Below are 144,179 nucleotides of genomic sequence, written 5' to 3'. Positions count from 1 at the left end.
CAACTCCATGGATTTTAATGTTGTCTTCTTATTATATGTATGTTTAAAAGCTTTATGTTTACAATGTGCAGTTATATTTACTTTATATTAAGTATGATTTGCGGTCATTTTTACAAAAATTCTGTCAATTGATTTGTAGGGGGTATTTTGCTCAATTTTACTTATAATGGTCAAAAATGGCAAAATCCTGGCCTCCGTGGAGTCCTGCTGGAGGGAGTATGAAGCAAGCTAAGGATGGCCTAGAGTAGAAACGGGGAGGAAGGTAAGATGGGCTTACTGGAAGCTGAATCACCAGATTCAGAGACTAAGTATTTATTCCTCTTGAGTACTTATTACTTGAATTTGGGTTGAGGGAGTTATTGAAGTGAAAGTGGATGAAACACAAATCAAGGCAGGCTGCTTTTGGAGGGACTTTTGTCCTCATGTGGAGAGGCAGCTCAGTATAGTGGTTACAAGCATGGACTTTAGAGCTAGACTTTTTTTCTTTTTTTTTTAATGAAACAAAATTGATTATACATATTTATGAGGTACAGAGTTGACTATCAATACTGTGTACAATATGTGATGATCAAATCAGTATAATCAGCATATTCATCATTACAAAACATAATCATTCTTTGTGTCCATTAATTAATTTCTCATTAAACCCCCTCCCGCGCTCCCTTTTGCACCACTAGTAACCACAGTTCTGTTCTCTCCTGAAAGTTCAATGTATTATTGTGATTATTCTTTCTTTCTTTCTCTCTGTTTCTTCCTTCCTTCCTTCTTTGCTCCCACTTATGAGTGAGGACATATAATATTCCTCTTTCTGTGCCTGGCTTATTTCACTTAACATAATTTTCTCCAAGCTCATCCATATTGATATGAAGGGCAGAATTTCATTCTTTTTTATGGCTGAGTAGTATTCCATTGTGTAAATATACCATGTTTTCCTTATCCAGTTGTCTGTCAGTAGACATTAAGGTTGGTTCCATATCTTGGCTATTGTAATGTTTGGGGGTTTTTTGTTTTTTTGTTTTGGCAGCTGGCCAGTATGGGGATCTGAACCCTTGACCTTGGTGTTACAAGGCTGTGTTCTAACCAACTGAGCTAACTGTCCATATCTTGGCTATCATAAGTAGAGCTGAACACGCAAAAAAGAACAAAACCCAGTAGAAGAGCAGATATGAAAATGAGAAAGATAAAGAAACTATATCTTACCACCTCAAAAAACCAACAAACACTGAAGGCAAACAATAAAAAGGAAAGAAAGGAACAAAAGATATTTAAAACAACCATACAAAAATCAATAAAATGCCAGAAGTAAGACAACAGTTTTCAATAACAATCCTAAATGTAAATGAATTGAATTACCCACTCAGAAAATAGTCTGACTTAATGGATTAAAAAACTAGACCCAACTATATGCTGCCTACAAGAAACTCACTTCACCTGTAAAGACTCACACAGACTAATCGTGAAGGGATAGAAAAAGATATACCACACAAATGGAAACCAAAAACGAGCAGGAGTAGCTATTCTTATATCAGATAAAATAGACTTTAAACAAAAAACTAAAAAAAGAGACAAGGAAGGTCATTTTATAATGATAAAGGGATAGAGCCAAACTTTTTGAATCCCAGTTCTACTATTTATCCATTTGCAGTTGTTTCTTCAACCATAAATAGGGATTATGCTGATACTTATTACAACAGAATTGTTGCAAATATTAAATAAGTTGATATTCAAAGAGCATTTAGAACAGCACATAGCAAGAATTATGGAAGTATTAGTTTTGTTATTATACAAGCCAACAATATTTCAGACATAATGAAAGCAAAGGTAAAGCAGAGATTGGGTCCTGCCCATGCCAAATGTGCTGATTCTGAGAAGGGTCTAGATAGCATGAAGAGATAAGAAGATGATGTCGTGGAGGGCTTTGTAGTTTTGAAGTTATGTAATAGGAATCATTCATTAGTGTGAAACTATCCAAGAGATCTTACCCTAATTTAAATCTCAGTTATGAACTAGTTTGATGATGGCTTTCAGAGTAGAGAATGTATGTGTGCTTTCTGATAAGCACCTTCTAAAGTGAAAAGAAAACCACGAGAGCAACTTCACAGGGAGCAGGCTGGGGTGGCAGGAGACAAGGTCAGTGATTCACCCAGGACCTCTTTGCCATTGTGGTGCACCTCTTGGCTTCCATGTGCTTTTGCTCTCAATGGCCTGCACCTGCAGCCCTCCTTTAGAAGACTTTCTTCAGTCTGCTGAAGCTGTTCCTCCCTTCCCCCTCCACTGCCCATGCTAATCCAGAAATGCCTGTGACTTCACCTCCCTCTGGGTGGTGCTTGGCTGATGGGCACAGGAGTATGGAAGACACACTCCCCTGCTGCAGAAAAACTCCACAGTATAATTTATTCTCCAAGTTTCTCTATGGGATCAGGCTGAGCCCACCTTCTGCAGGTCTTTTGCTCAAGATTGCACCTTGCTTGGTTTCTTCCCCTTCTCTATCCTTCTTTCTTCATTTTCTTCCTGATTTCCCCTGCAAGGAAGTAATAAGTTATAAATCACTTGCACATGAGTTCTTGTCTCAAGGTCTGCTTCTGGGGTATCTGGCTACTATGATCTAAATGTGTCCCTCCAAAATTCATGTGAAATCCTTACCCCCAAAGTTATGGTTTTAGGAGATAGGACTTTAGGAGGTGATTACGTCATGAGGGAAGAGGCTTCATGAATGGAATTAGTGCCCTTATAAAAGAGATCCAAGAGAGCTAGCTAGCCCCTTCTACTATGTGAGAACACAGCAAGACAGCATCATCAATGAACCAGGAAGAGGGCCTTCACCAGACACCAAATCTGCCTGTGCCTTGATCTTGGACCTTCAGCCTCCAGAAAACGGAGAAATAAATTTCTGTTGCTCATAAGCTACCCAGTTTATGGTATTTTGTTATAACAGCCTGAATGGACTAAGACACTGACGTAAGACAGAGGTGAAGGTACTTTTTGCCTTATTTTAAAATAAATGATTGGTAATTAAGGCAGGCTCTGGGACCACAAGATCTGAATTCAAATCTTGTCTTGCCACTTAGCTGTACCAACTTTTATGAGCCTGCTTCCTATTTGTGAATGTTTTCAGTTTAAGTAGTATTTCATTTCTTCTTAACACAACCAAGAACTATCTTAGATTTTCAGTTGCCTAGATAGAGAAACATACCCACATTTGCGAAACTCTGGGCACAGGGCTAGGTTCCATTGATATGTTACTTCATCTAATCTTCATAACTACCAAAAGGGCATGTATGTCCACCCTGTTTCATGATGAGGAATTTGGGGATGAGAGAAGTTAAGTAATTTGTCTAAGGTTACACTGTATGAGTATTTGAACGCAGGGAACCTTATATAGAATGTAGAATTATAAGAAGAATCACAAAAAAGGTGAAAATTTCATAAGTAACACTTAGTTGTACAAAGGATATCTGCATGCAAATTTGCAACTGTATTGTAATCAAAAGTTGAGAAAGTGCAAAGATACTAGTATATGAAGCAAACACCACTAAATATCCTGCTAAAGGATGGCAACTCAAGGTTTCAAGGAGGAGAAAGAAAACAGAGGGCAGTAAAGAATGAGCTACTAAATATAGATGGCCAGAAGGAAAATCAAAGAAGGGTAAAGGGGGACTCTCAATGTTTAAATAAGGTAGGAAATTAAATGGATGAAGTCAAGAGGAATCATTGGAGGAATGGAGAGAACCTTGTAAAGAGAACAGTGGTGATCATCACTTCCTTGAGATTGGGGCCGGGAAAAAGCCTCTGTAAGTTGTGATTAGCATGATTGCCAGTGTAAACTGAACAAGAACTCAAGTGTGTTAGTCCAGTTCCTCCAAAAAGCAGACATCAAGATGGGATTAAACACGTAGGGATTTAAACATGTAGGGATTTGATTCAAAAGATCTGCAAGACTCCACTGCAACTCTAATCTCAGGCAAAGAATAGAGAAGAGAAGGTTACATAGAAGCATCCCAGCAGTGCAGTGCAGTCTAACGACAATTCCACAAAGCCATCAGGAAGTCCTGGAGCCTTAGTCCATACCAGTAGGAGTCCCATGGCTCAATGAATGGGTCTGCCTTAGTATCTCCACTGCACTCCATCACTGGCAGGGAGCAGCCCACGAGGTTGTGTCCTTGAGCAATGGTACCAAGGCATTTCAAAGCTTAGTAGCTGGTGGCATTGGTCAGTTACAATGACACTCTGAAGTAGAAAGTCTGGGAGGAGCATCCTCATGAGCCCTTTATCAAGTTCCCAGAAAGTCTCCATTTGAAAGTTACAAATTTTATTGAGCACTTTTGTGCACCAATCACTAAGCTAAGCACTTTATATATTTTTTCTCTTATAGTCCTCAAAGCATAGTGAGGGAGATATTATTAGTCTCACATTACAGATGAAGAATACAAGGCTTGGAGAGGTTAAAGATATTTCCCAGTAATACAAAGTTCGTGAGGGATAATACCAAGATTCAATTCAGTCATTCTGACTCCTGATGCAGATTTCTATATTGTGTATGTATATGTGTGTATGTGTGTGTGTGTGTGTGTGTGTGTGTGTGTGTGTGTGTGTGTAGTAATATCAATTTTGGTATTAGGTAGGGTTGTGAGAATTAAATGAAATAGTCCATGTAAAAGCCTGTAACACATTGCCTGGCCAGGTAGTAAGAGCTGAAGGAATTTTATTGTTGTTTTGTAGGTGAGCCAAGACTCAGATCCAGCTCTGACTGATGTCAACATCTGTGCTCTTGGCCAGTGATGCTGAACAGCCATCAGTGTAAATTTGGTATTTTGATCAGATAGTATTGGGAGCAGCTGAAAAGGCATTAAAAAAAAAAAGAAAGAAAGAAAAAAAGGGCTGGAACTAAACCTTCCTTCAAGAAATACTATCAGTCATACAGATAGAAGTCGACGATAAGAGATACTAGAAATGTAAGGTATGCTTCCTTTGGTTCCCCAGGGAAGAAAGTCACACAGGTGTGGCCTGCTTACTTCTTATTCACAAATAGAAATATGTAAAATTTATGAGACTGACTGCCAATGGGAAAAGGATGAGACAAGTTGCTCTCTACACTCTTTCCAAAGAAAGCAAAAAGAAAAACAAAAAACAAAACAAAAACGGTGTTTGCAGAAATAGACATCTGGACTTTCACTTATAATCAAAATGGAATAACAAGGACTAGATTTATCCTCCCAACAACTAAAAAATCAGAAAAAAATTTAAAAAGAAACAATGGTTTTTAGACACTGGATCTGGCAACATAGGACAATGCTCCCTGAGAGAAGAGAAAGAAACAAGATGAGTACTGTGAGTGCCCCAGGTTACTGCCTGAAGAGAGAGAACCCAGGTGGAGCCTGGTGGTCAGATGAGTTGAGGAGATGGAGCTGGAACTGGTAGTCTGGGAAAACCAAAGCAGCTAGAATTCACAGAGCAGAATGCTGAAGAAAGGGAGGTACAGAGAGAGAGAGAGAGAACTCCAGCAATCTGCAGAGAGCCCCCTTCATGTCCTCAGCTTTGTAATAGTCAGTGCATGCCTGTGAGGAAAATGCTGGTAGATGAGGAAAGAATCACCTAAAAGAAGCAGAGGAAGCAAGTACTGGAATTCACGCAAGGCTGGGAGTAGTTCAGGTGTCACCAACCAGAGTGGAAAACCTCCTCCATGGGCATTGGGTAGAGTACTCTGAAGGATACTTTTCCAGTAGTAGAGCAAAATTAGCCCATAAAGACCTTAGTACAATCTCTACCCCTGATAAGTGCTCAAAAAAATGGCAGGAACCAGGGCTTCTGGTAAGGCATCCATGGATAATTTAGAGGTTTTAACGTAAACAATCAATAAGGGAAAATGAAAATTAGAAAAATTTTTAAGAGTATTTACTAAAAATATAAATTCAATAAATTTCTGTAGTCGGTCTAACACAATGTTTAAATCTTTCTGTTCTTTTTAATAAAAGTTTTAATATGCCTAAAAGAAAGCTACTTGTGTTGTAAGATACTTAACCTAAATTCTTTCATTTCCATTATCTGGGCATACACAAACTGCAAAACTCATTGACACATTGAAATACGTGAACCAATGTTTACATTAAGTAAACAGTAAAATATAACAGACCAAGAGTTATTTTGAAATACTTATTAATAGGTTGAACATCAAGGTGCTCGGTATGAAAAAAATAAATAATTGCTGGAAGCATGGGTATAAAAGAACAATAACTAGTTAATTTTGTATTAATCTATTGCTGTGTAAAAAATTACTATAAATTATATCAGCTCAAAGCAGCAATAAATATTTATTATCTCACAGTTTCTGCAAGTCAGGAGTTTGGGAGCAATTAGCTGGGTGGTTCTAGCTCAGAGTCTCTCATAAGGTTGTAGTCAAGATGTTGTCCAAGACCACCATGACCTAAAGGCTTAGGTCAGGGATAAGGCTTAGGATTCTTTCTCAGATGGCCTCCTCACCTACTGCTCTTGTTGGCAGGAGGCTTCAGATCCTCGTTTTCTGGGCTTCTCCATAAACCGCTTGAGTATGCTTGTGAGATCGTGGCTGCTTCTCCCTAAAAGTGAGAGATCCAAGAGAAAGCAAGGCAGAAGCTGCATTGCATTCATAATATAGCTTCAGAAGTCACACATGGTTATTTCTACAATATCTTCTGGGTTACACAACCTAATAAAAGAGGGAGGGGACTACAAAAGGGCATGACCATAAGGCGATCACTAGAGGCCATCTTGGAGGCTGGCTGCCATAAACCTTAACTGAAATCTAATGCATAAGAAGTGCTACATCAGGAAATTATTGCTTTTAAAAATTATATTAAATTCAACTCAACAAGGTTTTTCAGTTTTGTTCTTTGTTTTTAACCTATCTGTATTTTATATATATATATATACTTTTATTTGTTTGTTTTTATTTTTGTAAACAATAAAAAGGTAGCATGCTGTAGATAATCTCTTGGCACTTAGTTTTTTCCACTTGATATTATATTTGTAAGATTTAGTTTTTTCCACTTGATATTATATTTGTAAGATTTATCCAATTGTGGGTGTTGCAGTACTTTATTAGTTAAGAATCCTGTATCATATTCCATTGTGTGATTCCATAACAGTTCTTTCATCCACTCTCCCATCGATGGGCATTCAAGTTCTTTCCAGGTTTTTACTATTATGAACACTGCTGCTATGAACATTCTTAGACATGTGCAAGAGTTTCTCTTGGATATATTCCTAAGAGCAAAACTGCTAGGCCACCTGGTACAGTAGTCTTCCCTTTTTTGCTGTTCCAGTTACCCCCCGGGTCAACTACAGTCCAAAAATGTTCAATGGAAAATTCCAGAAATAAACAACTCATAAGTTTTAAATCGCACTGCCATTCTCAGTAGCATGATGAAATCTCACACCATCCTGCTCCGTCCTGCCCTGGACATGAATCATACCTTTGTCCAGCAGATCCACACTGTCGATGCTGCCTGCCCACTGGTCACTTAGTAGCTATCTCTTATCAGATCAATTGTGGCGACATAACGGTGCTCGTGTTCAAGTCCCCCTTACTTGACTTCATAATGGCCCCAAAGCGCACGAGTAGTGGCAATTTGGATATGCCAAAGAAAAGCTGTAAAGTGCTTCCTTTAAGTAAAAAGGTAAAAGTTCTCAACTTATAAGGAAAGAAAAAAGAATCAAATGCTGAGGTTGCTAAAATCTACAGTGAGAACGAATCTGCTATCTGTGAAATTGTGCAGGAGGAAAAAGAAATTCGTGCGGGTTTTGCTGTCCCACCCTGAAATGTGTGGCCACAGTGCATGGTAAGTTCTTAGTCAAGCTGGAAAAAGCATTAAATCTGTGGGTGGAAGATGTGAGCAGAATCATGTTCCAGCTGATGGCAATCAGGTTCAGTACCAATGGCAGTTTCAGGCATCCCCATGGATAAGAGGAGACTATTGTATATGAATATTTAGAGTTGGGAGATAATGCTGACCTGTTAGCCAAAGTGATTGGGTCTATTTACATTCCCACTAGTAACGTGAAACATTCAACAGATTTTCATGACTTTTTTTTTAATTAAAAATTACTGTGACCTTAGTATCATACTGAAAAGTAAATAAATATAATACTGTCCTCGAGAACACGATCTAAATTAAAAGAAAAATCATATCTAAAACAAATGGTCAGCAATTCCAAGACATTTTGTAAATATTATGATAGTTCCTTGTAGGATGATAGCATATTTCAAACAAACTTTGCTGTGAAAGTTTAAGTTTCAGCTTTCAGTGCTAAAACAAGTCAAGTCCTGGGCAAACCGGGTTGAGTTGGTCACCCCACCTGATGATCGTCAGCTGGCTTTCAAAGGGCATGAGTGCCCTGGTACTTCTTCTTTGCTCACTGGCTTCTCTTTGACCTTTTCTATATAAGAGCTCTCAGGAAACTGAGAAGACTGGGCAGTGCAAAGCAGAGGAACGATGGGGAGTTTCTAGTTCTCTAAATCTTCTTAGGAAGAAAAATGCCACAAACCCTTTATTGAATACCTCAGCATTCGGAGTAACAGTTTCTTAAAACTCTGAGATCACTGGGATGATTCTAAATGTTACTGGTTAAAGGAAACTGTCCTCAGAGAAAAAGGTTGTATACACTTATATAAAACTGGATGGTTTTTTAAAGTGGTGTGGACGATTATGAATCTCCTCAGAATGCAAACACAGTCATTAAATTAAATGTTTAAATGATGTTTATAATTGGCATAATAATTTAGAGCAAAATTTACATATGAATTATTTTTATGTATTGTAGCAAATTGAAGTTCTTTATATATTTAACTTTATAATATATTTTGATTCATTTTATTGGAGTTGAAGCATTGTCTTTCATATTTTAAAAGGATATACAGAAATTTTACTTACAGCTTTTTTATGATGTTTTTAGTCAGAGCTATGAATCATTTCATGCTGAATCAGCAATAAAGCCTCCACTTATCTCATTAGTTCTATGACAAAATACTGTTTGTAAATGAAATTTCTAAGAATACACTGCAGATAAAAGTAGAAATGTTCTCGTATTATAATATGTGTTTCAAAATGCAAAGTTCATATTTTTCATTTATGTACATATATAGTGGGTGTGTGTGGATTTGAATGTGACAGGGAGAGAAAGAATGAATCTTGGCTGCCAGCAACAGAAACACGCTTGCTGTTGTTCTGTTCAGCGCCTCACAAACTTTAATGTGCACGTGTCTCCTGGGGAGCTTGTTAAAATGCAGATTCCGATGGTGGGATAATTTTCAGGTGGCTCCTGAGATTCTGCATCTCTAACAAAATCTCAAGTGACTGATGCTCCTGGCTGCTCACTCTTGGAGCAGTGAGGTTCTAGTAAGTCTATGTGAAGTAGGATACACCCTGCCGCCGCAGGAACTCCTATAGCTTTACCCTGTTTTATATTTTCAGTTGCATCTTTCCCTATCTGAGCCGTCTTGTTTCCTCATTTGATTGCGGATGTATTGTCTGTCTCCCTACCACAGTCTTTGAGGGCAGGGACCTTTTCTGTCTTATTAACCCCTGTATCTCAAGTGTCTGTAATATGATGAGCTGTTCCTGTTAAAAATCTATTGATTAAATAACATATATGCACAAAGACATGGTATATGCACAGTGTAGGTTACTAGATACACATCATGTTTATATTAGGCAGGGCATTGGTGATTAGGAGCATGGACTTGTAAGTGCACTCACCAATTAGGTGAAACTGGCAAGTGACGTAAAGTCTTCTGCTTATGTGTTCTCATCCACAAAATGGGGGTAATAATAAGCTCACTCACAGTACAGTGGTGAGGACTAAGTCACTACTTGACATAGAAAGATGCTTGGCACCTAATAAACATAAGGCAAATGTGAGCTCATAAGTTAACATTTTTAACACTGGTACATATTTTTTATTTATAAAACCTAGAAGCTTCTTAGGACAACAAGTATATCCTGTGCTCTATCTGGAAGGAATCAAGACTAGATGGGTGGTTTCGAAACTGTGCTTCTCAGAGAAACAGAGGGTCTGTGTAAATCTTGAAAGGCTGTCTCTGAGGGGAGGTGGACAAAAAGTGGGACAGAATCCAGTGATTAGGGATCTGCCACCACCACCACCACACACAAAGTAGCTCCACTCTCTCTTTTATTACATATTGACATTTCAAATAAGCTTCCCAAGTAAAGGGAAGTGTTGGTTTTAAAACATTAAGAACCACAGGACAAAGTCATCTCCAAATCTTTATTCAGCTCTATAATCATCAATTTCTAAAGAGTAAGGCATTAAATATCCCTGCTTATGACCCACAGCAGTCTTCAGGTAGGTCTTCAATGTATATTAATGTCATATATTAATTATATACTATATATTAAATATATATTAAATGAATTACCGATTGAGGCTTAGGAAAATCAGTTTCAGGAGGGTAGAAATCATAATTGCTGATATGAGATGGGTTAAGAAATGAGGAAGAAGAAACACTGAGCAGCCTCCACTCTTTAGAGACAGATAGCTCTGAAGGACAGAGGTAACATCTAAGGAAGGTTCAAGATCAAAGGAAGATTCCTTAGTGGATGCTGGACAGATGAGGGCATCGATTTTTTTTTTTAGCCTTTTGTACTTAAATCATTTCAGCAAGTATTTACTGCCCCGTTCAATTAGGTGACTCTGTCTTTCCTTTAGACCAGTGATTCCAAGCCTTGACTGCTGATTAGAATCACCCAGGGAGCTTTCAGACAGTATCAATTCCCCCATCAGTTAAAATACAACCTTTGGAGCTGAATCCCAGTCATGGGGTTGTGGTTTTGGTGGTAGTGGTTGTAGTCTTAGAGCTCCCCACTCAATTCTAATATGCAGTCAGGTTTAAAAACTGCTTTAGACTTTTAAGCTTTCTTTCAAATCAAAATGTCCAGGATTTACATCATTGGCCTTTTAACAAGTTAATTAAAATGATGAAATTTACCTCTTAAATAGTTGTTGTTTACAGGTTTGATGCTGTTTCAATGTGATGTGTTCAATCTTGTGGTTAAAGAATATTTAAAGAACAAAATTTCCAATTTTATAATGAAATTCCAGGAAAAATATATTTTACTATGTGGGAATTTGTTTTAATAGAAATGTATATTTGCCTTTAGTTGGGAAAAAGATATATACATATAAATGTATAATATATGTTTTATATATAAGTATATATATAAAATATGAATTTCAGCATAATAATTAAGTTATTCAAATCCACAACCTTGTAACTGGAAGACAAACAGAAAAATATTTTTCTGTGCCCTCTCCTGCTAAACTCTGCCTGGCCTTTTTGGCATACAGAAAATCAGCAATGAGGCACAGAGGAAAGTGGTTCAGTATTGCACCAACCTGGTTTAAACACAGGCTCTGCCTCGCACTTTGTAGGACAAATTCCTAACTTCTCTGAGCCCCCGTTTTTTCATCTAGAAATGGGGATAATGGCACCTGTTTCTCATGGTTCTTTTGTGGAGTAGATGTGATAATAATTATAACCGACCCAGCAAAGCATCCAGCATACTGAAAAGAGAAATTCCTCTACTGCTAACAACAGTAAGAGCAGATAATGCCTACTGGTTATCTATGTGCTAGCACCAGGCTATGTGTTTTTTATATATCAGCTCATTTCATTCCAATGCAACAGTCCCTCCTGCATAGTAGGAGATGGAAAAAGAAATGAGATTATAAAGTGAGGTCAAGTTTACTTCAGATCATTTGGCATGGCAAGGCCAGAGGTCTACCTTACTGCTGCATATGAAACTACAATACTTGTAATATATCACACAACTTTAAAATAAGCCCCATATCTAAAAAGCCAAGCACAGTATAAACTCCCACAAAACATGAAGATATCTGTCACAAATTGTGAGGTGCATAAAATGGAGTATGTTTTCATATTTGATGGGCTTGGCTTTATAAATATAGTGTTAGAGAAGTTGGAAGCATCCTTTAAATTATTGACTTGCATTAGAACACAGACCCAGGCCATCTGACTCAAGCTGCACTGCCTCAAGGCAAGGGCAGGAACTTGTACTTGTTCAGTCCTGTAGCTGCTGTTACACTGAAAGCTGCCTCCTGACCCAAAAAGCTGCTTCCTATACTCAGAAGTAACGAAGTCCAAGAAAATATTACAGAGCATGATTTTCATTTAGTTAATGTTGTTTTTCCAAAATAACAAAAATGTAAATTTCAAAGACGATTACACTCAAATATCCAATATCATTTATATTGTTACCTAGGTATAGTTATCTCACATACTAACCTCTAACATTTTTGAATCACTGCTTAATCTAATCCTGGTTTTTCCTCTGGTTTAAGTAACTCTAAATCATGCTGAATCTCCTAATTGGGAGACTGAGCTTCCCAGAGTCTATCTGGCTTCTCAACATCTTTGTATCTGAAGACCCTGCAGCATTTTCGTCCAACCTTGGATTTCCTTAAAAAGTTTGATTTGTAGCTACTCCCTATACTTTGTGGTGGAAAATATTCCTTCCAAGTCTCTCTCCCCCTGAAACTCACTCTCTCTCTCATTCCTTTCTCATTTCTGGACCCAATGAAAAAGAGAACTATTAATCACATTATCACTGTTGACTCAAGTAAAACATAATCTTTCTCTAATTTATAAGCTCTCTGGCAGCTTTCTTCTAAGTCCTTATCAGTATTTTCTACTTGAAAAATTATATAGCTTCACCTACCCAATTTCTATCTCAAATATAGTTTATAGAGAATGACCTCTAATATGAATTCCTTTCTGTCAACAAGACTGTGTTACTAAAAATTTAGCCTACAGTAGATCTTAATTCCTTAAAACATACTTGACCAGCACATATTAAAACTTTCCACGATATGAGGTATCTTCTCCATAACTGTAATATTATAGAACAGGATTTTTTTATTATATGTTATAGCTAAAATCATTCACAACATTGTTGTAGAAATCCAGGATTTTAAAAATCAATTCTTGTGAACTCCCCTATAGAGCTAAGAGCAAATCGTTCCTAACAGACCACGCTAGATTCTATCCCTTATACTTTGACTACTAAGTTGCCAGATGAATATTTAGGCAATAATAATAATAGCTAACACTTAATGAACTGTATCATGTGCAAGCCCCATTCTAACTGTTTACACCTGTTAAAATTTAATTGACACAATATCTAATGAGATGTTGACTATTATTATCTTCATTTTACAGATTAAGAAACTAAGGTGAAGTTGCTTGCCAGAGGTCACACAGCTAGTTAGGAGTACAGCCAGCATCCAGACCCGGACCATTTCACTGCAGCTCTTTTAACCACTGGGAAACACTGCCTCAAAGCAATGTCTTTATTCACTCACTCGCCCATTTAACAAATATTTATCGAATGCCTACTTCATCAGGCAGGGCACCTGCCCTCACAGGGCAATCAAATAATCTGAAAATAGTATGATAGGTATATCAAATAGGAGAAATAAAAGAGGACACAATCCAATCTAGCAGACATTAGAGAAGGCCTCCAGTAAGAATTCATGCCTAAGTTGGGTCCTAGTATGGTTGGAATGGTTGTTTTCTCCAATACTCATGTTGAAATTTAATTGCCATTGTAACAGTATTAACAGATGAGACTATTAAAAAGTGATTAGGACGTGAGGGCTCCACCCTCATAAATGGATTAGTGCCATTATTGCAAGAGTGGGTTCATTATAAAGGATGAGTTCACTCCCCTTCTCTCTCTCTCTGTCTCTCTCTCTTCCACCTTACACTACGTGAGGATTCAGCAAGAAGGACCTCACCAGATGCTGGCATCATCATCTTGGACTTTCCAGCCCCGACACACATGAGAAATAAATCTCTGTTCATTATAAATTAGCTAGTCTTTGGTATTCTGTTATAACAGCACAAAACAGCCTAAGATAGGCCCTAAACAACTAGTGGGAATTAAACAGGCAAAAAGAAGCTGTGGGATGAATGTGAGCCTCTTAAGGCAAAGAGAATAACAAGTGCAGAGGCAGGAGGAGAGAAAAAAAGTTCTTTGGGTGACTCTTAAGTCAGCAGTATGACCAGGATACAGAGTAGGGCAGGAGTGCGTGTGAGGGGTTGAGGGACAGGCAGGAGCCGCATCATGTCACTCTGAGTCTCTAAGCAGATTTGTTCAAATTTTCAAATTTCCTCTCCAGAAAAAGATTTCTCTGACTTCAGTGTGCTGAATGACTGGAAAATGAGAAAGTCCCAGGCCAGGAAGACTAGCCACGAGGCTGATCTAGTCATGGGAGGAAGAGATTATAATAGTCTGAACCTGAGATGACCATCCAATGAGTGGTAGAGAGACCAAGAAGTGGCAGATTATTATCTTATATAAAGCTATAATGCATATGCACAAATGCTATACAAACAAGAGTACTTTGGAAAGTTCATGGACAAATAGAATTAAAACATAATACAGATCTTTCCATGAACTTTTTGAAGAACCCTCATATATATGATGAAATATATATATATATGTATTTATATCTATTATACATTATATATAATATATATGCAAGGTATCTTCTTAAGTACTTTACAGAGATTTCAGAAAAAAGATATAAAAGCTTCAGATATTAATATATATATATATATCCAAAATACCCAAGAGAAAAACAGCCAAAACAAAATGAGCTACATTTAAGAGTGAAAAAAACAAAGGATAAATCAAGAAAAAACCTTCAAGAATTTATTACATTGCAGTTACTGTAAATAATCATGTCCCAGAGGAAATCTCAGGGGATACGTTTTTCCTGCTAGAGATAAAGGAAAGGAAATCCTAATAAAAACAAACAAGAAAAGATTGCACAATTTGCTATAGTTTAGAAAAGAGAGATGACTGACATGAGGCATGCAATAGGCAAAATCACGTAGGCAGAGCCTTCAGAAATTGGAAGCACAGGCTAAGCACGTGCCAGGAGGCTGCACCCAAATTCCAAGTCCTCCAATTATATAAATTTTTTTCCATCTTCCCTTGGCTCATTCCAGCAGAAATCAGAATTCCTGCAATTGGTCATGAGTCCTAGGTTTGCACCATCCTCTGTCATCTATGTCTCTTCATGCCCCTTCTCTCCTCAATTTTTGGAATTGTATTTTAAATACTCACTAAATCATATTGATTTGGGGTATCCCACATTTGTGAGTGCCACTGGACACTGTCACTTTATGTATAAATGGTCAAATTATGTCAAAATAGGACTAGCTCTAGCCTCTTTCTTATATGGTAAATACTGTCTCACTTGAATGCCTCAATGTAAGACGGTGAAGGACTCATATTTACTAATATTCTCTACAAACTAGGTTGTGAAATGGATACTCTTCTTATGTTATTTCATTTTTTCAATTATCATATTCCATGAAGGAGGTGGTAATATCTGCATTTTACAGTTAAGGGCACTATTTGGAAACTTCCGCAAAAGTACTCAGAACTTTAGCATCAAAGTCAGGAGTAGAGCCACAGTCTGACTCCAAAGTCTACACTTTCTCTACTACTTCACATTCTAAAGTCTAGTAAAGTCTTTGAAAAAATATATATCTTTTTCTTTCTTCACTTCTTTTGGAAAATCCCAGAAACTCTAATTTTTGTCCACTTTACAATTTAAGTAACAAGCTATTAAAAAAACTTTCACTGAGAATTTTATATTAACATTCTTGAACAAACAGGCAGGTGGTATAGAGAAATGACAATGGGTTTTATGCTCAGACAGAAATCTTGCAATCCTAAATTTGCCACTTGGGCAAGTTATTCAACTTTTTAAATCATCAGTGTCCTGCTCTGCAAGATATAGGCAATAGAACTTGCATTATATGTTTGTTGTGAAGATTAAATAATAGAGGTAAATGGCTTTGCATAGTGCTCAGCACGTTATAGGTGCTCATAAATTATAGGCATTAGTTAAATCATTGGGAGTTTTTTAAACCGCCAGTGATTCTAATGGGCAACAAAGTTTAAAAAGTGGCAGTCTTGCTCAGTGGTTTTAAAAAATCCTGATGCCTGGTTCACACTCCTCCAACCCCCAGAAATTCTGATTTATTTGGTCTGGGGTGAAGCCTGGGTACCGAGAACTTTGAAAGCTGCCCCACATGATTCTAACATACTACACAATTGAGGATCTCTGAACTCGAACACTAGAGGTGGTAAATGGTGTTGGTGGCAGGGGAAGGAGTGAAGGCTCTGCCCAGTGCTCCTAATAGCTTCAGCACAGCATGTGGAAGACAGTATGAGGACACCTGTCCTGCACAAGGTCTTGCTGATTGGTTGTGTTGGACAGAGCAGCTGGCAGCCTACCCCCACCTTGTGTACGGAGGCCTCCCACTTTTTGCTGGTCAGTACCAGAGGGAAGCACAGGGTAGCAGGAATGGGGAAATGTGTAGAGAAGGGATGAAATAAGCTTTTCACCAAATTTGAAATTTCAAAATGAATAGGACTGAGTTTTATATACTATTCTGATTATCTACTGTTGGGTAACACATCGCTCCAAAATGCAGAGGCATAGAATAATGACTTTATTATGCTTGCCTCTGTGGGTCAAGAATTCAGACAAGCATAGCAGGGATGATTCTTTACTCCACAATATTTGGGGCCTCAGCTGGAAAAACTGGAGAAGTGAAGGATAGAATCATCTGGAGACTTTTTTCTCTAACGTATCTACTATTCAGCCTGGGATTATTTAATGGCTCAGCTCTTGAGCAGAGTGCCTAAATATGGCCTCTCCATGTTAGTTGAGCTTCCTCACTGCCTGGCATCTGCCAGCTAGTCAAACTTATTATATGGTTTAGAACAAATGTGACCTGGTGTTTTATGACCCCCACCTTAGAAGCCACATAGCACTACTTTTGTGGTTCTCTGATAATCAAAGTGGTCCCAAGTTTACTCAGACTCAAGGAGAGGGAACAGAAACCATACCTCTCAATGGTAGGAGAGTCTCAAAGAATTTGCAAATACCTAAATAGGTCTGAGCTTATACCTAGTGTGATAGGAAATGGGAGAATCTGGCCACGATGTTGGTAACAGCCAAGATACCCAACAGGAAAGGAGATGGTAAATATAATGCAGTTGGGGAGGAAAAGGGTATCGAAACAAAAAATTAATATTTATGTCATCATGTTGTGAATCTGCAATAAACCATTTACAATAATTTACCTTATGCAAGAAGAAACCAGAGTCTGTACACTTCTGTGAACACCCAAACCGAAACATCTATATGATTCAAAGTTCACCTGATGTCCCATGCTTGCTTCTAGTTTCTTTTGAACATGTAATAAGTAAGAATATTTTGAATTTGGTATATTTTCAAAGCTCAGATAGAAGGAACATATATCTAGTAAGGATTTTTATTGGCTAATTTCTTTACAAATCTTGTGAGCACATAAACCTGACAAATATACTGTAATGTGCTAACATAATTTATCCCATTTCACAAATTTTAGAAAATCAGATTTAGGAAAATACACATTTCACTCAAGATCACAAAATGAACTTATACAAGCCTCATATTTTAGCATATGGCCCAAGACTCCAAAGCAGATGTTACTTAGAGAGCAATAGTTACTTCCTGAAATATCTTGTTAAAAATCACTTTGAATAGTCCTTTGTAACTAGAACGGACAGGGAGAGTAAGTGATTGGATGCCCTCTCCTACAGCTGGTAGCTCCAATCTGCTTTACTTTTTTTCCTGGAGATGTAATAACCATGAATTATACCATCTCCTGCTTTGAAAACAGTCCACAGACACTGGGAGCAGATGGGCTTTCCAGCAGCAGTACACCTTTTTTCTGTCTGCCACAGGTAAGCAGTATTCCACCTTCTTAAACAAGCCACAACTGCTAATTCAAGGGCTAGCAGGCCACAAACGTCATAGCTAACATAGGACACCATTCTACTCAAGGAGGTTGACAGTCCTTGCACTTTGCTTAAAGGGTTTTACACATATTAGAAAATGATAGCCAGTCCAAGTATCATAGATCGTGCCAGTTTTCATAGCTGTATGTTATCTAGAAAATAAGCAGTGGACCTTTCCTTCAGATGGGCAAACATTACAAGTCAGATTTCAAGTATGTTGATAGCAGGAAAGAGTGTGGTACAAAAATGGAGGGAATTAGAAACACGAGTGAAGACTGAATCAAAGAGCTAGCAGGCCACACCATTTTTAGCCAAGCTTGCGGGAAGAACTACAAGCCAAGGGGACATGAATTTCCCCTAAATATCAAACACCACTGAGAGATCAAGTAGACAATTTCACTTTGGAAAACAGTTTTGTAGTTTCTTAAAAATTAAACATATGTTTACCATAGGCCCAGCAATTCTATTCTAAGTATTTACCCAAGAAAAATGAATACATCTATGTGAATTTTCATAGCATTATTTCTCATGATAGCCCAAACTGGAAACAACCCAAATGGTAAATTGATAAAGAGAAGTTGGTACATTCATACAATGGAATACTACTCAGCAATAAAAACAATGAACTATTGATACATGAAAAAGCATGGATGAACCTCAAAAATATTATAAGTTAGACACAAATGACTACATATTATATGGTTCAATTTATACAAAATTTCTATTAAATGTAAATTATAGAGACAGAAATCAGACTGGTGGTTGCCTGGGGCTAGGAGTGGGAATGGAAAATGACTCCCACAAATGGGCAGGAGTAAATTTTTTGTTGTTTGAGGAAAGTGTTTTATGTGTCCAGGTTTTAATAAAAAATTACTAGTCATACCATGAAGACCTCAAGCTGAATGAGAAGCAATTAAAAAGTGACATCACTGAGATGACAAAATCTGAAAGAATTAATTAAAAATTTCAGTAATACCTTATATATTTTTACAGGAGAAATTTAATAGAATAGCGGTTTGGGGAATTTAGAAATTAATAAATGATTTTGGATATGCATTTCATTAATATCAAGTTTCTACTGTAACTTAGTCAAGACAGTGCAATATTGATATAAGGAAAGATGTATTCTATGCTTACTGATTTATCCAAGAGAAAGAAAAACATAAGTTCACAAAATATGCATATACAAATGTTCACAGCAGCTTATTCATAATAGTTGAAAACTAAAAATCACCCAAATGTCCACGAGCAGGTGAATAAATAAACAAATTTTGGTCAGTCCATACAATGGGATATTACTTCACATGAAAAGGAGCACACTAGTAATATATGCAACAACATAAATTAATCTGAAAAAACATTATGCTGAGCAAAAGAAGCTGACCATAAAAGAATACACACTATGTGATTCCATTTATATGAACCTCCCGGAAACTAATCTGTAGTGATAAGAGAACATCAGTGGTTGCCTGGAGATGTGCAGAATAGGGAATTGATTGCACAGAGACTAGAAGACACTTTCTGGTGTGATGGAAATGTTCTATATCTTGACTGTGGTAGTGGCCATTGTCTAGTTGTGACCAGGCCCAGTCTGCCTGGCTTGTATCTTGGCTGTCTCTTACTTGGGCAAGTTAAACTTTCTGTGCCTTGGATACCTCATCTGTAAAAGGAGCATCATCATAATAACACTTATTTCACAAAGTTACTATAATTGTTAAGTAATGAGTTAGTAAATAAGTAGATGTTAGAGCACCCGAGGTACAGAAATTTCTATATGTGTTAACCTGATGGAATGTTATATAGTCTTTAACTACATTACTGAGTACTAGAAAATTTATTAGTATAACTTGTAGTATTTAATAGTTCCCATGAGAAAAATCAGTTAATAAATACAGAAAAGAAGTGACCAAAAATACAACATCCATTCCTGACACAAAGCAAAATAGATCAGTTCTTATATGTAATCACATCAAAAGCCAGCATCAAATTTAGTGGTAAACTTGCAATTTTGCATCCAAATTTCACAAACAAAACAAAGATGCTACCACCACAATTATTATTCATTGTTTGTGAAACAAAATCCAATACAATCAAATAAGAAAGTAAATAAAGACAGTACATATTGGAAAGGAAGATGCATAATTGTCATAATTTGGAGATCACAGACTGTGTATAAAGATTAAATAAAGTGGCTGGTTGGACTAATGGGTACAAAACCATGCTATCTACCCTAAGTGAACCATTAAAACATTTTTGAATAAAATATGTGATTTATAAGAATCAATACTTTTTCTACATAAAAATCATAAGGAGAGGGCTGGCCCCATGGCTCACTTGGGAGAGTGCAGCGCACGTAGCGCTGAGGCTGTGGGTTTGGATCCTATATAGGGATAGCCAGTCTGCTCGCTGGCTGAGCGTGGTGCGGACAACACCGTGCCGAATGTCGCGATCCCCTTACCGGTTAAAAAATATATATATCATAATGAGAAAGAAATAAACAAGAGCTCATCATAGGAAAACAAAAGCAAAGAATTAGGAATCATCTTAACAGTGACTATACAGGACAAATAAGAAGAAAATATTACAATTTTACTGAGGAGACCTAAAAGAAGAACTGAGTGAATGTTTCTATAAAGAAAAACTCAAAACTCTAAAATTATCAACACAACTTCAAAAATTCAATTAAAAATGCAACAGGACTTTAGCAAGTATTTGACAAAATTATATTGTTTACTTGGAAGGTTAAACATACCAGAACAGCCAGGAAAAAAACCAGGAAAAAATAAAATTAGAAAGGACTGGTTGTATCAAATATTAAAACATGTTATAAAACTACAGGCACTAAACCATTTTCTGGCAAAACTGGTATATTAGTTATCCATTGCTGCATAACAAATTTCCCCAAAATATATTGGCTTAATACAAAACACACATTATCTCACATTTCCTGTGTGTCAAGAAGCTGGGCATGGTTTAGCTGGGTTCTCTGACTCTTGGTGTCTCACAAGGCTGCTCTCCAAGTCTGCTGGGACTAAAGTTGTCTCAAGGCTCAACTAGGGAAAGACCTGCCTTCACACAGGCTCACTTGGTTGTTGGAATGATTCAGTTTCTTGCAGGCTGTTGAGCCTTTGACTCAACAACTCCACTGCTAGTAATTTATCCTATGGAATTCATACAAGCACACAAAGATAAAACACACACACACACACACACACACACCATTTTTGTTGCAACCAACACTGTCACATATTGTCCAGGTTGTGTCTAGTCTTGCACAGGGCAAGGTTGCAGGGAATTGTGGGGGACAGCAGGGTAGAAAAGGCTGAACTACAGCAAAAGCCCCAGTCACCAAACCAAACATGCTGGATCTGTGGAGAGGAAGGTGTATCAGTTAGAGTCCTAGCAGGAAACTGACGACACATTCAAATTGGATAATTTGAGCAGAGTTTGATAACTAGGGTATTTACAAAGATGAGGCAATGTATAGACAAACTAGAGAGGATAAAGCAGCCTCTTAGGACTAGAAGGGCAAGAAAGGGGACAGATATCATAGGAGAGTGGTAGGAGTTTGAGAGAGAGAGAAAGCTTAAGGGAGGAAGCCAGATGTCAACGAGCAGTCAGGAAGACAGCCTGGGGAAAAATTACGCCAACCTCTCCTCACTTCCTCCTTCCAATTTCCAGCAGCTGCTTCCATTGACTGAACCCAACCAAAAGCTAGACCAGCAAGGGAGAACACTGATGTGGTCCATATGGATCATCCTCCCAAGGAACAGAGTGAGGTGGAGAAGGGTGGAGAGTGGAAACAGAGGATCCCGGGGAAGACATCCTGTATAGAAGGGTGTCATTTCTCATCCACACTAAGGCATCATGGAGTTGGCAGCTATCTTGGTGTACACGTTTTATAATTGCAAGAAAACAGAAATAATTTAAATGTTCATCAGTAGGGGACCACATATGAAATTAATGTACATGACACAATAGAATGCTATTGAGCTACTAAAACAAATGAGGAAAATTTATATGGATTGATGTGAAAAAGAAACATTTTATTAAGTTAAATAAAGGAAATATAAATGATTGTCTCATAGTATGTGTGTACACAAATAGATAACAGCATGTAAGAAATGTTACATAAAAATACACTTTTATATGCTGGAAATTTCTAGAAGGACACCTGAGATTCTTAAAAGTGGTTATCTGTAGGGAGTAATGGGAAAGTAGGGAAATTGTTTGGAGGAGCACAGAACAGGAGTCTTCATACATTCATTTTATATTACACTTTTAATAACAAAACAAAAGTAATTTAAAAGGTTGCTTTGGCAAAATTATTTTTAATGTTTTCCACAGATGTAATAATAATATGGAAAATACATGTGATATAATATTAAAGCATGGTAAAATTGCATACACAATATAATTATGAAAATGTTTTTAAAAACTTATACAGATAACAAAACAAAAAAAGAACAGGAAATATCATACATTAACTTTGGTTTAGTATATGTAGAATTATTGGTATGTTTTAACTCTTTTGCATGTTCAAAATATTTTTAATAAGAATGTTGTACTTTCATAGCGGAAAAAGAAAGTTTTCTAAGTAATGGTTTTGAACTTTTAAAGAAGTGGAAATCATTTTCAAATTAATTCTTATGCAGAACCCCAATGATAAAATATTTTCTGAATGAATTCTGAATGCTGAAAGTTAAAAATTTGGAAACACCGAATACAGTAAGATATTAAAACATCTTCAATCTCATCATATAAGAAAGTATCACAGAAAAAATGGATATTATTATCAATCATCACTGAAGGTTTTTTAAAAGTGCATACATGTATTTAGTACTGTTTAAAAACAAGTTCTGATATCTTAGTTTTATTCTTCACTGGACAAAGAATCAGATTACAGGAAAAATTTGAAACCTGGATATTTTGACTTTCTTTTTTCTCTTTTGCCAGTGGTTAGTGCAGCTAGGAAATGTTGACATTAAACATGAAGATAAATAAAAATTTTAGTCCTATCTCAGGCTGAACAAGGAGTATAGTTCCAAAAATCTCTGGATATAGCCTTCTTATCAGGAGAGGAGAGATGGATATAAATTACACAATTTCAAGAGCTTGGATGGAACCCCAGACTTTTAGAATCTGGAACAGGAGAAGGACAAAGGAGTGTTTCTTTTTTTTTTTTTTTTTTTTTTTTTTAGTAATTCTGACTCCCACCCACACAGCTCTCCACACAGAATGAAAGCCATGTTGTAATAAATTGTTTCTCCTTTGTGACTCAGTGACATATCAGAACACTTCTAAAGGAAGTTTAGCCATCTCTTCCTGGAAGAAGAAATGAAATCATACCAAAAATCACTTTGGGAACTATGATGAAAATGGGGAAATAATCCCTTCCTCTTGTGAATAAAGATTTAATGTTACTGTATCTAATAGTGAGCAAACTGAAAATAGGAAATATTTAACAGGGAGCCTAATGTCTGTTCATAAAAGAAAGATAAGTTAAATATAATTCTCTGAATACCGAGATTAGAAGTTCACATGACTAAAAGACAAAAGTTCTATTGGGAAAAAATAATCATTCAACAATATGTTTTTTACTTTTTGCTGCCTATTTTCTATATAGAATCATCATACAGTCACAGGAAAATAGCAATTGAGTGCTGAATGAAACTTTTTATTTCAATGGACAATTTTTATCTTTAATTAACTCAAGAAATTTAGAGTTATAAGGAATTGAGATGTGGGGCATAAGCCAGTTTCCCAGTATGGGAATTGGTGAAACCCATATTCTTTCTAGAGGTGAAATCAAAGTTCGTGGCCCACATTTCCTCACCTTCTTTATCATAAGGGTTTCGAAGTATGAGCGACCTTCATGTGGACATTCTTAAAACAGATGAAGAAATGTTTCTCATTTTTTTCACTTTGTACAATCGACCTAAAATATGAATTTTAAATGTTAAATGTGAATGTGACTATAATATCCTGTGTTATTTCTTGATGGGAAAAATATTCCTCAGAAGCACATTCAAGTCCTTTTCTGCAAAAACGTAGCCTTGAAAGTGGCCAACCTCAGATTAATTTCCCTACAAAACTTTTGCAAAAGTGCTAGTGGAAAATTTTTTTCTGCTCACCCTTAGAAACTTTGAGCAAGATCCAACTTCACTTAACTTCACTTGCTTCACCCGTAAAATCAACAGATCTCAAAAGGCTGTCACATCTGTGATTTCCACCGGACATCATTATTCTAATAAATCCAGGTTCAATTGAAGAGTGCTCTACAACCTGGCTCTTTATTGCCTATCTCTTTCCTCTCAAGATCATTTATTAAACATTTTAGCTTACACAAGATAACAGCTTTTGATAAATCTATAAAATAACTATATCTTTCATAACCAAACATTCTAATACATATTTGCTGAATGTATTTTAAGAGTAGTCTGTATGTTCTTCTCACCACTTCTTTCTTCACAATTATTTAAAAGCATCACATGAGGCTAGAACTCAGGGGAAGAGGAGGAGAGACCTATGGAGTTCACAAAGGCAGGAGAAGCCACGATGACAGAAAGAAAGGACCACTCCGAGTGGTCCCCAACCAAGAAAGGAGCCACTCAGAGGCCAGTGAGTCATTGCAAGGGATCAGCACATGGCTTGTCCTATGGGAAGTCTTTAGAGTGTGGGTGGTGGGGGAGAGAGGCCCACCAGGGGAACACTGGGGCACAGCATGGACAGCTGATCTGCCCTCCAGTCAGTACAGGACCACTCGGTGGAGACTGGTCAGGAATATAGAACTGCACGGGGTGCAGTTTGCTGAAAAAACTCAGGCCCAGATCAGAGTTTCCAAACAGCCCAGGTCTACTGGACCTCACAAAACCTGAAAGTACATACAAGGTCAACAATTAAAACCTGAACTGCACAAAAAGCTTCCTTCAGGGAATCAGCATCAAAGCAGCAATTTAGCTCAACCACAGGGGTCAAGCACTGGTTCCACAGGAAGTTCCCCCATTTTAGAAGTAAGCAGAGGACAACAAATTAGTTCCAGTGAAGAGTTTAAGTGGTGCAAATAGCGAATAATCCAACACAGAACTGAAAGGAAAAACAAAAACCCACAGATCAGAGACAAATTTCTGATATTAACCAGTAAAGGTCTAACATCATCAAAGAACACTTGTAAAACCTAGAAGGACCAGAAGCCCCCTGGGCTCCCAAGCGGGATGGGGAGAGGGCTGAGGGCCTCAGCCACACCATCCTGACATCCACATCCAGCCCAGCAACAACCATCAGCCTGTCTCCAGAAGCACCCCAGGCTCCCCAGCCAGGGTAAAGGGGCTGAGGGCCTCAGCAATGGCCCCCGACAATGTCCTCATCCAGCCCAGCAATGAGCACCAGGCCACTGCCGAAAGCACCCCATGCTCTTGAGCCAGTGTGGTGGGGCGCCAAGGGCTTCAGCTATGGCTCCCCAAAGTCCTCATCCAGCCCAGTGATGATCACCAGGCCAATGCTGAAAGCACTCCAGGCTCCCAAGCCTGGGTTGAGAGGCCGAGGGCCTCAGCCATGACCCCCCAGCATCCACATCCAGCCCAGCAACCACCACCAAGCCACTGCCAGAAGCACCCTGGGCTCCTGAGCCAATGGGGGTAGTGCTGCGGGCCTCATTCACATCCCGCCAGTGTCCACAACCAGCCCAGCAATGACCACCAAGCCACTGCTGGAAGCGCCCATGGCTCATGAGCCAGGGTGGTGGGGGACTGATGGACTCAGCAATGCCCCCCATATGTCCACATTCAGCCCAGCAATGATCACCAAGCCACCACCAGAAGCACCAATGGCTCACAAGCCAGGGTGGTGGGGGGCCGATGGACCCAGCCATGCCCCCGGATATCTGCATCCAGCCCAGTGATGACCACCAGGCCACTTCTGGTAGCACCCTGGGCTCCCGAGTTCGGGGGGGTGTGCAGAGGGCCTTAGCCACGTTCCCCCTGATGTCCACATCGAATACAGCCATGACCAAACCACCACTGGAAGCTCCCTGGGCTCCTCCACTGGAATGAGGGGGGTGCCATGGGCCTCGACCAAGCCCACTTCCCCATTCCTCATCCTCCCATCCTATCCCTCTCCGCCTTCCTCTCTCCTGTCCACCCCAAATGCTCCACAACATCTTAGAATGTAAAAATAATAAATAAATAATTAAAAAATAAATAAAAGCATCAAATGAAAATATGTTGTGTGTTTCATCTTCCTTAAACCATTTCTCATTAATACAAAATTTTAATTAGGTAGAAATAATAAATTTTAGGCATATTCATGGAACATTTCTCAAAATCATTTACAAGTGACATCACTATATCTTTATAGCATACAATCACTCAGATGTAAAAATATAATATTATCTTTAATAGTGGTTGTATTCTTATCATAAAACTTAGGTAAATTAATATCTACAATACAGCTCAAAATCCTAGATTGAAAATGAAACGTATGTACAGATATATTTTTGTGCTTGCTTTTTTTTTGGCTTGCACTGCAGTGGAATGAAAGAGTAAAAGATTCATGGGCCAGTTCTGCTGCTGTAATTTGTAACTTTGGACAATTGGTTTTAACCTTGGCTCTCTTATCCATAAAATGGCCATCATGCCCATCAACCCCACCTCACAGACTGGTGTGTGTGTAGTGGGAAAAATATATACAACCCCCACTTGACAACTCGAGCACTAATGCTGATGGCACAAGGATCTTGGTTTATTTGTCCAGCTGTCTTGATGGCTCTAAGAACCAGCTTGGGGAGGCATGTTCTGTTGTTATGGTGGCAGGGGTGGTTGTGGTTTCAGTGATTGAGTTTGCAGAGAGTGGAAAGAGAGCTAGAACCCTGAAATTTATCTGACCAAGTTCTGTGCATGGTGAAAGTGTGTTGCTTCTCTGTGGAGCTGCAAAAAGGAGACAATTGGCAGCAACATAGTTGGCTCAGATCTAAGCCTATAGTAGTGGAACTTTTGGTTGTTTACAGAAACATGCTTAAAATGAGTTCACCCTCTTCAGCTTCCAGGATTAATGCCCCTGTGGAGCAGGTCTGAGCTGTTTTTAGGGGAATGGCATGGGCGAGCTGTTGAGAAATGTGGCTTAGTGTGCAGAGGATTCCCAGCATAGGTAATTAAGGTGGATGGTCCAGTTTCCAGAACTCTCCAAAATTACAGAGGAGGCTCATGTGGGGTCTGGGCTTGCCCGGCTCTGCCGTCATTGTTTCCTGTCTCTGCTGAAGGGCCTGAGGAGACCCTTGCCAGGATGAGCACAGGGAGAAACTGATTTACCTTAGTAGTTGGCAGATCAGAGAAACTCAGTTGCCTGCATGTTAATCTAGTGTATTTCCCAGCCACACTTTCAGAGAGTAAATAAACTATTACTATTTTAATTATTTAACCACAAAAATATCTTCAGCTTTCCAGCTGGATAGAGGATGCATCAAACCACTTCCCTTTGTCACATGCTCTGGTTCACATGCAGTCTATGACCATGGACTTATTAGGGGGGGCTCCTAGTTTTGCTTTTTTTGATTTATAAGACACCCCTGTGAAAGTTTCTGAGGAACAATGTGTTAAAATACTTGAAATATTCCAGTCTTCATCTTCCTAATCTTTAATGCATCACCTTTAACAAAATTGATTTGTATTTTTCAGCTATAAAAATATAAGAATTCAGTGGTTGTAAGTTCTGGAAACCATCTTTCTTGTACGTGCTTCCTTTTTTTTTTATTTTGTTTTGAGTAGTTGAAACATTCAAGAATAAGTACAGGCCACAGAATCCTAAATGACAAGTGATGGGACACTTCCCTTCTTCCTCCCACAACTATGCATCTCTTGCTTCTGCATACAATTGCCAATTGATTAAGGGAGTCATTCTACAGTCACTTGATTTTCTAATCTTTTATTACTAAAGCATGAAAGAATTGTTCCCATTAATGACACACTCAGACCCTTAAGAGGATGGTAAATATAGGCAGAGACATCAAAAAAGTGAAGAGAAAAGAGACCCCTTCACGTTCCCAAGTTCAAATGGACACATATGGAGCAGAACTACCTAAGGTTAAAGCAAGAAGGGACTTCAGAAACTGTCTACCCCCAGTTCCTTATTTTACATAGGAGGATACTAAGGAAGCAGTTTGGCCCATGTCAAAAAAACCCTTTGTTTGTGGCTGATGTAGCATCAAAAGATAGATTTACTGTCTCTTTCCACTAAATTATACCTCCATTGCTTAAATCTAGGTAAATCAGTGGTGTTCTAAAATAAAATCTGCACTCCACCTTTTTCTTAATAGCATCCAATTTTAGCCTCTGTTTCACAACATAGAAAGAATTAAGGGGAGGTAAAACTAGGGAAATATTTGAACTATCATCAGGAAGCGGCTACTTCATTATTGCAGTGGGTATAAAGGTAAAATGTAGCTTGTCCCGCAAAGTCAGGAAAAATAGGAAAAACTCATTTTTCAACAGTATGTCAATTATATTTTCAGACAATATACTCAATCTGTATTTCATCAACTTCCAGATCCCTTAAAAAGTATAGTGAATATACTAGGTATTGTGGACCAAATGTGTCCCCCCAGAGTTCATGTGTTAGAAACTTAATAACTATTGTACAATGTTGAGAGGGTGGGAAATCTAATTACGGTATTTGAAAGGTGGGGCCTTTAAGAGGTGATTAGATTGTGAGGACTGTGCCCTTGTGAATGGATTGATCCATTTATGGAGTAATAGGTATGGTTCTGATGGCTTTAAAAGGAGAGCGAGTGAGGTGGTTCATTCTCTCTTGCTCAGCCCATTTTCACTATGTGATACCTTGTATCACCATGGGAGTCTGCACAGAATCCTCATAAAGAAGGCCCTCACCAGATGTGTTCCCTGGACTTGGACTTCCCAGCCTCCAAGCTGTAAGAAATAAGTTTTGTTTCTTTATAAATTACCCAGTCTCAGGTATTCTGTTATAAGCAACAGAAACAAACTAATAAACAGGGACTAATTCCCTGTTCTTCTAGAATTTTTGAACAGTCAATAGTGTTTTATGAGTTTGTTTTCCAGATTAGCATTAGGCTCATTATTTAATTTTTTTTTTAGATTCAAGTAATTTTATTTTGATTTTATTTATAATACAGAATATGTAAAATAATTAATCATTAAATTCTATCATAATTATACTATGAAAAAATGATGTTTGCATTAAATATTAAATAAAAATGTGAGATATAAAGCTTTTTTTAACTGGCCTACTAAATGTTTCACAAATCTGTGAGTCACAATATTTTTTATATCGAAATCACAATTCCATAGGTCTGTTGTTTGAAATCTAGGGCAAATCCACTTCACCTGAGAGCATATTGAGCACATTATTTGAAAATATAACTAACATATTGTTAAAGTTTATCCTGTTTCCTGACATTGCAGATACAGTATCTTATGGAATGGGGACTGGAAGACAAATGGCAAGAAATCATTTGTCAAGAAATACAGTACTTTGATAATGTAACCAGGCTGAGACGAGTGCCTAAGGCCTTTTGGAAGATGCTTAATATATAAATCTACACTCTGGTAATTCTGAATTACTTAATCCTTAAAAATTACCAAGCTCATTTTTCAGAACGTGTTGGTTTGATGACTAATGCCAGAGTGTAAGCTCCCCGAGAGCAGTGGTACACGTCAAATTTGTTCACTGGGAATCCCCAGAACTTGGAAATGTGTCTGCCCCATAGAAAGCATTCAATAAATATTTTTAAATGAACGCTGCCATCCATGGAAAGAGGAGTAACTTGATTTGTCTGGCTAAACAATCAGCAACCCATCTGAATATTACTGGCTGAGCAAAATCCCCAGTGCCTCTTGCTCGAGGATGGGTTACATAATGAGAATCTCTCTGACCATGTAAATTATCTGGGAATTATATCAAATATGTCAGCTTAACAAAAACACCACAGTGAATTATCTTAAGAATTCATCATTTTCTGTATGTCTAAGGAAATACAGCACATTTTGACAGAGCACCACGATTCATGATTTCATAGCATAATTGACAAAATGATAGCATTTAAAATGAGTTTTTCTTGCTTTGGATAGATCTTGCAATGGACATTCTGTTTTTTCAGAAGAGGATATAAAACAGTGATGAACAAATACACCATTATTATATAAAGTATATTAGCATAGTTCTTTTTAGACAAAAACATCATCATTATAAGTATCTCATTGTCAATATATATTTATATAGTAAAGCCCTAATTTGAAGAAACTACTGCTTTCATTGGCAGGGTGGAATGGAAGTAAGGCACTAAGGGACCTAAGTGATTCATAGAGAAACTGAGAAACTGGAAAATATTGGCAGTTGAGATGAGGCTGACCAACCAATTTTTGGTTTTCTATGGTATCAGTAACAACTGCTCTGCAGTTAGACGTGGAAATTCCACCTGCCTGATATACTTTTTGGAAAAGCCTAGGTTGAAGAAGGGAGTGGGCACAAGGTGGGACCAGAAAAAAAAAAAAAAAACTTATAAAGAAGAGCTGTGTTCATTTTGAGACAAAGCAGTGTATAGATAGTAGAAGAGCTACTGCTAGAGGCATGGGCAGAGAACCCAGGCAACTTGACTGTAAGGAGCCCACCCGACAATGGCCGAAAGGCAGTTCACTCAATGTTAAGAAAAGGCAATTTTGTGCTAACTCAGTCTCCTTGCTGCATAAACTAGAATTATTTTACTTAGCAATATCTGCTTTTCGAAGCATGTGCCATGAAATCAAATAGTCACTGTTTTCATCCAAGCTTCACCATTGACCAGATGTGTGACGCTAGGCAAGGAATAACTCTCTCTAGGATTCAGTTCCCCATCTTCAAAATGGAGAGAATCGTCAGCCTTTTCATGTCTGTAGAAACCTTTGCACAAGGCCTGGCCTCCAGGAAAATGTGAATAAGTGGTAGCTGTTGATTTTCATCTCTTGTATGGGAGGTGTGAATTGTTTTTCATTTCTATAGAAAGTTTCTCCTGATATTTTAGTCTAGTTCTTTTTGGGAATATTGGGTTCTAACCAAGAGTGCTCACGCGGAGTAAGAAAATGTGATATTGTCATTGCTTAGACTTGGAAGAGAGCAGCAGATGCCAGAATCCCAGCAGGTGTGAAAGGTAACTAACTCCACATGGAAAGCAGAAACACCAAGGAAAAGAGCTTGGGAACCTGGGGCGCTTTCTTTCCCTCTCTATTGCCTGGTCTGCATTAGATGTTCCTTTCTTTTCTGGAACAGGACTGTGTGTTTTGTTCATTCATTTGCTTAGTTAGTCATTCCATTCAATACAAATGCCAGGCATTGTGCAGAACATGGAGAGGGTACAGAAAACACTGGTATTTCAACCTCTCTCAAATGACAAGTTCCCATAGAGGATCAGACCAGGAAACTGACAACAGCGAATGGTGAAAAGTTCAAGGATTTGTACCCATGTAATTCCATTTCCAGTAAAAGAACACTTGCTTTTGGTGCCAATGAGCATGTAGATAAGGTAAAAAAATTTTAATGACATTATGTATTACAATACCTATTTATTCTTTTACAAACAGGCCAAAAATAAATAAATAATTACAGGAGGTTTTCTTTTACTTTATTAGCAAAAATATTTTACATATACTGGAAGTCATTTTGATTTCTGGAAAGAGAAGGAAATTCTCTGATTATTCTATACTGAAATCGGATTTTTCTCCTATTTCAAGTTATTATTAAAATTTATTGCTGTCACAAGTCACACCTATCCTATTTTAAACTTCAAGAAGTTCCAAAAGTCAAGAAAAACAGTTTCACCATTAAGCTATATGTTCCATGAAAAAGACTCACTGATTAAACAGCAAGATAGTCCCCAAAAAATTCTCCTGTAGAACATGATCAAAAATGTTAATTTTTATAGTCCCTCTAAAATCAGGCAAATAGATGCATTAATTTTTGTGACTAGCTCTTCTCCTGTCATCTTCTACTTCTTGAAACTGTCTCAGAGCCAAGAAGCCCAGGTTTCTGCCTATGCTTGTTCCTGTGTCTTCTGTCCTGGCTCCAAACCACAGTGATTTTGCATCTGCAAGAATGCCATTTCAGAGTCAGCCAAAAGAAGAGAAAGTAGACCTTACAAACACCAAAGCCATCAAATTGCAATCAAAAGATGAAGCCAAAGGAACTGAAGCAACTCCCAGAAAAGAAGATATGCTCTACGGCAGGAATAAGTGAACCTTGAGGGAGTCAGAACAGAGCCAGACCTCATCTCATAAGAGAAACCTTGGCATAGGCCTTCCCAAACATGAAAACCAAAGAGCTGTTCTTCCCTGTCTTCTTGATATAACAGCACTCAAGGACAAGAAAGACAGATTTACGGATCAGAGGCTTCTGTCCAGAGCCTCACCTTTCTCAGAAGTTACACGTCTAGCATGTCAGTATGATATAACAGACGGTACCATTGTTCCCCATATTGGCTTTCTTATCTGAAGATGATTATACATCCCAGCCTGTCTCCAAGTGATTTGTAATGCCTCTCTAGAAGTGGAGTATACTTCTCTGCCACATTGTCAGTCTTGGTCATATAACTGGTCTGGGACAGTGAAATGTAAGCAGAGGTGACAGTGTGTCAGCTCCAAGAAAATATTTTGAAGCATCACATTTTCCAGCCAAGTTTCTGTTTTTCTCTCTGCCACAAAAATACCATGTTCCAACTATATACACTGCTATTTTTCTGGTTCCTGGAAACAGAAGACATTTGGAACTAAACTGTAGCAACTAATGCACAATCACCATGATGTAGTGCATATGGGAAATGAAAACTTGTTGGTATGAGACCTGAGATTTGGGGATTTGTGTTACTGCAGCTAAGCTGACTAATACATCTGATACCACAAAGCAATAACACAACTGCATTGGGATAAGCATCCCATCTCTAAGATCATCCCATTCATAAGGGACTTAGATTTTATTCTAAAGATGAGCTAAAAGAGATTAGATAGAATTGGCTTAAGCCCTGTGTCATCTGTAGTCAGAAGGTACAAGGGATAAAAGAATAATTTTCTATCCTAGAAGAGCTGGCTTGCTATAAGGTAAGCCACAGTTATTCTAGAGGTCGCCAGTTCCACAAGTCTGGGAATGGCATGAAGTAGATGAGCCTTGAAGGAGTGGGGCACAGCATGGGTTTATATTTGCCCTACTACAACCCATTTTGTGGAATACATAGCAAGTTAATTTGACTCCATTCCAGGAAACTAGGGAATAAATGCACAGTCAGGACTATTAGACAGTCACTAAACAGAACGTGGTTTCTTTGGCTCCTAGTTCTGCAACTGTTTTAATAGCCCTGCCTCTTCCTTTTAATTTGTTTATTTATGGGCTCTTTGACAACTGTACTGCTAAGCCAGTGGCCTTGGGGTTTAATTACAAATACTTTAAAACTCAAAGTTAGCATGTTTCTAAAATCAATTAAAAGCATTTAAAAATATGTAGAGAGGCCAAAAGCAACCAAAGTCCTCACCACCTGGACAGGCCCATGGGCTCTCAACAGGGCTTGACAAACTCGGTCTTGCCAGGGTGAGCAGGGAAGCGTGGCTGAGCAGAGGGGATGTGTTCCTAGAATGCTGCTGCCTAATCCAGAAGGACAGACAGGGCAGAAAGCAGAACTTAAGCATAGCCATGAAAGCAACACCCATCCCTTGGCAAGTTTAGTTTTGATGGTGGGGCACAGGCCTCATAAGAGCAGCCAGCAGTGCAATGACTGGTGCAATCAGAGATCATTTCTACTGTCTCTGGAGTGAGTTATTCTTCAAAAGATTAGTAGAAAAGAGAATTCACTCTTTGGCTAGACCATTGAGGGGATGACTCACCCTCTGGGTCTTATAGACTCTGGGCAAGGATGAGCAGAAGGAACTCACTGGAAAGCAAACCTCAGTGGAAGAAAAATAAGAATTGCCCAACTAGGATGTGCTGTTTTGGAGAAGCCACAAGCTGAAAAGGACATTTGAGCTCCCGACAGACCAGTCCCCTTCTTTTATGGATAAGGAAACCAAGCCCAGGGAGGCAAAATGACCACCCAAGGTCACACAGCCAGTGAGAACATGGCAGAGCCAGAGCTGGGGGCCAAATTTCCTGACTGCAGGTGACAGCTCTTCCTTAGTCTTCACACCATCCAATTCTGAAACAAATACAAAGGCTTTGCAGAAGCCCATAAGGTCAAGTTTGGGTCAGCAGATAGACAGTATGACTACAAAAGGAACATTGGGCAATTGACAACTGATCAGCCTAAGATACTGAATTTTCCACTCAATGTTTCCAAAAAGAATAGATGTTTATGAGATACCACTGTATAGACATTGTCTACATATGGGGGAAAAATCAACCACGTGATGTCCAAACCATTGAAACTTTGTATTTGAGAATTACACCGGTCCACCATCATTGTCCATGGAAAGAATCCTCCCATGAGAATGTGATGAAGCATAAGTAAAATGCATCACACTCCGTTTGGGGCTAGAGGCAGGGAAGGCAGGGGGGGTGGAGCATAAGGGGCACAGGAGGAAGGAAAATGAGGGAAGTGCTTAAAAACACACTTACTGACAAATAATGAAAACAAAGAACTTGGCTGGGGTGCGTGCAACCAAATTAAGTTTTCATATGAGAAACAGAGTAAAGGACTCATTTTAAATGCTTGTAGGTAGACCAAAAGTTGTTTTAAAACACTGGATTGACATAACGATCTTAGAAATATGCATAAAATGCCAGTGTCTCCCTCACCCTTGCCAGTTGTCATACTTTCATTTCCTCCCAAATCAGATTCAAAATGCACTTTCAGCAAAATGTAATACATGAGACTATCAACAGACATCTTTAACCACCAGAAAAGCAACTTAACTTCATTCTACAAATACTGTCGGGTCCCAGTGGAAAATCTTGCCTTCATCACTGGCTTGCATTTGGGCTTCACAAAATAAACTTTGCAAGGGGAAACGCTTCTCTAGCACTTGCTGGGATCATTTAGTCACCTCTTTTGACTGCCTCTTGTGGTACCCATTATTGCTAATTGGGGAAGACAATGACTAGCATTTTTCTTTTCATAAACCACACAATAACCCTGACCGTCATTAGCTTTTAGGGCTTACTGACTGTGACAACATTCAAACAATGTGAGCTAAAGGGTTTCAAAAACCTGGAGCACACAAATACTTCTGAAAATTATTCTATCACCTGGCTATCTCATAGGGACTAAAATAAGTTTGAAAATTAAAAGAGAATGAGAAACTAGGTAGGCAATGTGATTCTACGTAATGTGGGCTCCTCCTCTGCAAAGTAAGGCCACATAAACACAAGAGGACACTTGAGTTCATACCCATTTTAGAGGTAAATTCCTTGTGACTCCTTCCACTCTCCCACCCCACACCTGGGGTCATCACCCCAGATCATAAACCTTATCCTTAAAGTAATTAAAACCCACTTCTAGAAAAGGGAAAATATTAAGGGAATTGATTTTACACTTTATTCAATAATGCATTATGTATCAGGGAAACGTAGGTGTTAGGATTGATATTAGGATGGAATTTGGTCTTTGCCAGAGTAAACAGCGACTTTATAACTGACTCTTGATCACAAAGCATGAGAGGGGTCACAAGACAGAGCATAGCTCATACATAATCCAAAAGCCTTTTCTAGGCTGTAGTTTCAAAATCACCTCACTAAGAAGGCTGAGGAAGCTGGTGTTACAGAAACCAAATTAGCCATTTTGAGTTTCGTTTCTCTACACTCACGATGTAATGATGAAACACCACAAAAATACTGCCTTCAAAACCACCTGGATTCCCCAGGTTCTTCTAGATTACCTCATGGGAAACAACAAAGAAGACAAAGTTAAAACTATACTAGTTTGGTTTGGGGGTTTTTTTGTTTGTTTTGATTTTTGCTTTTTTACCAGTTCAGACCTCAGGTGTGTATATGTCACAGGCTAAATTGTGTCCCTGCATACTCCCCCAACTTTATAGGTTGAAATCCTAACCTCAGTACCTCAGAATGCTATTGTTTTGGGGGATAAGACCTTCATAGAGGAAATTAAGGTAAAATGAGGTCATTAGGGTGGACCCTAATCCAATCTGACTGGTGTTCTTACAAAAAGAGATCAGGACACAGACACACACAGCGGGAAGATGAGTGAAGTCACAGGGGGAAGACAGCCACAAGCCAAGGAGAGAGGCCTCAGAAGAAATCAACCCTGCTGACACCTTAATCTTAGTCTTGTAGCCTCCAGAATTGTGAGAAGATAAATTTCTGTTGTCTGAGCCACCCAGTCTGTGGCAACACCAGCAAACTAACACAGTATATTAACTATTTTAGAGTTTAAGTACAAATTACTGTGCATACATTTGTAAGTTAAAATTCATCACTTGGGAGTCACTTAAAAACGAAGATAATCTGTCTCTCACTTTTCGTGCTTAGTTAATGTCCACATTTTATCAGAGCCATGTCAGAATAACCAAAGTAATGGTACCACCAGCCTGTAGGATTGGGCCATCAACTTCCATAATACTTGATCCAATTCAATGGACATCAACATTTACAGTTTGTTACTGTATTTCCAGTTCACAGAAGTGAAAAATGAGTCCTAAAAAAGACAAAACAATTTGTTCAAGTTGTGCAACTAGTGAAGAGAAGGTCTAGGATTTTTTTTTCAAAGACATTTATTTATTTTTTTTTAATTTTATCAATATACAATGTAGTTGATTTTCATGTCCCTTTACTGACTCCTCCCTCTCTCTCTCTCTCCCCCCTCCCTCCCATCAACATCGTATCTGTTCACTTGTCTTAACATGTTCAAGGAATTGTGATTGTTATGTCTTCTTCCCCACCCCACCCGCACCCCGAAGGTCTAGGATTGAACCTAGATCTCTTGAGTCAGAAGTTGTGCTAACAATTATAAGACACTGACTCCCCATGCAGGAGGGAAAGACTCGGGGATATATTCTGAGTTTTTAACGGCTGAGAGAAAGGTTGTACCACACTGGTGAAAACAGAAGATCCTGAATTTTTGTTTTTAGGGGAAAGATAATGAGTTGGGTGTTAGACCTATTAATGCCAATAGAGAGCCCTAACAGAGCTGGGAGAGGCAGGGCGGGGTCCATGGTGGAAAACTAGGGCTCCTCCACAGAAGGCGTGGAAGTGGACTGGGAAATCCTAGAGTGAGAAAAGAGAATTACAAGGTCTTCATTTGGGTGGGGCCACAATTAAGATGAGAATAAGGAAGAGGTAGCCATGAAGAAGCCAGAGAAGCAGAGCATAACCAGAAAACGTGGTGTCTAGGGGATCAAGGGTACAATGGTGTCAGAGATGTGGTGATAAATACGGTGAATAACATACTGGAGACTTGTGCTGTTGGCAAATTGAAGTAAGTGTTACATTGGACTATTTGGGGGCAGGCGACTGCTTTGACTCAAACTTACTAAACTTTTCATTATTAAGATATTTGGGGCAATATATAATAAAAACTAGCATTCCCACCCGTCCAAAACAAACTTTTAATTCTGTGCTCACTTAAATATGAAAAAATTGTAAACTACACAGAAATAGAAACATATTATTGTTTTTGAAAATAATCATAATAACCTGAATATCAAAGAATGCCATAAAAATCACTTCTTAAATTCAGAAAAATATATAAAGTCTTAAAAAACCAACAGACAGATAGCTACATTTTAACAATATAATGGATATTAGTAATGCAAATAGCTAGTCATCCCTAACTTGTGACAAATTGTAAAAGAATAAAACTAATATAATAAGAAAGAAGTAGAAACTTTGTTGCTTGGTTTCATCAGTGGAAAGAAAAAGTCTTTTAGTGAAGCTTTGTTGTTAATGGAGCATATATTTTCCACACACTTATTATCATTTTTTAAAAATTAGACTCTTACTACTTGATATAGGATCTTTGAGTTGGAAAGGCATTCAAGCCAAATCACCTCACCATGTAGGTAGAGCCAAGTATTCCTGCTGCAACATGCCCAACAAATGGTCATTCAATAGCCCACATCACTGTTGCTATTAATGGTAGAAAGTTCTTCTTCATATTGAGTTTAAAGCTGCTTGCTTGTGACATCCATCAGAATTCTACACTTGGAACAGGATAAAACCAGTCTGAACCAAAATAATTATCCTGTGTCTCATTAATCTTCTCTTCTGCATACTCCTAAATAATCCATTGGACTTCCTAGTATGTCGTTTTCAGACCCTCCCTGTTGGGCCATTGTTGTTTGTGTGCACTCCAGGTTAGCAACCAACCCTTAAAATGTGACAGACAAATTGTAATACAATACTCCAGCTACGCCCTGACCATTATAGTTGTTATTCAATGAATAATAATTAAAAATCTATTAAGTGCAATATGCTAAGCTGGGCTTCATGGCTATAAAGAAGCATAAAACATGGTGTTTAGAACTCAGATCTTCCAGGCAATGTCTGTAGTATAAGAGCATGTTGGGGTTTTGGCAGCCATGTGGTATTTTGGTTTCACGGCAAATTTATAGGGAATTGATTTTTTTCATGTCTTATTTTTGTTTTCACAAAAGCTTCTGTCAAAAAGGTTTTCAGAGCTTATATCTAAGGATGGAAGAATTGTTCTTTTGAGGCTGACAATAGGAACTAGCATTCTTTTTGTCATTTCATAGCCAGTTGTCCAGTCTGGTGAGATCATTTAGAACATTTCATTTTTTTTTTTTAAAAAAAAGATGACCAGTAAGGGGATCTTAACCCTTGACTTGGTGTTGTCAGCACCACGCTCTCCCAAGTGAGCCATGGGCTGGCCCAGAACCTTTCATCTTTAACCCTCAACTTTTTTAATGGTAAATTTTTTAATTTGATCAATGTGGCTTTTACGTTTATGTCCAAATCACTGATAAAAATTTCCCAGGAGTACAAAGAGAACAAGAGCAAAGAATTACAGCAAATCTGGAGAAATTTCCTTTCAAGTTGATCTTCCTTGATTTACATCCTTTTTGTGTGATTGTCTAGCTACCTGAAAAGTCATCTTTTTGTTTGTAGAATCAGCCATCACACATACCTCTATTTTGTTCAGAAGATTATTAAGATAGGCTTAATTCAGTACAATACAGTAATAAAGATTGTCAAGGGTTCATTTCTGCTGTTTATAATTATTTCTATGGAAAGAAAAAAAGAAGAACTGTACAGATATCTAACAGATAAGAAAGCCAAAGGAGGAACCAACCAGAAAAACAACAGAAAAAATGTCTGTAAAGAAACCACAGAGCGTGGATAGTGGGGCACGCCACCACATCATGTGCAAAAGGTCATGAGAATGCAGAAATCTTTATCCCCTTAGAAAACTGCCAAGATTCTAGGATATGTGCCTCTTCATTTTTCTAGGAATATTGTGAAATAATTTAGGATGTGTGAAAGGATACATACATATAGGATGGAGTAGATACAATGATTATAGAGATGGAGGTCACCTGCTTAGGTCACAGAAGATGAAGTCTTTGTGGACTTTGACTTGAGATCTGATCATTCTTTTTGTACTTTTGAGATTGGTGCTTACTGGTTATCAAAATCAGTTTTCATTTGAAGTCATTACTTTACCTTCTCCTGTGTGGATTTTGGCCCACTGATGACAAGTGGGGGTCTCAGACCAAAGAAGTATACACTTTGCCTGCTATTTTATTGTGATCATACAATCTAGAAAATCTAAGGTAAAAAGAAAAGTGGAGTTTTCTTGCCTGATCTACTCATAGAAAACATATGTTGGTTCCTATTGATTGCCATCTTCTATTCCAAGTGTTCAACAGCCACCTATCTAATAAAAAATTATCGGAAAAGAATTTCTCAGATCTATTTTTTTAATATTTTCACATTACCAGCCTCTTTCACCACTCCTGTTTCTTAGTGTCTCTGATAACACATCCAAAAGACCTTTACACCCTGAGGTAACTTACTTAATAATCACAGTTAAGATCTCTTAAGGTTCTCTTATTCTCTCTTCCCAAATCCCAGGCTTGGTGGTAGAGTGGGAAGAGAACAGCTTTTGATTCAGACAGCCATATACCAAACCCCTGGCTCTGTCACTTATTAGCTGAGTGACTATGAGAAAATTACCAACCCTCCCAAGCCTCACTTCCTTTCTCTGTAAATTGGGGATTCCTCTTAATTCACAGGGTTACTATAAGGATTAAATGAAAATATGCAAGCAAACCAAATAAATGCAGATATTATTATTCTTGCTTTATTAGTGTTATCTTTTCCAGTTGGTACATCATAGCCTTAGTGGAGAAAATTCCACATTCATTCATTTAATAATTATCGAATACTTATCATGTACCAAGGTAAGTACTGTATATGCAAGCATGAAAAAGACACAGTCCCTGCCTACAGGGGGCTTAGACAAGTAAATTATAGTGCATATCAAGCGGTATATAGAAGATGCATTGGGAGTATACAAGGAAGGAGCAGCTGGTTAGCTCAGTTGGGTAGAGCATGGTGCTGATAACATCAAGATCCTGGGTTCTATCCCTGCACTGGCCAACTACCAAAAAAAAAAGAGAGAGAGAGAGAGTAATGAGAGAGAGAAAGTACATAGGGGACTGAGATGAGGAAGGTCAAGGAGACTACCAGAGGAGGTTACTCTTGTGTGTTTCAAGGAAGGCTTGGCCAGGAGAAACAATATGACATGGAGAAAGGGAGAGTATTCTAAACATAAAGAGCAATTTGTGCAAAAGCACAGAGAGGAATAAAGGTTTGGTGAAAGAACCACAAATGGGTCAGTATAGCTGAGTACAAAGACAAGAGAGCAGCAAGATATGAAGATGAACTCTGGCAAGGGTCTGATATCAAAACTAAATAAATAAATAAACAGAAACAGCATGGCTGAGTTCATTCTTTGTCCCAAATGCTGCAGAGGACCTGTGCTATGCTCTGAATGTTTGTGTTCCCCCATAATTCATATGTCAAAATCCTAACCCCCAAGGTGATGGTTTTAGGAGGTAGACACTTTTGAGAAGTGATTAGATCAGGAGGGAAGAGCCCTCAAGAATGAGATTAGTGCCCTTGTAAAAGAGGCCTTAGAAAGCTGCCTTGCCCCTGTCCACCATGTGTGGACACAGGTAGAGGATGCTTTCTATGAACCAGGAAATGGGCTCTCACTACACACTAAATCTGCCAGCACCTTGACCTTGGACTTCTCAGCCTCTAAAATTATGGAAAACAAATGTTTGTTGTTTATAAGCCACCTGGTTTATGGTATCTTTGTTATAGCAGCCCAAAAGACTATGACAACTTTTAAAGGATTTTCATAGAAATGAGAGGAAGGTGATATGCCTAGTAACACACTTTAGAAATAAGGCTTGGTTACAACATAAAGAGTAGTTTAGAGGGGAGCTAAGACCGGAGGCAGAGAAACCAGTTAGAGGCTTCCAACGTAATCTTGGAGAGAAGTACTGGAAGTCTGAACAAATGCAGTGCTGAAAGGTTAGAGAAAAGGAAATGAATCTCAGAGATATTAAGAAAGCAAAGGAGTTACAATGAGTGAGAAATAAGAAAGTACCCTGGTTTTTGCCTTAGGTGAGTGGATGGTGCTATTTGTAAAAGAATAGTATACAAGAGGAAGAGAGATTGGGAAAGAGATGATAAAATTTATTTTGAACATACTGATTTTTAGATACATCTATTTCATATTTAGAAATCTTGTTCTGGAAGATGGCAGAATAGACGGTCACCAGCATCACTGTCTCCCACAAATCAACCAATTTACAACTATTAAAAAGCAACAACAGCTAAGCTGGGGCTGCTAGAGCTCAGGGGAAGAGAAGAGACCAATGGAGTGCATGAAGGCAGGAGAAGCCACGATGAGAGAAAGAAGGGACCGCTTCCACCATTTTGAGCCCAGACACTTCAAGGCTAGAGCTGGTGAGCACATGGAACAAGAGCTGGCAAAAGCCACACCTGTGCCCTTTGGATGAAGTTGCTTGGAGGCAGCAGGGGAGAAGAGGGCCGTGGTGGCCCCCAGACCAGCAGGACCACTAATAGGGTTCCTGTGGACACAAATAGGAGCAAGGAGTCACAGACTACTGTAAAAAGGAGCCACTCGGAGGTTGGTGAGTCATGGCCCATCCCATGGGAAGTGTGTGGAGTACAGGCAGTGAGGGAGACAGACCACCAGGGGAACACTGGGGCACAGCATGGACAGCTGATCTGCCCCCCAATCAGCATAGGACCACTCAGTGGAGACCAGTCAGGAATATAAAACTGCAAGGGGTGCAGTTTGCTGAAAAGACTCAGGCCCAAATGAAAGTTTCCACACAACTCAGGTTGTGTACCAGAACTCACAAGACCCGGAAGTGTTTACAAGGTCAACAATTAAAACCTGAGCTGCACAAAAAGTCCTTCCCAGAGAATCAGCTGCAAAGCAACAATAAAGCTCAATCACAGGGACTGAGTGCTGGTTCCACAGGAAGTTCTCTCATTTTAGAAGTGAACAAAGGACAACAAATTAGTTCCTGTGCAGAGATTAAGCAGTGAGAACAGCAAATAATCCAACAAAGAACTGAAAGAAAAAACAAAATACCCACAGGTCACAGACAAAGTTTGATATTAACCAGTAAAAGTCAAACACCACCAAAGAACACCTATAAAACCTAGAAGGACAGGAAGCCCCCTGGGCTCCCAAGTAGGGAAGGGGAAGGGCCATGGACCTCAGCCACGACTCCTTGATGACCACACTTAGCCCACCAATGACCACCAAGCCACTGCAGGAAGCACCCCAAGCTCCCGAGCTGGGGCGGTGGAGGTCCGAGGGCTTCAGCCACACCCCTCTGACATCTGCATCCAGCCCAGCAATGATCACTGAGCAACTGCTAGAAGTCCCCTGGTCTTCCCTGTCAGAATGAGGGGGGTGCCATGTACCTCAACCATGCCCCCTCCTTCCTCTTCCTCACGCCCTATTTCCTTTTTCCTTTCCCTCTCTCCCTCCCCACTAACTGCTCCACAATATCTTAGAGAGTAAAAAAATATATTAATGAATAAATAAATTTTTTTAGAAAAACAAATCTTGTTTTGTTTGTCTGACTTTGAAATAAAATTAACTTTCATAGAATTCTATGAACAGGATATCTCTATTATTTGGAATTGACCTGATTTACTAATATCAGGAATGAAAGAGAGGGTATCACTACAGACCCTACAGATATAAAAAAGCTAATAAGTAACAGCTGCAAATAATATACACATATATTTGACAACTTAGATTAAATGAACCAATTTTTCAAAAATCAAATACTATTAAAGCCTACCTAAGATGAAATAGATAACCTGAATACTCCTAAAACTATTAAATCAATTGATTTATCATTTGAAATATCTGAAAAAGCTATCTCCAGGACAGATTGTTTCACTGGTCAACTCTACCAAACATTTAAAGGAGAAATAACAAATAAAGGAAATTGTGTAAAAATAAATTAGAAATAACAAATAACAAATAAAATTTATTTTACAAAATCTCTTATACATAAGAGGAGAAAATATTTCCCAATTCATTTTACAAGACCAGAATTACCTTGATACCAGAACCAGACATAAACATTATTTTAAAAATTAACACAAAGAATAATTCTGTTTTGTAATGATGAATATGCAAATAATCCTGATCTGATCATCACATATTGTACACAAATACTGATAGTTACCTCTGTACACCACAAATATGTATAATCAATTGTTTCAATAAAAAACATTAACTAAAAAAAAATTTAGTTAAAAAGAAAGAAAACTACAGATCAATATCCCTCGTGAACATAGACACAAACATCCTCAACATATATTGGCAAATAAAATTCAGCAATATGTAAAAAGACTAATACACCATGGCCAAGTGGGATCTATACTAAAAAAGCAATTCTGGGTCAATCCAGGTAATCTTTCAGATTGAGAGTACAAAGAAGAAAAACCACATTATAATATCAATTGATACAGAAAGGCATTTGACAAAATTTAACATCCATTCCCAATAACAGGAATAAAAGCAAACTTCCTAAATCTGACAAAGGGCATCTACAAATCCTTCAGATAACATCTTACTCTGTTATAAAAGACTGATTGTTCTCCCTCCTAAGATGAGGAACAAATCAAGGTTACTCTCTCTACCTACTCCTATTCAACATCATATTAGAAGTCCTAGCCAGTACAATGAAGCAATAAACAGAAATAAAAGGCATACAAGTTAGAAAGAAAGAAAGAAAACTGTCCCTATTTTCAGATTTTTTAAAAAAGTGTCTACAAAATATTGATTGGGATTCCCATTGGATCTATTGATCAACTGGGAATAATTTACATCTTTGCAGTGTTGAGTCCTCCAATCCATGAACACAGTATGTCCTCCATTTATTTAGATCTTCTTTGAATTCTTTCATCAGTTTCAGCATGCAGATCCTGTACATATAAATATTGTTAGATTTATACCTAAGCATTTTTACATTTTTGAAGCTGTTGTAAAGGGTATTGTGTTTTCAATTTTGGTTTTCAATTGTTAATTGCTAGCAGATAGAAATCAATTGATTTTTATGTGGTGACCTTGTATCGTGTGACCATGCTAAACTTATTTATTCCTAGAAGTTTTTTTTGTTTTTGTTTTCTGGGTAGAAACCTTGGGAATTTCTATATAGACACTTTTCTTTTTTAATCTGCAAATAGGGACAGTTTTCTTTCTTTCTAACCTGTATGCCTTTTATTTCTGTTTATTGCTTCATTGTACTGGCTAGGACTTCCAATATGACGTCGAATAGGAGTGGGGAGAGTGGATATCCTTGATTTGCTCCTCATCTCAGTGGGGAAAACAGTTTGGCAGTTTCTTAAAAAGTTAAACATAGACTTGTGATATGATCCAGCAATCTCATTCCTAGATATTTGCCCTAGAGAAATAAAACCTTATGTTCACACTGAAGCCTTCACATTAACATTTATAACTGCTCTATTCATACTTACCCCAAACTAGAAGGAACCCAAATGTCCTTCAATGGGTAAATGGTTAAATAAACTGTGGTTCATTCATGTAATGGAACACCACTTAGCAATGGAAAGGAATAACACACGACTTGAGTAAATCTCAAACGCAGTATGCTGGGTGGAACAAAAAAGTCTCAAGAGATTACATACTGGGTAAGTGCTTTCCTTTCCTGTGGGAGCTGCCAGGTTGAGAGGAGCCTGGCCTTTTCCTCTTCACACCATGACATGTGCTCATCCACTGATATCAGTGTACTCCAAAAAGGGGGAGTCATCTAGCAAAAATGCCACTTTGCCAGCTGGGTTCAAGGTTCCCATTCAACCAGATATTGTGAACTTTGTTCAGACCAACTTGCGCAAAAACAAGGCAGCCTTGTGTTGTCCATGAATTAGCAGGTCATCAAACCAGGGCTGAGTCGTGGGGTACTGACTAACCTGTTGCTCGAATTCTCAAAACTGGAAGTGGAGAGACTCTCTGATCTAGCCAAGGTGCTTCTGGAAATATGTGTCATGGAGGCCACATGTTTGGCACCATTGGCACTGCAGAGTGAATTTAACCCCAAAGCGATATGCCATCTTCTCTGCCCTGGCTGCCTCAGCCTTACCAGTGCTGATAATGTCTAAATGTCATCGTACTGAGGAATTTCCTGAATTTCCTTTGGCGGTCGAAGATAAAATCGAAGGCTACAAGAAGACCAAAGAGGCTGTTTTGCTTCTTAAGAAACTTAAGGCCTGGAATGATATCAAAAAGTTCTATGCCTCCCAGCAAATGAGAGACGGCAAGGGCAAAATGAGAAACTGTCATCATATTCAGCACAGGGGGCCCTGCATCACCTGTAACGAGGACAGTGGTATCACCCAGGCCTTCAGAAATATCTCTGGAATTACTCTGCTTAATATAAGCAAGATGCACATTTTGAAACTTGCTCCTGATGGTCATGTGGGATGTTTCTGCATTTGTACTGAAAGTGCTTTCCAGAAGTTACATGAATTGTATGGCATTTGGCTGCTTCCCTCAAGAGTAATTATAACCTTTCCATGCCCAAGATGATGAATACAGACTTCCTTGGGTTGAATGTCCCTCTAAAACTTAATCCCACTGTAACTATTGAGGGTGGAAAATCCTATCATGGTAATTGAAAGGTGGGGCCTTGAAATGGTGATTAAGTTTACGGTTTAATGGTGGTCAGGGTATGGTTCTGGGGGCTTTAAAAGGACAGGGCATGATGAACTCTCTCTCTGCTCCTCCATTTTCTGCCATGCGAGACCCCTGCATTGCTATAAAGCCACCACCAAAGAAGACCCTCACCAGATATGTTCCCTGAACTTCAGACTTCCCAGCCTCCAAAACTGTAAGCAATAAATAAATTTCATTTTCTTACAAAATACCCAGTTCCAGGTATTTTGCTATAAGCAACAGAAACAAACTAATGCACAGACCTTAGCAGAATCTAAGCCCAGAGATCCAAAGAGCCCTCCGAGCACCACACCAAGAAGATTCATCACAGTGTTCTGAAGAAGAATCCACTGAAAAACCTGACAATCATGTTGAAGCTAAACCCACATGCAAAGACCATGCAAAGGAACACCTGTCTTTGCCAAGCCAGGAATCACAAACTCTGGGTGGATAAGGCAGCAGCAGAGTTGGAGGCCAAATCAGATGAGAAGAGGGTTGCAAGCAAGAAGCTTCTGGTAGGGAAGAAAGGAAAGAAGACTGCCGGTGTTAAGAAGCAGAAGAAGCCTTTGAGGAAAAAGGCTGCAGCTACCAAGAAACCAGGGCTGAAAAGAAGCCATGAGAGAAGAAACCTACCACAGAAGAAAAGAAGCCTGCTGAATAAACTCATAAGTTTGTTTGTTTCATAAAAGTCAAATAATTTCAGCTTACCCATTGAAAGGCAGCTGGATGGATGCTCATGGGATAGAAGATTAAACTTCTTTCTATTATAAAAAATTTCTACAAATAAAAAATGCCAAATCATTCTAGACAGTCATTTTGAAAAGACCTGATCAAAGAGGCAGTGAGAAAAAAATGATTACATACCATATTCCATTGATCAAAAAAATAAAACTACAATCACAAAGAACAGATCGTCGTACTGAGGAATTTCTTGAATTACCTTTGGTGATCAAAGATAAAGTCGAAGGCTACAAGAAGACCATGGAGATTTGTCTCCATGGAGGGTTGGGGGTTGGGAGTGGGGGTGGAAGGTGTGATTACAAAGGAATAACACAAAGAAGTTGAGGGGTAAGAGAACTGTTCTGTATTCTTATTGTGGTGGTGGTTACATGATTCTATACCTGTGTTAAAACCTGTAGAATTGTACACCAGAAAATGGAAGCCCATTTTACTATATGTTAATATCAATGTTTTTAATGGTAAAATAAAAATACATACTCAAGGATAACTCATTTCTTTTTCCTTATCTGTAAAATCGGAGTTTTAAACCTACTTTATAGGATGTAATGAAATAACAGGCAAAAGTGTTTATGAGGATGGTTTCTGCATTGAGTTTTCAGACTTCCTCAGGCATAAAGTACAAGATGGTGGTAAGTGCATGTATTTTAATTTTTAAAAATGTGACTAAAGATGAAAGTTCCCATGATACTTGGCTTTAATTGAGCCCCGTTCTTTAGGATGGGTTGCAAAAGCCCCATTCTAAAGACTCATTACCAAAATCTTATTCCTAAATGTCTGTTGGGTCTACCCCAGGTGTTTTTCTTCTTTTTTGTTTTATTTCTGTGTTACCCTTTGATTCACTTCAGTATGCCATGCTAACTCACGGTGGTCAATCCTGCCCTGATTTACAAATTTCGGAGCTTTTTGAGTCTTCATTCAAAAATAGCCCTAAGTTCAAATTCTTAAAATAGAGCGTAGAACATCATTTGTCTATAGCTCCAGTGACTGCACAGAAATGTACCATTGCTTGAACTTTAGAAATTCCCCCTCTCCTCCAATGCAGGCCAGGAGAATTGTCTTCTCTCCTTCCCTCACTACGTTCTGACAGTAAGGTCTTAAAGACTGTCTTAGCTAGTTTGGGTAGCTATAACAAAGTGTCATAGACTGGGTGGCTTATAAACTAACAAAAATTTATTTCTCACAATTCTAGAGGCTAGAAGTCCAAGCTCAGGGAGCCAGCAAGGATAGGTTCTGGTGAGGGACCTCTTCTTGGTTGCACACTCCCATCTTCTCTTTGTATCCTCAAAGAGGGTGAGAGAGCTCTCTGGGGTCCCTTTTATAATCCAAAGCCTCCACCCTCATGATTTAATTACCTGCCAAAGGCTTCACCTCCTAATACCGTCACCTTGGGGGTTAGGATTTCAACTTATGAATTTGGGGGGGGATATAAATGTTCAGTACAAAAAGAGAGACTGTCTCCCTGACTTTTGGAGGAAAGAGAATAGTATCAGAATTGAAAACTATCTAACAAGTCTTCTTCCAAAGCTCACACACACACACACACACACACACACACACACACACACACACACACACACACACACACTACTTGAGAAAAAGTGATTACTGTTTAAGGTAGAGGAACGAAGCTGCCTTATAAAACCCTTAGTCTAATATCTAACAAAATAATGTTAACTATTTTTAAAACTTCAAAAGGAAACATTTACCAAAAGATTCCAAAGAAAGTAAGAGACACAACTGAGGGTCATTAACTTTAGTGAACAGAAATAAAAGAGGAGGAAGATTGTGTAGCACAGCAAAAGAGCATGGAACAGCTCCTAATTTCACTCCTGCTCTCCAAGAAGCCACATTGGTTTGTCAACAAAATCGTGAGAATTCTCATTAATATGCCCTCCCACACATACACCTGAAAAGCAATGATAGTATATATTCTCATCTTTTCCCTCTGATGACTGGAAAGGGTTAAAAAATCAGCAATAAAGTAAAGCAGGAGATGCAAATACCGTGGCTGCTTCTCTGTGAAGGAAATAAAGTCCCTAAAATGCTTGTGAATTGAAGACCAATGTGAAAGATCTAAATACAGAATATACTCCAACCAGGTGGAAAGAATCCAGATGCCTTACATTAAAGAGAGCCTCAAAAGTGAAAGCAGAGCCCAGACCCCCCATCCCTACCCTCCCCAAACCCCTCCACACACACACACACACACCCCATGCCCTCAGGCTACAGAACAGTGGGGGAAAAAAACACAAAACACTGGCAAGCTAGCTCCTGGTTGTGATGGGTGGGGTAACAAACTGACACTAGGCGAGATGCAAAGTCTGGGCCAGATGTAAGCATTGGTGAGAATTACTATGCAGATTCTGCTTATGTTACTTTCACTTGTTCCACTATCAAATCAGCAAACAGTGCAAAAGATCAAAGCTTCAGGTAGGAGGACGTGGATTCCAGTACCTCCCTTTGCTCTCAGAAAAGATCACCTAAAATCCAATGATATCAGCATCTTAAAGAAAGCAAAGAATCTGCAGGCTAGAGGATCAAAGAACTGTGGCCCACAGTAAGAGTGCATGAGATAAAAAAAAAAAAAAAAATGGCATGACAACAATGAAAAAAACTGTGGACAAATAGAAAAAGAAGGAAGAAAATATAACATGTATATAATAAAGAACTTAAACTAGAGGGAGGAAAAAAAGCAAACGAGAAACAAGGGAAATTTTCAGAAGAGCTTGTTATCAACAACCACTTGAACTTGACAAAACAAGAGCAAAAAGATTAGAATATAAAGAACACGATAGTATAAAAAAGGAAAAAAAGCCCTATTCTTAGAAAACTAAATGAGAATCAAAACAATGTTGTTAAAAATAAGGAAGTTAAAAACAAGATTGAAAGAGCAAGAAACAAAATCAATTTACTTACATTTAGAAAAAGATTGTGATAATCAGAGTAATACAAATGAACACAGGTGCTTAAAAAATCATAGTGAAGCTACTACGTTCGGAAGAAAAAAATAGGCAACCAAAAAATGTATAATTGGTATTCTAAAAGAAAAAATAATTCAACAAGTGGAATAAGAGATGTATTGCAAAGATTTATTACAAAATAATGTCCCTGAAATGAGAACTAAGTCAGCACAATGAATGCACATGAAAATTACATATAAAACACTTTTCTTTGATATATGTCCTTGTTAAGTTATTGAATTTCAAGAACAGAGAAATAATCATTCAGCCACCAAGAATCTAATCATCTACAGGGAGAAAAAATAATCAGACAGACCTCAGACTTTCTGCATAAAAACACTCAATGCCCAAATGTAAATGAGAATTATCTGCATTGTGATGTTCAATGACAGCCACTAGCAACATGAGGCTTTCGAGCACTTGAAATGTGGCTAGTTCACACTGAGATTTGGTGTAAGTGAAAATACATCATAGATTTTAAAGACATTATGCAAATAGGAAAGTAAAACTCTCATTAATAATATTTTATGTTGATAACATGCTGAAATATTTTGATATACTGGGTTGAGTGAAATATAAAAATAAAATTAATTTTACCAGTTACTACACATTATTTTTAATGTGGCCACTAGAAAATTTTAAATTACATATGTGGCTCACATTTAATTCTATTAGATGACAGTGGTCTACATAGTCCTTAAGGAGGAATATAACAACCACCCAAGATGTTTTATTTTATTTTTTTAATTTAATTTAGTTTAATTTTACTTCTCAAAATACATTGTACTTGATTTTCATGCCCCTTTACCTGTTCCTCTCCCCGCCACATTGTATCTGTGCACTTGGCTTAAATAGTTCAAGGAATTTTTGTGGTTATTCTGTCTTCTTCCCCCCACCCTTTATTTGTTTGTGTGTTTATTTATTTATTAATTTTTAGCTCCCACAAATAAGTGATAACATGTGGTATTTCTCTTTCTGTACCTGACTTGTTTCACTTAATAGAATTTTCTCCAAGTCCATCCAAGTTGTTGCAAATGGTAGTATTTTCTTTTTTTATAGCAGGGTAGTATTCCATTGTGTAGATGTACCACAGTTTCCTTACCCACTCATCAGATGATGGACATTTCAGCTGGTTCCAGTTCTTGGCTATTGTATATAGAGCTTCAATAAACATTGGAGTACAAGTATCCCTTCAGCATGATGATTTCCATTCTTCTGGGTATATTCCCAGCAGTGGGATGGCTGGGTCATATGGTAGATCTATCTGTAATTGTTCAAGGAACCTCCATATCACTTTCCATAAAGGCTGAACCATTTTGCAGCCCCACCAACAGTGGATGAGAGTTCCTTTTTCTCTGCAACCTCTCCAGCACTTATTGTTCTCAGTCTTTTGGATGTTAGCTATCCTAACTGGAGTGAGATGGTATCTCAGAGTGGTTTAGATTTGCATATCCAGATGCTAAGTGATATTGAGTACTTTCTAATGTGTCTGTTGGCATTCATATATCTTCCTTTGAGAAAATGTCTGTTCAGCTCCTTTGTCCATTTTTTAATTGGGTTATTTGGCTTTTTTGTTGTTGTAAAGTTGTTTGAGTTTCTTGTATATTCTGGATATTAATCCTTTGTCAGATGTATATTTAGCAAATATCTTCTCCCACTCTGTTGGTTGTCTTCTCACTCTGTTGATTGTATCTTTTGCTGTGCAGAAGCTTTTTAGTTTGATATAATCCCATTTGTTTATTTTACCTTTAGTTGCCTGTGCTTTGGGGGTCCTATTCATGAATTCTGTACCCACTCCTATTTCCTGGAGTGTTTCCCCTTGGTTTTCTTTAAGGAGTTTTATTGTTTCAGGGCATATATTTAATTCTTTAATCCATTTTGAGTTGATTTTGGTATACAGTGAAAGATACAGGTCTAGTTTCATTCTCTTATATATGATTATCCAGTTTTCCCAGCACCATTTGTTGAAAAGGCAGTCTCTTCCCCAGTATGTAGACTTGCTCCCTTTGTCAAAGATCAGATGGCTGTAGGCATATGGGATAATTTCTGGGTTCTCTATTCTGTTCCATTGATCCATCTGTCTGTTTTATGCCAGTACCATGCTGTTTTGATTATTATAGCTTTGTAATATAGTTTAAAGTCAGGTAGTGTTATGACACCAGCTTTATTTTTTTTGCTCAGGATTGCTTTGGCTATGCATGGTCTTTTGTTGTTCCAAAAAATTTCTGGATAGCTTTTTCCATCTCAGAGAAAAATGTCATTGGAATTTTGATGGGGATAGCATTGAATTTGTAGATCAGTTTGGGTAATGTGGACATTTTCACAATGTTAATTTTTCCAATCTAAGGGCATGGGATATCTTTCCATTTTCTTGTGTCCTCTTTAATTTCTCTCAACAGTGGTTTGTAGTTCTCTTTGTAGAGATTTTTCACATCCTTGGTCAGCTTTATTCCTAAATATTTTATTTTTTGGTGGCTACTGTAAATGGATTAGCTTTCTTGATTTCTTTTTCTGCATGTTCACTGGTGGACTATAGAAATGCTACTGATTTTTGTGTGTTGATTTTGTATCCTGCAACTTTGCTGAAATCACTTATCAACTCTAGGAGTTTTTTTTATAGAAGCTTTAATCTATTCAATATATAGGATCATATCATCTGCAAAAAGGGACAGCTTGACTTCATCTTTTCCAATCTAGATGCCCTTTATTTCCTTCTCTTCTTTGATTGCTCTGGCTAGTACTTCCAACACTCTGTTGAACAGGAGTGGTGAGAGTGGGCATCCTTGTCTAGTTCCTGTTTTTAACAGAAAAGCTTTCAGCTTTCCCCATTCCAGATGATATTGGCAGTGGGCTTATCATATATGGCTTTAATTATGTTGAGATACTTTCCATCTATGCCTAACTTGTAGAGAGTCTTTATCATGAAAGCATGTTGAATTTTGTCAAATGCTTTTTCAGCATCAATAGAGATGATCATGTGGTTTTTGTCTTTGCTTTTATTAATGTGGTGTATCACATTTATTGAGTTGCATATGTTGAACCAACCTTGTATCCCTGGGATGAATCCCACTTGATCATGGTGCATAATTTTGTATATGTGTTGCTGTATTCTGTTAGCTAGTATTTTTTGAGGATTTTTGCATCTATATTCATCAAGGATATTGGCCTGTAGTTTTCTATTTTTGATACATCTTTGTCTGGATTTGGTGTCAGGGTGATATTTGCCTCACAGAATGAGTTTGGAAGAATGGCCTCTGTTTCAATCTTTTGGAACAGTTTGTAGAGAACTGGTATCAGTTCCTCTTTGAAGATTTGGTAGAATTCTGCAGTGAACCTATCTGGTCCTGGGCTTTACTTTGTTGGGAGCCTTTTGATAATAGCTTCAATCTCTTTTATTGTTATTGGTCTGCTCAGATTTTCTATATCTTCTTGGCTCAGTTTTGGTAATTTGTATGCATCCAGAAATTTATCCATTTCCTCCAGATTTTCAAATTTGTTGGCATATAGATGTTTATAGTAGTCTATAATGATTCCTTGTATTTCTGAGGTATCAGTTGTAATATCACCTTTTTCATTTCTAATTTTTGTTATTTGGGTCTTCTCTCCTTTTCTTAGTCTTGCTAAAGGTTTGTCGATTTTATTAATCTTTTCAAAGAACAAACTTTTTGTTTCATTGATCTTTTGTATTGTTTTTTGTATTTCTATTTCATTTAGTTCTACTCTGATCTTAATTATTTCTTTCTGTCTACTAACTTTAGGTTTGGATTGTTCTTGTTTTTCGAGATCTTTAAGGTGAAGTGTTAAGTTATTTATTTGCCATCTTTCCATTCTTATGAAGTAAGCATTTAATGCAATAAATTTCCCCCTTAAAACTGCTTTTGTAGTAGCCCACAGGTTTTGGTATGATGTGTCATTATTTTCATTAGTTTCAAGAAATTTTTTGATTCCCTGTTTAATTTCTTCTTGGACCCACATGTCATTAAGTAGAATGCTGTTTAATTTCCATGAGTTTGTATTAGTTTTCAGAGTTTTGTTTATTATTGATTTCTAATTTTAATCCATTGTGATCAGAAAAAAATACATGGAATAATTTCAATTTTTTTGAATTTTTTAAGACTTGCTTTGTGAACTAACATGTGGTCTATCCTGGAGAGTGTTCCATGTGCTGATGAGAAGAATGAATATTCTGAGGTTGTTGGGTGGAATGTTCTATAGATATCTGCCAAATCCAATTGGTCTAAAGTGTTGTTTAGATCTTCTGTTTCTCTTCTGATTCTTTGCCTAGAGAATCTGTCCAATATTGACAGTGGGGTGTTCAGGTCCCCTGCTATTATGGTATTAGTGTCTATTTCCTTCTTTAGGTCTAATAGAGTTTGCTTTATAAATCTGGCTACTCTGACATTGGGTGCATATATATTTATGATTGTTGTGTCTTCTTGATGGATGAATCCTTTTATCATTATATATTGGCCATCTTTATCTCTCTTAATGGTTTTTGCTTTAAAGTCTATTTTATCTGATATAAGAATAGCTACTCCAGCTCATTTTTCATTTCTATTTGCATGATATATCTTTTTCCATCCTTTCACTCTTAGTCTATGTGTGTCTTTACAGGTCAAGTGAGTCTCTTGGAGCCAGCATATTGTTGGGTCCATCTTTTTAATCCAGTCAGTCAGTCTGTGTCTTTTGAATGGGGAATTTAATCCCTTTACATTCAGAGTTATTATTGAAAGGTGTTGATTTACTCCTAGCATTATACTGATTTTTGTTTAGATGTCTTAAGTATCTTTTGTTCCTTTTTTTCAAATTTTCTGTTTGTCTTCTGTATTTGTTGGTTTCTTGGGGTGATAGATAAACTATTTTTTCTCTCCTTTGTTAGCATTTTTGTTTTGCTGGTAGGTATTGTTCTTTCTTGTGTATTCATGGTAGTGATGGTTGTTTTTGCGGTATCAAACCCAGTACTTCCTTGAGCATTTCTTGTAGGGCTGGTCCTGTGGTAGTGAACTCCCACAGTTTTTGTTTGTCTGAGAAATATACTATTTGTCCTTCATTTAGGAAGGATAGCTTTGCTGGATAAAGTATTCTTGGCTGGCAATTTTTGTCCTGTAGTGTTTTGAATATATCATCCCATTCTTTTCTGGCTTTTAGAGTTTCTGATGAAAAGTCTGATGTTATTCTGATTGGGGATCCCTTATAAGTGACTTGCCACTTCTCTCTTGCAGCCTTTAAGATTCTTTGCCTTTGATTTTTGTCAGTTTGATTATCACGTCTTGGAGAGGACCTTTTTGGTTGAATGTGTTTGCTGATCTTTGGGCTTCCTGAATCTGGGGATCTGTGACTTTCCCTATACCTGGGAAGTTTTCTGCTATTATCTCATTGGGTATGTTTTCAATGCCATTTCCTTTTTCCTCCCCTCCTGGAATACGCATGATTCAGATATTTGAGCACTTAAGGTTGTCAGTTGTCTCTCTTAAATTTTCTTCAATTTTTTTGATTCTTTTTTCTTTTTTCTGATTTGCCTGTGATAATTCAAACAGCCTGTCTTTGACGTAAGAAATTCTCTCTTCTTGTTCAAGTCTGCTGATTGAACTCTCTGCTGTGTTTTTTATTTGGTTGAATGAATCCTTCAGCTCCACAAGCTCAGCTACATTGTTTTTCAAGGCATTGATTTCTTTGTAGATTTCTTTTTCCAGATCCTGTACGTTTTTTCTCATTTCATTGTGTTGTTTCACTGAGTTTTCTTGTATCTCATTTATTTTCCTTAGAATAGTTACTCTAAATTCCTTGTCTATCATTTCAAAGACTTCCTGTTCTGTAGGATCTAGCACTTGTAAGTTATTGATTTCCTTTGGTGGCAAAGTACTTTCTTGAGCTTTCATATTTCTGATTCCTTTCCTTTGGTGTTTTGTCATTGTGGCCAGGGGTATCACAGTTCACTTATTTCATCCTGATGTCTGGCTTGGATCCTGAAGGGTCTGCTGCTTCTGGAGAGCAGAAACTAGCCTGGACCTGAAGTCCCGCCCCAACTGCCTTCACGTGCTTGTCAGGCACAGGGCTTGGAAGCCTGTGCCTCTCAGGTCACTCACGGAGACAGAAGGCCTGTGCGGGAAGACCCGCCCCACCTGCGTACACCAGCTCGTCTGGCTTGGGGCTTGGGAATCCGGACCCTCTCAGGTCGCTCACGGAGACAGGACGGCCTGGGCCGAAGTTCCCACCCCCATCATCTTTCACCAACTCTTCTGGCTCGGGGCTTGGGAACCCGTGCCTCTCAGGTTGCTCACGGAGACAGGATGGCCTGCGCGGAAGTCCCACCCTGGCCTCGCCTGCCTTCTCTGGCCAGCAGGCTCAGGGAGTGTGGGCCCCAAAGCTCTAAAGTCTCTCTCTCTACGAAATGGGGAGCAACCAGAACTGGGGTCCTGCGGTGGACAGCTCCTGTCCGTTCTAGATTTCAGGTGCTCTGTTGCTGCTCCTCAAAAGCTGCAAATTGGTCGCTCTGTGGGAGAGAGCGACACCAGGAACCGACTACTCCATCATCTTGACCCCTCTTCCAGCAAACCCACCCAAGATGTTTTAAAGAAAGGTTGTAAAGACATAAATTATTGAATATAAATAAAGAAAATTCTGCCTTATAAACCTTTATTGAAGAAACTACTTGATGAAATCCAGAAAAGAATCAAAATAAAGGACTCATAATTGGAGAAGTTATGGTAAAGAGGTCTAACGGTGAGCATTTAAATGTAATAATATCAAAAAATGTGGGAATTACAGTTACAGAAGTGTTATAAATCTTGATAATATAAAAAGTAACAATATAACAAAGATCACACACTTTTTCTGAAAAAAACAGATAGTGAATATTTTAGGATTTGTGAGCCATATGGTCTCTGTCAAGGCTATTTAATTTCACAGCTGTAGCTGAAAAGCAAGAACAGACCATACATTGACAAAGGGACATCGGCATGTTACACTCGAACTTTATTAACAAAAACAGGGCCCTATTGTCTCTATCAAAACGACTCAGTTTACTATTGCATTTCGAAAGCAAGAATAGACAATACATAAGCAAATGGGCAAATATACAAGACATGGGCAAATGGGCAAGTTATAATAAAACTTTATTTACACACTTTATTTACAAAAACAGGTGGCAAGCCACACTTGGCAGCAGGTTGTAGTTTTCTAGCCCTAAAACAGAGGGGAGGGAAAAGAAATATATGATAAAACCCCCACCTTCAAAGTGGTTGTTCAAAAACTACTATCTAAAATTGAAGCATATTGTTTTTTAAAACACATAAAATCCATTTTAAAAGTTGGTTTATACATTTTCCTTTAAAGAGAATTTTTTACAAAAAATAATATCTTTGGGATTGAAAATCCTTAGTCTAAAATTCAGTTATTTCTTCAGTTTTACCTGTTTATTTTCTCTATCTGTTAAATTCAAATAATGTTGACAAATTTTTTACTTTAAAAAATTAGTTATAGATTATTTTCTATGCCACAGTATTAACAGTATTTCTTCACTGTTGTTCCCTTTTATAACCATATACCAAAAAATAGGTATGATTGCATTTTCTTAAAATGGTCATTGAAAAATATTTTTAACCATCAAGATTTCATTTAGAACCGAAAAACTTCAAGGTATAAAAGAAGCAAGTATGTTACAATTATGATCTGCCGTGTTAGGTTCAATCTTCTCCAGATTTGACCCCATTAGTGCCCTCTCTGCTTTTCCTCTGTGTTCCCTACTACTTTTCTCCATAGCATTAGCTTTTTTTTTTTTTTTTTTTTTTTTAGCTGCTGTTTTTGTTTCTCCAGCTTTGGCTCTTTGGTCAACTCAGGTCAGCTATACTGATACTGTGTTATCCCCCCACATATCATCTGACCTTAAAAATATATTCTTCCAAAGTCAAGGCAGATACCCAACTCTTAAACTAAAGAATTATTACTACTGGGTTTTCAGGCATGGTGAACACGGGGGTGAGAAAAGTCTTTTGTCAAAATCCCTATGTCTGTCACCATTTCTTCTCCAGTTTTTCTCCCATAGAAAAAGGTCATCCGGTCTTTGGGGGTGGAAAGCTGTGAACAGAACACAACTAAAATCAAAAGGGACTTCCCAGTTCTCTGAGAAAAGCAACAACTGGAGCTTTGTAAGAAAGTGCCAGTAACTCATAAACAACTCAGATATCTTTTACAAGGGAGATTAATTTCTAAAATGGTAAATCTGTTGCCTGATACTGGATCAAGCCTGAACTCAAACCACCTGAACCCCTTATCAGATATTGTCTTTCAGTATAATTTCAGCACTTTAAAAATCTTACTAAAATTCTACACATGGCAGGGACACCTTAGGCAAGGTTGCTAATCATTAATTATATGCCAACCCTTTAAACTATAATATTTGTAATAAATTCTACCGTGTATGTGAACATTAATCTAAATATAATAGTTTAGGTCTAAACAGAAAAAGAGAAAATCTTTTTCACCTGAATAATCAACATTGTCCCTCACAAGTAATCTCATCTCAATAACCATCCATTTTCAGAAATTTTCTTCTGATCTCAGCATGGCTCTTAAGCTGTGTCATCTTAGCGGCATTTTAAATGGTTAAATAATTTTTCTGATAGATACATTTAACCCAAAGTTCATTCAAACGTTTAAAAATAATTTTCTCTTGAAGAGGAAAATCTATTCTGGACTTTAGATAGGATAATTCTCCAGCACTCCTGAAATAGTAAGGTGCGTCATCAAACCCAAAGCGCCACACACTCAGGGTCCTTACAGAAATAGTCATTTTGTTTGTTCAGCTGCACATAACCCCACATATCTCAGTCCCATGCATGCTTAGTATATTTAGTAACCGCTCAAGTTGGTTATCTTTCTTTAGCATATTCTTTAATAATCCTACGGAAGAAACTCCTGCTGCTCTAAAAATTTTTTCCCATTTTACTTATAGTCAATGAATTTTGTGGTTTGAGATTTTTTCGCCCACCCTTCAACTCAGAGGAGGTTAACACTCCTCCACAAAATTCCATTCAAAGTATATAGATAAGAGATGAGATCATATTAGTCATATAGGAATCACTAGGCATCTGCACCCACACGCATTAGCTTGTGGCAACCACCCGAAGGCAGTATGAGAATCAGAATGGCTGGAAGACGGAGCTCATTGCTTTGCTTCAGTATATCTTGGTTTTTGCTTCTGGGTCTGTGATAAGAAGAATGAATGAGTAAGGGCCACAGTAATACTGTATCAGTATATCCAAAATATTGATAAGTGCTTTCTGGATTCCAGAGAAAGAATGTACTACTAAATAATTTCTAAACAAGTCTCAACTTATGTTTCCACAAGCACAAGGAGGAGGTTGTTATATCTGTTCTTTCTTTTACTATGAATAAAGAAGGAAAACAAGAAAAAAAGGCAGGTATTTAAACAGTAACATCCGAGATGTAGATTCATTCTGGAAGGATTTTTAGCTCTATCAGTTAAATATAGAAATGTTTACTGGCGAGGTCATTATCATCTCATATGGCAGGGTTTTAGAAGAGACTGAGTAGTCATTAAAAAATAACTATTTACTTTGGACTTATAAATAATTGCCTTTTTAAATAATTATAGACTCAGAAACTTCTATCCATCTCCTCCATTAGTACTGAGAGGCTTTCTAATACTAGGGTTATAAGCACAGATTCTGGAGCCAGACTACTTGGGCTCAAATACTAGCTCTGCCATTTATGAGCTTGGTTGTTATTTAACCTTTCAGCAACTCACTTTCCTCATTTGTAAAAGGCAGATTCATAGTATCTACCTGAAAAGATTGTTGTGAAAATTAAATATGCTAATTTAATGTGTCTGGCACATGGTGGGCACTACATGTGATTGCTGCTGTTATTTTTAATACATATCTCACACTGCACTTCTTATCGGGATAAGATAATTTGTTTAAATTTGACTTTCTTAATGTCTCTATAGATTCCAGCCTCCTACGGAAACCTGGCATAAAGGCAGAGAACCATTAAATTCTATTTTTTCATCCATTTTATGCATTCATATTCTTTATTTGACATGTATTAAGCAGCACCTGTTACTGACCCTGTAAAGTATGCAACCCTGAGGACACAAAAATAAATATAATTTTCAAGAAAGAAGAAAGAGTCATGTACACAATGTAAGCACATCAATGTCACAGATCTTGCAGTTGAAGAATGAACCATGTACAGTGGATGTACCAGTGAGAGAGAGACAAATTCTAATCTGGAGAAAGGCTAGGACAATCTCAATCGAAAAGGGGATGCTTGCGCTGAGTGTTGAAAGATGAGCAAGGTTCCCCTGGGGTCTGGGTGGGTTTAAGGACAGAGTGTTGTATGTAAAGGGAAACATGAGTACAACCATAGCAGGAACACAGAGGCCCTTCAGACAAAACTGACACAAACTCTCCCATGTGCTAGATAAAATAGCATAAGAAAAAATAGCCACACTTGAAAAAAGGAAAAGGAAATAAACCCATAGTTTCAAGAAATGAAAAGGAAAATTAAAAACAGAGTAGTACATAGAACTGACACAGCAGCCTCCCAAGGGGTTGCCAGCCCTCCTTAGCAATAGGGATGAGTTTTAATGTCCAGGCAGGAAGAGGATACAACCACTTGCCCATGTGACGTGGAGAACTAGAACTCAGACCCCGGCACTTAGCCAGGTCCATCTATGAAAAAGGAGCTAGAAATACCCCACCTACCAGCCTACAGGAGTAGCAGGGAAGCTTGCCATCTGCCTGGGACTCACTCAGGATGGGGAAAAAATTAAAAACCAAAACCCAACGTACACATGCACGTAAGGGTCCAACTTATATTATCCCCATGGTATAAAAATCTCAGGCTAAGCTATTAACATAGAGCTGGTCTAGGACACATGAAGCTACTCAGAAACTTACAAAATTGATACTTCCACTACCTAGGACACTTCTCCCATGGGGGGGGAATCAACCCCTGTTGAAGATGATCTCACAATAATATAAGCAAATAAAAATACCAGCCACCACCCCCCACCCCCCACATACACACAGGCACACTAGAAAACAATCCACCATGAGAAGGAGACAGTAAATATTACAAATGGAGAATTCACATCATAAAAACTAGATATGATGGATCTCAGTAAGACTATAAAGTAATTATGATTTAAATTATCAAGGAAATAAAAGAAGGAATAGAAAAAATAATGAAACTACAAGATGATGATGAAAAAGACAGTACAGAGGTTAATGAAGCATGGTCCATTTAGACAATTACTTGTAATGCAGCATTTGTAAAGTGGGTAGGTGAGGTAGGGAGTCTAGTGGGTGTTGTGTGTACTGGTGGGGGATTGAGGGGAGAATGCAGAAGATGCATCAAGAAATAAATCATGAAAGGATCAAACTAGGTAGGGTCTTGGATGCCATCCTAAAAAGTTTAACCTCATCTCTTAGCAAGGGGAAGACTTTGAAGAATTTTAACTAAGAAAGTAATGAACAGACCTGGTTTAGAATGTTCTCTTTGGCAAGAATTGGAGACTGATTGAAAGGAAACAAGAATGGAGAAATGGTGACCATTCAGAAGATTTTTACAGGGAGCAGGAAAAGAACTATTTCTTAGCAGCAAAAGTGAGTCTCTAAACAGGGAACACGGCGCCAGGGCTGCTGTGGATGCAGACACAATCCCAGAGGCCGGGGCCGCGCTGAAGGCGGCCAGCTGCCCTATTCAGGATTCAAGGTTTCAGGCCAGCATTAAAGAAGACTCCTGGGAGAGCAGGAGCCGCGCCGCGGGACCAACTGAACAGCCAGAGGCAGCAGCGGCCAAGAACGGGGAAGGCGACAAACCAGAGGCAGAGAGTGAGCGCCCGACCTGGCACAGCCCTGTGAGTGACCCCTGGCCCAGCCCTGCTCGGGGGGGGGGGGCTGACGCCCACCCAGCTTCCACTTGCATCACCGGGTCACTCACCAGCCCGGGGCTGCCTCCATTTTCCCAGGTGCTGGCAGCTCCGGCCCGGCTCAGCTCGGCCCCTCACTGAGCCTTCCCACTTGCTTGGCCCGGCATGGGGCTTCCCGGGGCCTACGGGCCGGCCTCCCCTCCCACTCCCTCTGCGGTTCTCTGGCAGGGCTGGTGGCGTGGGGCGTCCCCGACCAGTGTCAGGAGGGCAAGGAAGTATGGGCGGGCCAACTGTCACTCCACCACACCCTGGATTCCGCCCCCGGTAAACTTCCTGTTGCTGGGAGGCAAATACCATCTCTGCGGCCACCAGTTAGGAAAAACACCTAACCAATTTCTGATTGGGAATAGTGTGGTAGGAGAGTTCCCAAGTCCGCTTCTACCTGCCGGAGAGCTGGCTGCAGGCGGGTGCAAGACTCGATCCATGCCGGGGGGATACAAAGGTGAACAAGTCCCGGGAAAGATCTACACAGTGCTACAAAGGCACCCAGAGCAACCGGTCGTCTGTGCCTACCAGAAACCTGGTAGACTTCCTGGGTGAGGTGGTGCCGAGCAGGGTCTTGAAGGCCCAGCTGATAGACGAGGGTTACAGAAGACACATCCCAGCCCAGCACAGTGCGCACAGAGTGGGGAGACGTGCGGCCAGGGAGGCGGAGACTCGACAGAAACCACACACCCTGTGGGGTCGCCACTGCACGATCCAACAGCCTGGGCCAGAGCACACGGAACAGGGAGAAGTCCTGCACAGGAAGTGAAAGCTCAACAGAGATCACACACCCTGTGGTACGTGATCCACCAGCCCAGCAGAGTCCAAGCTGACCAGAAAGGTGGCTCCCCAGAGAGGCCCAAGACCCGAGGCAACCATACACACAAGGCACTAGAGGCCAACTGAGCAGTCACGGAGGTAGCCATACGAAATTGGCAACCACGGCAGCATCTTAGTTAGTCATTAATCTCAAACCGGTGGACTGTGAAACCCCCTGCCACAATGAATAAACATCAAAAAAAGATACCAGAAATACAAAAAATCAAGAAAGTATACCACCAAAAGTTAATAAATCTCAAACTCTAGATCCCATAGAACAAGAAGCCCTTGAAATGACTGACAAGGAATTTCGAGTGATAATTCTAAGGAAACTGAATGAGATACAAGAAAACTCAGCTAGACATAATGATGAAATGAGGAAAAGTATACAGGATCTGAAAGAGGAAATGTACAAGGAAATCAATGTCCTGAAAAAAAATGTAGCAGAACTTGCTGAACTGAAGAGGTTATTCAGCAAAATAAAAAACACAACAGAGAGTTTAACCAGCAGGCTTGTCGAAGTTAAAGAGAGAACCTCCAAACTTGAAGATGCGCTGCTTGAAATAACACAAGCAGACAAAAAGAAAGAAAAAAGAATCAAAGACATTCAAGAAAATCTGAGAGAGATATCAGACAACCTTAAGCACTCAAATATCTGAGTCATGGGTATTCCAGAAGGGGAGGAAAATGGAGATTCTATTGAAAACACATTCAACAAAATAGTGGCAGAAAACTACCCAGGTATAGGAAAAATCACAGATCTTCAGATCCAGGAAGCTCAACGATCTCCAAATGTATTCAACCCAAAAAGGCCTTCTCCAAGACATGTTATAGTCAAATTGGCAAAACTCAGAGACAAAGAGAGAATCTTAAAAGCTGCAAGAGAGAAGCGTCAAATCACCTATAAGGGAGCCCCAATCAGGCTAACATCAGACTTTTCATCACAAACCCTAAAAGCTAGAAAGGAATGGGATGATATTTTCAAAATACTAAAAGACAAAGATTGCCAGCCAAGAATACTCTACCCTGCAAGGCTATCCTTCCGAAATGAGGGGCAAATAGTATATTTCTCAGACAAACAAAAACTGCGGGAGTTCACTACCACACGACCACTCTTACAAGAAATCCTCAAGGGAGTACTGGGTTTGGTTCCTGAAAAATAACTACCACTGCCATAAAAACCCAAGAAAAATCTAAATCCACTAGTATAATAAAAATGGCATTCATGAAGAGAAAACATGCAAACAAAAACGCTATCTACAACCTAAGGAACCAACAAACACAGAAAGCAAACAGTAAATCAGAAAGAAAGGAACAAAAGACACCTAAGACAACCAAACAACCAATAAAATGCTAGGAATAAATCAACACCTTTCAATAACAACTCTTAATGTTAAAGGCTTAAATTCCCCAATCAAAAGACACAGACTGGCTGACTGAATCAAAAAGGAGGACCCAACTATATGCTGCCTACAAGAGACCCACCTCACCCATAAAGATTCACACAGACTAAGAGTGAAAGGATGGAAAAAGATTTACCAAGCAAACAGAAAAGAAAAACGAGCTGGAGTAGCTATTCTTATATCTGACAAAATAGACTTTAAACTAAAAACCATAAAAAGAGACAATGAGGGACACTACTTAATGATAAAAGGACTGATCCATCAAGAAGACATAACAATCATAAATATGTACGCACCCAATGTTGGAGCAGCCAGATTTAGAAAACAAACTCTATTAGATCTAAAGAAGGAAATAGACACTAATACCATAATAGCAGGGGACCTGAACACCCCACTGTCAATATTAGACAGATCATCTAGGCAAAGAATCAGTAGAGAAACACAAGATCTAAACAAGACTCTAGACCAATTGGAATTGGCAGATATCTACAGAACATTCCATCCAACAACCTCAGAATATTCATTCTTCTCCTCAGCACATGGATCATTCTCCAGGATAGATCACATATTAGGTCACAAATCAAGTCTCAATAAATTCAAAAAAATTGGAATTATCCCATGTATCTTCTCAGACCACAATGGATTAAAACTAGAAATTAATAACAAACGAAACTCTGGAAACTATACAAACACATGGAAATTAAACAGCATTCTACTTAATGACATATGGGTCCAAGAAGAAATCAAGCAGGAAATCAAAAAATTCATTGAAACTAATGAAAACAATGATACATCATACCAAAACCTGTGGGATACTGGAAAAGCAGTATTAAGGGGGAAATTTATTGCATTAAATGCTCACTTCAGAAGAATGGAAAGATGGCAAGTGAACAACCTAACACTTCACCTTAAAGAACTAGAAAAACAAGAACAATCCAAACCTAAAGTTAGCAGACGGAAAGAAATCATTAAGATCAGAGCAGAACTGAATGAAATTGAAAACCAAAAAACAATTCATAAGATCAATGAATCAAAAAGTTGGTTTTTTGAAAAGATAAATAAAATTGACAAACCATTAGCATGGCTAACAAAAAAAAAGGAGAAGACTCAAATAACAAAAATTAGAAATGAAAAAGGCGATATTACAACTGATTCATCTGAAATACAAGGAATCATTCGAGACTACTATAAACAACTATACACCAACAAATTTGAAAATCTGGAGGAAATGGATAAATTTCTGGACACACACAAGCTCCCAAAACTGAACCATGAAGACGAAGAAAATTTGAACAGAACAATAACAATAAAGGAGATTGAAGCTGTTTTCAGAAGGCTCCCAACAAAGAAAAGCCCAGGACCAGATGGATTCACAGCAGAATTTTACCAAACATTCAAACAGGAATTGACACCGATTCTTTACAAACTATTCCAAAAGATTGAAACGGACGCAAATCTCCCAAACTCATTCTATGAAGCAAACATCATCCTGATACCAAAACCAGCTAAAGAAATAACCTAAAAAGAAAAGTACAGGCCAATATCCTTGATGAATATAGATGCAAAAATCCTCACTAAAATACTAGCAAACAGAATACAGCAACACATATGTAAAATTATTCATCACGATCAAGTGGGATTCATCCCAGGGATGCAAGGTTGGTTCAACATACGCAAATCAATAAATGTGATACACCATATTAAAAAACTCAAACACAAGGACTATATGATCATCTCTATAGATGCTGAAAAAGCATTTGATAAAGTTCAGCACTCATTCATGACAAAGACCGTCATAAGTTAGGTATAGAGGGAAAGTATCTCAACATAATTAAAGCCATATATGCCAAACCCACTGCCAATATCATCCTGAATGGGGAAAATCTGAAAGCTTTTCCTTTAAGAACAGGAACTAGACAAGGATGCCCACTCTCACCACTCCTATTCAACATAGTGTTGGAAGTACTAGCCAGAGCAATCAGAGAAGAGAAGGAAATAAAGGGCATCCAGATTGGAAAAGATGAAGTCAAACTGTCCCTGTTTGCAGATGACATGATCCTATATATCGAACAGTCTAAAACCTCTACAAAAAAACTGCTGGAATTGATAAATGATTTCAGCACAGTAGCAGGATACAAAATCAACACACAAAAATCAGTAGCATTTCTTTTCTCCAATAGTGAACATGCAGAACGAGAAATCAAGAAAGCCTGCCCATTTACAATAGCCACCAAAAAAATAAAATACTTAGAATTGAGTTAACCAAGGAGGTGAAAAATCTCTGTAATGAGAACTACAAACCACTGCTGAGAGAAATTAGAGAGGATACAAGAAGATGGAAAGATATCCCATGCTCTTGGATTGGAAGAATCAACGTAGTGAAAATGTCCATACTACCCAAAGTGATATACAAATTCAATGCAATCCCCATCAAAATTCCAACGACATTTTTCTCAGAAATGGAAAAAGCTATCCAGTCATTTACATGGAACAATAAAAGACCACGCATAGCCAAAGCAATGCTGAGCAAAAAAAATAAATCTGGAGGCATAACACTACCTGACTTTAAGCTATACTACAAAGCTATAATAACCAAAACAGTATGGTACTGGCATAAAAACAGACACACTGACCAATGGAACAGAATAGAGAATCCAGAAATCAACCCACACACTTACTGCCATCTGATCTTTGACAAAGGCACCAAGCCTATTCACTGGCGAAGGGACTGCCTCTTCAGCAAATGGTGCTGGGATAACTGGATATCCATATGCAGGAGAATGAAACTAGATCCATACCTCTCACCGTATACTAAAATCAACTCAAAATGGATTAAGGATTTAAATATACACCCTGAAACAATAAAACTTCTTAAAGAAAACATAGGAGAAACACTTCAGGAAAGAGGACTGGGCACAGACTTCATGAATACGACCCCAAAAGCACGGGCAACCAAAGGAAAAATAAACAAATGGGATTATATCAAACTAAAAAGCTTCTGCACAGCAAAAGAAACAATTAACAGAGTTAAAAGACAACCAACAGAGTGGGAGAAAATATTTGCAAAATATATATCTGACAAAGGATTAATATCCAGAATATATAAGGAACTCAAACAACTTTACAAGAAGAAAACAAGCAACCCAATTAAAAAATGGGCAAAAGAGCTAAATAGGCATTTCTCTAAGGAAGATATCCAAATGGCCAACAGACATATGAAAAAATGCTCAACATCACTCAGCATCCGGGAAATGCAAATCAAAACCACATTGAGATACCATCTAACCCCAGTTAGGATGGCTAAAATCCAAAAGACTATGAACGATAAATGCTGGCAAGGCTGCGGAGAAAAAGGAACTCTCATACATTGTTGGTGGGTCTGCAAAATGGTGCAGCCTCTATGGAAAATGGTATGGAGGTTCCTCAAACAATTGCAGATAGATCTACCATACGACCCAGCTATCCCACTGTTGGGAATATACCCAGAGGAATGGAAATCATCAAGTCGAAGGTATACCTGTTTCCCAATGTTTATCGCAGCACTCTTTATAATAGCCAAGAGTTGGAACCAGCCCAAATGCCCATCATCAGATGAGTGGATACGGAAAATGTGGTACATCTACACAATGGAATACTACTCAGCTATAAAAACGAATGACATACTGCCATTTGCAACAACATGGATGGACCTTGAGAGAATTATATTAAGTGAAACAAGTCAGGCACAGAAAGAGAAATACCACATGTTCTCACTTATTGGTGGGAGCTAAAAATTAATATATAAATTCACACACACACACACACACACACACACACACACAAACTGGGGGGGGAAGAAGATATAACAACCACAATTATTTGAAGTTGATACGACAAGCAAACAGAAAGGACATTGTTGGGGGGGAGGGGGGAGGGAGGAAGGAGGGAGGTTTTGGTGATGGGGAGCATTAATCAGCCACAATGTATATCGACAAAAGAAAAATTTTTTTAAAGTAAAAATATAAATAAATAAATAAAGTAAAAAAAAAAGATTTTTACAGTTGACGAGGTGTTTTTTGTTCCAAGCTGCATTTGCAGGCCCAAGAAATATTCAAATACATTTACCAGAGTTCCAGACTTTGGTTTCCTTGTATTTTGTTTGTTTGTTTGTTTGTTTGTTTGTTTTTCTTTTAGTTTTCCACACCAGCAGAATTTCAAAGCTGCAAGACCAGTCCCAACTTTACCGTTAGGGGATATTTAACACAGTGGAGCATTTATGCTCTGAAATTATGTAGATGTTGGGCATACAGACATGAATAAAACATGAGCCTCACCTCCAAGTGTTCACAAACTAGCAGGAGAATTCAGACTTGTAAATAAGTAATCATTACCCGGTGTGATGTGTATAAAAGAGTTATCAACAGAACACTGGGGAGGCTAGGGGCAAAGGGATGTTGACAAAGGAATTATAGAGAAAAGGACATTGAATTGAATCTTGAAGGAAGGGTAACAATATTCAATGTAGGGGGAATTTTGTAACTGCAAAGACTCGTAGATGTCACATCAATACAGTGTAATTTCAGGAAAATCTTCCCATGAACTTCATATCTTGATGATACGCAATAATATGACTCATCATGTGATATAAGAGAATAATAAAACTTGATCTTCAGGGAGCTTTTAATGAAATAATAATTCTTTATTTGTGAATATCATAATAATTTTACAAGAATTATATAACATTCTCTTATTTTGTCCCCACGATAACTCTGTGAGGTTATCTTATTCTGTCCATTTTGAGACAAATAAATATATTAATAGAAAAGTAATTAAAAAATGAGACTCACTCCCAAGAAATAACAAACAGTAGAGGCCAAGCAGTGTATACAGCAGTGGTGGTCTGTCCACAGTCATTCCATCTCATGGGGAAATTCCCAGCGGTTCTGATCAGATCCACCTAAACCAGGATGTCATGTTTTTCTTTCATGTTTCCTGTCTGACTGTTGGACCTTAAAAACTAACGCCACCTTAAGTGACATTACAAGTGGCGCCATTATGGGCCCATAAGGGCGTATTAACATGGCAGCCTAAGAGGGTGCCGGGAGGAAGTAGGGTGGGGGTGTCTGCGGGAACCTTGCCTTAGCCCTTATTGGCCAAATACACGCTTCCGTGCTCGAGGTTGCAATAGCTAGGCATTGAGACAGGATGCATGCTCTCTTGACCTTTAAGCTGATAAGATTATGTAAAAAACCTCCCTTCCCCATTTGCCTTTAAAAGCAAGTGCTTGTGTGGTAATAAATGGAACTGCTCGACAGAACCCCCACCTCGTCTGAGTGTCCTTTAACCGGGCTGGGTTGGGGCCAGTGGTGTGCTCACCTCTCTTCACGGCTCTCTTCCCCCGTCTCCTTCCAAAGGGGACAGGAGGGAAAGAGGAATCCCGGGCTGTTCGCTTGCCCACCGAAAGGAATGAGGCTAAGGGCTGTTCGGGTCGGCCAGGGGCGGACCCGAAATCTGACAAGGTAACCAAGAACCCCACCTTCTGTTCAGGGGTCAAATAAGGCCCAGCACTTGGGGATATCGGGTTGTCAGTGGAGGTCAAGCTGACCTCAAGCACAGTATGGCGTTGACTCCGCTCCTTGGTCCTTCCTTCCACTTCCTGGTTCTACTCTGAAAACTCTGCTGCCTTCACACGTCCCTCTTGTATCCCAATCACCCTCCTGCCACCTTCTGCTCATGGTCTCAGCCCCAGACTTACGTAGTCTTTACATGCAAGAATCTGAGAATGCTTAGGTAGGTGTTTGATTAGATTCTGGGAGAGCCCCTGGGTTCAAATGAAGGTAAGACACAGAAGGAAAGAGAAATACACAGACATCAGATTAATATTAAAGATAATCCTACCATATGTGTTGTAGCCGTAAGGGACAACTGAGGTCAGAAAAGGAACAGCTAATCTAAACTCAGAAAATGCTGCAAGGCCAGAGTGGGCTGGCTGGGATGGAAAAGATGCATTTGGAGGGGAGGAAAAAGCTTATAAATGTGAAGACTGGTTGGAACCTTAGAAATTTTAGAATCTGTCCTCCCACCATCCTCACATCCTGGTGGGAAGAGCCAGATAAGCAAAGATCCATTTTGGGCCACATGGAGCTCTGTGAGAAGATAGGCCTATCAGAGGAAGTCATTAATGTCAAGAAATGGTGGGGAAACTGGCAGCAACTCAGGAGGACTCAGATAAATATAAATCTTCAAATAACGAGCACTCTCTGACAGCAGAGCCAACGTTACAGTTTTATTAAGCACATAATTCTTGTGCATTAAAGAGCTTGTTCTCTTAATGACTAGGAGACCCCAGGGGAACAGATTGTTTTTAAAAATATTCTATTCGGTTAAACAGCTGATATTAATTGTATCTTCCCACTCACAAGTATGGTTAGTCAGTGGAACTTAAACTGCCTTCTCTTAGTGAGGAAGCTACTTCTTATTTGTAAATTACGCGTCTTTGCTCGAACATCAGATCTTCAGGCCACTAGCAAACTATTGAGGATTAGTATTCCACCATGATACACTCCGATTCAAATAATGTGAAAATACTTCAAGTTCTGCAATACACAAACTCTAAGTGTGAAATTAAGTCGAGTCAGTAAACCACTTAGTTTAGCACAGGAGCTGGCAAACTAGAGCCCTAGGACCAAATCTGTGTGCCATCTGTTTTTGTAAATAAAGTTTCATTGGAACACAGCCACACCCAATATTTACATATTGTCTATGGCTGCTGTCCCAGTTAAGTAATTGTGAAAGAGAGCAGATGGCCAACAAAGCATAAAATATTTACTCACTGGTCCTTTATTAAAATAGTTTTCCCATTCCTGGTTAGTCTTAATTTTCTTACCTGCAAAATGTGATTAGGAATACATCTTGATCTTACCTATTTCCCTCTATTTAATAAACATTTACAGAGCACCTACTATGTAGTAGGCACCAAAATTGGCACTTTGGGGGTGGGGTACAAAGATGAATAAGGCATGGCTCTTGCCAAGAATATTGTGAGGGCTAAGAGGTAACATGGATAACTTCAAGGTGTATATTAAGTACTGAGAAAGAGGAATGCATTGCCACTATGAAGGCAAAATAAGAGGAGAATTTCCCAGAAACTGGAGAAGGCATTATGGAGAGACAAGATCAGAGTTAAGTGATAAAGGGTGAGTAATTCTTTTCATGTTGTATAATCTTACTACACTGTATTATATACTTAAAAATTTCCTAAGAGGATAGATTTTATGTTAAGGATTCTTATCATCAAAAAAATAATGGGCTGGCCAGTTAGCTCAGTTGGTTAGAGTACAATGTTATAAAACCAAGATCAAAGTTTCAGATACCTGCACCGGCCATCAACCAAAAAAAATTAATAATAATAACAATAATAATGATAATAGAGAGAGCAGGAGGAAACTTTTGGAGGTGATGGATAGGTTTATGAAAGAGTGTGATGATGGTTTTATGGGTATATATTTATCTCTGAGCTCATCAAGTTGTACACATTAATTAAGTACAGCTTTTTGAATGTCACTCGTATCTCAATAAAGTGCTCTAAAAAAAAATGAGTAGGAGTAAGCCAGTGAAAGTGCTCAAAGGAAGCTGGGAGGATTCAAGAGCCTATTCTGGCAGCCAAAAGCCCAAAATTGACTCTTTTTTTTTTAACATTTCTGCTGTAACAATTATAAGTTCATGGATGCCTTAGGCTGGAAGAGGGCTGGAGGAGTGTTTTGTACACTGCATGATTTGCATAGTTTACTTCATGAGAACTTGCTACTTAAAGATGAATGAAGAGGAAGGAAAGAATAAAAAGCTTCATAATTAAACTGTATAAAATGAAGCTTTAGTTTCCATGAGATTCTAGTCATTTATAAAGAGCCACTTAGAGCTTACTGATAAATAATTCAACTTTCAAAGAATAGAAACTTTTAAAAAATTAATGTGTAAAAATCAAGACAATATCAACTATGTAACAGGGTATGAAATAAAACTTTTCTTGTCTCATTTTTGGCTGAGACCCTAAAACCAATTCAACAGGTGTCAAATAACCCCCTATAAGGAATTCTTTGTAACCTTAACTACGTGGTGTAAATTGGAGAGAACAAGAACGGTCTTAGCACTCTTGAAGTAACTCTTCCACGAGCTTCCATAAAGCCTTAAATTCCCATCATTAGAGGCACTTCTGTGGGTTAATACAGTAGATTTCCAAAGGCCATTTATCTGTCAGGTGTGCACGTTTGGTACCTGAGAGGTATCACACATGAAATGTTTTTTCCTTTGACCAAGAACGCTAGCAGGAATTACTTTTTCTAAGTAGCAAGTAGAAAGTAAAGTCCAAGACTTGGGACAACAAACACACACAATCTGTCAGAATTTAGAAGGCAGAAAATACCCAGAGCATGAGACACTGCTCTGGAAGATTAAATGGATTATACAAGGGGTCTTCAAAAAGTTAATGGAATGATTCATCTTATCTTTCAATTCTATTTTCCACAAACTTTTGAATCTTCATATGTTATGGAAAGAGAGTCCGGGAACAAATAGAAAGCATAAAGACCAAAGCTTGTTTTCCCATACGTAGGGGTCTGTGAATGGGGGGGTGTGTGGTGTGTGTCTGTCTGTCTGTCTGTTTGGCGGGGGTAAGGCATACAGCAGGTTGTAGAGGAAAGGGAAGTGGGATATTACCAAAAAGAGGAAAGCATGCATAGACAGAGCATATCAGAGTTCAGCTTTCCCACATTCCAAATTTCTGCTCACCCATTTTTAAAAATAATCTAAATTCTGTAATTAAAGGATAAATATGTCTTCAATTTCATGAAGGTATTTCCACATATTAGTGTATAATGTGGACTATTCTGAGGTGATTCATGGTTAGCAGGAGATAAACATCGCATTTTTCCATTTTAATATCATCCCCTGAGGGTTAGAAAAGGTATTTTTTAAATATATTTATATTTCTTGTTCTTCATAAATCTTGCACTTCGTAACTTTCAGATTGCTTTAACCAGCTGTTAATTAATTCTCTCAGTTCATTGGGGGTTATCACAGTGCACCATATCTCAAGTCCTGAAGAGAGATGTTAGAATATCTGGGCATGATTTACTAAGAGGTGACTCAAAACTCATCCACCCCACTTTCCTCCAGCTTCCATACAGGAGGAGTAAGAAGACTAGTAAGAATTTCTTTGTATGTTTGTCCTACCTCCCCATGGGAGGGTGGGAGGAGTGCTTCTCTCGCATCCTCACATTGTCTTAGCCAGTTAGGCTGCTATAACAAAAATACCATAGACTGTGTAGCTTAAGCAACAGAAATTTATTTCTGACAGTTCTGGAGACTGGGAAGTCCAAGATCAAGGGGAGGGCCCTCTTCCTGGTTATGTCCTCACACTGTGGGGAGAAAGAAAGGAAGCAAGCTCTCTAGTGTCTCTTCTTATAAGGTTACTAATCCCATTATAAGAGCTTCACCTTCATGAGCTAATTACCATCCAAAGACCCCACCTCCTAATGCTACACACTGGGGACTAAACTTTCAACATATGAATTTGGGGGGAACACATACATTCATGCCCTAGCACATGCCAAGTGAGAGTCTTCAGGAGAACCACTTGTAGAGACTGGAGTGTCTGGCAGGAGGAGAGGATGACATCACCACTACTAAGCTTTTTCTGCCATCCCCCACCCCTAGCTAAGTTGGAGCAACTTCTGGGCCCCAGCAATGACATGGGTGGAGGTTCTCGGGAAAACTAGCCTAGAGTTTCCTGGACTGTTTGGATGCAAGGCAGATGCTTGACTTTCACCTAGCAAAGCCTAATTGTAGGTCAGCTAGAGGTCCTTCCTAAGCAAAGTGAAGAGAGAGGGCAGACATCTTCAGACTGTCTGAAGCCAGGTGCTGGGTGTTCTGTGGGTTAAATGGGCACAATGGAAGGTTGCCATCTTGAGAAGTCTTGAAAGAAACATATGGAAGGGGTCTGCCTGACATGGTAAAGCAAACTCTGTAGAAGAGGCCGTGGGAGGTATTTCATCAGGTAAGGTGGCTAAGCAGGGCTCGTAAGAGGTCATCTGGGGCACACAGCTCACTTCACAGCCAGTGGTTCTTTGATACTCAAAGCCAGAGAACGAGGGAGTGGGAGGGCCCTTTGGGCAGTCTCACAAACCACCTCATGAAAGAAAGTGTGGAGTGTGCATTTGGGCAACTGCCTCCCAGAGGGCTAGAAATACCCAACTGCAACAGTAGCAGCCAACTAATACTTTGCCACTCCTCTAACCAACCCCCTCCCCCACCCCCATCTTCTGGCATCCTACCCTGGGGGCAGAAGAAACAGCAGGGAGCTGGTGAGAGAAAAGGCAGTGGGAAGAGCTAGGAGGCTGACCACAATACCCTCCCGCTCTGCAGACTTTCAGGCCCCACAGACCTGAGCTGTGGAGGATGGGAGAAAGTTGAAATTAGGTAAGTGATTGAAAGTTTGATATTACTCGGAGCTGAACTTTTTAATACCAGAAAATAGGATCTGTAAGACAGAGTACAGGAAAAGGAAACCTGAGAGGGAGTTTGAAAGAATAAGATTGTTTTCTGCTTTGCCTCTTAATAAGTTCAGCCCATTCAAAAACTAGTTATATATCCAATGCATAGTTATCAAGGACTGAAACTGGTTTCCCTGTGTGGTATATAAACCAATCCTACAAAAAATACCTGAGAAAAAGAGATGATGTCTTAAGAAACACCATCAGCATGACATTTAAAGCAAGTAAAGGGCTCAAAGGGGGCTTCTTTGGAGGTCACCACATGTACTAGTTCATTATCTGAAGTCTTTGCCGGTGGCATGGTGGCAGGCAGGCAGCATATGCATCTGAAAAATGAGTCACTTTATTTAGTCTAATCTCAAATTTCCAACATGTCAGAAGAGGATAAAATATGTAATCGTTTTATTTACCACAAAGTAAATCAAAAAGCTCGGTAAAATCATTCAAAAGGAATATAGATCACTGTAGAAGGAAACAGAAAATGGCAGACCTACAGGACGGCAATGATTTCACTCCCTTCAGTATGTTCATGTTTTCTTCAATCCCATTTCTATAAACCAGTCAAGCCTTGCCCACATGTGGGAGGGTATTTTGGACTTCACGTCAAGCATTTCTATGACTTGTATGACATCATCTAACAGACCACTGATGTCATTATTTCCAAGAAAATATCTCTAAGGAATAGCACTAAAAATATTTTTTAAATTTTTTAAAGTTTTTTTTTCTGTATATAAAAACTAGAAAATAACATTAACAGATAAAAATATTGCTCTGCATTTATGTTAACAATGGAAAGAAAATATTTTTAGGGTTACATGGTCTAACACTATAGCACCTGGCCACATGTAGCTACTTAAATTTAAATTTTAATTAATTAAAGTTTTAAAAAATTAAACATTCATTTAGTAGTGACCACCATGTTGAACAGTGTATATTTAGAACATTTTCATCATTACAGATAATTCCATTGGATACCATTCTAGGGTTTCAGAACCAATCTTTTTTGAAACAGAAAACAATTCCCGTTATCTCTGCATGTCTAGGTTCCTAATATTTTAATCCTCAGTGATAAGTTTTTGTAAAGTAAGAAAGTTTGTGATGTTAGAGGCTTGTAAAAGCAGAATGTTATTCCTTATTTAAGAGACAGGCTAAGATCCCCTGATATTTATTTTTAAACAGACTTATTAAGGCAGAAATGCAGAGTTGTAAAACTTCTCCCTAGAAGCCTGAATGTCCTTCAGATTGCTGGCAAACCATAAAAATTCAGCACTGGGGGATTGAAAGTGTTGAGTTAGTGACCTCATGCATTTAGCTTTTTCTCAGAAGGCTTCATGCTTTCGCTACTAAACACATAATGCACTTCTTTGTGTCACATTCTTTTCCCATATTTGTCATCTTCACTTTTCTTTTACATGATTCATATTTTAATATGTTAAGACTACATTATTTATTGACATGGATATGTGTTAGTGAAAGTATTGAAGAAGAGAGATTTTCAGGAAGATTTTTGGAATTTTGTTATTTAGACACTTGTCATTTACTTGGATCGGGAAAAGTATGAGTTTTGAATATGTGAGATTTCACTGTACAGCTCTTCTTCCCCACCGAAGGACAAGCTGAATAAATATTTGTCAGAATTTAGATTTTTCTCTAACTGCTTTCTCCAGAAACATGTAGAGGATTAGATCATCCAAAATCACATTCATTGTCTAGTGAAGACATGTTCAGATAACAGAAACTTTATATAATGTCTAGCCGGAATATATCATTTAATCTGCCTTCAGTGGAAAAGTCTAATTTAACCTACAGATTCTTGTTATGTTTTTTAAACTTCCATGGGATCATAGGAAGACTGGAAGGACAAAGTCCCTTTGCAAGCAATGTGATCCCCAATGCAGAGCAACACCTTGACCCCATCCTGGAGCAGTGAAGCCTATAAAGAAGCATCCTTTCTAGAGAATTCTATACATGCACTTTTTTGATGTTGATTGTGGCTAACACTATATGGCTCTGTCAGACTTCTGAAAATAAACTATTGTGATAAAAAATGTTATTTTTCATATATGCAGAACTTACATTAACTCTTAGAAACCTTTATTAAATGGAAAGGGATCATTAATACATCCCCCTCCCTGACTCTTCCTACAATTGAAGAAAGATTTAGAGAAGCTGACTTTGGAAAACCAACTGACAGTGTTTAACAATTTACAGAATTTTTAAAATTTTCTAAAATGTGCTACAGTCCTCTTAGAATTTTTCCAGGTTCAGCCATAATATTGGTATAAAATAAACCACATGTAATGTTAGAATTCAGAGAAGGGAAAGTGGAACAAAGATTTGGATTGAAATGAATGTAAAAAATTTAAATTTTCAGGAAGAGAAGGATTGCAAGGAAATCCAGACGGAGTAGGCAGTGAGAGAAAGGAGGTTGCAGGAACAAGCCTAAGATCTGTCAGGAAGAGTAGGAATGAAAAATGCTAAATTCAGTGCTTTTCAGACATTAACGTGCATAGGAATCCCATCTTGTCACAATGTAGTGTTTGGTAAAACAAGTCTGGATTAAGGCCTAAGATTCTGTATTTCTAACAGGCTCCTAGGTAATGCCAATGCTGTGCTTCTGTAAGCTACATTTTGAGTAACGAGGCTGTGATAAACTCAATTACCATAATCACCATATAATTCACATTTATATTGATGCTTTATCGTCTAGGACCAGCCCTCACATATTTTACCTCATTTGATCATTAAATGGATGAAACAGGTTCTGTGAAATAACCAGTCTTATTTTATCTGTGTTATGGAAACAGACTTAAGGAGGCTTCAGCACCATTCCACACTCCTGGCTTTTAAGGAAACTCCTTTTAACAAGTTCGGAAGATCACCTCAAATCTTCTGCACTTGTCTTTCCCAAACTGGATGTGATTAGATATACCAGTGTTATCATATTAATATAAACATAATACTCCATGCTTCAGGAAGTTTGAAAATGTGAGTTAAACACAAGTAGATAAGTCTCTTTACTACAAGATTGTGTCTAACTTCATGGTAGCACTGAAAACCAACAGCCTCACAACTAATGTAGCTGTGCAAACCAGCACACTAGCAGCCACTGGAGAGGGTACAATGGGTTTGAAACTTCCCCAAATTCCCATAATTGTTAAGATTTGACCTGTGTGGCAGCTCACTGAAAATCTTCATTCTCACGGCTTGTCTTTATTTGACCTAACTCAGAATTAGCTCTGTACCAACAGCCCTATCCCTAGGGAATTTGCTCAAAAAAAAAAAAAAAAAAAATTCAGTGCCAATTGTTTAACATTGTGGCTGCCTGAGACAATGTTACTAGATAGGACTAACTGGAGGCTAACCAAAACACAAGAACTGGAGGAATGACATGTCTACAAGGGACTTTGAAAAGCAAACACATATTGCGGGGAATCCAGAAGGCCACTCACATGTGCAAACTGTGTATGCACAGGAAAGACCTGAGAAGACTCTAATCTCTGCCCTCTGGCTTACCTTGAGGTGCTGCAGAAGCAGGAAAAAAGGTTAATGCAGAGTTGCAAACTGTCCGAGGAACACTGAAGATATAACCCAACATGCGTGTTTATATCCCATGAACAAAGACTGAAAAACTTACTTTTTCAAAGCATTTAAAGAAATCTCTGCAAATCATTAACTGACTACTAATCCTAATCTAACCAGGCAGAGATTTCAATGGCTGTACATGAACAAGAATACAGACTTTACTAAATTAGTGCAGGCATGTCACTAAACAAATGAATTTTAAAAAATAACAATAACAGAAAAAACAGCAACAATAAAACCCAGGGAGAGGAGAATGTCTGTTTTCCAGTGTAGGCATAAAATATTACCCAAAATGTCTAGTTTTTGACAAAGAAACACAAATATATGTCCCATGCAAAAGAAAGCAAGCAATCGATTTTCCATGATAGAGTCTGGATTTCATAGTTACTAAAAAAAAGACTTCAAATCATCTAATTAACTGAAGAAAATGATGCCTAAAGAATTTGAGTGTGAGAATGATGTCTCACTAAGTAGAGATATCAATAAAAGAGATAGAAGTTATATTTTTTAAAAAAAAATAGAAATTCTGGAGTTGAAAAGTACAATAACTGAAGAAAAAAATTACTAGGTAGGAATTAACAACAAATTTGAACTGGTAGAAGAAAGAATCAGTGAACTTGAAGATAGGTCAATTGAGATTATCCAGGCCACAAAAGAAAAAAGGATGAAGAGAAATTAACAGCCTCAGAGACCTGTGGTACACCATCGAGCATGCCAACATATGCATAATGGAATTTCCACAGAAGCCTGATAAAACAAATAGAAATAATATTTGAGGAAATAATGGTCAAAAATGTGCAAAATTTGGTGAAACATATTAATCTACACATCCAATAACATCAATGAATTCAGGAAGGATAAACTCAAAGTGTTTCACAGTGAGATACATTGTATCCAGACTGTTGAAAGACATGAAAAAGAGAGAATCTTGAGAACAGCAAGAGAGTAGCAACTCATCACATGCAAAGGATTTTCAATAAGATTAAGAGCTGACTTCTTGTCAGAAACCACTGAGGGCAGAAGTGGAGTAATATATTCAAAGTGCTGAAAGAAAAAGACTATCAACCAAGAATTTTATAACAAGCAAAACTATCTTTCATAAATGGAGAAAGTAGGATATTCCCAGATAAACAAAACCTGAAATAATTCATCACTAGCCGACCTGCCCTACAAGAAACACAAATTACTCAAATTACTAAAATCAGGAATGAGAAGAGACATCATTAAGACCCATACAGAAACAAAATGATTGTAAGGAAATACTATAAACAATTACATGCTAACAAATTAGATAACTTGATGAAACAGACAAATTTCTAGAAAGACACAAACTACTTAAACTGACTCAAGAAGAAATTGAATATCTGAACAGACCTAAAACAAGTAAAGAGATTGAACTAGTAATCCAAAAATTTCCCACGAAAAGCTCAGGCCCAGGTTGTTTCACTGGTGAACTCAACTAAATGTTTAAAAAAATGTAAGAGTAATCATCCACAATCTTTTCCAAAAAGTAGAAGAGAACGGAACACTTCCTGACTCATTCTATGAGTCCATCTCACCATGATACCAAAAACAGACATAGACATCAAAAGAGAAGAAAACTGCAGACCGATACCTCTTAAATGCAATATAAATATAAATGCAAAAATTCTCAATAAAATTGTAGCAAACCAAATCCAAATTCTACAACACTTAAAATAGATTACACCATGATCATGTGGGATCTATCCCCCAAATGTAAGATTGGTTCAACATGAAATTTATCAATGTAATACATCATATTAATAATTTTTTTAAAAGATAAATTGCACATTATCTCAATAGATGAAGAAAATGCATTCAACAAAGTCCAACACCCCTTTATAATACTCCCACACACATACACACACAACGAACTAGGCATAGAAGAAAATTTATTTAATCTGATAAAGGCTATCTATGAAAAACCCACAGCTAACATCATACTCAATGGTGAAAGACTGTATGCTTTCTGGTAAGATCTGGAATAAAACAAGGATGGCTGCTCTCACCACTTCTATTCAACATTGTATTGAAGGTTCTACCCAGAGCAAGTAGGCAAAAAGAAAGAAATAAAAGCCTGTACATTGAAATAAAAGTAAAAATATTTCCATTTGCAGATGAAAAAATCTTATATAGAGAAAATCATAAGGAATCTACCAAAAAATTACAAGAACCTAATAAATGAGTTTAGCAAGGTTGCAGGATAGTAGATTGATACACAAAAATAAATAGTATTTTTATATACTAGAAATAAACAATCTGAAAAGGCACCAAGAAAACAATTTTATTTATAAAAGCATCACAAAAATAAAATAAAATACTTAGTAATAAAAATTTTTAAGTGCAAGATTGTACACTGAAAATCTACAAAACATCATTGAAAGAAATTAAAGACCAAAATAAATGGAAAGACATCCTATGTTTGTGGATTAGAGGACTAACTGTTGTTAAGATGGCAATATTCCAGAAACTGATCAACATATTTAACTCAATCCCTACCAAAGTCTCAGCTGCATTTCTTGCAAAAATTGACAAGCTGATCTTAAAATTTATATGGAAACTCATCGGAAGCAGAAAAACCTAAACGATCTTGAAAAAGATGAACAAAATTGTAGGACTTAGTCTTTCCAGTTTCAAAACGTATTACAAAGCTACAGTAATTAAGATAATGTGGTACTGGCATAAAAATAGACATAAAGATCAATGAAATAGCACTGAGTTCATAAATAAACCCTTACATTTATGGTCAATTGGTTTTCAGCAAGGATGCCAAGAAAATTCAATGGAGAAACAGTGGTCTTTTCAACAAATGATGCTGGTACAACTAGATATCTAATGCAAAAGAATTAATTTGAACACTTACCTCACACTATATGCAAAAATTAACTCAAAATTAATCATAGGCCTAAACATAAGAGGTAAAACTATAAAAATCCTTACAAGAAAACGTAAGAGTAAATGTTCATGATATTGGGTCAGGGCATAGTTTCTTAGTTATCACACCAAAAGTACAAGCAACAAAAGAAAAGGTAAATAAATTGAATTTCATAGACATTAAAAACATTTGTGTTTCTAAAGACACAACCAAGAAAGTGAGAAAACAACCCACAGAATGAAAGAAAGTATTTGCAAATCATACATCTGATAAGGGACTTGAATGCAGAATATAAAGAACTCTTACAACTCAATAAAAACCCCAATTAAGAAAGGAGCAAAACATTTGATAGACATTTCTTCAAAGATATGCAAATGGTCAGTCAGCACATGGAAAAATATTCCTCCTTATTCTTTAGGGAAATGCAAATGAATATCACAGTGTGATACCACTTCACACCCACTAGATGCCTAGAATTAAAAAGACCAATAAGAAATATTGGGGAGGATGTGGAAAAACTGGAGCCCTCATACACTGCTGGTGAGAAGGTAAAATAATGCAGCTACTTTGGTAAACAGTTTGGCAGTCCCTCAAAATGTTAAATATAAAGTTATCAGATGATCCAGCAATTCCTAGGTATATACCTAATTCTTACTCCTATCCAAGAGAATTAAAAACATGTCCACAAATATCTTGTAAACGAGTGTTTATAACAGGATTTTTATGTTAGCTAAAAAGCAGAAACAACTCAAATACCTATCAGCTGTTGAATGGATAAATAAAATGTGGTATGTCCATTAAATGGAATATTATTCAGCCATAAAAAGAAATGAAGTACTGATACATGGTACAACATTGATGGGCTTTGTATTAGTCCATTTCTGTTGCTTATAATACCTGGAACTGGGTGATTTGTAATAAAATGAAATTTATTGCTTATGGTTTCAGAGGCTGGGAAGTCCAAAGTCCAGGGAACACATCTGGTGAGGGTCTTATTTGTGGTGACAATGACCCAGGGTCTCACATGGGAAATGGCACAGCAAAAGGAGAGATAGCTCCTTATGTGCTCTTCTTTTAAAGCCCTCAGAAATACAACCAGGAACACAATTAAACCATTCATTATTGCAGGGTCCTCACAATCTAATCCCCTCTTCAAGGCCCCACAATCCAACTACCACAATAGGAATTCCTACCTTCTTAACACTGTCACTGTGGAGACCAAGTTTCTAATACCTGGAACTTTGGGGTACACAATTTAAGTTTCAGTGAGTTTGGGGGGACATTTATTCAACTGCAGACCTTAAAAACATGATGATAAGTGAAAGAACCCAGACTCAAAAGGCCACATATTGTCAGATTCCATTTATGAAATGTTCAGAATAGGCAAATCCATAGAAACTGAATTAATTAATGGTTGCCAGGGATTGGGGCAGAGGGAGAACAGGGAGTGACTGCTACAGAGTATAGGGTTTCTTCGGGGGGTATAAAAATGTTCTGAAATTAAATATTAATTTGTGAAAACTGCACAACTTCGTGAATATACTGAAAAAACACTAAAAAGTACACTTTATGATATGTGGAATTATGTATCAGTAAAGCCATTATTTAAAAAAAAAAAAAAAAACTGATGTAGCTTCCAAGTTCCTTCCTCGCAATTATCGACTAGGTCATTTTAAGCTGAATTTTCTTTCCATGATAGCCACTGAATGGAAATTAAAAATACACATGCACACACACACACCACTCTCTCTCTCTCTCTCTTTCTCTCTCTCTCTTTCTCTCTCTCTCTCTCTCTCTCTCTCAACAAAAAGTAATGGATATATCACAAAATCCACAGATTCAAATTACTAATAACTATCAATCCTGTCACTGAAAAAGTGAAGGAACCTTCAAGATCATCTGAATTTTGAAGGAAACTTCACAAACATTGCCCAAATCATTTCCACCCCCACTTGACAAATTAGAAAGCTAAGGGCTTCCCAGATAAAATGAGTTCCTCAAAATCACCATAACACATTGAGACCAAAGTCAATCCAAGATTGCCTATGTGGCATCATGATATATGGCATAAATAAGTTTAATCAATGTCAACTCGTGCTAGAGTTCCTCTACACATGGTACAAAGAGCTACCCAAGGAAGTGACGGGTAAACATACTTTCCTATGCTGCCCGTGTCTGAAGGCTCAACACGGAACTATCTCAGATACATGTCTCCATCCTTCCCCCCACACCCACTGCCAAGCCAGTCCTCACTGTCGTAGAAAGTATGACTTTCAGAACACCTTGCCCTCTGTTTCTCACCAAGACCACATCTTCCCATTGTCCCACGTTTTCTCTGCTTCTCTTCTATTTCCCCTGTCCTAGTGACAGACACCACCAAGTCAGGTGCCCCAAATCATCTTCTCTTCTCTACAACAGGAATAAGGGTCTTCCCCTCCCTCTCCCAGACCTCTCTCTGTGGCAAGTACCATTATCTCCAGGAGAAGCCCCATTCCCAGTGTTTAGCAAACTGCTGAAAGGGACATCTCCCACCAGCTATTAAAACCATAGTGGTGGGGGGAAACATGTATCTGGTAACCAGACTGAAAAGCTGAATGTATGTTCCCCACAGAAACAATTCCACACACACTTCAGCCACTAGGGCATAGGATATTCTTGAATGGGCTAATCTAGGAGTCCTCCTAACAACCAAAGAGGATATATATGTAAGAAGTGGATACTACATTCCCACTACCAAATAACTGGCTTATCAATGAATGTTTTGATCAGACCCATTCTGCTGTTCTTCAGTCAAAGATTTTTTGTATCTGGCTTTCTGTCTATTACTGTTGTTGTTTGAATCAAATCAATGCTATATTTCTACAGAAAATCCCTGAGTTCTGAAAACGTAACTCCCGTGACCCAGGACATTGGCTAGAAAGCGCCACCACAGCACAAGAGGAAGATGGGGCAGGGGTTTTCCTGAGGGTGTGACAACAGCAGTGACTCACTCTACTTCCTTGTTCTAACTCCTTCCATTAGTGGCGTGGAGAAAGCTCACAGTCAGGCCTGGGGAAGCTTTCTTTATTTAGAGGGTGCCCTTGGTAGTGATTGCTTTTTGTTTTCCTTCTGACACAATGCCAAGCAGGGAAATAAAAATGCAGAGCAGGATAGTAAGAGTTTAGAACCATAACTATGGAACAATAAGAAAGAGTCATCTATAAAATAAATGCCACCTATACTAAAATTAGTTCCCTAGTATTTGCAAAAAGAAAGTCAAACTCAGCATATTTCTTTTGGTGTCGTCAGGTACTAAATGACTCTTGAAGAATACAAAGCAGATAAAGAGAACAGAAACAAAGAAGAAGAAAAAAGAAATAGGAGTACAAAGAAGAGAGTAAGTGGGAACATCAATTAGATTTTCAGGGTGGGTAGTCTAGATACCATCTCAGTTTTCCAAACAATGTTTGTTTTGCAATTTTATTGCATGACTCTTTCAAATGTTTTCCCTCTGAACGGCTGGAAATCAGTTGTTCCAGACCCTAAATCTGTCTGTTAAAGCACTCAAGTCCTCGTCAAGTCTTTCCACTTATAAAAAAAAGAAATAATGGGAGTTTTTATACCTTGTGAGAGTTTGAAAGCATTGCACAGAGATTAAACATCAACAGTTATATAAAGCTATCCATAATTTAACTGAGGGGAAAGAAGCCAACTTGTTGAAGAAACCAGAGCCAAAGAAGGATTGCTGAACCATGATGCTTTTCAAATACTATAATTCAACTTATATATAATTTGAAACTTGCTTGCTTAAAATTTCTTCTTCCTCATTGAGAAGAGGGGCTGAGAGTAAGGAAGACATGAATTGCTATTTCATTAAATTGGCATAATTATACCCACTTCATGAGTATACGGTGTTACAGAAATTAAATTTTAAAAATTAGGTAAAACACCTAGCAGTGTCTGGCACACATTAAGGTATCAATAAGACTTGGGTGTTGTGGCTTTTGCTATCATTGCTGGTATTATCATTATTATTATTATAGAGGTGAATCTATGAGTTACAAGGAGATTGCTGGTAGCTGGATAACTGATCCAAATCATTCATGATGTTTATATTGTATTTCATGAACCACATGCAGAAAATAGAATGACATTTCCATTTTTGTATCAAATTATAGTGTTAACAACATACCCTCAAAAGAAAACTTGATGTTTGTTTTTATCCAAAATAAATTTCAGTCCCAAAATCCTGAATGTGAATATCTTTGAGCTATAAGAGACCAGAATATGCCACCACAAAACACACCTCTTTGGCATAACGTTTATTTTGAGCATTCAAACATTCTGAGAATGTGCAGACACAGGAAAAGCTCTGAAAATAGAGTAAAAGTTACCCTTTTGTAGGGGAAATGTACATCTACAAAGGAAATCTCTGTATGCAGGAGTGTCTCCCTCTCTGTACCAGGAAAAGAATGACTAAATCTCCAGATACTCTTGTCAGTGGAGAAGGCTTGGGCTTAAATCTGAGTTACCAACCTTACCTTTGTTTAGTGTGCTTTTCCTGGGCATCTTCTCATAACTGGTCTTTCTCCAACCCCCACCTTTTTTCTTCATTTCAGTGGAAGATAGTACTTAAGCCTGAATTCAAAGCCACCTCTTTGAAATTTGCTCATTTCTGAATATCTCTCATGTTTACATAAAGTATACATGTTATTAAACTTTTGTTTATTTTTCTCTGGTTAATCTATCTTTCATTACAGGGGTCTGTTTCAGTTAAGAACTATGAAGCATAGAGAGAAAATTATCTTTTATTCTACAGACCCCCAAAACTGATTTTATTTACTAGTTAATTTTTGGATCTTGATTTTTTTTTATCATTACAAAAATTGTCAGATGCACCAAAAGCACCCTATAAAGAAAGAATACATAAGAAAAAATGTAAATGACTTTGAAATTTACTAAGTGTCCTGGCTAGCTCATCCATCTACATTATCTATGCTTTCTTTGCCTCTGACTAGGCTATTTCACAAGCCTTTAGACAGTAGAAGTTAAGTTGGAGAAAAATGGATTGAAATGCAAATAATTCCTGTCTATAAAAATGCAAATTGGGTTTGTGTAAATATTGACCAGTTTTGCATTTATTTCACATACCTTATCTCGCTATAAATGTGTGGTTCTCTTTTGAACTAGTTGCAACACCTATTGTTCCCCTCATTAATTCCTGAATTAAACAAGTCTTTGATACACGTTCATTTTATATTATACAAAAGTTGTAATTTTATCCTCATTTAAAATTTATTTGCTAATGAGTATAAATATCAAACTTATGTAACTCACTGGGGAACACATCTGAAATTCAAACACACTACTTTCCTTGCAAGCTTTTTCTCCAAGGTCAGAATTACACCCTTCTTCCTGTGGCTTCGAGACTGTCAATGTCAGAGAACCAGCCAGTCAAAGATGGCTGTCTAAGCTTACTAGGTAAACAGCAGCACCCCAGGCATTTGTGAATCACAATTTCTATCCAAGAAAAACCTGAAAACCTTCTAAAGCAACTTAAAATTAGTTGCTGAGGGAAAATAGGCGAGCACTGTTGGGATGTAGAAAACTGAGAGCACCTGAAGGGGACAAAGGAAAACTTCTTCACCCCTGAAGTTTCATTAGTAAATATCACTGACAAATTTAGATGAATATGAAGAAAAGCTATAACAAATTGTATTATTTAACATGCTGGGAAAAGGCAAAGCGGAGGGGAATTCCAAGAGAGTAATGTCTCAATTTCCAATGGGGGTAAAAAGCTTAAATGCCAGTGTTCACAAAAGAGAAGAAGCGGTGGGGGGGGTCACAAGTCCCAGAACAATGGCATTAGACCAGATTTCTCTAAAGTTCTGGGGTGTTGTCACAGGTAAAAGAAGGAAGTCTGAAGCTGAAGTTAAGTAGAAACATCTTGTATGCAAAAGAATATATATCAGGTAATCTCACAGCTGCCCTCGAAAAGAATAGATAGTAGCCAGAGGAGGTGCCTCAGAGGAAGCCCAGCTGTTTGCATTTACAGATGTAAATTTCTTTCCACAAAAAAATAGCCTCCAGATTAATCTTGTTTTTTCAGTCTCTCTGAATTAGCCATCTTGAAATATGTCAAAGAAATATATTTTGGGACTGAAATATTTTGTTTTCCCAGACAGCAAATGCAGAAAGGCTTTCTGTGAAGTTCCCCTACCTCCCTAAGGGCCAAATCCTCCAGAAGATATTCAGTTGTAGTGAATCCTGACCTCAGATACCTCATCAACCAGAGGAAATTGATGCATACCACAGGAAGGAAGACTAGAGTTGACACTATACCTAGGGCCCAGACAAATTTTGTCCCAGCCTATTGTATGCTCTTTGGACCCATTCATTTCCTCTAAAAATCATTTACTCTTTCTCTAAAATTGCCTACATCCCCAACTTCCCTCTCCCCTGTGAAGAGGGTATTGAAGCTTCAACCATGTGGCCCTTTTTTAAGTTTTATGCTCTGTGTGACTCCATTGCTCTCACATGTCAATAAATTTGTATGCTTTTTCTCCTGTTAATCTATCTATTATCAGTTTATTTTACACTCCAATTACTGAACCTCAAAAACGTGCAAGGAAAGTTTTAAACTCCCCTACAGCATTAACCAGAGGAGACTTAGGTCTACCTAGTCTTGGAAAGAAGATTTGGAAGTCAGATTAGGGTTAAAAGATCTCACCCCACAGGAATGTGTTCAAAGCAAACTCACTGATGTTTTCAATTAAAATTTGGTTAATGTCTTTTGAGAAAGAAAAATATTGAAAATTTTTGTTTTCATATTTCATTTTTATACCTGTATCTCAAAAATTATAAGGCCAGAACTATTCAGCAGCTTTTCTCTAGGGAATATGTTGCTAAAATTTCAGGCCTTTCTCTTTACTGAATTTAATCTCATGTAATTACAGAATTGAGTATTTTAAAGCTATAATACCATTCTAGTTATGTAAGTAACATTTTATGTAATTGAAATCACTATGTGGGAGGAATTTAGTTAACCCAACTATGTAACCATTCTTGTAGGTTATAGAATTACAAAGAAGTTTAAAACATATTTCTATGTGAATTTGTGGTGTTTCTTACAAAAATGGCACCAAAATATAATCACATAAGTAGCTAAAGATTATAAATAATGACCATTTAAGGAACATGACTTATAATGTTAGTGCATGTTTAATAGAAAAAGGGAGTAATGTGTAAGAATTTTTGTGTGTCATCAATGTGGAACATTTAATAAAAGATTACAGAAACCCAATTAGAGCTTTTTAGGATGAAATACTATATGTTTTTAAATCTACTAATATTTGTTTTACCTATGAGTATTTTTTGTGTATTGCCTGTTATTAAACTGTTTAAAACTTGAGATAATTTTTTTTAATAATTACTCAAGCAACATCTCCCTGCAAAGCCATCCTTGGTGTCCACAAGACACAATTAGATGTTCCCCCCTTTCTTCTCCCACAGTGTGTCTGCTGTAAGTGCTCAATAATTGTTATTTATCTGTGAGTACCTGTCTACAGGTGTGGTAAAATGGAAACAATATAGATGTTGGAATCAAACCTGATTTGAATTCCAAAATAATCAATTGCTGGCTGAGTGATCATACATAAAAAGTAAACATTGTGAGGTCTGACAAGATGCACTTTAAAGTTGTGCTAGTGTGATTGTATAGACTTATATATACAATAGTGTTATAGTACTATTGTGAAGATTACGAGAAATAATATGTTGCCACCTGGAAATAGTAGGTGCTCAATAAAGGTTACATAGAAGCATTTCCATTTCTTTCCTAAGTCATAAATAAGCTATTTGTATCTGTTTTATTATGTATGTACTACTTAATGCTAAGCAGATGTTCTAACAGAAAATGGGGAAAGGTTAAAATTATAAATGCCATAGACAATATTTCCCACACCATAACATCTTGTTTTGATAAGTCATCATTAGTGTTCACTTTTTTCTCAACTTTATGCTAGAGTGCTGTTTTGACACCAGCATTTGAAAAGGGCAAACATTGAGCAATTTATGACCCTTGCAAAATGCTCCTGGAGTTTCCTCTTCACTGTTTACAGAGAGAGACTAATGTCCAATCCCACTTAACTAGGCAGGGATGAAATATTTGCCCAGACAGAAAGATCTTGTTCTGCCTGCTCACAAAGTGTGACCAAGGCAAAGGGGGTAGGGTTACTCAGGGGACTGAGGCTTTGCAACATGTGGAGTTGCCAGACCCTGCCCAACCATCTTCCTGGGTTTCTCACCACCCTTTTACATACTGGCCAAACTAGATTTTGGCCAGTCTCTGATGCTGCCCCTATCCCACCTTTTCACCTGAGGTTACTTTGACCAGAACTGCATTTCCTCACATTTTGTCTTGCAATTTTCACAACTTGACTCAGTTCATAACTTTCAGAAAATCTTTTTCAAATCAACTACCATTCTCCAATACCCCTATTCCATCCCTGGGGGGAAAAAAATGCAATCTATTATAGCCCACATTCTTCGCTTTTAGGGTTGGTAAAATGTAGGAGGTCCAGTCAAATTTGAATTTTAATAAGCAAGGAATAATTGCTAGTATTGGTAAGTCCCATATAGTCCATGAGACATACATGTATTATTTCTTGCTTATCTGAAATTCAAATTTAACTGGGTACTCTATATTTTTATTTGCTAAATCTGGCAATCTTAGTCTCTTATCTTGTGCTATGGCATTATATTATGTCACTTGTCTTATATGACACCATTATTCACAAGTGTTACCAGACTGCAGGCTCTTTGAGGCCAGGAACAATGTCCAATCCCTTTGTTTCACCACCACTTCTACCTCATCCTTCCTGATGCTCCCCCAACAAACACCCAGCACAGTGTCTTAAATGTTGTTGAAAGGGCATGAATAGGGTCCTCATTCATTCTTTCATTTAGCAAATATCTACTAAATTCCCACTACGTGCCAAGCACTGAAGTCAGTTCTAGAGATACAACTTGTTAAACAAGACGCAGATATTGTCATCAAGGAGTTCCCAGCTCATTCAGGAATACAGACATGTCAGAAAGCAATTTCAGTGTGATACGTTCAATTAAAATAAAATAAAACAATAAATAGGGTGAGATGAGAACATAAGGGTCAAAGGAGTCTTCTCAGAGGAAATAACAGGTAGACTGAGACCAAATAATAAAAGCTAACCAGGTGACAGCAGAGAGAGGACATTCCACTCTGAGAGAACAGCATTAACAAAAGCTTAAAGAGAGAACACAGTGCTAATGTTTAATGAATTAAAACTTCCTTTCAGCTCAAGCTTTTTCTGACCCATGGATGCCATTGTCTATGAGCCTCAAGCCTCTTCTTAAGTTTTTTCCCAAGGAATTTAGTGATGACAGCTTTTTTCTTTTTTTCTTTTTTTTTTTTTCCCTCTTCCCACATGTGCCTTCTCTGAGCTCTAGGCTGTTTTTTTTTTTTTTTTTCTCCTTGATATAGTCTCAGCATCTTCTTCAAGAACGCACAGGTGGATGTGACCAGCTGTCTCCTCCCACCTCTCCTTTCTCCCATTCAGTCTCACTCTCTGCTCCGCCCAAGGTTCTTTCTTCTTTTTCCCTCTGTTTACTCCTCCCAACTCCTGTTGACCCACTGAGGCTGATGCCTATGACCTTATCTATTTTCTGATCCACTTTTGAGTGACTCCACTTGCCGCTCATTCTGCATTTACATAACCAACCATATTCCCTTCGGTAGTGGTGATGACATTTGTAGGGTTCTGATTCTAAAAGTGCAATCGTGAGAGAATAAGTCACATCTCTAGTGAGGGGTACAAAGTAAGGGAAGAAGTTCTCATGTACAACCCATTTAATAAAGCTGTTTCTTAACCAATGTCCTTTGTATTAATCAGCTGTCCTTGGTCATCTTTGCAGCCCTAACTTGTGCCTAGCACAAAGCAAGCACCCAGTAAACTGTTGATATAAGAATTTACATCCAATTAAATTTTCAGTCCTAATTAAACTTCAGTTATGGTCGGGTAGTAGAATTAAACAAATGATGAACGGTAGCTAGCTTTCTGAAATAAATGTGAAACCAGGAATTTTAAGAGCTATACAGAGTTTGGGTATCTATGATGTCTAATTTTATGTGTCAACTTGACTGGGCCACAGGGTCCCCAGATATTTGATCAAACATTATTCTGGGTGTTTCTGTGGGGGTGTTTTTGGATGAGACTGACATATAAACAGGTAGACTGAGTAAAGAAAACTGCCCTCCCTAGTGTGTGTGGCCTCATCCAATCATTTTAAGGTCTGAATAGAACAAAAAGGCTGATTGTCCCCTGGGTAAGAGAGAATACTTTCTGCCTGGCTGCCTTCAAACTCATCAGCTGCTCCTGGGTTTGAGACTGCTGGCCATCGGATAGGAACTATACCATCAGCTCTGCCGGGTCTCTGGCTTTCTGACTCACCCTGAAGATCTCGGGACTTGCCCATTTTCATAATCATGTGAGCCAATTCCTTATAATAAATTTCATTTTACATATATCTATATAACATATTGATTCTGTTTCTCTAAAAAACCCTGACTAATATAGTATCATAGGAAATAAGGCAATCAGAAACTACTTTGATTAGAATGTATGCTTTTAATTTGCCTTATAAATCTTTCATGATCCAGGTACATTTCATCTCCCTTGGTAATTAGTTCACTTCCACTACATGTGAATAACTTAATTCTTATAGGTCATTTTTCCATATTCAATGTCAAGGGCCTTTGAAGAATATTTCTGATTTATTTGATAGTAATTAATCCCCTGCAAATAGCCACACAAATTTTCACTCCATGTATATGCAGGACCATGAAGCTGCCTAAAATACTGAGTCATATCAGGGGGTCAGAAAATAGGGAAAAGTCTGTGAGCTTTGATATTCAGAAATAAAAAGAAAAAAAGTCTGGGTTTAAGCCAGTTAATGCTTTCTCAGCAGACCCTCTTATGTTTCATAGTGTTGTGCAGAAGTAAAGATTTTAGAAGAAACAGAAGAGTTGGGGGCTGAGGAGTAGGGGGATGGGGTAAGAGTTTTATAAGGATTTCAAAGACATCAATGTGCTAAATGCATGCTGCTAAAAAGGGTCAGCTTCATAGGTGTGCTACCTGAGCTCTCTGAAGGATCCTGAACTGAATTTAACTACTGTTACTATCTTGAGATTCTTAATAATTTTTGAAACAAGGGAGGCAAAATTTTTAAGTTGTACTGGGCCTTGCAAATTATCTAGTTGGTCTTGATGCTAAGTAAAACCTTCTTAAGTGCAGTAACCAATTATAAGTCACAAGTAAATGTTTATTCAACTTTCCACCTAATGATTAGTCTGGTGGCCTAACAATAGCAAACCAAAATGAGGCCCCATACGCCCATGCTGTCCCCATGGATGAAAAGAACAGCAGGTAAGAAATGACTGAGCAGTAATCATTAGGAGCTATGTATGATTGGTCCTTGCACCGCGCTTGAGAAGGGATGCACGATCCTATTAAAAATTCTTACAAGAGCTTGGATAGCTGCTTCTAAAATCAAGGACTAGACTTCCTGTAATGTGATATCTGCTACAAGCCAGTGAAATGGCTTCAAAATTCCCAGTCTAGGAACTGAGTAAGGCAATTTGGCAGTATTGTCAAAACCTTTCTTTGTCATTCTTCACCCTTGACAAACTTCACCTAGTTTAAGAGAAAGAAAATACCAGCAATTTGGGAGTTTATTACTTGCTATACTAAAGTAATCATCTTTACTTCTATTTCAGGCATTAAGGTAAACCAAATATCTCATTTCTGTGTTTTACACACACACACAGATCATATAAACACTAACATGTATTGATGGATGAAGTGACAAAGCTTTATATTTGTAGACACTTGCATTAAAAATACTCTGGATAGACAGAAAAAATGAAGGAATCTGAGTGTGATTAATATCTTTCATAAACTTTTCTGTGGTAGGACAGAGGAATGGAGAGCCTAAACTGCTGAAACAGCAGTACACTTGATCATCTCCTGAAATAAAAGACAGCAGCACCGGTGTCACTGCTGACTCAAAGCCACCCTGAAGAGCTGAGCTCCCCTCCTGTCACAGAGTTTACTGGTTACACCCCCACATATTTCACCCCATATACTCACTTTCATTTTTCCATACTAAGTTCCAGGAAATAGGATTGTATTAGTCAGGGTTCTCCAGAGAAACAGAACTAATATGTGCCCACGTTCACACATGCATGTGTGAGAGAGAGAGAGAGAGAGAGAATGAGAGAGAGAGAGATTTCTTATAAGGAATCAGCTCATGTGATTATGGAGGCTGGCAAGTCCCAAGACTTGTAGTTGACAAGCTGGAGCCTGAGGAGTGACGATGGTGTACTTCTAGTCTAAGGCCAGCAGGATCAAGACCCAGAAAAAGCCAATGTTTCAGTTTGAGTCTGAAGGAGAGAAAGAACCCATGTTCCAGCTAAGGCGGCCAGGCAGGAGGAGTTTCCTCTTACTTACTTTTGTTCTGTTCAGGTCTGCCATTGATCGGATGAAGCCCACCCATGTTAGGGTGGGCAAACTGCTTTACTCAGTCTACTGATCCAGTCATTTGATCTCATCTGCAAACACCCTCACAGACACAGGCAGAATACTCTCTGACCAAATATCTGGGTGCCCTCTGGCCCAGCCAAGTTGACACATAAAATTAACCATCTTAAAGTTGTAACTAAAAGCATTTTGTGCCAACTTCCAGGAGAGCCAGCCCACTCCCTGGGCCCACCTCTTTTTCGTTCCTTCCCCCTCTGGCTTCTGAAATATAGATACCACCGTCTTAGACCATGAGAATGAAAAACATACCACAGTAATGACAGAGAAATTTAAGGCTCTGAAGATTTTATCGAGCAGTCTCCATATTAGCTCAGTACTAAACAGGCCCAGTTTTTTACACTAGAAAAAAGAGAAACTCCCCCCTTGTTTAAGCCACTGTTAATTGGTGGGTTTCTGCCCTTCACAGCTTTGTCTAATCCTAACTAATGTACCTCCTTTTTACTCCCATTGTACACAGCAGGATAGAATTACAGATTGGACAACAAATTAGATAAAATACCTATGACTAGGAATAGAGAAAACCATAAGACCTGGATAGCTCTGCAGTGAGGATAGTAAAATTTTGTGCAGCACAGTGATGTTTGCACAGCCTTTCACAAGATTACTTCATTTCTTTCCAAAAATAACCTTGAGAAGCTGAGAAAGCTGATGTTTTTATCCTCATTTCTCTCTCTGAATAATCTAGGATTGTCCCTGCTTGGATGATAATTTGGAGTTAATTGATTCTTCATATTAAGCTAAGCAAAATCATTCAGTATCAAGAGAATAATCTGATATCTGATGAAATAGAATATTATCACTTTGCAAACATTTATGGGGAACTTTAAAACATCTTTATAAATGCAAATTAGCCTTAAAGCAAGATTATGAGATAATAATAAAATTCTGCTATAATATGATGGACACCAAAATGACTTTGTTAAATTTAAACTGCATTTCATTGGAAACCTATGGTCACAGTGGAACAAAGGGATTTGGGGCTTGTAATTTGTTATGCTGGTTTGTAAGTAAAGCAAAGAAACACTATGATTGGTGTCCCAGTGCATGTTAGCATTAAACATCAGGGGAAACTCTAAAGCCACGAGAACTCTTTAACTTGTTTTTGGCCTAGGGTTTCTCTGACTTATTTGACCATGAAACAGAGTTATTTTCTCCTCCTCCTCCTCCTTCTCCTCCTTTTCCTCTTCCTCTTCCTTCTTGCTTTCTTTTTCTCCTCCTCTTCCTCCTTCTTTGAAATATTCATTAACATTCAAACACTGGTGTTGAAAGAACATGGTTTCAGAAGTGCTCAACTATATTCTACTTCCAGGACACTTTCTTTTCACTAAACACACTACAGTGGAGCACAGTTTGGGACAGGTGCATGTTTACATGAATACATTTGCAGAGTCTTCTCCACACCACCCGCCTAATAAGGGTTGCCTTTTATTTATAAAAATATAGGGTGTCCAGTTAAAATTGGATTTCAGATCAACAACAAATTTTTTTAAGGATATCCCATGCAATATTTGGGACATACTTATGCTAAAAAGTTATTCATTGTTTATCTGATTTCTGAAATTCAGTTTTTACTGGGTATCCAGTATTTTCTCTGGCAACCCTACCTCTGACCCATCCCTAGGGAAGAGCAGCTGCTGGTCCTCCCAATTCAGACATTTAATGGGGCTTTACTACTGGGCAAAATCACTGGAATAAAATCACGAGCCTGGCATCCTGCTTTCTTTAACAGCTTCTGAGGCATGTCCATTTCTTTTGCTTGTTGGTGGTTTGTGCTGGAGACTCTCCATGTACCTCTGCAAATCCACCTCCACCATTCCCCACCCTGCTCTGTGCCCTGGGCGACTGGCAGTGTGGACCATGGCAACTGGGCTTCCTTGTCCTCTGGCTTCTAGTCGGGCTTGGCCAATGGGAGCCACCAGCAGAAGATGGGAGGACAGAAGGAGAGAGAGACTGAGGTATGATCCTCCTGCTTTCTCCCTGCCAAGCCCTGGGTATGCTGTGGCCCAACTCCCCCACAAAAAGACAATCTTGAGGAAGGTCAGTGGCAGATGTGGAGGTGGGGTGCTCCTAAGATTTTATCACTTCAGGTCCTAATATTTTCTCCCTCCTTTGGCCTTGAAAACTTAGAGGAGACTTTTCTGAGGTATCCAGCTCCAAGGGCTTCGCCAGCCCTTCTGATTCCCCTTAACCCTGCCCTCAACTTTATAAGCAGTCTCTTCATTAAGTCCTCTTTCATCACCCCTTTTTGAGTGTGCTCCTCTTCCCTACCAGGACGCTGACGAATACAGAGTAAGACTGAGATGTAGGGTAAAGGAAGATTCTTCTCTTGAACCCTAATACTAAATCTCAAACTCATACCTCGTTTTGCCAGTAAGTCCTACTTTGGGGGTTTTAGCACCTGGCTAACAATAAAGAGGCCCTTTGTTTCCCATTCCTGGATCAGCTAGCTAAAGATCAACAAATGCCACTCAGTAGGTTTAATAAAAGCTATTGTTATTACTGCCACTACTATTATTATTAGCACCCTAAATATCTGCATTTATATTGAAATAATTGTGTAACAGTTTGGAGGTTGGGGCAGTGTATTCAAGTGCTCTCAGCACTCATCTCTCTCTACTTTATAGAAAAGCAGAACGTCCAGCTAAATGGAGATTTGCAAGCAGACCACAGTGACTCTGTGGTGAGTCTTGCGTCTTGTTTCTCACTCGGGATCTGAGATCTGACCAGCGTGTTCACATTAGTTTCCAGAAATCATAAATCCCTGAGATTTGGTTGGCAAACTACATATTCTGAGAACACTTAGGGAGAGACTGAATAACAATTTAAATGAAAAACAAAACAAAACAAAGAAACCACCCCAACTTACCCGTTATTGATTTCTTCCTTTTTTTCCTAGCTATTTTTAAATAATCAAATCACCATAGTATCTACGGCATTTTGGAGATTGCAGGGCTTGTGAGTCATATCCTCATTTACAGGAATGATGGGAGAAATTCAGCTTGTTCAACATTTACTCCATTTATGAGAAGTGAGCAGGGAATTAAGAAGCTGGGGAAAAGCTGTTTCACGCATAATTTTACCTTGTCCTACAGCTCTTTATCTTTCTCTTTTCAGGACTCAAATACAAGAGAACAGCCACTGCCCGGTCATGTTCAGTGACAGATAAAACAGAGCACAGCAGTTTACAAGTGCAAATTCCTCCTCTTTCGGTTGTGGAAAAACGTGGTTCCTCCTTGACACACACTGAGTCAGTCCTTCTGCTGGTCCTAAACTCCCGAGTCCAAAAGCAGCCAATAAAAAGTTTTTAAAAATTTGACTCCTTAGGGAAAAACTTTGTTTTCCAGCTGGTATGATTCAGGCCATCACCTTACGGTCACTATCATCACCTCAATAATCTCCATTCATAAAAGCCGCCCCTTGTGTCTGTCTGCCTTCAGAGCTGCTGAGAAATGCACACACGCGAGGACTGAAAACAAACATTTTCAAAGTTTCAGAGAGCAAAATGAAATGGATATGATTTTAACGCTGTAATTTAAAACTCTCTTAAGTATATTCTTTTAGGGAGCATTTGTTTGTAACTATGAGAAATAAAAGAATATATTCCCAGCTAATTAAAACATGGAATCTTAGAACTGAAAGGGTATTCCAAGATTCTAAAGGTTAATGTGATCAGCTTTGTGAGTTATTTAGCTCTGCCTTTGTACATATCCCTTTCTATGTGCACGTGCGATGTGATCTGTATTCCCGGCTCTGATTATAATCCTTCTTTATTTTTTTTATTTTTATTTTTTGTGACCAGCACTCAGCCAGTGAGTGCACCAGTCATTCCTATATAGGATCCGAACCCGCGGCGGGAGCGTCGCCGCGCTCCTAGCGCAGCACGCTATCGAGTGCGCCACGGGCTTGGCCTTCACTATAATCCTTCTTTAAAAATATCAAAGATGAGTGAGAAACATTGTTTTAATGGTTCTAATTGTTTAAGAATACTCTGTTACAGCTCTGAGTCTGGCAACTTTGAACACGAGGTAAACATTAAAAAAATAGGTGTATTGTAGAAATTTTCATAACAAGCACAATTATTGGTGTCACCAAATTAAATATGTTAATGGTAACAGTGGAGGCAGACTTAGTCTGCCTTTTATTCTGCCAGGCCACTTGACACTGCTGAGGCTTTACTTATTCTCTAAGGAGAAAAATATTCATTAAAATCACTTTACAAATAAAATGTGTATATAACTCTACATAAATAACCCTACTATCTATCTATCTACCTACCTATCTAAATATATATAGTATAAATAGCACTATATAGCACTCTAAGCAACTGGAAATGAGACGACTTACAAAAGAAAACTCTTAAAATTTGTTATCTTAGTGGAGAACATATTACCCCTGTAAAATGCTTAAAATTCTTCAATGGCTTCCCATTGCTTTTAGGATTAAGGCCAAAATTCTGAATGTGATCTTCAAGTCCCTACCTTATTCTACACCCTCATCTTGTTCCATACTCTCCCTACCTCTTTGCACTCAGCCACACTGGCCTTCCTTCAAGTCCTTGAACATGCCACTGGGCCTTTGCGCATTTTCTCTCTGTCTAGATCTTCTTCCTCCACCTGCCTTCTTTGCCTCTTTAGCTCTTATTCATCCATCAGATCTTAGCTCAGCATTCCCTACCTTAAGGAAGCCAGACCCTCATCTCAGTCAGGTTCCCTTTCCTATGTGCACTCATGTTATGAGTAAATGTGTCTCCCAAAGTTCACAATTGGAACTTAATCCCCACCATGACAGTGTTAAGAAGGTGGTAAATCCTATTATAGTCATTGAAAGGTGGGACTTTCAAGATGTGATTAAATTGTGAGGACCATGCCCTAGTGAATGGATTAATTCATTGATGGTTTAATGGTGGTCATGGATGTGGTTATGATGGCTTTCTAACAACTGAGGAGACTCTCTCTGTAGTGAATTGAATTATGTTTCCCCCAAAATCATCGAAGCTTTAATTTTATTCTCCACATTTTATGTATTAGAAACTTAGCCTCCACTATAACTGTTAAGAGGGTGGGAAATCCTATTATGGTAATTGAAAGGTGGAGTCTTGAACAGGTGATTGGATTGTAGGACTGTGCAGTAGTGAATGGATTAAAAATGGTGGTCAGGGGCGTGGTTCTGAGGGCTTTAAAAGAAGAGGAGAGTCTCTCTTGCTCTCTCTACTCTCTCTGCTTCCACTGTCTTGCAATGTGAGACCCCTGGGTCACTGTCACCACCACCAGATGGGCTTTGGACTTCCCAGCCTCAGAAACTGTAAGCAAAATAGACTTCATTTTCTTTATAAATTACCCAGTTCCATGTGTTTTGTTATAGCAACACAAAACAGACTAATACACTCTCTTTCTCAAGCCATCTGCTATGTGACACCCTGTGTTGCTGCGAAGAGTTGCCACCCCAGAACAAGGCCCTCACCAGATGTATTCCCTGGACTTTGGACCTCCCAGTCTCCCAAACCATAAGAAATAAATTTTATTTCTTTATAAATTACTCTGTTTCAGATGTTTCTGTTAAAAGCAACAGAAACGAACTAATGTAATTCATAAACCGTGTTTCTTTCCTGTTAGGCACTTACCTCATATATTTGAAATATGTGTTATCTGCTGCTGTATAACAAATCACCCCAAAACTCAGCAGCTTAAAACAACAAACATTTACTGTCTCAAAGTTCCTGAGAATCGTGAACTAGAAGCAGTTCAGCTGGGTGGTTCTGGCTCAGTCTCATTTGGTTGTACTCAAGATGTCAGCCAGGCTGCAGACATTTCTAGTCTTGCCTGGGGCTGGAAGATCTGCTTCCAAGTTCACTTCTGTGGCTATTAGCTGAAGGCACTAGTTCCTTATCCTGTAGACCTCTCCTGTGGGCCTCGCCATAGACATGCTGGGGTCTCTTCACAACATGGCAGCTGGCTCACCCCAGAGTGATCCAAAAAAGAGCAAGTGAGAAGGAAGCTTCGGTGTCTCTTATGACCTAGTCTTAGAAGTCACATATTGTCACTGCTGCTTGACTCTACTAGATAGAAACAAGTCTTTAAGCCTGACACACTAAAGAGGGGAGAAATTAGGTTCCACCTTTTGAGGGAATTTTTGGATATATTTTAAAACTACCTCACGTGGGTAATGTCTACTCCCTTACTAGACTAAGGGTTCCATGAGAACAGGGCCCCTATTTCTTCTGTTCTCTTTTGTGTCCCTGGCACCTTTCACAGCATGCCTGGCAAAGCAAAGGCATTCAATAAATATTGAATGAATGAAACTTTGTATTTGAATCCCAGCTCTGAGAACTTTGTACAAATTATGTAACATTACTTTCTGGTTTTGGAGAATGGGGAAAATCATAACTATCTCTCAGGTTGTTAAAAGAATTAAATAATACAGCCTATACAGAGCGTCTCATATAAGCAGGCACAGAAGGGGCTCATTAAATGTTATTTCTTTTCATCTTTCTTACCTCAATCAAACATGCAATCCATCCCAAGCCTTGTGGATTCTACTTCTCATCTCTTTCCCATCCCTCCTAGTCTTAGTCCATTTCAATTGCTACCACTGAGACTCTTCTTGCATATACCTTTCTGTTAGCCTCCTAACAATTCCCTGTGTCTCTAATCTCTATCTCAAGCAATGCATCCCACCCACTGCGACCAGATTAGTCACCTTTAAGTCTTTGTGTCATTTATATTTGTAGCCTATATTGCTGTTGCTCTGCCCTGTATTTGATGAATGCATAATAAATTTTTGTTGAATGGAATTTGAGTTCCAAATCCCTTTTAGTTCCTTATTTGTACTGAGTTAGTAACATATCCAAGGCCAGCCATTGAGATGACATAGAGAAACACACTGTCCATACCAATAGTTAGAGATTTGATTTCTAGCCAGACCTAATTATATACTTTTCATGTCTACACAAATTAAATGGCCCACAAATAGCAAATTATTTAGTAGAGCAATTGCAGAATATAACATAAGCTACATTTTCCTTTAATTCCAGCTCTAAAGAAAACTAGAATTACTAGCTCTCTAATACCAGCAGGATCTCTGTGCTCTTTTTTTTCGGCATCTGGCCAAGTGGGGAGTTCTAACCAACTGAGCTAACTGGCCAGCCCTATGCTCATTTTTAATACTCTATAACAAAACCATTGGCTAATAGCATGAATATTGTAAATATATTTGAAGACAGAAAATTCTTAAATGACATGTGTTATATAGATAATATGCAGTGGTAAGTATGATTAGTGGAAACTTGTCAAATGAATGAAGAGGTGACACTGATATTCTGCCTTTAGATTTCTCTGACGTGCTACAAAAATAGATGATGTTCTCATGTCTTCATGAATAAAAATCTGCCTAACACACACACACACACACACACCTAGGAAAATGCTTGCTTTTTAGTCACAAATATATATCTTTTGGAAACATATAATCAAATTTCAGGCTGAGACCAGCAAAGATATGAAAACGATTTGCTCAGTAACTCTTTAATGTAATACCAGCAGTGTTCAAATATTTTCATCTTGTTAAATTACTTTCATTCTGGTAGAGCAAAGAGCTTCAGGAACTGTATTCCCTGGCTCCCATTGTCTACAATGGGCCATGACTGCTTGAATTCTATAAATACACACAACCCTCTTCAGATGAGCAGTGAACATAAACTAATTATTTTATTTAAAGGTTAGGAACTTACCCTTCTTCTTCCAATTCTGTTAAGTCTGGATTTATATAAAATTAGTGAACAATCCCTGCTTATTAGTATTTATAAGCCTAATACTAAAAAAGGGGGTTAACAAAAAAGGGAGGTTCTGCCAGGACAATGGGGACTTTCACCTTTGGTCGAATGTTAAAGCAGCTTAAGGGTGAATAGGCTCACATAACATTAGAACTTTGAGATCTAGCCAAAAGCTTCCTTTTGCAAATGGGGAGCCTGAGGATTGAGATGCAAAAGAGCCTCACAACTCTGCACCACATGGCAAGTAGACTGTGGCCCTGCAATGTGCTTCCTCTTGACATTTGCTCAAAACTTCCCAGTGATTAGTCTACCACAGGGTGTATCAATCTGGGTGCTATTTACATGTTGGGCTACACAGTTGTTTGTTGTGGGGAGCTATCCTGTGCATTGTAGGATGTAGCAACATCCCTGACCTCTATCCTAGATACCTGAAGCACCTGTAACATTAGTTGGGGCAAAAAAAAATGTTTCCAGACATTGTCAAGTGTCCCATGGGGGCAAAATCACCCCCAGTTGAGAACCACAGGTATATCTGAGACATCTTGTTTTAATGAACTCCTTTTTTATATTTTTTTGGAGCAAATACCTCAAAACACAAATGCATCATATGCAGTATGACAGCTCTGAGTTATTTATATTAGAAACCACAGTCTTTCCACGAAAGGGACTTCACTTCTTTTTTGGCACATACAACTAAGAACAAATTCTGACCAGGGTTAAGCAATCCCAACTTTTAGTATAAGTGTGGGAAAATAGCCTAAGTGGTTCATTTTCAAGAATAGCTTAACAAGGGTTGCTTGACTAATTCATGGCCTGATAAACCCTGAAAGTACACTCTCCTAAGGGTGACTTCTCAAAATGGTGACTGATAACCTTGTTCTTTTCCCTGCTCAGAACATTTTGGCGAGCCTTTTTGTGGGCTTGTCATGAGTCCATCACTTTCCATCAGCAGGAAGTGAACAATAAATACCTTGTAAGGAAATAATGAAACTTAGGCAATGTTTGGGAAGATAGTACATCCCACAATACTCAGCCAATGAGGAACTGGTGGAGGGACTTGTGCACTAGGGAATAAATTACTCGATGTAACCATTTGTGGCATGCCTGCCCAACAGACACCCAGTCTTGCAAGACTGCCATTAAAGTCTCCCTTCTCCATACCTCGTGTCTCTGTGTCCATCCTTTGGCATTGGACAGGTGACGGCATTTCTCACATAAGGGGGGTTAAGAAAGGAACAAAATAAAACTGAGTTTTGAGCCATGTTTAATGAAAAAGAAGTTACATGAATAGAAATGGATATATAACAAAGAGATCAATTTGGGAAAACATGGTGATGGGTAGAACAAGGGAAAAATTATTTTAATTCTTAATTTACGCACATCTTCCTATTAATTATTACCGATCTAAAACATCTCCTTAAATCCAAAACAAAGTACTAGTTATAATTTCCCTGATGTTTTAATGGGACTCTCCAAAGTAACATCTGAAAGACACTTTTCTATTAACCACATGCTCCCAGAACACACACAAGCAAAGGCAGAGATGTTTACGGTGAGATAACACGGCGTAAAGAAAATGCAGCCTTATCTGTTTTTAATTACAACAGCAAGTTAGCACTGGCAAATGTGCTTTTGGCATAAATATGATTTCTGCTAATATTTTCATGAGGAAGCTTTTATGATATGCAGCCATTTATTCTTAGTACAATCAATCACTGAGGGATTAAATCTGACTGGTGAACATAAATATATGCAGAGAAGTTTCTGGAGGTTTAGATTTGAGCACATTTGAAATATTAAAGGCATGAAATTTAAAAATACACAGATGTGGAACTACAGTGAGCATCTTACTCATTTGTTTCAGGGCTTAACTCTGCTCAGCTCATGATTCCTAGCAGGGCCAGTCAATAGTCTATTTTTATTATTTTCTTCCCTTGGTGTACAGTATGATCATAACTACCTAAACAAGAAAAAAGTATATATCTTTGGGAAAGAATTCTGATCTCTAAAAACATATACTAGCAATAGCTTTGCATTATGATATCACTTAAAATATGAGTAAAATATCCTTTCTCTCAAACTAGAAGCTGGCAAGCATTAAACTCGTTCTAGACATTTGCCATGTGGGTAATAAAGAGAAAGAAGCAATAGATTTGCCTCACTGTCCTTTTAAAATAAAAAATCTTTTGGCCAGTGCATAGCAGTCGCCAACCTGTTATGCTCACAATGAATAATTTAAAGTTAGGATGAGCCCTGCCTCTTCTGATACTGTATTCTGAGTTTCTCCAGTTGTTCCACACATTGTGACTGGGCCAGCTTCAATGTCCGATTCTCCTCCGTCAGAGCCTCGAATTCTCGAACCAGCTGGGCAGCATCCACCTTCTCCTTTTCCGCCTGATCCAACTTGGCAATGAGCTCCTTTCTGAAGATTCAGGGTGCAGGGCAGGAAGAACAGAATTCAATGTAAACAAATTAAATTATTTGGTAATAGCATGACGGAACCAGAATGTTCCATCCTGCTCTTCTAAATTGTTACCCGTCTCTACTTGTCTCCAATGACTTACTTTTATTTTTCCAGCTTTGCAAGTTTTAGATTCCTTTATTTTATTCTAGACCTCTACTGGACACATCCAAATTACTAAACATACACAAAAAAATCCCTATAGGTCACGTGAAAAAATGCTGAAAATCACTAATCATCAGGAAAATGCAAATTAAAACCACAGAGAGATACCATCTCACCCCAGTTAGAATGGCTCTTATCAACAAGACAAGAAAACCAATGCTGACGAAGATGCAGAGAAGAGGGAACCCTTGTTGGTGAGAATGTAACTAGGTACAGCCATTGTGGAAAACAGTATGGACATTCCTCAGAGAACTAAAAATACATCTATCTACCTTACTACCCCACTATCCCACTACTGGGTATGTGTCAAAGGAAATGAAATCAGTACATGAAAAAAGATGCCTGCACTCCCACCTTTATTCCAGCACTATTCACAGTAGCCAAGAGATGGAATCAACCTAAATGTCCATCAATGGATGAAGAGATAAAAAAAAACTGTGGAATGTATACACAATGGAACACTAGTCAGCTATAAAAAGAAATGATATCCTATTATTTGCAGCAACATGTATGGAACTGGAAACCATCATGTTAAGTGAAGTAAGTCAGGCACAGAAAGACAAATACCGCATGGTCTTACTCATATGTGAAATCTACAAAAAAAAGGGGGTTCTCATAGAAGTAGAGAGTAGAATAACAGTTACCAGAGGACAGGAAGGGAGAGGGGATGTGGGAAGAAGTGGTGGACTAAGGGGTACAAGACTATGTTATCTACCTTAAATGAATCATTGTGCAGTATACACATGTATTGAAACAACACTCTGCACCTCACAAATATGTACAAGTAAATGTTAAAAATTGTTTTAAAAATTGTTTTAAAAAGCCCTATAGGTTCTTTAACAGTAAAAACAAAAACACAAAAGTGATCTTTTTAAGAGTGTGACATATTGTAAAAATTATAAATAAAGAAAAATATATATTTTTTAATAATTTAAGATGCTATCTCTATTGTCTTGTGGGGAGAACTACCATTTGCCTTTTACCTAATCTCTGTCCTTCAAATTCAGCTGTTCTCTTTCTTTGTTTCCTGTTTCTGAGTTTAACAAATCTTCACTAGGCTTCTTTGAGCTAAAGAATCTCAACTGTGTCCTTCCTTGCAGACATTATGTTCCATGTCTTTCCCTAGTCTTTATATAGGAGTATATTGCAGCCCTAATTAACAAGACGATGTGTCTACATTTGGTGCTGGCTTGACTCTCAAGTTGAGGAAGCAGGCTGAGGGTACTGGAAGCAGCTTGTAGTGACAACACCTGAAACAATTTCAGTTCTCAGTAAATATTTGTAAATGATTCACTGATGTAAACATATGTAATAAGGAGCTAAAGATTCACAGTCCATATTTAGATTTAATAAATATGACAACTCAAAAAGGTACCAAGACCACTCCCTTATGTGGGTCAGTTAATCCTAACCTAGACTAAATCTAATTGAATTCTCATTTGCCTCACATTTCTTCCTTCTCTGTAGGGCAAAGAACAGCTGGTAAACGTTCTTCAGATACAGTTTTCTAGATGGGTTTACGAAAGGGAAAGCTTTGTATTGCTGTTGTTAACATCAGATGATTATAGGAAGTACCTAGGCAAAGTTTTGTTGAAGACTTTCGAATTTACTTAACACGAGGGTACTTCAAAAAATTCATGGAAAGATTCATATAAGCTTTTAATTCTATTTTTCAACAAACTTTTTGAAGTACCTTCGTATGTATTGTTAAATACAATCCAACACAGCAAGCCTATGATTTCAAAGATCTCGTGCCCTAGGACGAGGCTCATTTTTAGAAAATCATGTATGTAAAAATGATTTAAAGTATTGAGTACCTGAATAGTGCAGATAGGGCATAATTCACAGAAGCTGTACCTAAATGACCGACACTTGGGACACACTGCCAGCGGTCTCAGTCCTGAACCCTCTCCTCCTGGGCTCCCCCTACCCTCCAAAGCTCCTGAGGCTCTGTGGGCATTTCTTAAGGAACAGTTTTAAACTCCCACTCTAAAGTAGTAACAACCTTGCCTTAGTATGTAATACATGCAAATATTGTCTTTCTTAACTCAGTTATCACTGCTATGGCCACATTTCTAAAAGCTTCTCATCTTCCTTCTCCTGATCAGATACTGATATGATACCATACAATATGAAGAGAAGAAAGGGAAGTATATATGCACAAAAAGCAATAATAGTCAAGTTTATACTGGAAATAAGCCCATGGCCACTGGCTGTAAGGGGGCTTTCCTGAAGAAAAAAACAACCTATAATGTTCCAATAATCCAAAACTAGAAACTAGCCTGACCAACTCATTCAGTTAGGTCTCCAAACATTTTTTATTGTATAATGCTATTGTTAACAAACAAACAAACAAACTTTGAACACAAACCCAAACTATTTCTACACATGCCTGTATATTCATTCATAAATTATATATATGCTAATATGTAATATAAATTATGAAGCATACCCAAATATAGATATACAACAGGATAAGATTGGATACTAAAACTAGAGGGTGAAAGCCTAATGAAACACAAGATATTTACGTAATCTCAAAGTGTATCCCCACAAATCACTTATTAATTGCAAAGGGGAAAAGTATGGAGAAAGCAGGAAGACCACTTTAACCAAGTGACCAAAGTTGATACCATTAGTAGTGAGACAAATAGACATCACAAGTACTGCAAAGAACACAAACATCATTTCTTCCATATTCCTACCAAAAATGCTAATCTAAATCTAAATCTAATCATGCAGAACCCCAGAGCACATCAAATTGAGGGAAATTCTACAAAATTGCTAGCCTGTGTGTTCAAAAACATTAAGAACTGTTCCATATGTTAAAAAACCAAAGAGAAATGACAACTAATTGCAACATGTGATTCTGGACTGGATAAAAAAAAAAATGGCTTTGAAGGATATTATTGGGGAATTGATGCAACTTGAATATGGACTGTATATTGGATAATAGTACTATATCAATGCTAAATTTCTCAATCTTAATTATTGCACCATGGTTAAATGAGAGAATGTCCTTTTTCTTAGAAAAAACTCACTGGACACTGGACAATGGAGGGTAATGGAGCATGATGGTGTGCATATGTACATATAAATATGCATGTATATACCTACCTATATCAAGATATACATATACACATATAGATATACATATATGTACATATATATACACACACATACATATAATCAGAAAGAAAGAAAATCCCTGTTGTGATGGGGAGGAAGAATAAGGCACAACTGGGGAAATTTTTAACAATTGATGAATCCAGTAAAGGATATATGGTAGTTCTTGATATTACTTTGCCACTTTCTGTAAGTTTGAAACTATCAAAAAAAATTATCCCTGCTTTTCCACTGTGGTGCTGAGCAGTGGTGAGGGGCTCTTGTCTAGCCTGCAGCCATGGGCCTGCTTCAGTCCATGCAGGTCTTCAGAGGCAAGAAGACAGCCACAGTCGTGGCTCACTGCAATACAAGCAATACAAGCCTGTTCTGCTTCTGGGCAAGGAGTGGTTTGCTGGTGTGGACATTCATGTCCATGTGAAGAGTGGTGGTCTTGTGCCCCAATTTACATTATCCTTCAGTCCATCTCCAAAGCCCTGGTGGTCTATCACTAAAAATATGTGGATGAGGCTTCCAAGAAGGAGATCAAAGACATCTTCATCCAGTATGGCTGGACCCTGCTGGTAGCTGACCCCTATGGCTACAAATCCAAAAAGTTCAGAGGCCCTGGTGCCCTTGCTCACTACCAGAAATCCTACCGATAAGCCCATAATGAGAATCAGGGTTCATCTTTATAATAAAGTGTTTGTTAGATTTCAAGGTTAAATATATATATATATATGTCAGGGATAAAAAGAAAATCAGAATAGAAGTTCTAGTATTTTCTTCCTGTACTCAATGGACTGCCTTCTGTACCCAATTTTTGACCATTGAGCAAAAGCAAGCATTGGAAAGCAAGTGCCCAAGCAGAGACAAAGGGAACACAGTCTGGAACACTGACATGCATATACACAAAGCTCCTTTGGGCTCCTCCTGATCTATGGATCTTCCACTGTGTTTAGAATAGAATAGGCTCCCAGTAAATACTTGCTGAATGAATAATTGAAGAAAAAGATACCTCAGAGGTAAATAATTTATATTTTAAAGATGAGGAAGGCCGACCCCGTGGCGTACTCGGGAAAGTGCGGCGCTGGGAGCAGAGCGACGCTCCCGCTAAGTTCTATTTAACTGAAAAAGTCACACAGCTAATAAGAGCCAGAAATCAAGCCTACCCTTCTGATTAAATGTTTAGTGTTCTGTTCCACTAAGCACAGTTTAAGCAGTAAATGTCAAAATTAATTATTGATTAGTGAAATTTCTCATGTAACTATCTTAAAGAAATCAATGAGTAAAACCTATCAAAGTATAAAAAGAGACATGCTCTAAATCCTCTATTCCATCAGATCATCTATTCCTGTTCTTTTTTTTTTTTTCCTTTCAAATTACACATGTCATATAGATAATTTAGGTGGAAATAGAGTTTTGCTTTCATATTAGGGTCTGAGTTAGTAGCACCAGGTATAAAAATGGCTATTGTCCTGATTTCACATCTGACCTCATTCAAAACTCCTGAAGCCACAGTCAAGATTGTCTAGTCCAATCCTCTTGCATTGGAGAAAGTCAGTAACAATGTCTTCTTTATGGGAATCAAGAAGACTCAATTAACAGGTTTCTAAATTAGTTTCATGTATGTGATAAGCTATACAGATATTCAGTGAATACTGTCAAAAGTCTGTTGTCTCCTGTCCAGGACATGGTTATGTAAGCATATTTACACTCATCCATCAGCAATTTATAATTAAACCTTGGCACATCAAGCTACAGAAACAATCTTATAAATAGATGATCTTAAAAACAAATCAATATTTATAATTGGCTAGAAAGTGGTCATGCCTTTGATTTCCTGGTTATTCTTTCTATCACTCCCTTCCATGTGACATGGGGATAGAAAAAAAACACAGTTACAGAAATGAGATTTCTGGAATCAAGAACCTGTAACATAGCTTTCCACATGACGTAACTCAACAATCTAAAGGCCATAACCTTGGGGTTCACCATAGGTCATCTGCTGTCCCCATCTTAACCCATATGTCTGTAAAAGTTGGTACTTGCTAAAACAAATGGGGAAAGGAACAGTTCAAGCGAGTAGGTAAAGAAGACTTGGAAACTTCGTGGAAACTAATTCCAAAATTAAGGAGGTTCTTTATGCTGCAGAGGATTGGCACATGATTCAATATTGGGACAAATATTTCTCTTTTCTGGGAAGACTGCTATGAAGTTTCCTGGAACTTTCAAAGTTGACTAACGACTTTTATTTGGAAAAGAAAAAATTCTACAAAGCCTGGCCCCAATGAACTAAAGTGTTTTGGATAATAATGTAATAAAATAATATCCTTCATCAGAGGGAGAGTTTTATTTTTAAATAGAGATTTTTGACTGTCCCATTCATGGTTTTGAAAGATTTATGTCCAAGTACAAGCATTTATACACAGGAGAGGAGTTTATACACAGGCCTCAAGATGACAAAAAGGATGTGAAAGTCCACCTTCATTTTACGCAGATGAAGATATAAAGGTATAATAAATGGTTTTGAACTGGGATTTCCAAAGCTCAGTCTAAACTATTGTGTTTAAGCCCTATAAATGAATGATGTATAGATAGATGTACTAATCTTTTGGGAGCCAAAGGGCAGTATTGTACCCTTGCAGGAGGAAGTGAGACTTGCTCTAAAGCAGAATTTCTCAATCTTGGCATATAGTGAATGCTTATAATTTCATGTTGCCTTGGCCTCCATTTTGAATGCAGATTTAGCTTTCTCATGTCAGAGGCAGGGCTCAGTCACCCTTGACACAGTGTCCAGTTCTACAGCACAGCAAAATGGCTCCAGCCACTGACCAGACATAAGAACTTAGAGGCATCTCTCCTGCCTAGCAGACTGTGCTCCCTGCTCTGCCCTTTAAAAGGACCATCCAGGCCTTTGTCCATGAACTTCAAATGATCCACACCTTATTCCTCAATATATACCTGCTAGTTGCCATGCTCTCTCCTCTCTCCCACACATCCTCCCTGACCGTGTGTGTGTGTGTGTGTGTGTGTGAGAGAGAGAGAGAGAGAGAGTGTGTGTGTGTGTGTGTGTGTGTGTGTGTGTGTGTGTGTGTGTGTGTGTGTCCTCCAGGCATGCCATATACCCTCCAGGATCTGTAAATATTAAAAATTCTGAAACTTTCACATTGTAGTTGTGTCATTGTAGCCATCCCCAACTCCTGGGAGCAAGACTGCCCCAAAGGGACCCATGCAGATGGATCTCCTGAGGGTGCTCTTTTGTCTGGGCCTCTGGCTGTTCCTGGTGACAATGGTTATCACTTAAATTGATGGAGAAATTCAAAAAGTTTCATTCAAAACCTGGCACAAATGGCATTTTAGGCTAGAAAATTTGTTGTTGTGGTCTATCCTATAAATTGGCATTGTAGGAGGTTTAGCAGCATCCTTGGGCTCTACTCATTAGATGCTAGTAGTAACCTTCCCTCCCCCGGCCGTGCCTTTACAACCAAAAATGTCTCTAGATATTGCCAGTGACGGGGGGCAGGGGGGAAGAATCGCGTGGTTGAAAACCACTACTGTAAAGGAAATAGAGATTCCCATTATCAATCACTCTGAAAATAATTAATCCCAGGATAGGAAGAAAGTGAAAGGGAAAATGTTTCTAAGGGAAAATGTTTCCTTGCTCTGCTCCCCCAGAGATGGGATCAGGGCCTCTTTCCTTAGCAAAGGAAACGTACTCAAAGATACCCTCACTGAGGAGAGGTAAACATTCTGTACCTTTCAATAGGTTTCAGACAGACAATTAGCTGGAGAGATACCTGAGAATGAGATTTCAGTTAAAAGACTGGACTGCCTTTGAAATGTGATGTAAAAGGCCCAAATCATTATGATTGGGGCATTAGCAGAAAGTGTAATCACACAACCAGATGAAGTCTAGGATATTGGACTTTCATATAAAAATAAATCCTAAAATGAAAGAATCTTTGTCTATACCTCTTAGGTAAAGTGAAGAGCTGAGACAGTTCTTTGGCTCTTCTATTTATTTACTCAACAAGTATTTACTGAAAGCCTATTCAACTCAATCATAAATAGACAAAAAATGAGAATTAAAAAATGGTCCTAGAATCTGAATAGACATTTCTCCAAGAAGACATAGAAATGGAAAATAAGCACACGGAAAGCTGCACAACATCACTAGCCATAAGGGAAGTGTAAATCGAAACCACAATGACACATCATTTCACATCTCTTGAACAGCTATAATCAAAAAGACATAAAAAGTATTGGCAAAGATGTGGAGAAATTGGAACCATCATGCACCACTGGTGAGAACATAAAATGGTGTAACCTCTCTGGAAATAGTCTGGCAATTGCTCAAAAAGTTACACATTGAGTTATCAACATGACCCAACAAGTCTACTCCTGGGTACATACTCAAGGGAACTGAAAACATATGTCCACACAAAAACTTGCCCACAAATGTTTATAGCAGCATTATTCATAGTAGCCAAAAAGTGCAAACAACCCAAATATCCATTAACTGATGAAAGGATAAATAAAATGTTGTGTATCCATACAATGGAATATTATTCAACAATGAAAAGGAATAAAGTACCAATTCATGATACAACAATACAATAAAACATTATGCTAAGTGAAAGAAGCCAATCACAAAAAAGATTCCATTTATATTAAATGTCCAGAACAGGCAGATCCATAAAGACAGAAAGCAGATTAGTGGTTGCCAATGGCCAGGAATAGGGGACAATAGGGAATGATTGCTCAAGGGTGCAAGGTTTCTTGCTGGGGTGATAAAAATACTCAAATTGTGGTGATGGTTGCACAACTCTGCAAATATGCTGAAAACTACTGAATTGGCAAAAAAAAAAAGGCTATATACATTTTTCAACATGACTTTTCTAAGAGTCTATGTCTTTTTCTGACATTCCAAGTCAATTTTTTAAACACCAAAACAACTAGCACAATGTTTCATACAGAGAGCAGATAAGTAGTTTCTCCATTGGACAAGATAAAATACTCTATCTAGAACAAAGCAAAGTTTAAAGTTGATTGCAGTTAAATCACATACCTTTAAAAATTCTGTCAAACAGTTTGGTGATAATTTCAAATGCCAGCTTGGCCCATTAGCTCACTTGGTTGGAGCGTAGTGTTCATAACATCAATGTCAAGGATATAATGTCTATATCTTACTTCCATGAATTTCCATTACATACACATAAAGGTACATGTGTTGTATAAAAATGCTTATATCACAATATTTATTGAAAAAAGCAAGTTACACATTCCATGTTACTATATATGCAATTATACAAAATATCTTCACATGCATAAGGCCTAAAAAGAATTAGGCAAAAATAATAGCAAATAATAGCAAAAGTTCCTTAAAGATGTCAGAATTTTTGTTAATTTTTTAAAGCTTTCAATAAATTCTCTCTCTCTCTCTCTCTCTCTCTCTCTCTCTCTCTCTCTCTCTCTCTCTCTCTCTCTCTCTCTCTCTCTCTCTCTCTCTCTCTCTCTCTCTCCAGTGAGAAGGGGGAAAAATCAATAAAGGTAGGAAGAAGCTTCTCTTACATCACTGGTCACAAGCCAGAAGTGATTCTTTAAATTGGATTCATCCTATGCTGAGTTTATTATCCTAAAAAATGTTTAACTCTCTTTATCCAATAGACATGATTTAAAATAAGTTACATCAACTCTCTTAGTTACTCCTCTGCAAATTCTCCCAAACTTGATGCAGGGAGACCCCCTCTGGAGATGAGAGAGAAGTTCAGCTTAGAGTTCAAACATTAAGCTATGCCTGAAAGACTCCAATAAAGAAAAACTCTTTTAAAATACCTTAGCTAGCATCTCTCTTTGTGTCTAGCTTATGCTAGACAACTACCAGAGGCAACATACTCAGCCACATTTTATGAAATGATGGGGAAGAAATTCTCGTTAGAATCACCAAAAAATGGAGAGCTGCTTATTTGGCCCAATTTACTCTGGTTGAAAACAAAGATTGTTCAGGAAAAGATCTGTTGCAAGATAAATTTCTGCTTCAGGAAAGTGTTATTGAAAACAATGATTGCTAATAACCCTTACAGGACCAAGCTCACTTATTTATAAATATAAAATCATACTTCTTAATTTATAACCATACTTCCTAATTTAACAATTTATCTTAGGAGAACTTTATTGCTGATATTGTCTCTGTATTTTAAATATAGACCATACAAATTACAAATAAAATACGGGTAGACAGAGGATATTACTATAATCTATAATCAGCCACTTTAAATCACCCTCACTCATATCTGACCCTACATATAGCACTATGCTGGGTGACTAGGATATAAAGAGATGTTAAAGGATGCCCATGTCTGTGGGAAAAATACATAGTTAGAAAGACAGGACATAATCTTAAATTGATAACTACTGATAACACTAGCCTACAAAAAGTACCAAAAGTATCATTCTAGTGAATTTCTCTTTGCTCAGGGAAAGAGCTGATCACTATGGGATGGTTGGGACAGGGAATACGGTCTGAGCTTTTCTCAAGGAAGGGTAGCAATTGGTCAGGCACAAAGGAAGAAAGGAACACTTTAGGTGAAAAGCTTGTTGTGAGCAAAGGCTCAGAAGCAGGAGGATCCACCATCTGCCCTGGGAAAAGTAAATAGGCCAGTGCAGCTGAAGATGAGGGATGAGACAGGAAATTCTACAGAGGTACCAAGGCCTACTGGGGTAAGTCTTGAAACCCAGGCCAAGCGCTAGCTGTCATTTTCTAGCAATAAGAAACCACAGGCAGGGAAACCAGCTATAATATTGCTTCAGCCAGGATTTGAAGTAATAAGTCCTGAGCCCAAATGGTAGAAGTGAGAAAGGAGAAAAAGGAACTTGAGAGACCCGATGGAAAAGAAATAATAATTAAAGAATTTGGCCTTTGCTTCACATCTAGTCAATAATTTAGTGAGAAAATTCAAATAGGCTTGGGAAGAAAATAAGATGAGTTCTGCAGAAACACATACAAGCATATGAGTACCTATGTAGGGAGTCTGGCCCACTGCTTGTGGTTCTAGAGGGTTGTATAAAGTACCTCCTAGTGCTAGCTGCCTTATTTCTAGAAGCTGATTTTGCTTTTTCTCATTTTAATATTATGGTGCTGCCGATAGTTATCATTGCCTTCAATGCAAACAGCAACAATGTTTCAAAGACCACATTTGAGTCACTCATGACATTATCCTACCATACTTTTTAAGTGCAACTTACAAATATATAAATTTACAGAACATATAATTTAGTGGGAGAGTGAGGTTTTTTTTCCTCCCCCCCCCCCAGAAAAAGCCACACTTGGGGTTAATTTAAGTAACAAAGTCCTCTAGTACCTTCGATATGAAAAGCTTACAAATAAGGACATAATTACCTGGGGTTTTTTTCTATCATACCACCACAGTTCACACACACACACACGCACACGCGCACACACACACACACACACAAACACACACACACACATACACACACACACACTGCAAAATACATTTACAGGCCACTGATTACATAAGCCCTCTTCTGACTTCAGTACTGGTCACCTCATTAATAATCTTCTTCAATTCCCTTATGAATTTTTTTTTAGGACTCAGATTGTGTGTAAATATGCAGTGCAAGTATTCCAAACAACTTATCAAAACTCTTAGACTGAAAAGAAAGTCTCAGATATATAAGGGAAAGGTTGTGTTTCTGATCTTTCGATAAGCATCTTTAAACCCCTACAGCCAAAAATCCAGGTATAATTTTAAGTTTGAAGCACGGCAGAGCAGGGAAGTAAGAAAGGGTGTGTGATGTGCTAGCTGAGGTCTTACACTAAGTTCAGAAGTTTGTCCCCAAAACCCACACCTCCCACCACCATATTCTATTGTCCAACCACCATTCTGGGGAGTCTCAAAAATGTTCTAAGAACTTCATAAGAACTTTTTTTCATTTAAAAATTAAGTAATAAATATATGTCATGTGTCACTGTAGTAAAAAGAAGGGAATAAGAAATAGAAAGTTAAGGGATCACAATATGTTTGAGTTATGTTTCATGCACTGAGCGATAATCTATTCTGCCTGTAGGTGCCACGTACTGCACTAGGCTTCAGGAATCCAGAAGTGAGCAACACGTGACTACCCATGCTTTTGTGGCACTTACCTCTGAGGAGGAAAGGCAAATATTAATCAAAAGATCTCCCTTACAATTGCACAAGTACAAACTGGCTAGTGCTGTGAAGGGAAGGTGTCTAATCTGATGCTTTGAAAGTGTAAATGAATGGGGTGTCACTGGGGTAGACATCGGCAGAATCGAGTGCAATTAAAAAGGAGAATTCTGAAGCAAAAAGTTATGAGTGAGTAAAATTAAAGTGCTTTAATTAATAGAACTGTATAAAATTTGCTACAGCAGAACCATAATGGCAATAGAAGCTATCAGGATAAAAACTTACTCAGACTATAAAATGTACTAGTCAACTTACACATGCGTACATTATTCCAAAGAGCTATCCCAATGCTTCTTCACTCGATGTGGGAACTCTACCATTTAAACATTAACTAAAATTCACCGCAAGCCAAAGTGCTCTGGGACCTCTGGGCATATTCACAGAGAACATAGTGTGGCCCTGGATGGTATTTTGGCATTTTTAATTTCCTGAACTAAAATCTCTTCTTTAAAAAATTAAGTTTTGAGTAGGAAACTTTTGCTGTTCCTTTCGCTATTCCATAAAGTAAAGCACTTAATGTACAGTGGTACCATCTGGATCATTTCTATAATCCCCTCCCCCCCACCCCCTTGCTCAGCCTGTCCCCTGCATCCCACCCCCAGTCCTTATCCAGTAGACAGTGCTCAGGGGGAATGTACTTACTTCCTTTCCTCGAGCAAGGCGATTTCTTTTTTGACCTCATGGTATTCTTCTGCTATTTGGCAGTGCTGTTTGTACACCTGCATGGATTCCACGGAGTCTTGACAAGGCGGCAGAGGCTTCACAAATGATAGGAAGAAGAAATCAGTGCATTTCTTTGCATCAGAATAAATTACCAACCATTTTGCTCTGCTGATATTCTCTAGAGGGAGATTTTTGCATGAGAACAGCATTGTCAATCAATATTCAACAAAGTTTAGCTGATTCTGTCTGATGGAAAGTAGAGGGGTGGATGAATATTTTCCACATTCATCTTCCAGTGTCATTTGTGGGCATCTCAGGCATGAGCCAGAGCCCTGAAGCCCATTACATGTCAATTGCCTGCCATGTGTCAGAGTAAAAATAAGTCTCCTAATGATGCTGCAATTCTCCCCAAAATCGCCAACTCTGCTCTAGAGAAGGGCAGTGCTGCCGAAATCTTTCAGTTGTCTCTTTCAATTACCCCTTGCTTTCTGTTCTCGCAGCCCAGAGACATAATCTCATCTTGTAGAGTGCAGGAGCCCTGTAAGAAAGGCTCTCTTTTGAGAAATGCTTCCTTACCTGAAGAAATGATGCTGGGCCGGAAATAATGCTTGTAAGGATTAAGTAACCTGAACAAAAAACCAGATGCCAAATAAAACCATTCTTGTAACACACAGGCCAAAGACAGCATGGATTTGTGTCCCTCCTTGTGTCCCATCCACGAGGCAAACAAAGGCCATCATGATTAACCTTTCTCACTGTGACATGGTGAAGATTCTACTTCTAGAAATTATTCTGCAAGAACTAATTTTCCCTGAGTTTGTTATTGTAATTTCTAGTTCAGCAACACATGATTAAAAGCACTACATTTAGGAACACTAGTTAATAGTCTTTAAGAGTTTTTTAGTCATCCTTTTCAATTGCTTATAGAAAAATGTACATAAAATCTGAGAAATATGAGTTCATCATTAAACAGTCTTTTCAGTCTAATCCTTTCTAGTCCAGGTATGTAAACTATGTATCTGGTTCATATTCTCACTAATTTTATACTAATAAATTGAGACCTAATGAATTTCTTACTATTTGCTCCTCTCATTATATTCTTTAAGGACACAGATTTCTTTGCATATCATATTTAGTGATCCCACTCAGGATGTAATCGAAATTCAATAACATTTATTGTCTGATTGATAGATAAGATGACCCTTCCTATTTATCATGATGCCTCTGAGTAGAGATCTGCTAAAGGAAATAAGATTTTAAATAGATTTGGATCAAAGTTACCTTCATGTGGAACATCTGTTATGTCCTAATTCATGAAAAATCTAATAATAATCATATTTTATAGTATGTTTTCCTAATGCTCCATGAACACACTCACAGCATAAACTCAGCCTGTTAGAACCATTATTCCTTTCTACATGGAAATGAATTGGGAAGTAGTGCACAGTAGTACTACAATATAACTTACCCCATGAAATAAAGCAGTTGCCAAAGGAATTCAGAACTCCTGCCTCCTCCAGTCTGTGTCCCAGAAATCGCCACCCACTCATCAATTTTCACCTGTTACACTGGCAAGTCACCAGGTATAACAGTAACAGGAATGAAAGCAATGTACTCTGGACACCTAGCCAAGCTTTAAATCATCTGTACCCTGTGAAAGGATTTGCCTACAGGAAGGCCCTAAGACTCCACACATCCTATCCTATCCTTACAAACACCACATAGGCAATATTCAGCTCAAATAGGAGTTTAGTACATAACTTGTCACATGTAGGTATCTGAACCATTCAGAATAGTTACCTATGTGACAGCCAAAAGATATATAACTCTTTGTAAAGGATTTGCATGCTTGAGAGAATGTAGATGAGAGCAGCCATGTAAAAGGAGAAATGGCCTTTGCTGTTATAATTTAAAAGGAAAATAGAAAATTACATATGTAATTTTCTTAAAAAGAAAGTGACCTCTTTTCCCCTTAGCTTGCCACCATGTAATGCTTTTTATTAAGTGGGAAATGTTTTCATTTGCTCTTTTTAATTGACACTTCTTAATTGTGGGAAATTTGAAGATATTATATATAGGTAATGCAATCGTGCTGCTAAGCATACCTGAGGATAGGTAGTAATTCAGGATGTATTCGGTATCCCCATACACTCTTAGCAGAATGATCATACTACCTATATATAATAATACTTTCAAGATTTCCCACAATAAAATAGTGACAATTAAAAAAGAAAAAGTCATATATACTTAGTGTCCAGTGTTTCCAGGAGTAAAAAGATGCCAGGTGTCATCTCAGTCTCTAGCTCCCATAAGCTCTGTCTTCACCCCAACCTGACATCTGACTTGGCAGCACTTCAAGTTCTCCCATTTTGCATGAAAACATTGAAGAGCAATATAGATTTCTCTCTTTTAAGCAAGGAGGGAGGTTATATTGCACAATCTATTATAACACTGTGGGTAGTTGCCAGAGACTAGAGGGAAGGGGAAATGGGGAGTTGTTGTTTAATGGGTACAGAGTTTCAGTCTTGCAAGATGAAATGTTCTGGAGATTGATTGCACAACAATGTGAATATAATTAAAACTGTTGTGTACTGAACTGTACACTTAGAAATGTTTAAGATGGTACATTCTATCTTATGCATTTTTGCCACAATAAAAAATGTTAATGCAAAAAAAAAAATGATCTCATGAGACCTTTCTGCTACCCCTATCCTATCTTCTAAGCATTACTACCAGTGTTTCATATCTGAGCTGCATCCCATTTGTAACTAACCTTTTCCTGTTTCCCAAGTTTCTTCTCTCAAATTTCTCACCCCTCTATAACCAGAGCCATTCACTGCTAACCCCAAAAGTTTCTGGGCAAATCAAAGTACCCTTTGGTCAACAGGATCCACTGTCCTTAGCAGGCAGTTGACATAACTGGACATTTATCTCAGCCCAGGAAATGAAGCAAAGAATTTGTTTAAATACATATGGCTCCCATCCCAATAGGAATTCTGGCAAATGAAAGTATTAGAATACTTAGGTTTTACACTTAATATAAAAAAACAGAACTATAGAATAATGAAATGTATTGTCATTCTATATGACATAGAATACTCTCATTGCTTTATGATACAATGTGTGTACATATGTAGTATTTAAGGTCCTTGCTGAGGGCGATTTTCTCTTACATTCTTATAACCCCTCAAAATAGCAGACAATATATGACCAACAGTGTTCACTGAATAAAAATTTTTGCCCGAGGAAAAAGATTCCTAAAATTCAAGCACAAGAATCAGTTTTCCAGTTTAAAAATGGAGCTACAAGAAGGCTTAAGGAATGTGACATCTAAAACTCTGGCACCCATGATTTAATTGGCCATACATGGGTTTGACATACTGTGCAACACAAGTTGAAATTAAAAACTAAAAAATAACTTTATAAAATGCCTGGAGCAACCAGATAAAAAACATCTATTCATTTCTTAAAATGAAAGTAATACTATTTCCATTCTCATTGCTTGATTTTAACTACTCTTGTCAGAGAGATCTTTGTAGTTATAATCCCATGCTGGGAATGGGCAAGCAATAAACAAACTCTTTGTATTGACAGTTAATTTCTTTTGACATCAGGAGAAAATGTCCTTGTTATTTTTTCCATAACAACACTACATCCTCCCATACTTTGGACACATATATCCCACACTCTTGCTTAAAGAATGAAATAATGCATTCCAAAGAAAAGGAATCAAAAGATAGTTAACTTGAACAATGAAAAGGTAAAGATGTTCTTAAGGTATAGCGCTCAAATTCTGTGTGATCACAGAAATGACTTTTCAGATGTACTCCATGCTATGGTATCTGGTCTATTATACAAACCAGGAATTTCTAAGGAGGTTAAATTAAGACATTCTCCTAGTAGCACCTCAAGCCAACTTTGAAATACACTTTTCCAAGACACAGATTGGGGCTTGGATGAGGTCAGAGCCCAGGACGGGGCACTTCCTCCTCTCCCCCTTTCCTCCATCTCCGCCTCCTCCCACTGCGCCTGAGGAAGGAGCTTGCAAAGGCTTTAAATTACACAGCAGTGCTAGGGAGCCACTACTATCTCTGGTATCCACCCCAATCATCAGGACCAATTTAACAAGATGAAGTAAGAGAGAAACCGCAAAGGCCTGTTCCAAGAATGCTGGCTTGAGCCACACCATACATCTCTGCTTTCTGCCTGGGCCATCGGTTCATAGCAAGCTCCTCCCAAAGCGGATTCCGTCCTCTGGAAAGGGCCCCTTGGGAAAGGACCCGGCCAAGCATCCCTCAGCAAGGGGTAAAGCCGGCTTAAGCGTTTCCGTTTTCTACTTGGCTTCTTCAAATATTACTGGCCCCATCCACTCCAAAAATGTAAGAACTTCATTTTCCTATCCCAGCTTCCCACACAGAAGCTATATTTAGGAAGCTAAACATTCTGCAGTCACTGAGCAGACATTATGTTTATTCCTTGATTCTAAGCGTTACCTATTTTGCAGGGGAATGGAAGTGTCTGCTTTAAATTTACGTTGTATGTTAATGTCTCAAAATTAACAAGCATAGTTTGTTAAAACACAAAGAAAAAACATAGTCTGGGCTAATTCTGATATTTAAAAGTCCGTTATCTTAGATTTTAAATATTTTTAAAATAGTTTAAGAACAGACATTTCTGTGGTACCTTATGGTCCAAGTAAGCACTAGTGATTATACTGCATAATGTATACTACATTGGAGTCATTTCTATTGATGTAAGAAGTATAAAAGGGAGAGAGAACTAAAAAGTGTCTCAAATTTTTCCAACAAGGCACACCATAATGGCCACTGAACTTCTCAAATAAATAAGTAAAGATTCTATTGTAAAGCTCCAAGGAATGTTTTCTGTGTGGCCACAGCAGCAAAAAACCATATGATACTTTTGATATGATACTTTTCAACATGTGTATGAGAGAAAAAAAAAGTCAGCCATTTCCAGTGCTTTCTATGAGACTATTTCCTGATTGCTTTCCAGATGGATGTCAAAAATCGGTGTAACAGAATCCTGGAATGCTGAGACTTCATTTTCTACCATTTTAATTTCCCAGATATCAAGCAATATATTGATTCCAGCCCTAAAAGAAGCTTCTGGAGAGGCTGCTTGGATAACAAGATATTATGGTACACAACTGAAGCTACGAAAGTGTTTATTTGTGGAGATGACATCAGTTTCTGAACTTATCAGACTCTGTCTGAGAAAAGGCAAGTTCAGTGTGTCCCACAGAGACACCTGTCACTGTCATCTCAGATTAGACTTTAGGAGAGATGGACGTTATTGCTCAATTTGGTTAAGGAAAGAAAAAAAAAAGGTCATATTGTTTTCTAAGTACCTTGGCTTAATGGAAATAAGATAGCATCAGAACCTCTATCCCTAACTTAAAAATCCAAAGACGTGTTTCTCTTACTTCATTTTACACAAATAAAGATAAATTACTTGTTCTTAAATATCTCATTCAATAAACAATTTCACCAGGGAAGGAAATTTACATGAATTGAGTAATTACTTTTCCAAGCACCATGCTAGATCTACTCATTACCGTATTTGATTCCCACAATTACAATGTAAGTGTTATCTCTACCCTGCAGTTGAGTAAAGTGAGATTTACAGAGTGTAAACAACATGCCTGAAATCACAAAACTAGTAGGTGTGGAGCTGAGATCCAAATCCAGACTAATCTAATGCCAATGTCCATGCTTTAGCCATTGTAATTCCCATTAGGGTGTTTACTGCAATCTTCTTGTTACCATGTCCGCTACCTGATTATAAAAACATATTCCTCATTCTAATGCAATTTAGACCACATTATAACATAGTTTTGGGTCATGTATAGGTTAAACCACAGTTCCCAAAACATAAGCTGGAAGACAGGCTTGGTCTTTACCCAAACCCTTAGACCGTGAAAGGATTCCACCACCCTTCGGAATAGAGAGAGAGAGAAGTCAATCATTACCTCTTTTTCAAATAGAAGGAAATTGAGATCTAAAGAAAAATAATGATTTTTAATTTGTTTTTAGAAATATACATAGAATTGGGCCTCCTTTCTTCTGACTATATGGTCTGAACTAGTTCTACCCAAATAGTGCCCCTGATGGGCATGAGGAATTTAGAAACCTAGTCCCAAGAAAGGAATCTGCACAAAATAGAATCAACCTTCCACCTGCTCCTGGGCAGAGGCCCGAGGACCACAAATGAACATAGTAAAGAGATGTTCATTTTAACACCTACCTTGCCCTGAGGTCTCTTGCCCAACATTTTGAACTAATAGAGACATCAAGAGAAATGTTTGTCACTGCTATTCTTGCACAAGGCTTTTTTTGGCTTCTGTGAAAATAGAAGCACCACGAATTACATGCTCAAACATGTCCACATTCTTGGCAAAACAACAGAAAAATCTTGGGGATCAAATTGGTGATAGAGTATCTACCAAATAGATATTTTACAGCTGCATCTTATAAACTACCAAAGAATGTGTAATGGATATTAGAAAGTCAGAACATATTTCACAAGGTCATTTTATAACCACATTATGGTAACCTTGCAAACCAGAAACAAAAACATCTCCACCTATCAAAATAATTTAAGCAGCTCATAGGTCCCACAAAAAGTCTAAGGGAAAAGGGGTAATAGAAAGTTTATTTAGACCAAAATTTGACCTCAAGTTTCTCATATGTAAAGTGGAGACATTATAGCTTACATAATTACTGCAATGATCAAAAGAGATTCTATGTAAGGAACATCCCCTTGGCCAGTAGGTACTCAATATGCCTTGGTGGGATTTGAATTTGAGAGTTTGAAGAGAGTAGGGCTGGAAATAATCACCTGGCAGCATTTATTTTTTACTAGGCAAGTTTTAAAGGCTCAAATAGAGGTAAGAGTCATTTCATCCTCAAGCATATAGTGACAACCACAAGGCACTTCATAGCCTTTGTAACCTAACTTTTATTCTTCCATAGTGGGTTATGATAACTGGTAAAATTCCCATTCTGCTGTGATGAAAGCACACAAAACTGACTATAAAGATGATCTGCTCCATATCAGGGATTGTACCTTTTGTAAATAAAAGATTTTCATTGCCTTCAATAGAGACTTCCTGCTGCGGAATGGCTTAAATGTACATGCTTATGCTAAGCATGGGAATAAGAATCTGCTTTGAGACGTAGTTTTCTGTCTTAGCTTTCCCCTCTCCATCCTCACCATCTTGCTCTTTCATCACTCATGCCCTGGAGTATAGAGTAAATGTAACAGGCAACTGCTCTAGACAGTGACAACCCTAACCAAATGTCTTGGCAACTGGTAAATGTGTGTGACAAACTCAATCATATCCTTCACCCAACAAGCAAGCTCTTACTAAAATGCTTTTAGTTGTAATGCTGGTAACATTCTGTCTGTTCACAAAGAGGTAAAGCAGTGCCATATTTTAAAAGAGGGGTAGGTCGGAGGGGGAATCAAAACCCCTGAGCCAGAAATCACCCTCTCAACTGCCTAACCTATTAAAGATCAGTGAAGATAAAATAGTATCATTGGAGTAAAATAATTAAATAGACTTAATTTTTAATGTGTGTCAAATGGAATTAAAGCTGTAAAATTCAAATGGACCTAGCGATGCCTTAACAGAAAAATTATCTGGATAATTGCCAGGGGTGCTATGAATTCAGTGGAGAATGATACACAAGCCAGGAAAGACCGTTGAAGTTCCCAAAGGGAAAAAAAAAAACAAAACTTTTTTCCAATACAAAAAAGATAGAATTAATGATCCGTAATTTGATGCAGAAACAAGAACCTAAATATGCTTTTTTAGTTTTATTTTCAAAACACGTTTACTTCTTATTCTCATCTAATTTCCACAGTAATGAAGTAGCTTTTAAGTAACAGTAAAATAAAGGGAAAAAACTGTGATGGTGGCAGGGAAGGTGGAGAATAATTATTATTTTATAATCTCAACTACATCACTAGCAGCACACAGACCCTCTGTGAGGATAGAACCTAAGGAGGAATGTCATGTGCCGTATGAGCAGACCAGAGAGAAAGCAGAGGGATGGTTGAATTGCCCTTCAGAAGGGGTATTGGTTGGGGGAGGAGGGGTAGCATGGTTAGACATCAGGAACCAGGAGAGCTGGGTGGAAGACCCTGCATGAGGACAGGAGAAGAGGCAGATAGATGGCTGACAGCTGGAGAGGACATTTTAGGGGATAACAGAGCTATCTTCGGACAGCTGTGTGATAGTCAATATAACCCTCTCGCCTTCTCCACAATCTCCAGTGATACCTACATAACTGACACTGCTCTGTTGAGTGGCCTTTCTGTTGAAGGACGATGACAATGCCCAGGACTGCTGCCGCAGCAAAAATGACAGCTCCTCAGAAAGGCCAGGTCACACCTGAGCTGCTCTAGTTTGGTTTGTAGAGGCTCCAGCAGTGGAGCACCAGCTCTTCAGACCTGACCTGGTTGTTCCCAGGTTGCTAACTCAGTGCACCGGGCACCGAGATAAGAACTGAAGTGAACAAAAAGAAGCACCGTCTTGGGCTGCGCATGGCTCATTCTTGACTCTCCCCGCCTCTGTGGAGGGCTGTTCAGGACCAGGGATCCTAAACTCAAATGACTTTAGAACACCAGGCACACCTACAAATGGGAAAAGCTGCTAGGCATAAGATAATAGGGAACGACAGGGCCTATTGGGAACTGAAGTTTTCAGACCCTTCCTAAATGTATTTAAAATCAATATTTAGGGGGAAAAAGTGGAGAGTAAGCAAATCGCCTGTGTACAGGATTCAAGACTTCTGTTAGCCTCATCTAATGTGACTGCAAAGGTAGGTAGTCAAGTGAATGGCTGACCCAAGGCCAGTATCCAGGTTTATTAGTCAGAACTTCTTCCTAAAGCCATCTTTACCTGGAATCACCACATATCATCTAAAGAAAAATAAAATGTCATAAATTAACTCCTTTCAAATAATCTGGTGTGTTAAAATGGGATATCTTTTGATAGATCATCCAGAAACCATGCACATAAAATATTTTTCTCATGGGTCAAAATAGACAATTTTCAGAAGGCTTAACTTGAAATAATTGTATTCCATTAAAAGTTGTCTGAGAACTGGGGAAGGGGCAGGGGGTACAGAAAGCAAAGTCTTGGCACACATGACAAATTTTCTCTGCAGAGCTAAAATCACTAACCCAAACAGAGCCAGAATTGCAGTGGCCCAGAGACAGCCACAGAAAAGGAGAGCAGGGCCAGTCTTCTCCCCAGGCTCCAGAACTCCATAAAAATAGGAGCTAGTTTACACTATAAGCTCTTGATGTCCTGTGCCATAGTCAGATGACCAGGAGCACTCCATGTGGGATTCAGCCTGACTTTAGAGCTCCAGAAATGCAAACCTTGTGACTTAAAAGCCCTCCGCTCTGTGTCCAAGTCAGTCTTTCCTCGTTGGGCCACTCCCCAGCTCACTATACTTTGTAAGGAAGAAAAAAAAGAGACTTTAGAAAAATCCTTACCTGGAGCTGCTGGTCTAATTCTGGAAAGGCCAAAGGAATGGGGTCTTCAGGCGGTGTATCATCTAAAACATGAAAACAAAATGATTGTTTACCATAAAGCCCTTTCTCTCATGAGAGTTGCCCTGCGGGGACCATCTTTGAACTCACATAGTTAAACTGTTCATATAGACTGCTTCAGTTGTTTTCCTCACTTCAGCTGGGGACAGACAGAATGCAGAAGACAACTTAGCTCATTTTCTGTACATATAGCAGTATAAAGAACATAGCTGGCCTGACCACATTTTGCAGACAAATATCAGAATCCTCAAATGTCCACTCTGGTAGCTCTCCAATTAAGAAGGACTGCTTGTCTTTCAATACTCTCACAATAGCCAAAACCATCAAAGATGATATGCAGGAAAATGCTTTAACAAGGTGCTAATGAGGTGGCCAGAACAACCTTGATCGGATGGAAGAACATGTTAGTAAAAAACAGAGGCATTTGTTCTGTTCTGAATGACTTCCAGTGTTGTAGACTTGGACGGTTTTGTCCCTTGCTCTTAACCGCAAACCACTACTAACAAGCAGTTAACCAGAAACTCATTCTGGAATACAGTGGATAACAGGCTGCAACCCAAACAGGGTGATTCTTCCCAATGTACCAGGCAGCACTCCTGGCCTGAGGCAGAATCCACAGCTTTGTTGCAGGAGAGCCTGAGCCCAAGAGCTGGGGCAACTTTATGCTCAGAGGCCTGAAAGGTCTCCTGAGCAATACTTCAACGGACTCATTGCCTGTTGCTGGGTTAAAAAATGCACTTCTCAGAAGCATCCAAGGCAATCTGGCAGGAATTTGGCCTAAAACACCCATATCACCCTGAAATCTCTTCAAGAGCATACTGCTGACCTGGCCTTGGTGTTAGAGGACAGCCACTTCGTGAGCAGAACTTCCGAATGTCCAGGCAGACTCTGGCTCTGAGGGTCCATGAGCCATTCATTCCCATCCCCTACCCCAGTACATAGGACTATGAGAATAAGTACAAAATGTAAGTTCAAATTAAAAACCAAAGCCATTCTAAATTATAATAAAACAAGGAGAGATCATGATTTTTATATTCTCGCTATGATAATCAAGATTATTGGTAAAAACTGATTGATGTTCCTTTTGAACTAGAGGAAGTGAAACAGGCCATACTGGATGCAGAAACAAGCCTCCTCTCCCAACTCACTGATAGCACAGTCCAGAATAAAATACAGTACACAAGACACTCCTGGCTCCTAAGGGATTATGTTTCTTTGAAAGCAACAAAGATAATCACCAGAAAGACAATTCAAACAAGGATGGCATTAACCTCTGCCAAACACCTCAAGAGTAATGTCACTTAATTGCCTCTGGCATATTTTAGCTGAATTAAGGATTCATAATTTGATACTCCCATTTAAAAGTGGCTTAAAATAATGACAATGAAACACCAAATTTAAATCCATTTTGTAGCTGCACCCTGTGCCAGACAGTGGATACACTATTTAACTTTAGCTTCACAGAGCAAGTAGAAACTGAGAGATCTTCTAAGACCTTTGCTGCAGGCTGGAGGACAGTCTTCCAAGGAAATGAGTCCAACCCCCAGTTCCTCTGAATGCTCTCTTCCTACTCAAACTAGAAGTGACAAATTCTGCCAATTTCCATGGCTTTTTAAATTCACCCCATCATTTGCAAAGAATTGGACAAAATGCAGAAATATCCATTTGTCACCACTGACCTTTTAGAGGTAGCCTTCATTATAAAAGCTATACTTTGTAAAACTGATTTGGGTCTTAAGTGCATTTAAATTTACTTCAGTACAATTTCAATAACGTAGACATTATGATTATTTTAGCTTGTGGAGTCCAAGGCTACAGTAATTTGGCACAAGTAAATGGGAACATATTATACTCTGGCATCCCAACCCTAATAATCATAGGCGAGCAGGCACTTGTTGGAAGGACAAAACACTTCTGTAAAGTACAAGAGCAGACAGGGCATTCTAGAATTCTAGAAGGAAGCCGGGAATGGAACTCAAGGCTTCCTGAGACTTAATCCGCCTTGGCCCTGTGAAGTCACACTCCTTCCTGCTTAATTATAAAAAAGGGGAAAAAAAGTTATTCATTTGCTTTACTATAATAATGTAAATAGCAAATACCTAGTACGGCCCAGAATAGCAAATACCTAGTAAGGAGTCCATAACGGAAATCTACATCACTATTTATAGTCACACCATGCCAAGGGCACATGTATGTGACCATACTGACAATTTTGTAGATAAATAAAGGCTTAAGACTGGATTCCTTGAGTTGAAATAAAAGTCTAATTGATTCACATAGAAATAAATATATAATAGATGTTTTAGAGACACAAGCAAAATGAAAGTAAGACTTTTGTTAAAGAATAGATCAAGTTGGATTAACCCAAGCAGGAAATGGCAACAGAAACAAGAAAATCAAAGACAGATGTAAGGAGACTACCAAGTCTGAAAGCCAGTCCTGTATGTCACTGCTCAATGCCATCTGGTTTAGCTGGCATCCCTGCCAGCCAGAAATTTCAGGGCTTGTGAAGCTGTTTACAAAGCTGCCCCAAGTTGATGCGTAGTGTGTTTACTTTCAAACAGTGGCTGCCTTCTTTGACTGGTTTTAAAAATAGGCAAATATTCTAAAAGCAGAATGATGAATCACAGGATTGGGCCAAAAGGAAAGAAGGAAAATGACTCAGGCAGACTAGTAGCACAGCTGTTCCACAAGCATTTGGCCGAATCGTTATAAAACATTTTGACAATGATACTGGATCAGAGTTCTTGAGAGCAGTTAAGTTTGTTTTGACAATTCCAGAAGCACAAACTAGACTGTACAGTAGCTATACAAGAGACTCCCTGGAAAATTTAGCTCTTTTTTTAAAAAAGGAGAACAGTTGCCAGGTATGTTTATGATAAGAAAAAAATCACAGTGCAAGTACATTTTTACTAAAATGTATCTACCAAATATTTTTGGATTCCCATTACATGCAAGGCAGGGACTAAAACTCTGTGATGAACTGGCAAATCACTTTATCATATTTTCTGAAGCATAAAGGAAGTATTTGAAGCTTCCTTTTCAAAATGACACTGTGGGCTTAATGTACCAAGTAAAATGTACCCTAAGGAATTTTTTAAAGAATGAGATATAAAGAATTAAAGAAGTTTTTCGTTGCTTTTTTTTTTTTTTTAAAAAAAAGCAGATGTTCACTGCCTGTTTGGCAAACACAATGTGACTAAGCCAATGGTCCTTAAGATGGAACTTTCCTGTTGGTATCCCAGCCATTATGACATACCATAGTACATTTTATGATGGGCTTGTCTCAACATCTCTTGAGCAGCTGTTGGGTTGCTTTCGTGGTTATTCTGTTTTCAGATTCCCTTAAGTTGTCTTCTCTGTGTATCCACGAATTTAATAAATGGGACACATTGGGGCTGTAATTCAAATCCTCACTGTTATTTAGCAATGAGAGCTATGCAATCAGTTATCAGAGAATGCTGAATCTGGAAGGGGCTAAGTAAGCATCTGGTCCAGTCCTCTAAGGGTAGAGCTAAAGACAAGCACTCTATGATGAGAAAGGAGCCACCCAAGACTTCAAGGTTAGTGACTCCATAAGACTAAAGGGTGTCTCCCAGCCCAGGGCTCTGTCCACTCTGATCTCCTTCACCTTCTGGTCCACTTGTATTTCATGAACCAGTAAAATTTTTCCTAAAATATTGGGAATCATGCCTTAGACATCCAACATTTCACTTAGCTAGTAAAGATGATTCAAAAACAACTGCTGTGTATCATTGTCTCTTTATGACAGAGAGAACATTTTAACACCAAAATCATAAGACAAACATAATCTTATAATAAAAGAGTATCCATCGTACTGGATAAATTTAGCTTTACACACAAAAATAAACACATACCAAAAAAAACCCCATTACCATGTCCTTATTTATTTGGTTTTATTCAGAGAGGTGAAAACTTCATTAAAGCCCAAACAGGCCTTCAAACAAGTGTTTGAGAATCCTTGTTCTAAACAACATCTTGACTGGACTTTGGAGTCAATTATCTAACCCTGGACTCACCTTCATAGACATTATTGGGGTCTAGGCTGGGAAACTCTAAATCCTTGCTAGAAAGAGCTTAAATGTCACACAGAGAAGACCTCAGGAGAGGTAGAAGCCATTCTCAGAGATCATTCCCAAACCCCCTTCACTCCCCAACCAGAATATAAGAGGCAGCCTTATCCAGGATCCTCTCCATCTGTCTATATTTTCTGTAGTCAGAGCTAGCTCCGTGGGCATGTGACCTGTGTCACACAGAGCCCTGTGCCCAGATGGGCCTTGTGCTTGGTTTAATGCTCTGCTATAGTGTCTCAAATTTCTTAATAATTTTGGACAAGGATTTCTGCATTTTTTATTTCACACTGCGTCTCCAAAATTACGTAACTAGTCCTATGTGCAGTTTGACGTCTTAATGCTGGTGTCCTGGAGGTTGTCTTGCAGGTGCAAACTGACACTTGAGAGGCAAGTGGGTTTGGGCAGCGGCTTCAGTGCTGAGACTCATACCAAACTTTCCTGAGAACTGTCTGCCGGTGAAGACTCCTAACCACTTAGGATACAGCAGGTCAGTACAACATTTAGTAGGACAGACCTGCATTTGAATCTCAGGTTGGCCACTTTTTGATGGATGAATGTGAATGATCAACCCACTCTCTTTCAGACTCAGTTTTCTCCTCTGCAAAATGGGCAGGCTATTTCCTGTCTCAGAAATGTGTTATTAATAAAGGAATGCATATGTCAGTCACTTAGCTTAAAGCGTGGCACCTAGGAAATAATCAGTAATAATAATGAATGTTTAATGTAATTGAATTTACTTTTCATTCCTTTATCCTGACCAAAGGGGTAATGTGGAGAAGAAGCAGCTGTGTGTGTGTGTGTGTGTGTGTGTGTGTGTGTGTGTGTGTGTGTGTGTGTGTGTGTGTGTGTGTGTGTGTGTGTGTGTAGTGATAGGAGTTGGGGGTATTCTTCTTCATCATCTGAATAATACAAAAAGAACACTCAAGGTCAGGGTCACGGACTTTAATTACTTAGTCCTCCCTCTGCCAGTTAAGGGAGATTTCCCTGGGGCAGCCGTAAGCTCAGGTCTTGTGCATTTACTCTCGTTATTTAAATCTGATTTAAGAAGGGTTTCCCTTTACTTTCCTACCAAAGCAAACACTTTCTATATGAAATATATACATATATATATGTATGTAAAATATTTATATATGTAAAAAATTTAACTTATGCATGAATGGGCTTTGAGTATTTTTATTCTAAATCTAAATTGAGATTAATATTTAATTTTTAGGAATAAAATAAATGATATAAGGCTGCCAACCCATATATCTAATATATCAAAAAACCTTTTTAAAATTTCTAGATACCTAGGTTCCTGTTAGAGCATCACATAATTGTAAGATGTGAAAAGCTTTGTTAAACTTTGCCACTTGCTTAAACATTAGAGATGTGAATTCTTTAATATACACTGGATTTTCAGGGCCCATATAATTAAAAGTATAGATATATAGGTGGATATCAATATAAATACAGATATCGATAAAGGTAGAGATTTGGTATGACAACTCATGGACTGTCAATTATTTATAATTAATAAATACCATGTTACCTTAACTAGTACCTAAAATTATCTGGCAAAGAAGATTATGCATCAATAGACCGAATGATGTTTCTCTGCAAAGACAGATCTGATTTAGTTTCAGGACAGATTTTATGTTTCTTGGAAACACTCATCTATTCTCTATTACTGTCGCTATCATTTTGTGAATCTTATCGATTTATCTTTTTGTCAGAACATTTTGACGTAGCTTATAACATACTCATTCTTCCAAAAATATCTGGCTCAAGAAGACCTGTTAGTAGCATATGTATTCCTCAGCACACCACCAAATAAAATTTGCCTCTTCTTTTCTTCTTTCCAGCAACAGCAAACCAGAAGTAATCTTCATCCACCATCTCCCATGGCCACTGGGAAGCTATTCGCTGTCAGGAACATTCATGCTTTTCTCTTATTACATAGACCCTGCCTCTAAATGAGTAATGAAGTAAAAACAGCCCTGAAGATCTGGCTTTGAAACACTTTCTACCACGTATTAGCTGCTTGATTGGAGGCAAGTTACTTACCATCCCTTAGCCAACATTTTCACATCTGTTAAATGGGTATAATAATACCTTCCCATAGGGTTGGTTGGTGCCAGTATTAATTTGATAAGATGACACAAGTAAAAGTACCTAGGTACTCAATGAACATTCACTTCCTTTCTGGCTTTCCTTTACAGCAACAGATTCCAACCAATAAATTCCATTATATCTCAAAGCATCTTTATTCGATATCAGAATAATGAACTACAAGTGGTTATAGATACTGGATCATTGATTTTAAAAGTATTTGATACTTAAGATGCCACTATAGTTCTCAACTCTGTGTTCCATTAGGGATATAAATATAAGGAGACACCCACCTCCCACTCGGCCTTGAATGTTGTCACTGCATGCTGAGGCAGCTTTAAATGTAAGGTCAGCTTGGGACAGAAGGTGACTTGAGAGAATTCCAAATGGCTGCCTTAGTCCCCAGTCCCCCAAACACCTTCCTTACCAAGTTGTCTAGTGTGTAAAATTCCAGTGGGAATTTTATCCCTTGATTTTCCACTGAGTCACCTGTGGATATGTAAAAAAACAAACAAAAAAAAATCCAGAGAGAGATAAAAGGTAAATCTCAATATTTACTTGTGGCTTACTGTGATGAGGTTTCCCAGAGTCATTCTGGAGAACAAGGAATAAGAGTGCGGAGAAAAGAGAAGAAAACTTCAAGCTCTAAAGGGGGAAAAGCAAATAATACCAAAGATAGAAAAAGTTGAAAGAAGAGGACAGTGACAAGAGACTTCACCTGCACCACAATTTTGCCAAGAGCCAGTACGCCACAAGACATTCACACCATACCCAGAGTGTGAAATTAGATTCAAGGGTGGCTAATTCAGCTACTCCACCTAATTCCCACTACCACACAATACACTCAGATATTTGAAGAGAAAAGGGTATTATTTAAAAGAGACACCGATGGAATATGTCCTGAATTTTTCAAAACTAAATGTCGTATGATTAATGTGTACCCAGATATGAAAAATTCTAACAGCTGAAAAGAATTTTTTAAAAACAAAATGTTAAAAGCTACTAGCTTGGGCTGACATCACTCTCCTTGACTCTTTCTAAATAAAAACTAAAAACTTTCAAAAAAGAGAGAGAGAGAACTCCAAAGCCAAGGTCTAAATTTACATGAGAGTATGTCAGAGTTTAGCTTAGCTGAAGATAAAGAAAACTCGCAAGTAATTAATACGAAATCCTAATATATGTCCAACTCTAAATTCTCTCTACTTGGAAAAGATCCAGTGATTCTCTAACAACCCAAGAGGTGGAATTCATATTTCTCTTCCACACATTTTCTACTGGCAAAACTAACTCCCTGAAGGCCCCAGTGTACAAAGTTAACTCTTTGGAGTTCCCAGTTAGGAAGAACTATCAATCATACCACCAGCATATTAAAGACAGGGATTGCTGCCTCCAGAATTACAATTAGCTAAGTATCACTTAATGAATGGCTCATATGATAGACTAGAAATGGTGATTGTGTTTTAAAGGGCTATATTTTCCCCCAAATACCTTGCTTCCTTCATTTAAACCCCTGGTGATCAATAGTCTCTTTGAAGTATTGTGGCTTATTCTGCTATCAATAAACAATGACCAACTTCGGATCCACCAGGTACAGTCTTTTACCAAGTTCTTTCAACTCTTCCTTCAAAATATACTCAAAATTCAGTCTTCCCATCCCTTCTCTAAGCCAGCCCTCATCACTTTGTCTCTGTACCATTATAAAAAGCCTCTTTCATTTTCTCATCTCTCCACATTTCAGATGATTCCACCAGATTTTTACTGTTTTCATCGTATTACTCCCTTGGTTAAGAACTTTGACACTAGTGCTTCTGAGAAAGTCCAAACTCTTTTGCTTAACTTTTAAGGTTGTCTTGCTAACTCTAGTCTACTATTACCTAAACAGGTTTTCTACATAAGCCTCCAGCACTATCCTGGCCCAGAGCAGGGCTTAGTGGACAGTAGGTTACTACTCAACAGTTCAGACTTCGTCTCCAATTGACTAAGGTATTTTCTGAACACACCAGGCTCTTCCTGACTCTTAGTTTTTGCTTATGCTTTCTGTTCGGTGGGAAAAGGAAGAAAAATGGTTAAAAAATACATAGCACCCTTTTCTTATAGCTGGTACGCAGAAATGACACCTTTCCTGCACTGTCTTCTATACCCTACCCATCTTTAAGCCCAGTTTGACTATAACCTCTTCCAAGAAGCTGTTACCAACTGCTCTGAGTGACACAGACTTCTCTCCAAATCTCTTTGCCTTATACAAGTAAAGTCCATGGCAAAAATTTTGCTGCACTCCTCTTTTACACATCCTACCCACCTTTGACAGAGTGCTGGAAAAATAGAAACTAAATAAAGAGAGGTCAGCTAATTGATCAGAGGAAAAGCAGGACACCCACAATTCACTAACTAAATAACCAGTCCCTAAATAATTGTAGGTCAGTTCTGCTATAAAGTCTACCTTGACATCAAGTAGAAGTATGAGCCATAGGTGCAACACACAACTGCTTAGTGGTTTATATATGCCTCAATATTCCCCGATTATGCTAATTACAGGAACAAGTTGAGTGCTTAATTTGTATCAAGCACTTTGCTAACTGCTTTACCTATAAGGTATCATTTGATTCTTACAACAACCCTGTGAGTTACTACCATCCACATGTTATGAGAAACTGAATTTCAGCAAGGTCAAATGACTCATCCAAGATCATACAAATATAATGGAGATGGTCTAGAAACCATGCTTCTTTGACTCCAAAGTCCTTTGTCCTTAACCTCTATCCTAAATTATGTCAGGAATATTTGTTTAAAAAAAAAAATTGTCCTAAAATGACTGAAAGGAATGAGCACTACATTAGGCTCATAAGAAATGAACATGTCAACATTCACAAGCAAAGATATCTCCTTTCCTCATGGATTCTGCTTATTCATTGACAACAATAAATCCAACAATATGGAATTACTCCCCAAAAGTCCACCTTACTTTCCCTATTTACTAAGAAAGTCTAGAATGCTTTCCTCTCAAATGTGTGGTCTGCAGGCCACATGCACTGGAATTCAAAAGGCATGCACAGCTTGCCTGATGGCAAGTGCTGCTCTGGGTGACACTCCACACGCTCCTTATTCAAGAATTCAGAGGGAGTGTCCCCAAATATCTGCAAAGCATCTTTTTGTGCACTCGCAATTTCATGTGCATGCAAAAATACAGAGTCCTGGGCCCTGACTATGCCTTAAAATCTTGCATTTGTAATATGCATAAACACAGGAGAGGGTTTTATGCTTCCTCTTAGAGAGGTTATGAACTTCCTGAATCAGAATATACAGGTATGGGGCCTTGGAACATGTATGTTTGATGTGTGCTCTCAGGTGATTATTTTAATCAGACAAGCTTGAGAAACACTGAATCCCAGGTCCTGCCTTAGATTCTTCAGTTAGGTACTCTTTCTAGAGATAGAGAGACACAATGATCATCAGATAAAAATATCTCATTTTTGTAGATTCTTCACACCTTCACAAGCATCTTTTTGTGGGACCAGAGGGTAGGAATTACTTAAAATAAAGTATAACCCCTTTTGAAGTTACCTATTTAAAAACATGAATTTCAAAGGTGGGCATTTCTGAGACATTTGAAAGAGAAGACAAAGATTGGAAAAAATCAATCTAAAGTGATTGATGAAAACATGCATGAGATCCCAGTCAGGGACCAAGAGAGCTCAAAGGACGGTGACAAATTAATTACAAGTTGTACATCTTGTACTTTAAAAAGGAGTCTATTCATACCGCTCAAAGATCAAGATTCTCCTAACTTTTCTGTACATAAGTTAAATTCCATTAAAATGTTAATGAAGGAACAGTACATTTATTTGTCTAGTCCAAAATTATGATCTAATAATATTGCTTGAGATAAACAAGCTTCATATACTGAAACTTTCTTTGAAAGGCTGTTGATTGTAACAGGACTCATTCTGCTCATAAGGGACATGAGCAGAAGAAAGGAAATTATACATCTTCTCTCTCCCTGGATTTTGGTTTTGCATATGTGTGTCAAGAACTAGCCTCTTTAACACTGACTACTCCTTAAAAATTTGCACTTATGAAAATTATAAAAACAGGAGGGGCTTTCTATTCCCTTTTAGAGAAGCAACAACACGGAACAACAGAGAGAGTTCGGATTTCCAAATGTAGGAACCTGAGTTAGATCTAAACTCGATTTAGACCACATTAACTGTATAATTTCTGGGCTTCAGTCTCTGTCTCTGTAAATAGAAAATGCTAATGCCTATGCTGCCTGGTAGTTTTAAAAGTCAGAAATAATATAAGTGAATGCCTAGTGCAAAAGAGAAATACAATTAATAGCAGTTGTCATTTCCACACTAGGGTGGACTGAATTGCCTGTTGGGAGGATTTCTCCCCACCACTATCTTTCAGAAGGACCCCCAAGTATGGACACAGTACAACAGCAGGTCGTATGAAGAGTACTGGAAAAGCTTCACCTTTTCCTGCTCTGGAATACATCCTCTATTGGGAGCTATACAGTTCAGGACACTACAGAGTAAATGTGTCCCCTATGTAATCACCTGGTATAGTAACCTCAAACCTGCACTGGCCATGTGACATCAGACTTCACAGAGCCCAGCTCCTTACTTTGCATTATTTTGGAATTATCCTGTCCCTTTTCAATCATTACCTTTCAAAGCATCACTCCTACATTGGCACTGACAGAGATGATAGACAGACACATAGATACATGGATACAGAGTCAGTCCTCAAAAGACTCAAAGTTTAAATGATAAAGTTGTTTGAGCATGTAATTTTAACAGATGACATTAAGCTAAGAGCAATGGCCAATGCCAGTGGAAGAGAGCCAAGTCTTCCCTTCCTCACCAGTATGACCTCCCACCACACAAGATCCCTTGTTCAAAGGTGCTGAAATTTAATATGTGTGTTAAGAGGTCACTGAGGGGAGCTGTGACGAAGGGATCTAAGTACGGCAGCCTCACCTCAGACCTTACTATTTCAAGAGGCTCCGCCTCACCTGTCCCATTCATCACTCCTGCTGAACACTTGTTTATTTAGCCGGAAGTGTGGGAGCACCAGTGAGAAACCAGAATTTCAAACTTAGGCTTCAGCAAATGTTGCTGGAACTGGGACAGTGATATTTTTATTTTACCTAACCAACTGCCAGCTGTTCATAAACGTTTCCTCATGCAATTTTAACAATGACACACTTTGCTATCGTTAAAAATTGTTATAGCTCTATGAATTTTGTTCTAAAAGAAAGCTAAAATAAGGAAAGAAGAAAAAAAGAAAGAAATGAGCTAAAACAACCAATGGATTCAAGGTGGGAGAAGCATTACCAGAGGCATTTCTGGAAGCTACCACCTAGCAATGCATGATGAAATATCACACTCCCCATCATCAGGCCATGCAAGCATGCAATTATAAATTTTCCACAGAGGGGTGGAATTAGAAAAGATGACAAAAAGGTGGGACATGAGGGAGGTAGCCCCTTCTCCCAGAGCAGAGTACCTGAAGCGTCATTGAGGCTAAAGGCGATGCGTACTGGCTTATCGGCAGGTACCCTGGCTGTGCTGATCATGTGGGCACCTGCGCCTCGGTCTTCTCCTGGGTCTTCCAGCTAAAAGGACAAGAGAGAACTATTGTCACTTTACCCAATATCATCACTCTGAACATTTACAGGCGATTGGAAATTAGAGGGCAAATTTAAGAAACAATGCCTTCTTTTTTAAATGCTACTCCTAGTTCTGAGCTTCCTTTTCCTACAACAAAAGTATTCACCTGCCCCATTTAAAATTTTTTTTCTGGCTTACAAAAAAAATTGCTTTGACAATATCCCTCTAGAATGAATGAGATGTGGCAAAAATCCCTACCTTCCTCACTTTTTCAGTATCTCTTTACACTGACCAGTTCACTCCTGGCTCTTCAAGATCATATAGTTTTATTTTTAATTGAGGCAAATAAAAAAGAAACATAGTCGTAGCAGCATATCAGACGGCTTCAGATTAAACTAGCTTTTCATGTTCAAAAGCCTAAATTGAATCTGAATTATTGATCTGAGAGTGGTAAAGAAAGGGTATCATGGAATCATTTAAAGAACACCAATGACCACAGTTATCTTATGAATTTTATGGGCTTTAAATATCTGCTTAACTACCTGTAAATCTATCAAACATTTCTAAGTTTGCATGTCTTAACAATATACGGTACAAGCAAAAGACAAAACTTAAAAATATCCTATTGATGTTCTACCCCATCTATTAAATTATCGTTTAATTAGTGAACTAAGATAGAATTAATGGAAAAACATCCTACAGGTAAGATGGGATAGGCAAAAATACATGAATATTTCTGTGTTATAATAAGAGAATTTAGCACAAATACATTTTAACCAAGATATTTATTTGATAATTTGATGCTCATAGGGACTCAGAAAAGATATTGTTATAAATACATGATTTCTTTGCTATTTAAATACATATATTTAACCTTTCTATTTTTATTACTGCTTCCCTCAAACCTCTTACTCTCTTTCTCTTTCTCATGTAAACCAAAAAACCTGAATAATATTTTAAGGAAAATGTCTCTAAACATGGCAAAATATAAATAATCTCCTTAGGCATCCTTAGTGAGATTCTGGGAACTGCTTTAGCATGACATTTTCTCATAGCAAGGCTTCTGACTCTTTCCCATAACATTTTTCTACCTAAAAATAGTGTCCAGAACACTGAATTTTGTTTTTACAATTGTTTATAGAGCCAAAGTCAGTGCATATATACATGGAATTTAATTTAAACATATATATATGGAATTGTCTTACCCATTATAATGAAAGAGAATATGCTTATGTTAAACACCTAGTATTGCCATGTAGGAAAATCAGCAACTGTTTATCATCCAGTTAGAGTCATATTTGGCCCATTCATTTAACACTACAAATAGCAATGAACTCTAAGGCACTCTACTATTCATGTCACATAATTCTAAGTTAGAAAGAAATAGTAACATGAAACATGTAATTTAAGAAAGGGGTAATATGAAATTGCTGTTGCTTGATTCAGGATTTGTTTTATCTTAACTATCACACACTTCTGTGTAGTCTCATCTGCTTGGTATCAAGCATTTTGTGAGCCACTTCTTCCTGGAGAATAGCAAGAATTGACTCAAATTTAACAAAACAAACCATTGAAATCTCCTTGAAGTTATAGCTAAAAGGAAAAGTCTTACTGTTACACATTGTACAATCACCAAACCACTTCATCGTCACATTTAAGGATGGAAAGCTGCACTTCTCTTTTGGTTAAATCTCCCTACACTTTTGTGCACCAAAAAATAAAGCACAAGAGGTGGAAATTTGCCTCCAGGATTTTGTAAATAGATCTCTGGTACAGTTTCCAGCTATGGGAAATGGAAATGATAAACACAGCTAATTAGAGCTCCTCCCCTCCGCACCACAGAGAACATATGTCTGCCTCCCAAAAGATGGTGGCGAGGTTGGGTGGATTTTGAGTTCCACACAGCATCGACCACAAAAGCCCCTAAACCAACTTGCCTTTCCATCACTCCGCCTAGGGGAACGGACCACTGATTCCTCCTCTCGGCTGCAGGCTGTAACAGAGCTGTAGTTAAGTTGCTGGTGCTCCGAACATTTAGTTCGATTTTCACACCTGTTGCCTTACCTCACTTAGTTGAGTGTCTGCACTTGTGTAATCCAGGGCCAGCCACTGCCTTGGCCAGTCGTTGCCTTTGTGGAGTAAAGACTCAGTGAGAGACCAGGCTGCACCTGCTGCATAGCAGCCACTGACAATCTGAGGAGCAGAGACAGCTGTCAGGGCAGCACGCTGCTACCTGCTCTGCCCCAGACCCCAGCGTCCCACGGGACCTCCCTGTTCTGCTTCCCTCTACAACCCCTCTCTCCTTTCCTTCCCTCTCCAACAGCCAGGATGTTGTCATGCTTCTAGAAAAAGCAAGAGCAAAAGAAAACCCTCCTCCTGTCAGAGGCATTGATAAACAGCAAGTTGTAGAGAGTCCAAATGTTTTAATTCATTAGTCCTGGCAAACCTAAAATACAAACAGACTTGCTTCACAAGACAGGAATGTCTTCAGCATGACCCAATCGGTGTCTGTGTCTATTCCAGCAAACTGGCAAAGATAGCATGACTCCAGTCAGCAAAAATGTCGGCCACTCCAATCAGTTCAGCGAGACCCAGCCAACTTGGACAGGCCACAAGCCAACTCTCAGATGTTAGCAGCGATGATCCCGGTTAAGAACGTGAGCCTGAGGTTGAGCCCGTGTTGGGCTTGATGACTTGATTCATTCTACAAATGCAACCAACCGCAAAAAAATAGTCAATGGGAAACAGGAATGATACATTAGGATTTTTCAACCTTTTTAACAACTATAAACCTAGATGTCATTAGCACTGAAAAATAGTTGGATCATAATGTTGAGGTTAAATAATTAAAAATAAATAAGGTTTAAGAGAATACAAAGACAAGCCACAGACCGGAAGAAAAACCTTTGCAAAACATGTGTCAGATAAAGGACTGGTATTCAAAATATACAAAGAACTTTTAAAACTCAACAACAGGAAAGAACCCAATCAAAAAATGGGCAAAAGACCTGAACAGATGCATCATCAAAGAAGATAGAAAGATGGCAAGTAAGCGTATGAAAAGATGACCTACATCATATGTCATTAGGGAATTACAAATTAAAACAACAATGAGGTACCCCTACACACCTATTACAATGGCCAAAATCCAAAATCCTCCAACATCAAATGCTGGTGAGGATGTGAAGCAATAGGAACTTTCATTCCTTGCTGGTGGAAATGCAAAATGTTACAGCCACTTTAAAAGACAGTTTGGCAGTTTCTTACAAAACTAAACATGTTCACACCATATGGTCCAGCAATAACACTCCTTAGTATTTACCCAAATGAGTTGAAAACTTTTGTTCACACAAAAACGTGCACACCAATGTTTATAGCAGTTTTGCTCATAACTGCCAAAACTTGGAAGCAACGAAGATACCCTTCTGTAGGTGAATAGATATACAAACTGTGGTACATCCAGACAATGCAACATATTCACAGATAAAAAGAAATGAGCTATCAAGCCACAAAAAGACATGGAAAAACCTTAAGTGCATATTTTTTTTTTCTTATTCTTTTTTTTTTCTTAAGTGCATATTACCAAGTGAAAGAAGCAAAGTCAAAAAGGCTTCATACTGTAAAATTTCAACTATATGACATTCTGAAAAGGCAAAGTATGGAGACACTAAAAAGATCAGTGGTTGCCAGGGGTTGAGGGAGAGAGAAGAGATGGATGAGCAGGTGAAGCACAGGGATTTTTAGGGCAGTAAAACTATGCTGCATGATACTATAATGGTGGATATGTGACTTATGCACTTGGCAAAACCCATAGAAAGAGTGAGCTCTAATGTAAACTATGGCTCATCAATTTTAACAAATGTACCACACTAATGCAAGATGTTAGTAATAGGGGAAATTATAGGTGGGAGGGATGGGAACTATACTTTTCACTCATTTTTTTCTGTAAAACTAAAACCACTAGAAAATATTCATTAAGTAAAGGATTTAGCATATTTCCTTGATCTCATGAATGCAAGACCAATTTATTGTAATATACACAGCAATAAAGCTGTGTAGATTCAAACAATTAGAACATTCACATATAAACCTATTCTTTCCAGGAATTATTATTACTGTTTTGATGTAATTTTATGGTTAATAATATCACCTTACATATTGCATTATAATTTATCAAATGAATATTTTATCCACTATCCCATATTCACCTTCCAGAGAATCCCATAAGATACTCATGATCATTATTGTCATTGATTTTGACAAATGAGCAAACTGGGCTCAGACAATTTAAGTAGCAGTCTCAAAGATAAATAATTATTACAGAATAAAGAACCCAGATAGGATCCAGGTTTTTAAATTTCTAGTTCCTGCTATTTCCACTACAACACGATGCATCCTGTATTAAAGAGTTAATTGATTTTTTTAATTATGAATAAGTCTGACTCTCAGCTTTTGGCTGAAGGAGACAAAGGTATAACTTTCTTCCACACCCCAGCACCCAGGTTCATCTGACACCAGCATCTGCATCATGAGACCTAAGTTCAACCTCAAGGAAATCAAAGTCGTGCATCTTATGTGTGCCAATGAGAAAGTGGATACAATATCTTGTCTGGCTCCCAAATTTGCCCCTGGCTCTGCCTTCATTAATGGTGGTGGTGAGGGCTGGCCCATGGCTCACTCGGGAGAGTGCGGTGCTGATAACACCAAGGCCACGGGCTGGGATCCTATATAGGGATGGCCGGTTGGCTCACTGGCTGAGCGTGGTGCTGACAACACCAAGCCAAGGGTTGAGATCCCCTTACCAGTCATCCTTATATAGGAATTTTTAAAAAAAAAAAAAAAAAGGGAATGCTGGTGGTAACATTAAAAATGCCAAGGCAATCAGTGACTGGAAGCATCTGAATTCCAGTGAAACTGACAGTTCAGAATGGAAAAACCCAAAATGAGGTAGCACCTTCCTCTTCTGTACTGGTGATCAAAGATCTTGAGGAAACATCCAGAGATAGAAAGGGACAGTTACCTATTAAACACCATGGAAATATAACCGTCTGTGATGTGGTCAATGGCACCTATTCAGAGAACTCTCCAGAATCGTTAAAGTGATCCTGGGGAGTGCACAGCACATGGGCTGCAATGTCAATGGCTGCATCCTCATTACATAAAGAGAGGAGTGGTGGATGCCCAGTTGGTAAAGAGTTGCAAAGGAAAACACTTAATTAAAGAAAATCTTTTCCTTTGCAGCTTTGACAACAATGAGAAAGAAACAACAACAAAAAAACATACATCTAGATAGTCTAAATGTGTTCTGCTCAAATTCTGATAATAAAAATTCAATGTTTTCACCATCATAATTAATATTTACCAGCTCTTCTTTTCCCATAGGCGCAATGCTGTATTTCTTGGCCTTTTATCCAGACACTTTCAAGACAGTAACAAATCCAAAACCCAAGTGAAATCCCTTCCCACAACTGAAACCCAAAATAACTAAATGGTATTTTAAGAATTCAATAGAATTACAATAATTCAATCCAGAAAGGACATGTGTGTGCATCAAAATATTAAGAGATTAACAGTATGTTTCCGGGTGGTAGCAATACGTATAACTTTTATTCTTTTCAGCAGTAAATGTGTTTTTACTGTTATGTGAAAAGTTATTTTTTTTATTTATTTATTTTTATTTAATTTTTTATTTTTATTTTATTTTATTTTTATTTTTATTTTTTTAATTTTATTTTGTCGATATACATTGTGGCTGATTATTGCTCCCCATCACCAAAACCTCCCTCCCCCCTCCCCCCCAACAATGTCCTTTCTGTTTGCATGTCGTATAAACTTCAAGTAATTGTGGTTGTTATATCTTCTCCCCCCGCCCGTTTTGTGTGTGTGTGTGTGAATTTATATATTAATTTTTAGCTCCCACCAATAAGTGAGAACATGTGGTATTTCTCTTTCTGTGCCTGACTTGTTTCACTTAATATAATTCTCTCGAGGTCCATCCATGTTGTTGCAAATGGCAGTATTTCATTCGTTTTTATAGCTTAGTAGTAATCCATTGTGTAGATGTACCACATTTTCCGTATCCACTCATCTGATGATGGACATTTGGGCTGGTTCCAACTCTTGGCTATTGTAAAGAGTGCTGCGATGAACATTGGGGAACAGGTATACCTTCGACTTGATGATTTCCATTCCTCTGGGTATATTCCCAACAGTGGGATAGCTGGGTCGTATGGTAGATCTATCTGCAATTGTTTGAGGAAACTCCATACCATTTTCCATAGAGGCTGCACCATTTTGCAGTCCCATCAACAATGTATGAGAGTTCCTTTTTCTCCGCAACCTCGCCAGCATTTATCGTTCAGGGTCTTTTGGATTTTAGCCATCCTAACTGGGGTGAGATGGTATCTCAGTGTGGTTTTGATTTGCATTTCCCTGATGCTGAGTGATGTTGAGCATTTTTTCATATGTCTGTTGGCCATTTGTATATCTTCCTTAGAGAAATGCCTATTTAGCTCTTTGGCCCATTTTTTAATTGGGTTGCTTGTTTTCTTCTTGTAAAGTTGTTTGAGTTCCTTATATATTCTGGATATTAATCCTTTGTCAGATGTATATTTTGCAAATATTTTCTCCCACTCTGTTGGTTGTCTTTTAACTCTGTTAATTGTTTCTTTTGCTGTGCAGAAGCTTTTCAGTTTGATATAATCCCATTTGTTTATCTTTCCTTTGGTTGCCTGTGCTTTTGGGGTCGTATTCATGAAGTCTGTGCCCAGTCCTATTTCCTGAAGTGGTTCTCCTATGTTTTCTTTAAGAAGTTTTATTGTTTCAGGGTGTAT

The 144,179-nt window shown here is 38.2% G+C and overlaps 1 protein-coding gene and 2 pseudogenes across 2 annotated transcripts; 2 read left to right on the top strand and 1 right to left on the bottom strand.

Moving 5' to 3' along the window:
* The first annotated feature begins 45,126 nt into the window (after nucleotides 1-45,126).
* On the top strand, nucleotides 45,127-46,741 carry LOC134363970 (large ribosomal subunit protein uL4-like; annotated as a pseudogene).
* Nucleotides 46,742-102,627: 55,886 nt separating this feature from the next.
* On the bottom strand, nucleotides 102,628-139,648 carry MAP3K7CL (MAP3K7 C-terminal like). Of its 2 annotated transcripts, none has more exons than XM_063109051.1 (5): nucleotides 139,411-139,648; nucleotides 137,243-137,351; nucleotides 125,493-125,554; nucleotides 115,944-116,059; nucleotides 102,628-103,761 (listed from the first exon to the last, which is right to left on the bottom strand). In XM_063109051.1, exons 2-5 carry the CDS (start codon nucleotides 137,310-137,312, stop codon nucleotides 103,581-103,583), a joined length of 429 nt encoding a protein of 142 aa, XP_062965121.1. In that variant the 5' UTR covers nucleotides 137,313-137,351; nucleotides 139,411-139,648; the 3' UTR covers nucleotides 102,628-103,580. The 2 variants fall into 2 exon arrangements, with proteins under 2 accessions (XP_062965121.1, XP_062965130.1); XM_063109060.1 differs by lacking the exon at nucleotides 139,411-139,648 and adding an exon at nucleotides 139,284-139,368.
* On the top strand, nucleotides 107,369-107,732 carry LOC134387209 (small ribosomal subunit protein uS9-like; annotated as a pseudogene).
* Nucleotides 139,649-144,179: the final 4,531 nt, after the last annotated feature.

The sequence above is a fragment of the Cynocephalus volans genome, chromosome 1 (assembly GCF_027409185.1).
Source record: "Cynocephalus volans isolate mCynVol1 chromosome 1, mCynVol1.pri, whole genome shotgun sequence".
In the NCBI taxonomy this organism is placed as follows: Eukaryota; Metazoa; Chordata; class Mammalia; order Dermoptera; family Cynocephalidae; genus Cynocephalus; species Cynocephalus volans.
The sequence above is the reverse complement of the archived record's forward strand: the minus strand, read 5'-3'. Positions and strand labels throughout refer to the sequence as shown.

Coding starts and splice junctions, on each gene's coding strand:
- MAP3K7CL (XM_063109051.1), bottom strand. CDS start 137,312: ATGATCAGCACAGCCAGGGTACCTGCCGATAAGCCAGTACGCATCGCC. Junction 125,555..137,242: donor TAGCCTCAATGACGCTTCAG/GTACTCTGCTCT, acceptor TTCATGTTTTAG/ATGATACACCGCCTGAAGAC. Junction 116,060..125,492: donor AATTAGACCAGCAGCTCCAG/GTAAGGATTTTT, acceptor TCATTTGTGAAG/CCTCTGCCGCCTTGTCAAGA.